The sequence below is a fragment of the Phascolarctos cinereus genome, unplaced genomic scaffold, assembly GCF_003287225.1.
Source record: "Phascolarctos cinereus isolate Bilbo 61053 unplaced genomic scaffold, phaCin_HiC Scaffold_4;HRSCAF=312, whole genome shotgun sequence".
NCBI classification, from domain to species: Eukaryota; Metazoa; Chordata; class Mammalia; order Diprotodontia; family Phascolarctidae; genus Phascolarctos; species Phascolarctos cinereus.
Window position 1 is genome coordinate 1,125,048 of NW_027555847.1, and position 144,179 is coordinate 1,269,226.

Consider the following 144,179-nt stretch of genomic DNA (forward strand, 5'->3'; position numbering starts at 1 on the left):
CCTGAGAGGCTATTGGTGCTGAAGGTGCCTGGGAGCATCCCTAGCCCCGCACCCTTTCCTGAATCCAGCCCCTTCACTGTCTTCCTCCTGTGCGGTCCTGGTCCCAGTCATCATCTGCATTCAATGCCTCCTCTTTGTGAGCTGGCTGGTGCCCCAACAGAAGAACCTGGCCCCCCCACTGCATGTCATAACCTGGACAGCCTGCAGCGCCATCCATGGGACTTCCTTTCATTTGTGGTTAGCAGTCTCTTTCACAGAGCTCGTTTTCAGGGGCTGGATGGAATATGTTTGTAGTGGTCCTGTATGTGCTAATCTCTGTATGTACATCCTTGCCCTCTCCCCAGGTCAGTGTCTTGGAGAAGTTATTGTCTTCTTCATCCTTTATCCCCAGGGCTGAACTCAGGACTTGTCACATTGGGGATGCTTAATAAAGCCTCAATGATTGTTCAAGGGACTGCAAATAGGAGCCCCTGGAGGACCTTGCCCTCTGTAGGGTATCCCTCTTCCATAACAATGGGAAAGTAGGCATGAAGGTCTGTAGTTACTGAAGCTCTTTTTCTCAGTCCCCATTTTGTGGGGGAAGCATGATATGGGCTGGGATTTTTTTTATTCCTTTAATATTTCCCTACCCTAAGATATCTTATAAAATGACCTGTCAATTGTTCATCAAGGATTTGGAGTTGGAAGGGACTGTAAAGCCCATTTAATCCAAGCCTCTGATGTAGCAGAGAAGGAACTATGGTCCAGAGCTGAAATGACTTGTCTAAGGTCATCCAGGAATTAAGAGGCAGAGACAGGGTTCAAACCCAGGCCCTTTGACTCCAAACTCAGCACCCTTCCCCCACCTCCTTATTGCTACACCTGCATCTTGGGTTTCCTGGTCTGGCCCCTCAGCTCTTCCCGCCTTGGTCATCTCCAGGGGCATTTCAGCTCCCTCCTGTGGCATTATGGTAGTAGAAACCAAATCTGATGGTTCCCCTGTTACTGAGGGGATAGATCCGTTCCTTTTCTCACCTGTTCATTCTCCATTTTCATCTGAGGATCATGCTGAGTTGATATGGCTCAGTTGCATATCACTTTTGCAGGATTGTTTTGCCTGTTTTGTTTTTTACTGCTTGTGATTTTCTGTCATCTTCCTCTGTAATTAACAAAAACATTTTATTAGCTTGTAGTAAAAAAGGATTTCCTGAGAAGGCGTGCAGGAACAGCTGGTATGAAACATTCCCCCCAGATGGTGAGCACAATCCCTCCTTCACATACTAGGTGCCCCTGGGAAAGTGAGCTCCAGCTTAGAACAATTGTTGGAAAAGGGCACCTCCCATTCCTGACCCTGGGAGTCTGTTTTCTCCATTTGTGGAGTATGCGTAGTCCATAGCTAGCACATCTCTCCATCATGGTAGTCCCAATTCCTGAAAGTGCTTCAATCTTCAGGGGAGTATCTTTGTATAACTATCTGCAGACTCTTCTATTGCCATTGGCCACTCTCACTCTGGTGGGTCCTGCTACTAGTTGCTGGTGGGATTTCTGATGGGACTGCTGGATCTCCTGTACTTAGAAGGTTGCCTGAACACTTCCATCTTAATAATACTTGTTTTTCTAAGATCCAGGAAAAATAGTTACAAAGAGATGGTGGCTATGTGCTCCCAGATGTCATGGCTGGGTGGGAGATAGGTTAGCTCTCTTGCCACCCACCCAGCTCTTAGAGGAAGCTTGGAGTAATTCTGCCTCTTTGCAGGCACACAATAAAGAAAGCCACTTGCCCTTTTTGTACACATGCTCAGTTGTAACTCAGCAACTCTTGAGTCATCAGTTCTTCTGGCTTTACAGTCGATTAGAAGACTTTATCACCATACAGTACCAACCCCAGAATCAGCATGACTGTCCTCAAGTTTACACATAGTCGCCTGGACTGAAACTAGCGGAGAAGTATTTGTACATGTTCCATGCACTGGCCACCCATCGATAGGCCAGTCCAATGTTCTCACGCTCTTCTGGGCCATGAACTATTTTCTGTCCATATCTCCAATCCAGAAAGCTCTCCGTGATCCAGGGAGGTTAAATCTTTGTCCTTTCAAGTGCCTTCCACTTGTATTCAGACATCCCAGTCAGGTCCAAGCAGCACAGCTTTTACACTGTCTCACATCTATAAGCAGAAATCACAATTGCCCTCTAAAACAGAGTTAGATTCAACACAGAACATTTTACAAAACTCAGCAGAGGTTACTACTTGCCTAGCACTTAGACAATTCCTTCTGTGCTTGCAAAGGCCTTCCTCAACCTGAAAGCAATCAATAAAAGAAAAAAATAAGAAAGAAAATCAATCCTCCCTTCACAGAGGGAAAATCTGGCCCCTCTAAGGTTCCCAAAACATGTGGTCTCTCCCCATGAGGTTAAGGACCTGGGGTCAACATATCCTTTAGATGAGAAAACACACTTATTTGGCTCGGGGTGACTCACTGACATGGGGGGTGGGTAGGGCATTCACCCTCTCTCTTCCGATGAGGGGCCTCTCTGCTGGGTTCAGTCAGGTATAAAGGATCACAACAAACCAGCACTGAGTCCAAGGAGGGGCACTCACTGCCCCCCTCTTTCCCTAATGCCCCTTCCACTACTGTTCTGAATCCATACTCACAAATTGGGTTTAATCATAGAGAATACCTCTGGGTTCCTGCAACATCAGGCACCCAAAATTACTCCGAAGGATCCCCATCAACACCCAGGGCAAGCCAAATGGAGTTACAAACCCCTCTAACAATGAGATGAACAGGTTCAGTTCAAAAGGAGAGAAGACAGGGTCAGGTAGACCCTGAACTTGTGTGTGGCTCCCCAAAGGGTTAAGACGTTGTAGCTGATTACTCTGCTGGCAGAAAAATCTATTCTACGGGCCTGTAGTCCATATGTCTCTCATAATAGGGCAAGCAAACTAAGTCTTCTTAAAAGAATAAATAACCTTTAGGGGCAATTGGAATGTGCTCTAGGTGAAACGCCAGCCACCTGTAATTTGGGAATGCAGAATCCACACTGCTCATATTGGCAGCAATGTGAGATAAGTTGCTGAGTAATCTTGACCAAGTGGGTGCAATAATGCAACAGATGCGGAGACCTAAGCATTTTTATACAAACCTAAGGGATCTCAAAGGAACTGGTCTGGCTTGTGAAGGAAATGCTCCAGAGAACACCGTCTAATGGCAGTGTGAAAACAGAGAACAAAATGCTGATTTTTCTCGAATGCATCCCTGCAAACCAGGGCATCTAGGAATGGGAATTCTAGGTGGAGGCTTCCTCCACATTGTCACAGACTATTCCGAGAGTGTCCCAATATATCCCAGATAAAGCCCCTAAGTGGAGCCTTCCTCTCCAGAGACACGTCCTCAAACCTTTGTAATGTTTTACAAAGAAGTTGGCCTGCTGAGCTGACTTTCTATTTCACAAGGGGATCAAATATTTGCTGGCTAAGGCAGTTTCTGGGTCATTTGGGCTCCTCACTGTGGCAACTGTTTTTCATTGGCTAATGTTCTGCAAGAAGTGGTGATCATCATGGTCAGTCAATACCTTTGCCTTTTTTCATTTCTCATTTTTCATCATTGATGGCTCAGGCCAGATTGACATATGGGGACTGGTTGAAGGAAGTTGCAAAGCTGATCTGATGTGGAACAGGCTGCCTAGAAGATGGGTTCACCTCCGTCCTCAGGAGTCCTCAAGGACAGGCTGGACAGTCATTTGTTGGTGTTCTATGGGTGGGATTCCTTTATGTATGAGTCGGACTAGATGGGCACTGAGGAGGTCCCACCCAACTCTCAAATTCTGTCATTGTAATGGCACTATCTTCCCAGCTGTGCCATTCTTCCAATTTGATGGTGATTTTGACTTTTGCTGTAACTAGTGGGGAGTCTTCCCTCACAGAGATGATTCTGTGACAATTCTTACATTAGTTAGCTCGTATTTCCTTTGTTATTGTATAGTCAGACTCAGTTTCCCTGATGTGCAGAGCACCTTCTTTCCAAGTCTCTCCTTAAAAAGAAAAATTTGCTTTCTATTCTCTACAGTAGATAAATGCAGGGCTTCTGAGTGGTCTTCTGTTTTTTATACCATTTTTGTTGTGTGACCCTGGACTAGTCACTTAACATCCCTGAGGGGCAGTTTCTCAGCTGTAAAATGGAGATAATAACATACCTTCCTTCCAGGGTGGAGATGATGCTTGAAAAGTGCTTTGGGAACCTTAAAGCTGTATGTGGATCAGCTATTATGATTGTGTTTTTGTGATTGGCTGTTTCTTTAGAAAGGTTCTCCTCATTATTGGGAGAAGCCCAGAAATACCATCACCTTTCCGGCGGATTTGGCTAACTCTCCAAACAAGATGTCTCTCTCCTGTTAGGATTGCTCCTGACCTGGGCCAGCCTCCATGGCCTTTCTCATCTACTTGACAATTAGGGTGCTGGGCCTTGCTCACCTTCTGGCTCTCTCCCTTGACTTTTTGGCAGGACTGAGAGCTTAGAAACAGTAGTCCTCCATCAATACCTGTCAGAGCCTGCCTGCCTTTCTTGGAAGCAGCCCTGACTGATGCTTGGGAGTGACACCTTCCTCAGTGCTGGCATGGAGGGAGCAAGGAACGTGCTCAGAGCTTGTGAAGGGGATTGCCTTACAGCTGGACCAATGGGGCCCTATCTGGAAGGGGAAAAGAGCAGGACTACGCAAAGGGGAAGCGCCCTTGCCAAGAGCGGATGGCCATGACATTCTCTCGTTGCTCTGAGCATCTTCAAACGAGCCTTTTAAATTAGCAAGGAATTGGTGGATGCCCTGAAAATCATGCTTCCTCCAGAGGAGGTTGGTGGCTTGCAGCAAAGGTGGCCAGCCTGAATGCACTCTACACATGGTTGGCTGAGGTGGGAAGGCCCTGCCTGGAGCTGACCTCAGTTTGTGGGCCTGGGATCCCTGGCTGCTCTCAATGGAGGCCTGATTTTCTGGCTTGGTGCTTGTGAGCGGCTCACCCATATCCTTGGGCCTGATGGCTCAGGGGCAGATGCCTGCACCCACTGTACATAGGGAGGCCCAAGGGGCTTCCCTGGCACTTGTTAAGGACACTCCCTTTTCTGGATCCTGAGGGTCCGCTGTCTTTGGGAAGAGGTGCTGCTGAATGCAGGTTTGAGCTTAGTGTGGACTATGGATCAGATGGGCCTGCACAAAGAGCCTGAGGCTGTGGAGATGAAGCTGCCAGACAGTGTTGGGGGTTCAGGTCTCCTCCTGGGCAGTTCTAAACCCAGTTCCCAGCCCGAGTGCCCAGGACCCAGGAGATTTCCCAAGGTGTTTTCTGCAGTTGACCACATCTCTGCAGCCCCATGCATGATGGGCAAGGCCTAGAAAAACAGGACATCTCCCAGGGCTGCTGCCTGTTGACACTGAAGCACTAACCTCCAGACAGCTGCAGGCCATCAGGGAAACAGCTTTGTGACCCCCCACTGGCCAGATTAAGGGAGGCACCAAGGAGAGCTGGGCCCTCATGTCAGGGGCTCCCCAGGGTTCGGGAACTTCTGCACTGTCCTATCGATGCTCAGGTCCTTATAGGGTCAGAAGGTCTGTTTGGAAGCAGCCTCAGAGAGTAGCTCAGCAACCCATTCTCCTTGGAAGATTCCTTCTAAACGTGGTCATCATCCGCTTCGGCACAGAGGACAGAAATGGGTTTCAATCCTGTCTTTGAGACCAACTTTCTGTGGGACCCTGGTAAATCCCTTCATGTCTCTGAGCCTCAGTTTCCTCATCTGTAGAATGGGGGTTGGACTCAATGTTCTTTCAGTCCCTTCTGGCTTTAATACACATGTTGGGGGGGGGGAACCAGCCACCTCCTGAAGCAGTCCATCTCCCCTGTGAAGTGCAAAAGAATTAAGAAAGTGTTCCTGACCCATGGTCCCTCCACTCCTGCCTCTGCCCTCCGGGGCTGAACAGACCACGCCCCATCCCTCCTTCATCAGGCAGCCTCTCCAGGCCTGGAGGGCTGCTCCTTTACCCTGTTTGCAGGCTGTCTCCCTGACTCCAGGGTGGGCACCGTCTTTGCCTTTTTGTATCCCTTGCACTCAGCATGGGGCCTGGCCCATGGGAGACACTTACTTGTTTATTGACATGACACTCCTGGATCCTCTCTCTAGCAATGTCCTTAAACAGTGGCCTTCAGAACAGAGCCCAATGAACTGTGTGGGGCGGCAGATAGAATGCTTCCTCTCTGCAGGGGAGGCCGTGCCCACCTTTCTAATTGGCATTGATGGGGAGGACAGTGGGACTTTCCTTTCCTCGGTCCCTGAGTCACACGATGCAAGTACCACCTGGGACAGGCCTTGTTCCAAAGCTTGTTCCCTGGTTTGCCCCTGCTCCCTTCTTTCACATCCTGGCCCTCCCCTCTTCCTCTATCCTGACTCTACCTACCCTCTGCCTCCTATCTCCCCCTGCCCCCAGCTTGGTCCCCTCTTCTCCTGCTGCTTGCCCTGAGCTCCCTTCTCTCCTCACTTCATCTTTTCTTCTTCTTCCTTTCAGCTTCTCCTCTAGCCCTTTTCTCTCTGATACCTTACCATGGTCTCTGGGTCCCGTTCCTTTACTTTCCCTTCCTCATCACACTTACTATCTCTCCCTTCACCTCCCTAGAGCCTTTTCTCTCTCCACTGCAGTTGAGGGAAACTGCCCTGCCATGCCTCCCAGGGCCAATCAGGAGCAGACCCTGTGACTACGCAAAGCACAGAAAGCCAGGGCAGACTTTGGGCAGCTGGCAGGGCCTCTGGCCTCTGGCAGGGCTTCTGACTTGTGGGATTCCCATATGCCCAGAATTTCCTCTCCGGAAAGGATGCCCAGGCTAGTTCCTTCAATACATACCCCCAAAGACTCACTACTAATAACGTCTCCATCTAGGGGCAGCCCAGCCTGGCTCAGCCTGGCTCTGCACACTTTCTGTTCCCCTCACCAGGAAGGTTTTCCTGACATCCAGCCTAAATCCGCCCCTGCATATTCGGCTGAAGAAACTAAAGGAAAAGGCCTGGGGAAGAAGGCAGAGGACACTTGCTGAGCCTCTGTGGCCTTTTTCTCAGGGATTGAGAGGGATTTGGCCATGTGCTTCCGGGGCAGGTAGGTCCCAACTACTGGGTCACTGACCTGGAAAAACTTGGAAACCTGGAGCAAGGAAGGGCCCTCAGAGCCTGCCAGTCCCGCCTGGGTAGCCAACTTCCCTGTCTTTTGTCCCTTTCATTCGCCAGGACCCCTCCAAGGGCTCCCTTCCTAACCCCCAGCTCCCATCTTCTCTCTGGGACCCGGCTGCCGGTCACTCCAGCCCCGCAGCAGGCTCAGTCTGGGAGGAGGTGGGGGGACTCTTGCTCCCAAGCCCTTCCCCACCCCTCCACATAGGGCTGAAGGAAGTGAAGGGCCAGGCAGGAGGAGAGGGGCGCCAGCATCCTTTGCCCCACTTCTCTCCCTCCCCCAGGCAGCTGCCTCTGTCCGGAAGGAGAGTGAAAGTGAAAGAGAAACTGCGGCTGGGGCAAAGAGAGAGAGAGAGCCGGGGTGGGAGAGGGCGGGAGTGGGGTGCGGCGGGCCCGGACCCGGACAGACAGACCGATCAGACTGTTAGATAAACGGGGCCTGACTGCCAGGACCAGACGCTCCCGGAGCCCATGGGCGCCCCGGGCCTGCGCGCTCTGCTTCTCCTCTGCTGGGCGGGGGCCACCTGGGCCGGTGAGTTCGACTACAGGGAGTTGGTTGAGAAGGGCAGGGGAGGACAGCGGCCTGGGAGGCTGAGCAGGGCAGTACGCGGTGTGTGTGTGTGTGTGTGTGTGTGTGTGTGTGTGTGTGTGTGTGTGTGTGCGCGTGTGTGAGTGTATGCGCGCGCGAGCGCTTGGGGGAGACAGGTCCCCTTGGAGAGGTTGGCCGCGATGCGGGGTACGGATCCCAGCGGACCTCCGCTGTAGCCGTGCAGGCGCAGACCTGGTTTATTGGAAGCGGTGGGGGTCGGTGGTGAGGGTGGGGGTGGGGCTGCCATCGCCATACCGTGACTGAGGGTTAGGGCTGGACTGGGCTGGGCTGAGGGAAAGAGCTAGCTACAGGTGGAAGGTGGGGAGGCAGGAAGGATGTCTCAGAAGAGGCACTCTGTGCCCCTGGCCTTGGGAAGGACCATATTTCCAAGCTCTCCCTTTCCCCAGCCCTGTGACCCCCAACCTCCAAGCCTAGATCTTCCCCGCCCCAGGTCCTGTCTCCCCTCGTTCTTCCGCTTTGGGTTACCACAGAGACTCACTGCGGTCAACCAGCCGGAAGGCGGTGTTGGAGCCCCAGCTCTGTGCTGGGGTTGGGGGTGTGCCCTGGGGATACTGAGACAAAAGTGAACCAGGGCCCGCCCTCAAGGAGTTCCCATTCAACATGGGAGCTAATATGAACATGCATTTGTATGTAGGCAATCAATACAAGGTGGAGTGGAGGTCTGGGGCACCGGCTGCTGGGTCAGAAAAGTCCTCGGACAGAAGTCAGGATTCAAGCTGAGTCCCGAAGGAAAAAGCGGGAGATGAGTGACGTGTGTGTGTGTGTGCGTGCGCGCACGCGCGCGCGCGCGCCAGAGGGTGCCAGAAGCCAGACAGAGTTTTCTATTTGACCCTAGAGGTAATAGGGAGCTACTAGCGTTTGTGGAGCTGGGGACAGCACACTGAGCAGCTTAATGGCGGTGGGCAGGAAGAGCGGCTTTGAGGATGCTCACCTTTTCTTCCCTCTGCAGAGCTGGATGAGTCTGGGGGGCTCCGCAGAGGGGTCGATCTGGTCCTGGACTGCGTCTTGGTCAAAGAGGACGAGCATGGCTGGGGCGTCTCTGCCAGCCAGCTGAACGAGGCCCAGGCCACCCTGGTGCTGAAGCAGGTGCCGGTTCTGGATGATGGCACACTGGACAGCATCACCGACTTCCCAGGGGTCCCTGTGGCCAAGGGAGACACCCCCATTTCTTTGGAGGCCTCTGGTGAGAGCTTTAGGACCCTTGTCCAACCCTGCTCCATCCCGGAGTGCCCATGAGGCTGTCTCCTTAACCCTGGTCTGTGCCTCAGGCCTCCCAGCCTTTCCCCCACCTTCCCAGGTGGCCCTGCCCCAGTAACTGCATCTTGTTCTTCCTTCCTCACAGTGGACCGGGTGCAACTTCCTCATGCTGAGGTTTTGCTCCATGCCACTTGCCAAGGGAAGCTGGTGACCTGTGAGCTCACTCTTCTCAACAAGGCTGGACAGGAGGCCACTTCCCCGGATGTGGCCTATTTCATCAGTACCATTCAGGTGTCTGAGGGAGCCTTCAGTGTCTCCATGGTGATAAAGACCCTTGGAGGGACAGAGAAGGGGGCTTCCTTGCATCCCAAGCTGAACCTGCCCCTGACCCCCCAGGGGACAGTGCTGGCTTCAGGTGAGGAAGCTTCAGTTTGCAGGAGACAGTGGATTTTATACCTGCCACCTCCCTCAGGGGCCTGTCTTCTCCCCCTCTGTAGGCAGGGGAAGGCCCTCCCCTCCTGGGGCCTCAGCCCAGCCCTGTCAGTGTGGGGCATCTGCTGTCAGCTGGGCCTCTGGCTGACCCCGCTGGTATTCTGAGCATCTCAAGCTCAGGACCCCTCCTGGTCCTGCCTCAGGTGGGCTCTGTGCCTTCCTAGGCCTGCACTGGTGGGCCTTCCACTAGCTGAATCTCAGGCCTCCCTTGGTCAACACTCCAGTATAGGGCACAGAGCATGAGGGCCAGTGTCCACCTTGTCAGGCCCCTGCCTCCACACAGGAAATCCCCTAGATCAGATTGGACCAGACCAGCGGGCCACTGTCCCCAGTGGGTCCCCAGAGGGAAGTCAGTGGCTCCTTCAGGCCTCCTTGACTTTATTCTTCTGCAGTACCAGCTCATTTCTCTCTTTGATTCAAGCTCCTCCCCACCCCCTAAGCCCCACCCAGGCAGGGACCCTGGCCTCTTTTCCCCCTCTCCACCCCCAGGGCACACCCAGGCAGGGACCCTGGTCTCCCCTCCCCCTCCCCACCCCCAGGGCACACTCAGGCAGGGACCCTGGCCTCCCCTCCCCACCCCCAGGGCACACTCAGGAATGCCCCCCCCCCCAGCTCCAGCCTTTCCCGAGGCTGTGGCCCACAAACACTCACAGATCCTTTTTCTCTCCCACAGTGGAGTTACAGGTGATGACACAGAAACCATTTGTGCAGTCTTCCCTCGGGGCCTCTGCTTGCTTGCACTGCAGCTTCTCCATGGCCCCTGGCTCTGGCCCGTTTCACCTTGAATGGAGGCGGCAGCACCAGGGCCAGGGCCAGAGGGTGTATTCCTGGGCCTCAGGGAAGGGGCAGGCTCTGCGGGAGGGGGCGAGGCTGGAGTCCAGGTTGCTGCTGGAGGCTGGGAACGCCTCCCTCACCCTGCCAGGCCTGACCTTGAGGGACGAGGGAACCTACATTTGCCAAATCTCCACTCCCCAACACCAAGCTCAGCAGATCATTCACCTCAGCATCCTGGGTGAGCCTGGAGCCCTTGGGGCAGTGGGTGGGCTCGAGCTTCCTTTGTCTTCCAAGGCCGTGGCCTCTCAACAGCAGACTGGGAAATGCCCTTAGAAAGTGCTGGTTATCAGCCCTCCCTCACTTCAGTCCAATTCACTGTCAAGTCACGCGGTCGCCTCCCTGACGTCATGGTCCTCCTTAATATATAATGACACCTGGGTGCCAGGTGGACCACACCCTCACCTGCCAGGCACTGCTTCCTGGTTTCCCTGCACCCCATCCTAACAAGGGAGAAGGCAGCATAGTTCAGTCTCCTCCGATCCCTTCCAGCTTGGGGAGGGCAGATTCCACCTCCTCAGACCTGTCTCCCCTTGGCTTCTTCCCTTCAGAGACCCCTAAAGTGCAGCTGAACTTGGTGAAGGAGGCCCTGCCCCCCACCCTCTTCTGCACCATTGCTGGCTACTACCCCTTGGATGTGGCCGTGACCTGGAGCCGGGAGGAGCCTGGTGGCGCCCCAGCCCCGGCCTCTGGTGCCTACTTCTCCAGCCACCGGCAGGGCGGTGCAGGCACCTACAGCCTTTCCTCCTCTCTGAGGGCAGAGCCTGGCCCCGAGGGGGCCACGTACAGATGCCACGTCTCCCACGTCTCCCTGCCTGAGCCAGTCATCTTGGAGATGTGGGTTGCCCCTCCAGGTACAGAAGGGTCGGGGCTTCATCTCTCCCCTCTCCTGAGGTCTGCCTTGGGGGGTGCTTTTGGCCGTCCTGAGGGCTCTTCGTCCTTTCTCTCTTCTCAGGTCTGGCCTGGGTTTCATTCCTCTCCTGTCTCACCTGCTCTGGTTTTCCCTTCAAGGCCTAGGCACACATTGCATAAAGACCAGGCTGCCCTGAAGCCTTCTCTCCACAGCTCCCCGCCAGAGATGGTGGGGCAAGGGGGTACTCTGGCGGGCTCTCCCCAACCCACGTTCCTCTTGTCTACAGAAACAGGAGCATCCATGGGGTTCTTCATTGCCACTGGCTTATTCTTTCTCACCCTCCTGTTCCTGGGCCTCCGGAGATGCTGAGGGAAGAACCAGAACCTCCCCCTCTGGGTCCTGGTAAGCCTCCAGTGGATTCCCCTCCAGTGACTAAGCCCTCTCTCTCACCAACTCCCCGCCGCTTTTGTGCTGGGCTCTCTGGGGCAAGGGCAGCCTCCTCCAGCAGATGCCCAACCCCAGAGGTGCTCAGCCACACTCCTCTCACTGTGGTTTTTATTCCTAGCCACCCATTGGACCCCAGGAGTCATGGATTCCAGAACATGAAGTGATTACCAAAGCCACCTAGTCCAAACTAAACCGGAAGAGATTTCCCCTACAATAGAGCCAGTATTTGCTCAGAGACCTCTGGTGAGAGGAAACCCACTCCCTCCCAAGAGCCAGCATGCTCCACACTGGAACAGTTTTCATTGTCAGCAAGTTCTTCCTCATACCCAGCCTAGCTTTGGCTTTTCATAGCTTCCTTCAGTGGTACCTGGTTCTGTCCTCCAGGGACACGCAGAATGGTCCTACTGCCCCTTACACCTTGTAGTCCTTCAGATACTTGAAGGCAGCTCTCAGGTCCTCTCCCCCTTCCCCCCCAAGTTAGCTTCCCAGGTACTGAATGGGCAAGGCCCAGTTAGATGGCACCATCTGGTTTGGGTGGCTACCAAGTGTGTCTGGGTTGAACACCCTGTGTTCCTTTCAAGACCCAGGTCTCACATAGGGTACTTCAGCAGAGACCACTTTCCATCCATATAGCAGAGTGGAGCCTTTTTCAGTCAGGGGTCAGATTCAATGGCTTCTGGACTCCCTTCCAAATCTGAAATCCTCTGACCTTCTCTTGGCATCATCTCCAGGCTTTCCCCGATCCTGGCTGCCCTCCTCTGGCTCCTCTCTAGCTCATCAGTGGCCTTCCTAAAATGTGGTGCCCAGAATGACCCACAATGCTCCAGGTGAGGTCTGACAAGGGAAGGCCAAGCCCACCTGGCCTGGTATCTCCCTCATCCTGTATGCCGCTCCGCCCTTAGCGAGTGTGGTCCGAGATGGTGTTACATTCTTTGGCTGCCATTTCACACAGTTGACTCATATTGAGTTTTCAATCCACTAACAAGCTCAGATTTTTTTCAGAGAAATATCCCTTCTCTTGTACTTGTGAAGTTTATTTCTCATACTCAGCTGTAAGACTTTACATCGATGCTCATTAGGTTTCATTCAATTAATTTGGATTCAGAACACTGTTAGGGTATGTTCTCTGCATCCTATCCCTAGTATTTACAAAGAACTGATTAGGGAGGGATCCTGAAGAAGGGGCAAAGAAAAGCCACCAGACAGCTAAAGACTGTGAAATCCATCCTGAGACCTGACCTGCAGCCAGTGGTGAGGGGAGGGACAGGGCAGGCATTGAATGAAGGTGCCCAGGACAGGGAGAGGACAGGGAACATAAGGGATGGGGGAGAGAATGGAGAGAATGGAGGACATGACTGGATCCCTCTTCTCCACAAACTCAAATCTCTCTCAGTAAAAATGGCCATTTGACCCTACCCTTCTCAGTGTTGCTGTCACTGATTATCTCATCCAAGTCTTCACAGGGAAGGGACTGGGGTCTAGCCCTCGTTCTTGCCTCCTTTATTCTGCTTTTCTGATCATCTCAGCTGAGCCCCACACTCCCAACTCAAGCTTGGATGACAGCTACCTTGCAAATGGTTTAAGGTAATAAAGTCTTGTATACTACATCTTGTAATGAAACCCAAGGTGGCATTAGTTTATTTTTTTAGTTTTGGGCACCATGGCACAATGTGGATGCATGTTGAGCTCTCAGTCCACTAACCCTGTTTATCAAAGCCTCCTCATTTTATAGTTGTGAAGTTGGACATTTAAACTCAATTATGACTTTCCCTTTCTTTTCATTAAGTTTCGTCATGCTAGATTTAGCCAAATGTTCTAGAGTGTCAGGATCTTTTGGGTTTCAGAATGTTGGCACTCTATTAGCTGTCTGCCCTTACTTTTGGTCACCTAAAAATGCCATCAGCATAATAGCTATGCCTATCCAAATCGTTACAAGCAGTTTGGGGTCTTTTGTCAAGCACTGACTACGTGCCAGGCACTGTGGACACAGCTACTAAAGTGAGACAGTCCTTGTCTTCCAGAAGCTTACATTCAAATGGCAAAGCCTACCCATAGGGAGGAGTGGGCCTGGGAGGGGTGTTCGGTCTGGGAAGTCACAAGGTAGGAGTCATAGGGCAGTTGATTCACATGATGGACCTCTCCTGTCTAGAATCAGTGGCAGCATTGATTTAAGGATTGTTCCCAGAGCCAGAGGTTGTGGTGGTGGGGGTGAAGCAGGCAAGGTGGGTGGTGAGATGGCTAAGGTGAAACATGTCCAGGATCTGGAGCTAGCTAGACACATTGGCCTATCCCCGATCAGAACAGCATGGCCCCTGGGGTGTCTTGGCTCCTTCAGGGCTTGGTCTTGGAGAGAATGTCAGAGAACTCTTCTCCCCTGGTGACTTAGAACCACTCGTGACAAGTTTTTGGGTGTAGCCATTCGGTCAGATCCAGTTTTCCAATCTCAAGTGTCTCCAGAGTATTCTCTTGGCCTTTCTGAAAACCAGAGAAACACCTGCTCTTTTCCAGTCCTTCTATACCTTTCCAGCTCTCCACAACCTTTCAAGGCCACTCTTATGTTCAGCGATCCCATTGGCTAGTCCCTTCAGCTCATTCAGTCCAGGGTGTTTAGTCTGTCTGATTCAGACTCCTTAAAAATAGTTAGATGCTTTCATACCATCTCTGTGTTTCTAGGGCTGTCCAGATTACTTAGAACAAGCAGCAATGTTGATATGGGGTCAGTTTGTGACAGCAGTAGTGATATATATCTGCTTCTCTCACTCCAATTTGACCCAGACCAGGTGAAACTGGATTGGGTTGCTTTCCCCACTGTTGGTTACTCTTCTTTTATGCCATACACGTGTACTTTTAATTTCTGTTGTGTTTTTAATCCTGTGATTTTTTTTTTAAAGATTAGATATTGCTTTAGGGAAATGTAGAAATGTTATATCTCTCAAAGAGCACAGTTCAATTGTCACACTCAAATTCAAATGACTAAGGATATTTCAGTGTTGGAGTGTGTGTGTGTGTGTGTGTGTGTGTGTGTGTGTGTGTGTGTATGTGTGTGTGTAGGCTCAGGCATTTCATGGATCATTAAAGCCTACAAGCAAACAGGATAGCACAAAGGAATATGAGGCTAAAAATGAAAAGGGCCCACAAGAACAGACGAATTAGTGCTTCAAACCAGCCTGATTAATGCTAATCCAGACAAATGCCCTCAGACAGCGCTGGAACCTGGACTCCTTCACAGTGTGGTACAAGCTTCCAGAAGCTGGAGGAAAATGGAGAAGACAAAGAAATGCCAGCTGTTGCTATGAAGAAAAAATGTGTGTCATGGTAAGACAATAGAAAGTCTGGAGTACCGAAGAGTGGAAAAAGATCATTTTACTGATGAAATGTGTGCCAAAAACTGTTGCCTGGAGCTATAACCCAGAGGTCAATGTATCACAACCATCCTCGGCTGTGTGTTTTAGCCAGCTAAGGGGTACAGTGGATAGAGCAGAAGTCACGGAGTCAGGAAAACCTGAGTTCATGTTCTGCCTTAAATGCTTACTAGCAGTATGACCCTGACCAAGTCACATCACCTTTTCAGCTTCAATTCCCTATAAAATAGGATCATAATAGAAATTGCCTAGTGATGTTGTTGTGAGGGTCAAATAAAGTAACATGTAAAATGGTTTTCTTTGCATGCCTTAAAAAGTTTTATAAATGCTAGCTGTTTATTTTACTTATGATTATCATTTTCAGAAGAAGTCTGAGTGAATCTATGAAATCTGGGCATTTTCCCAAGACAGTAAAACATCCATTTCAAAAAATGTTTAGGGGGATATTTTTTATTTCCAGTGGACTTGGAAGTCTTTTTTCCATTGTGAAAAAGATGATTTCTCATAACTATATGGATCTACTGAGAAGCAGACTTCGTGGATGGAATTCTGTAACATGGACTTGTACCATGATGACCCACCTTGTGAGAGGTTAAGAAATTAATAGAGGTAGATATGCCTCAGTGGTCTGAGAACTTGCCTGATTTAAACCCCACTGAAAACCTGTGGGCTCTCATGAGAGGTAGACCTGGAAAATAGACTTACTGTCCATCCAAGATGTGATCAAAGTTGGGTTTCATGATGAAGAATGGAAGACCCTGTAGCAGCCCTGAAGGCTTTCCACTCTGAACAAGTGACTGGTTACATGTGAGAAGTTCTTTAGAGATGTAAAAAGTTGTAAGAATGCAGTCGGTCTAGTCAGTCATTTCACTTTGTCCCAGCTCATTTTCATACCACTGCGTTTGGATTTCCATCTAGCCATTCATGCTCTTTTTTTCCCCGCCTCAGTTGGTAGCTCCTTCTCTTTGGAATGGAAAGGAAAAGCAGAGAGTGATCAGTTCCTTCTTTTCACTTTTAACTGGCTCTATTTCTTGGCTCCAGGCATGCCCTGTAGCTGTCTTCCACATCCAGAACACTCTCTCTCCTCTGCTCTGACTACTGACCTCCCTGATTTTCTCCATGTTCCAATTAGAATTCTGCCTTCTACAGGAAGCCTTTCCTGACCCTTCTTCATTCCATTGCATCCCTTCTGCTAATTGTTTCCCATTTATCCTGTAGATAGGCTTGTTTTATACATATTGGTTGGTATGTTGTCTTCCCCCTTAGATTGTAAACTCTTTGAGGGCAAGGACTAGGTCTTTTGCTCCTTTTTGTATCTCTAGCACTTAACACGGTGCCGGGCACAGAGTAAATGTTTAATCAATGTTTATTGATTGAATTCTTACTATGATTCCATGCTCATCTTGATCATAGTCCCGCCCCTTATTTGATGTCTCTCGTTTTCTTTTTTTCTCCAATGTAATTTAAAAAATGACTATTTCTTTTCCACGGCTTTCTTCACCAGCCTCAACTCATTTTGAGCTTTAGCACTCCTGACACTATCAGTCAATAAACATTTAAAGTGTCCGCTATGTGCCAGTGCCAGGAACTCTGCTCTCCCAATGATGACACGTTGTGAGTGTGTATGTTGTGCGTTTACGTTATATGTGTCTTCCATTGAGTGCCTTTCCTTCCATTCTCTGTATGTGTCTTTAAACCTATATTAGTTGGTGAAGGCCCTATGCATGCACATCCATTTCTATAGATAATATCATTCCTTTCCCTCAACCTTTGAAAATGACTCTTCTAAAATCCAGGGAGCATAAAAACTATGTTTAGCTTCTGTCTCCTCTTTCACAAATTCTAAAGTGGAATCATCATTTCCCAGCAAGGTTCTTACCATTTGCGCCCGAGAAATCCCTTTCTTCTTGTTGGTTAGACTCAGTACCATAATTAGAGTTTCCCTGGTTGGAAGGAACGACTGTTCGAAGGATGAGATAATTAGCCATCTATTCAGAAAACTATTCCTTGTCCTACTTTGGGCAGAGATCTAGAAGATGCCTAGACCATTGAAGCCCCTTTCCTTATTCTACCATTGCTTCAAGCTAGGATTGTGGCATGTTTCACAAATTCCTCATCTCTTTCTTCTCTCTGACCAGGTGGGCTGTAGCATATTCTGATGACAGCCTTGCTTCTGTTTCTGCCTCCCTTGATTTTTCCTTGAATGCTTTGCACTGTGTTCCTTTTCTCTATCTCCTGGATTTGATCATATGAGTATATATTTTTAAAATTTTAAATTATTTGAAATTATTTTTATGAGTATACCTTCTTAATATACAATGCTGGCCCATCAGCACTCAAGCCCTCCTGTCCTTTTTCTTTTGTTTGTTTGTTTGTTTTGCTTTTAGGCAATTGGGGTTAAGTGACTTGCCTAGGGTCACACAGCTAGTAAGTGTCAAGTGTTTGCTCTGAGCCCTGATTTGAATTCAAGTCCTCCTGACTTCAGGGCTGGTGCTCTATCTGCTGTGCCACCTAGCTGCCCCTCTGACCTTTTTCTTTTGAAGAAGGCATACCCTTCCAGAGCCACATTCTAGTCATGATCTCATTCTACCAAAACACAGTCAAACCTACTAGATGAAGTCATATTTGCTGCCTTCCATATGGATATTTGATGCACTCATGCTCTGTACATTTCTAGACAAAGGAAGCCATTTGGGTGTTTTTGTTGGTTCTTTTTTTAGATTTTGTGCTTTAAAAATTTTGGGGTGTCTCTACCACTTTTCTTTCTATCTTGCAGCTCTTCTCTATGTTATTTGGATGTGTGTGTGTGTGTGTGTGTGTGTGTGTGTGTGTATGTGTGTCCATAGGTAGTTTACTGTTCAGTTAAAGGCTTTGAAATTAGACTTGCAAGGTGCTACACAAATCTATTCTTACCAGCCCTTGTTAGGGGCACTTCTTCCCTGGCCAGGAGGCTGCTGTGCCTATGTTTTTTGAAAAATTAATTTATTTTGAATTATCAACAATCACTTCCATAAGGTTTTGAGTTTTAAATTTTTTCCCTCTTCCTTTCCACCTCCCTCCCCAAGACAGCACACAATCTGATACAGGCTATACATATACATTCCTATTAAACATATTTTCACATTAGTGATGTTGTAAGTAAAAATTAGAACCAATAGGAGGAACCACGAGAAAGAGGAAACAAAAAACAACAGAAGAAAAAAATAGCAAATAGTATCATGCCTATACATTAAACCAGTTCTCAGACACCATCTTCTTCACTTCTGAAATGAACCTTTCCCTTCTGAATTTATTGCCTTTGATTGGCCACAGTAACATAAACATCACCCCTAAGTTCTTTAGTTTTTTGCTGGGAATGTTTAGCAATGCTTCCTAGATTCCTTTTGGACATATCATTTGTGGCCTTTCTGTCCCCTGGTTTTGGAGTAGGAGGATGCAGGTTTGAATCCTGGCTCTGCTATTCCTTGGGTACTGGTGTCTGAATCCCTTCTCCTCTCTTGGTGTCAGTTTCCTCATCTGCAAAATGGGGATTTTGGGTAGATGATATCTGAGGTCCTTTCTAGTTCCCCAAACTGTATATACTCCTGCCAACCTAGTGAAGTAGGCAGAGCAGGTATAATCACCCTTATTTCATTGATGAGACAATAAAGTGTACTGTATTAGCCAAAATTGAATGATTCTCCTAACTAAGATGGCGCGTGTATTTACACAGAACACTTGGGGCTCTTAGAAAGATATTACTGGGGCTGCTTGCTGCTGTGCTCATTAGGTGGGAGAAAATAGGTAGTGTTACTTTTAGAGCCTGCCGTTAATGTGGCCAGCTTCCATGAAGTCATAAAACACCAGAGCATCTTGCGTTGACTCATGACTGTGTCTATGAGTGATTAAGTGCTTGGCACTCTCCACAGGAAGATGTCTCATCTGCCTCCCAAGAAAGAAGGTCAGTGACCTGTTCCTGCTACCTGTTTAGCACTTCACGGCTGGGCTGCTGAGCCCCTAATGCCAATGAAGTGAGGGGGAGAAACTTGTCTAAAAAAACACCCACTGGCAATCGTTAATGCTTCTGACTGTCAAAGCCACTCTCCCAGTGTCTGTGGAGCCCTGGTGCTCCCCAAGGGGTAGCTTCCTGCCTCAGAGTGAAAGGTGTTGGTGCTTGGTGACTACCCTACAGGAATGAAGAAACCAAGAGCCTGATGCTTGGCCTTTTCTCTTTGTGTATTCAGTGGGGCCCTAGAGGCTGGAACATAGGTCTAATCCCAAAGACTATGACACAGTTATGCTTCAAGTGTGGGCTGTAGAGGGTGACCCATGAGGTCCTTTCAAACTTGAGGATGCTGTAATTCTGAGGACCCCCCACATTTGAGAAGCAGGAAAACTGAGGCCCAGATAGGGGAAGTGACTTGGCCCAGTTTACTTAGATGGTAGAACCTGGTTTTCCTGTGCCTTTGTGAGATCAGAAGGCAGAGAGTAAAGAGAGAGAAGGGGACAGAGGCCAGGACCGAGCCTGAGGAATGCTCACAGTTGGCTTGATGGCATGGATAAAGGTCCAACAAAGGAGACTGAGGAGTGGCTAGATAGGAAGGAGGAGAGCCTCTGAGAGAGAATTGTCCTGGGAGAGGTGGTCAATGGGGCCAACACCTTCATGAGGATATTCAAGAAGGATGGAGACTGTGAGGAAAGACATTGCATTTGTCAATGAAGAGGCCACTGATAATCTTGGGGAGAGGAGTTCTAGTCCTGTTGTGGGGTCAGAACTGCAAGAGCAGTAAAATGGAATGGGAGGCAAGGACATGGAGGCAAGTGTAGACAGTCCTTCCTTGGAGTTCGTATCTGATGGTGGGAAGGGATATTTAATGATAACTTGAGGGAATGACTGGGTCAAGGGTAAGTTTAAGAATTGGGGAGATCTGGGCATGTTAGTCAGTGCATGTAAATGTATGTATACATGTAGGGATGTATGTATATTTGTGTGGTTGTACATGTATGTGTGTGTATGTGTACGTGTGAAAGAGTCTGTGATTAGAGATTGAAGAGGAAAGAAAGGGAATAGACTGAGGGGTGGGTTTTTTTTTTTGAGAAGTTTGGAGGGGAATGGAATCAGGACCACAAGTGGATTCCAAGGCCTTTCCTGCCTCTAATTTACTCTGATTTTAAGTGAGTAGGAACTAGGTGATGACCCAGGATGGAGGGGAGATGTTTCCTAGTTGTGTAGGGAGACAAGGGCAGCTGAATGTTCACATACCTGGGGAGGCAGCCATCTGAGGGCACCACGAGAGTCAGTCTCCTGTACTGGCCACTAGTAGCAATTGTGAAATCTCCTATGGTCTCACTGGTGAGGGTTTGGACAGGGGAATGAAAGCCCCAAGAGCTTAAAAGGACTACCCAGCTTGTTTGTAGAGCCAGCCCATGGATCCCACCCATGCAGTCTGCCTATGGAGCCCCCTTGTTGGCTTCCCTGACTTCTGGCTTGGGTTGCTAGGGGCCATTGATTCCTTCCTGACTATGGATGAGCCCGGCTCCCTGAAGGAAGACCATTCGATTTTGTCTTAGACGAAGTCTCCACATTTCTCTCCGTTTGTTAGGATGAAGCTTCAGCTAGATTGTGGCCCAGACAACATCCTTTAAGACACTGTGCTGAAAAATCCATTACTTCACATGGGCAAAGTCTTTACTTTAGGGATTATTCTCCTAAAATTTGTATTGTTAAGATTGCTTGGTTTATGTGGGGTTTGTTTTTCTTCACGGAAAGGAAGCTTGCTCAGTCATCCAGTCGAAGTAAGTCAGATCTAAATATCATTAGAGGGAAGCTGAGCTGGCTGAAAAGAAGTTTGTTCCTTCAGACAGTTGGCTGTGCCAGCCACCCCCATGGAAGACACCAGGCCCTTGCCTGGCAATTCAGAGCACACCCTGGTGGGGCTCTTCTATTGTCCTCATTAAGCCCATCATTGGCCACCATCAGTGAAGCACCATTAAAACCACATAGAAATAGAAAGGTAGATCAATGGAAAAGAGCAGATGTTCAATTTACAGCAGCAAATAAACATAACAATCTTGTATTTGACAAGTGTAAAGACTTCAGATTTTGGGAGAAGAATTCATTATTTGGTAAAAGTTGTTGGGAAAACTGGAAAGCAGTATGGCAGAAACTGGGCATGGACCAATATCTCCCACCATTTACCAAGATAAGGTCGGAATAGATACGTGATCTAGATATAAAGAGAGATTTTACACACAAATTAGAAGAACACGGAGCATATTACTTATCAGACTTATGGATAGGCAAAGAAAGTTAGGTGGAAAACAGAGGATTTCAATTACATTAAATTAAAAAGTTTTTGTACAAATAAAACAAATATAGCCAAGATCAGAAAGAAAGCAGAAAACTGGGGAAAATTTTTATAGATAGTTTATCAGATAAAGGTCTTATATCTAAAATGCATAAAGAATTGTCAACTCTATAAGAATACAAGTCATTCTTCAATAGACAAATGATCAAAGGATATAAAGGCAGTTTTCCAATGAAAATCAAAACAATTTACTGTCATATAAAATGTTTTAAACCGTTATAGATTAGAGAAATGCACATTAAAACAACCTGGAGATATAGCTTTACACCCATAAGATTGGTGAAAATGATAGAAGTGGAAAGTGACAAATTTTGGAGGGGATGTGGAAAAACTGGGGCCTTAGTTCATTGTTGGTGGAATTGTGAACCGATGCATGTAAATGTCTTTTTGAGGGGCAGCTAGGTGGAACAGTGGATAGAGCACTGGCCCTGAACTCAGGAGGACCTGAGTTAAAATCTAGTCTCAGACCAAACACTTGACACTTACTAGCTGTGTGACCCTGGGCAAGTCACTTAACCCCAATTGCCTAAAAAGAAAAAGGAAAAAAGAAAGAAAGAATGACTTTGAACAAATAAATTATTTTGTCTATTATAAATACCCAAGTTAACTATAAAGGACATATGAAGAAAGATGCTATCTGCATCCAGAGAAAGAACTGATAAATTGAAGTATATATAGGATAATTTTATATACATACATACATAAATATACATACACATATACATATACATACATACATACATATGTACATATCTATTTGTGTTCAATGTTAGCCATCTGGGGGGGAGGGAAGAAAAAAAGAAGAAAAAAGAAGAAAAGAAAGACATTCACATGATAATTTTGTTGTATATTTGAAAGGAATAGCAAGTTGTACATAGGAGATTTGCAGTTTCATGTACAATCATCTTTTTAAATTGTACTGTTATAGAAATGCTTGTTTTATTTTATAAATTAAGAATAAAATAAAAAACCCCATAATATTAAGAGCTGGGATGGATTTATTTGAGTAGGACCTTTGTGTGAAGCCTCATCTCCTTTTATGAGCACTCCAGCACCCCTAGGTGCTAGCTAGGTGAATGAACAGACAAACATACAGAAAGATAGCTAGATAGAAGGATAGATAGACAGGTAGGTAGGCAGATAGTTGACAGTCAGGTAATAGAGAGAGCAGTTGTTAGATACATATAGTTATTTAGATTCATAGTTGGATGTGTAGATAGACAGATCAACAGACAGATAGAGGTTAGATAGGATAGATATGGATGGATAGAGAACCAGACAGCTAGACAGGCAGAAAGATATGTAAGGGGGGGTTTTGTATTCCCAGGCCTCCTAAGATGATATCACTCACATGAAATGTTCTCAAAACCCTCACTGCAGATAGATAAGTAGATAGATATAGATAGATAGACAGTTGGAGAGGTTCACAAATAGGTGGATAGACACATATGTAGAAGTAAGTATAAATAGATGAATAGCAATAGGAAGGACAGACATCTAGGTATATACATAAATAAATGGATAGATAGGGACACATAGCTTGATGGACAGAATGGATGGTTAGACAGGTAGACAGATATGTGGATAGATGGATAAATGGATGGAAAGACAGACAGGTAAGCAAGTAGGCATCCCTGTGAGGGTGCCCTTTTAGGAATTAATTAGGCCAACTGGTCTAGAGCCAGGTGTCTAGAGTGTAAAAGAGCAAGCAATGGGAATTCTCAAAGAAATGAAGGATATTTTGCGTTTTCCTTCTGCTTTCCTTTGAACCAATTTCCAGGGGGGTGGGGGTCAGAGAAAGAATTCTGGTTCTCTGCTGCAGTCTTAAGAGGCATGCCTAGGGACACTGAAGGTATACATGAGTGCTAAATCCACTCTACCTCCACCCCAAGTATTCTCAGTGATGTTTACTTTTTTCCACTCCCTTTTAAAATGGGATTTTTTTTCTCATATCTCACTGATTTTTGTCCCTTTCTTCTACCCAGCATGTCTTCCCTTGTAATACAGATTTAAAAATTAAAATACATAACCCTAAAATTTAGGAAGACCAACCAATACATTACCTGGGTCTGACAGTATGTGAAATGTTCTAGGGTGGCCATAGTCCCCCACCTCCTTAGTGAAGGGAAGATGGTAGATTCCCTCCATTCTTCTCAAGTGCCAAGCTTGGTCATCATAACAATGCAATGTTTGGTTTTGTTGATGTAATCATTGTGCATGTAGCTTTTCCTTACTTCTCTGTCCATCAGTTCATAGTATTCCAATGTCCCTCAGGAAGAATTTTTCATATTCATCATTTCTTAATGCACAGGGATATTCCATTACACTCATACACTATAACTTGTTTAGTAATTTCACGATGGATGGGGACCTTCTTGGTTCCAATTCTCTGCTATCACAAAAAAGTTACCAATATTTTGGTGTCTATGAAGACTTTCTGCCTTTGCCTTCCTTGGGGCACATATTTGGCATGGGTGCTTTGGACCAAAGGGCATGAACTTATTTTTAAGGCATCATTTCAAATTGCTTTTCAGAATGTTTGGACCAGATTCACAGCTGCCCTGATGGTGGCTTAGTCTATCTCTGCAGCATTGCAGCTATTGTGACTCTGCCCAACTTTTGCTAATGTATTGTGTGGGAGGTAAAATGTGATATCGCAAACTCCTCTAGATCTCCTAGCAGATGGACTAGTCTTGACTCTGCTATTGTGTGCTTGTGAAATTGACTTTTGAATCCAAGTGTGATACTTCTCATTGACTGAACCACCAGAATATCCCTACTGATTTCATATTAGATTCAATCCAATCTTGTAGCCCATGAACCCTGGCTTTTTCAGATAGTGTGTCAGCTCTCTTTCTCAGCTTTGTATCAATTGCTAATTTCCTTAGTATGTCATCCAAATCACTGATAGAATTTTTAAACAGCTAGTCAAACATAGGGATCTAAGACACTCCACTCTTAACCAACCAACCAACCAACCAACCAACCAACCAACCAACCAACCATCATTTCCAAACAGGCATTGAATTATTAGCAGATATTCTTTGGTCCAGCCATCCAAGCAGATATTAATTTAATTGTATTATCATTTAATTCACATCCTTGTACCTTTTCCACAGGAATAGTATAACATACTTTATCAAAGATTTCGTTAAAATCTAGGTAAACTGGATCTACAACCTCTTTCCATTTTCTCTCTCCTAATTCTCTCCCCATTCTCTCTCTGTCTCTGTCTCCTTCATCTTCAGTCTTTTCCTGCTGCCCTTAAACATGTCCAACTTTCCTCTGTTCCTGAAAACTCACTTTCACTAAGACCCTGCGTTCTCTTTAAGCTATAATCATAATTTCTCTCTTCCCTTTCTAAGAAAAAAACTTGGAAGAAAGCTACTTACACTCATTGCCTTCACTTCCCTGTCTCTCATTTACTCTTCCACCTATAGCAGTCTGGCTTCTAACTTCAACAAGCGACTAACTTGCTCTCGGCAGTTACCAACGATCACTTCACTGCCAAATTTGATAGGCTTTTCGGTTTTTTGGCAGTCCTCATCCTCCTTGACTTAGCTGTTGCATTGGACACTGTTGGCCATCTTCTCCTCCTGGATGATTTCTCCTCTCTGAGTTTTTATTACACTGCTCTTTCCACCCCATCTCAGTTCCCTTTTCTGGCTCATTATCCACTTCATGCCCCCTAATTATGGATGTTCTCCAAAGCTCTAGCCTGGGCTGTCTTCTCTTCCCCCTCTACACTCTCTCTCATGATGACCTCATCATCTCCCATAGCTTGAACTATTATCTTTTTGCAGGTAACTCCCAGATTTATATATCTGTAGTCTCTCCCCTAAGCTTTCATTCTGCCTGTTAGAAATTGAAAAACAGATTTCCATCTCAAAGCCAATGTATCTAAAAGTGAACTCATTATTTTTCACTGAAACCCACCCTGGTTCCACACTTTCCTATTTTTATAGAAGGCACACCATCCTTCCAGTCTCCAAAGCTTATAAGCTTGGTACTATTCTTTTTAAAAGATACAGAATATTTTATTTCTCCCCAATTACATGTTAAAACAATTTTAAACTTTTTAAAAAGTTTTGAGTTCCAAATTCTAACCCTCCCTCTCTTCCTCCCCTTCCCCTTCTGAGATGGTAAGCAATCTAATACAGATTATACGTGTGCAATCATGTAAAACATTTTCATATTAATCATTTTGTATAAAAAGACTCAAATAAAAAAAAAGAAACAAAGAAAGAAAGTGACAAATAGCCTGCTTCAGTCTGTATTCAGACCATACAGTTCTTTCTCTGGAGGCAGACAGCATGCTTCATCAGGAGTCCTTTGGGATTGTCTTGGATCATTGTACTGCTCAGAAGAGCTAAGTCATTCACAGTTCTTCATCAAACAACGTGCTGTTACTGTGTACAATGTTGTCCTGGCTCTGCTCACTTCATTGTGCATCAGTTCATGTTAGTCTTTCCAGGTTTTCTGAAATCATCCTGCCTGTCATTTTTGCAGCACAACAATCTTCTGTTACAATCATATACCACAGCTTGTTCAGCCATTCCTCATCGATAGGCATCCCTTTAATTTCCAGTTCTGAGGTTTGACACTATTCTTGACTCCTCACTCAGACTCATCTTATGTTTCCAATCTGCTGCCCAATCTTGTTTCTGCCTTCACAACCTTGTCATTGGTATGCGTCCCCTTCTCTTCATTTCCACCACCACCATTCTAGGTCAGTCTGACCAAACAAAGACCGTCAGAGTAGTTCTTTGTATCTTGGGGTAGACATGTTTAAGCCATCCTTGAGCCCTCTCCAAGGAGTCTGGGCAGTTTACACCTATGTCTATAACTGGTATGAAAGGCCATATCCCCTATTTGGGAACAGGCCCAAGGGTGACAGAGACTTTCTCCATGCCCCTTGAATCCCAACCCACAGGAAGGTCAGCCAGTATTTCCTATGGCTAGGTTTAGATGGGGCCATGAATAGAATGGACTGCCTGGGACTTGCTGGATGAATGAGTGAATCAATAGGAATGGACACTTCTACCAGGCATGACATAAGAAAACGCCAGTCCCCAAGAGTCAGAGAAAAGGGCATCAGACTCGGGCCCAAGCTTCACCTCTGGCAATGATTATCTGTGTGACCTTGGGGACATGCTGGCCCTCTCTGACCTTGGCTTCCCTATCTACAAATTGAGGAGGTGGGATTTAATGACCCCTTTCTAGGAGCCTCATCATTTGGAAGGATGTAGGGGATTGTTATATCCAGGGAGAAATGAATGCATGTCCCTGTAGTGCCACCTAGTGAGTTCTCCCCTTGGCACCAGGCTGATAGAGCTCCACCCAACCCTTGGGCACAACACCGTGCAGGGAGTCTTTAGAACCTGCCTTCTGCGTTTTGGAAAACTCAAAGATCCTCCTGCCCTGGAGGCCCTGGCACCACCAGTCCTGGGGGGAATTGGTGCTCCCTCTTGACTCTGCCTTTCATTCAAATACTCAGAAATAGATTTCCTGGGATGGGACCTGTGTTTGAGCTCACAACTCTCCTTTCCATTTCTACCCTCACCTATCATCAGCTCTACTGAAAAGGAGCCAGTAAGTCCCTCCAGGCTTCCTTCTACCTTCCCACTGGCAAGCAGCCTTGTTAGCAATGGCCTTGGAGACTTGTGTGACTGAGAAAAGGACCATACTCACAATCCACGTAGGCTTATGGCAGAAACTGGCCATCAAACTGCTCATTATTGAGTGAAGGGTGGCATGAGCCAGGGACCTGCCCTGGACTTTTAAATGTACTTCAGCCCATCAACTGGCCCACAATGCACTTATTAAGCACCTGCTATGTAGAGGCACTGAGCTATGTCCTGAGGGTTCAAAGACTACCCTTAGAAGCTTACCTTATCAAGGTGGTGGTGGTGTGAGGGGAAGGAGGGAGCGAGAGAGAGAGAGAGAGAGAGAGAGAGAGAGAGAGAGAGAGAGAGCATGTTCACAGATAAATCCATACAGTATCTACACAAAATAAAAGCAAAATTGGGGGGGAGGGGAGGACACTAGCCACTGGAGGCATCAGGAGAAGCCCCTTCAAGGTAGTCCTTGGGCTGCCTGGGGTGAGGGGCTGTGGGTAGGATTGTCTAGTAGACATTTGCCATTTACCATGTGTCACCCCGGCCTCAGGAGGGCATTGGCACAATGAGGGGCCATCTCATTTCTCAGGCTCATGGTACCCACTCTTTGGAACCTTGGGAACTTCTGTGTCTGGTCCTTCTCAACAAATCGCCACCAGCTTCCCTTAAAATAACTCCCAGTCTCAAAAGGCTTTTGTTCCTCTAACAATCCTAATAAATAATAAATCTCCTTGACATAGCACTTTCTGGTTAGCAAAGGTCTTTCTTCACATCAGCCCTGTGAAGGAGGCATTAAAAGCCTCATCATTGCCATTTTATAGATGAGGGAGCTGGACTTCAGAGAGGTGATGTGATTTGTCTAATGCTGCCCACCTCGCCATGTCAGAGCCAGGATTTAAGCACAGGTAGGACTCTCCTGACCTAGAATCTGGTGCTCCTTCCCCTTTATGTTATGTTTCTAGAGTAAAAAATGCAGAAAGGATTCCTATCTGAGGTTAGAGAGACAGGAGACGAGTCAGCTATCCCCCAGAGATTGGTATGGTCTCTTGACTTAGAGTTCTGCCCCATGAGGGCCTCCATTCCATGTGTGTGTGTGTGTGTGTGTGTGTGTGTGTGTGTGTGTGTGTGTTCCCACCTTCCCACCTCTGGGCTCCTCTCCAAAGGCCTGTGTTTGACCCACAGCAGTTCTTCAGTGCCCAACTCTCCTCTTTTTTTTTTTTTGCTTTTTGGTGAGGCAATGGAGTTAAGTGACTTGCCCAGGGTCACACAGGTAGTAAGAGCCAAGTGTCTGAGTCTAGATTTGAACTCAGGTCCTCCTGACTCCAATGCCAGAGCTGTAACCACTGTGCCACCTAGCTGACCCCCCCTCAGGTCCTCTACTCTCACTCTCCTCAGGAGTGCAGCATCTTCATTCCAGAAGACAGACCCTTTGGGGGCTTCGCCAGAGAGAGACTTGGAATGTTGTGCCTCTTTCAGGCCTCACAGCCAGGTCCCATCCTTCTTACAAAGGTCCCTGTAGGGATGTGGGGCCCCTTCCATGGGTCCTTAATTCCTTCTGTTTGCCACTCCCACCCCCAGTGTGTATAATAGCTTCTGCCCACGTGCCTTCCTGCTGCTATCAGGTCATTTTCTTGGTCTTTCAGCTCCCGTCTTCCTCTGGGGGCAGTGTGCTGCGGCTACTCAAGAGCAAAATTTAGGAGCTAAATGCACCTAGCAGGGGAGGATCATTCATGCTGTCTCACTTCAGTCCCACAACAACCCTGTAAAGGAGGTGTTACAGTCATTGTCCCATTTTATAGGTGAGGAAACTGAGGTGCAGAGAGAAATGCACCGGCTTGTGGTTTGTTCCCACTCAACCTGGTGCCCTCTCCCCCCCTTCTCTGTTACAGCATGTGGGGGACCATGGCTTTTGTGTTTATGCTGTCTGTGTGCTTGGGTGCAGAGAGGCCTGTGGTCTCAAGGGCTACCCGCTGAGTGCTTGTGACCAGCAATGAAATCAGTGCTAATAAATCCCTGGCACTTAAAAGAGAAAATTAAAACAAAGATAATCACAGTATTAGGAACAGAGAACCCAGGGGCTCTGAAACATCCGGCAGAACAGCTTTCTGAGGCATTTAGGTCTTGGGCAAAACACCTTTTTTTTTTCTCTTGTGTCTAAACCCTTGTGAATTGGAAGAGAAATTTAATTAAAATCATGTGGTTTTAGGTTTGTTTCTGGTAAGATGGAAACCACAGCAGAATTAGCAGGAAGGAAGCCCAGGAAAGGCAAAGCTTTGGCTCGGTGGCTATCGCAGCCATCACCACTGGCCTTGATCTTGAAGTCCTCAGGAAATGGGGAGGGAAGGGTTGGAGAGCTCAGATCATCTGTGCTCACTTGTGGTTGGGATGCTTGTGATAGCAACCACAGACAAACTCCAGTAACTTCTGAAGGATGCATCTGGGGCAGGGGCTAGATTCTAAATTCTTAGGGGGGCAATACAAGTTCCCATATCTCATTTCCTCTGGGTATGAAGCCCCCAATAATTTACATGATGTAACATGACAGGTTGTCATACACAGGCTTGGAGGCAGTGAGTAATTTTCAAGGGAGGGATCTTCTTTCTCTATGTAGGTGTGACTGTCTTTCAGCCCCTCCTCCCCCAGAAGCATAGATCTTCTTTTCCAGCCCAGCTTGCCAAGAGTGGTGGCCTCTGGTGAGGCTCCCTGGTGACCTGGCACTCTCAAAGGCTTGTACTTAATTTCTAGGAATAGCTGAATCCCTAATTCATATGCCAGGTTTGTACAACTTCCTGCCACTCTTCTACTTTTTCCTTAATAGCTCCAAGCCCCCAGATTAGCTCCTACACATTAAACCTTTTGTCTCTCTAGAATAAGGAATGATCTTTCCCTTTTTTTCCTTTTGTTTGTGAGCTATAAATAACATACACACAGACAGCTTAGCATTTCTTCTGGCCACTCTGGGGTGAGGAAGCCTTGAATCTAGATCTTGCCTCAAGTGCTTACAAGCTGTGAGGTTTTGGGCAAGTCACTTAACTTTTCTCAGCCTCTGTTGCCCTCTCTGTAAAAATGGGAATAACAATATCTCCCTTACAGGGAGAATCATATGAGATAATACATGGGAAGAGCTTTGCAAACTCCAAAGCACTATAAAAATATGAGTTATTGTTATTTGTGTGTTATTTGTTATTATTATTTTTATTGTAGTAATAATAGTAATAGGTAAATGGATTCATATCAACATGTATCTATTAAGTAGCATCTATGTTCCAGGCATGGTGCTTAGTGCTGAAGACACAAAGGATAGGGAGACACAAGCATAAACAGATGAACACACAGAAGTCTAGAGCAGTTCACCATATGATAGTTTGAGAGGAAGGATAACTAGCAGTTGATGGTCTGAAAAAGGCTTAATGTAAAATTGGGTCCTTGAGCTGTTCCTTGAAGGACTAATGAGACCCAAATTGGAACATTTGAAGTTACTGAACAAAAGCTCAAACCCTGGGCTAACTAATCAGAATTGACAAATGGTTGCTTTGCTAGAATATCACCCTGTTACAATAATTAACTTATTTTGAATCTAGGGTGCCAAGCAGTGACCCCTGAGGTCTGCTGGATTCCCTTCTCTTTGGCTTTAGGGAATTTATTTTAGATAGAGAGTTCTGAGTCCAGTCAAAAGTGCTCCGAGCCCCCAGTTAGGAAATAGTCCTCATACTTAGGCAGGGCTGGGCTCTCTTCTTACCTTTCCTATCTATCTCTAGTTAATCCCTGACTTCTTTGTGGTTTAGGCAAAACTCAGTTTACTGGAAACACTTGGGTAACAAAATGGAAGATTTCATTACCGTGTCTATGGATGGATAGACTGTGGAAGGGGAATTTAGGGAAAGAGCTGCCTTTTTCTTGGGCTGCCTCTCAGATCCCATCCTCTCTCTGTCTCTTCTCTTGCACTCCTCAGTCCTCTTTGGGCTTGCTCCAGCCTCTCAAATCCAGATGCTCAGAATTTACTCCTTCTCTACTCCCATTCTGAAATAGCTTTTCCCTTTAAAAAAATTGCTTGGGGTGTGACCCAGTCTTTACATGATGGATTTGATTGATATGAGGAGGTGCACAGGCACTGATTACACTCAGCTGTGATTGTTTGATTCAATCCAAAAGTGTTTTTGTCACTAGAGCCAAATGAGGGGTGGCTTTACCTCCATCCTTATACCAGGCAGCATGGGGGTCCCTGGAGAGGACCCACTCTCAGCACTTGGGTGGGATTGGTCTCAGCACCTCTGGCATCGCCATTCTGGCTGCCACTGTATTCCAACATGGGTTCAGTCCAGATCTGGCAGGCTCTATTATAGTTGATGTCAGCATATTCCATGTTGGCTCTCCAGTCTCTTGTTCCTACTTGGGACTCAAGATCACTCTCTCCCCTAAGACTGTATGCCTGTTTATGCATCCATGCGTAAATGCACTTATTTCAGGAAACAGGCACGAAGATAGATGAAGAGGCTGAGCCCAAGATCAGACAGCTTGATTCAAGGATGGAAAAAGTGATGCTAATACAAAACCAGAGGCACTAAAATGTTCCAGAAAAGTCTGAGTCTGATGCTTTGGCTGAGCTGGAAAGTTTTTTTTGGATAGTCCCAGTAGTTTGGCCACAAGTGAGGAATTTCTTAGCTGCAGTAACCCATACAACCAAGAGAGGTACAAATGGCCACAGTCCTGTGGGACCTTGTCCACTTTTCATCAGCAATGCATTCAGCCACCTAGTGGAAAGGGGGCAAAGCAGGTGAAGAATCCCTGTGTTTTGGACTTGTATATATATGTTTCGGACTGATATAATCAGGAAAGGAGGTGGCAGACATGTATGGAGAGGGGAATAGAGCAAACGGATGGTAGAGGGTGTCACCCGCTTCCACATAATGAAAGAAGATTTGTTGGAAGACACAGCAAGACTTTTCCAGGATGAGAAGGTGTGGGAGGGTCCCAGTCTGCACAGGTGGACGGCATGCCCATGCCACCCCCATGTAATCAGGACCCATTGAAGCACCACAGCAAAACACTTTGGGGGGGTTACAGGAAGGTCAGTACAATTTAGAAACTCATTTAATTAGTGTTGGGTTTACAAAATGAACTCTTCAGGTATAAATGAGAATCCTAGTATTAATTTAGAGCTGGAAGGGACTTAGAACTATTGAGCCCAACTCCCTCATTTGACAGATGAGGAAATTGAAGCAGAGGTGAAATGACTTACCCAGGACTACACAACTAATAAGTCTCTGGACCCTCCTGATTCAAAGTCTACTATGCCACACTGCCCCTCACTAGGGAATAGTTTGGAAAAGATGTGAGTTTTAGTGAGCAAATGAAGAGCATTTATTAAGCACTTCCTATCTACCAAACGCTGTGGTAAGTGCTGGAGGTACAAATATATGAGTGAGACAGCTTCTACCCTCAAGGAGTTTCTAATCTAACAGGGGGAGACAGCATCTGTAGGAGAATGCCCAGGTGAAGTCACAGTTTGTCAGCATTGAACAGTGAGTGGAACAGCAAGAGTCCCTAGACATACCTTTTCTAGAGGCAATGGTGGAGACTGTTTGATTATGGCTCTCAGAGTGGGGGCAGGGAGGGGGAAGGCTTCTATTGTGGTGGCCAGAAAGAAAGTGGCTGGGGTGAAGTTGGAGACCCTGGGTCCCAGGAATGCAGAGCCGAGTGGCCTGCAAGCTCACTATGAATCAGCAGGGTGATGCGGTCACCAAAAAAGCTTATGTAACCTGGGGATAGACTAGAGGGAGACAGCTTTCAGGAAGATGGAGAGGATGGTCCCAGCACTCCCTGGCCCGCTCAGCCTGGGCACCTTCGTCCAAAGACATCCTTGTGCTGGAGAGTGTCTAGAGGATGTTGGGAGCCTTGAGTCCATGATACGTGAAGATCCATTGTTGGAATCGGGCATGTTCTTGGAGAAGAGACTGCTCAAGAGGGACGATAGCACTTTCTTCTTTTTGGTCCCTTGCAGCAACGGACAGAAATCGCAGAGTGGAAGGAAAGCCGACTGCCGAGAAAACCTTCCTAGCTCTTGGTGCTGTCCAAGGTGGAACAATCGCCAGGAAGGTAGCGGGTTCTTTTCCCTGCGAGGGCTTCAATCAGAGGCTGAGTGCCCACGTCTAGGTGCGCTGTGGCAGGGATTCATTTCTGGGAATGAGTTGGCCTCAATGGCTGCCGAGGCCCCTTCCAATTCTGAGGAAAAAAGAAAGAAAAAGAATTCAACATAGTTAAAAGAAAAAAGTGTCATTTTCTGAGCTACTCCGCTTTTCTCTGGAGCTGGGCAGGTCCCTCTGCCTCCTTTGCTGGCTGGCTCCCTTCTTTCACTTGAGCTGTGATTGTTCCCCAAGGCTTAGAACTCAGCCATCTGTTCGCTTTCATGGTCGGGGAACTGATCCTGCCTCACACTCTCTGCTCTCGCTCCTGCGCTCACGACGCTCACAGCCGCATTCAGCTGATCTCCCTCCCCTTCCTTGTCTCCATTTTCCCAAGGCACCTTCCTACGTGGACTGCCCGCCATCTCCTCCCATCTCCCTGTCCCGAGCTGCGCTCCTCACAATCTCATCCCAAGAGTCTGCTCCCAGTTTCCTCTGCAGGAAATCGTTCTTCCGCTTGCCCACAAATAATTCCTGAGAGTCATGCCTCACTGGCCCTCCTCCCTTTAGCCCAGCCATTCACAAATGTATGTGAAGTCCATGCTCTCTCCACTGCCCCAGCCTGTACTTAGGGTAATATCACAGCCTCCTGGAACAGACACGACAATTTCTTTGGCCATGTGAGCTCCCATGGCGAGCTCTCCAGCTCTTTCACCTCACCTTTCCAATAGTAACGTAATTGCTAGCATTCATATAGCACTTTAAGGGAAGCAAAATGCTTAAGACAATCTTTTAGTCCTCACAACAGTGCCATTGCGGATCAGCGCTATTGTCATTCTCATTTTCACAAAGAAAGGAACTGAAGCAGGCAGAGGTTAAGTGACTTGCCCAGGGTCACACCGCTCATGAGGGTCTGAGGTGGAATTTGAACTTAGGTTTTTCTGACTCCGGGCCCCATGTTCTATCCACTGTAGCACACGGCTGCCTTCTCCCCAGTGTGTTCCCCTTTTGATACTTTCCCTGATTCCTGGGGAATTTAGCCATGGAGAAGATTTGTTGGAAGATGCAGCAAGACTTTTCCAGGAGGAGAAGGTGGAGGGCATGCCCATGCCACCCCCATGTAATCAGGACCCATTGAAGCACCACAGCAAAACACTTTGGGGGGGTTACGAAGTAGATCCTTGACCCTTCTGCCCACAGGCCTACTGGGGCCCAGTAATGGACAGGATGATGCTGGCTGTCTGAGGACCAGAGAGCTTTACCACCAAATGGGGGAGAGGAAATCACTTTGGCCCCAGAGAGTGGGGACCTGCCTTGGTGGAGGGACCCTGTCCCCACACTGTTGGTGGTATAGATCCTTGATGCTGCTAAGGGAATTCATATATATGAGCGCTTTATGTGTGTGTCTGCCAGCTTGAGGTCCTGAGCCTCCTGACCCTGCTGGTCCCAGAGCCTGCTCAGTTCCCTGGGCTTAGAGTCCAGCTATGCCCAGTCCCTAGAGATGAGACTGTACACACACAGTCATGATACACCAGGGCCAGGCACATAGGATTAGATCAAAAATAAAGCTGCCTTGGTACAAACCAGGGTGATACCTAGGCTTTTTGGTGATTCTAGGTCACAGTCTTTCTGGGCTTGGTTTGACCCATAATGCCCACCAGGCCTGGCATACTGTCATGTTTTTTCATGGCCACTTCAGGGCCAGAGCACCCCTTCCTAGTCTGGAGTGTCCCCATGGGCTGTTGGGCCCCATGCCTTCCCTTCCACAATTCTGGGACCCCTCAGTGGAACAGGCAGCTCCCTCACTGTGATGGGCACACAGTACTACACCCTTGGTCTCTTATCCTGGCATTCAAGGCCCTCCCCCACCTAGCCTCACCTTTCTCACTGCTGACTCTTCAGGCTTAGTCTCAGTACCCTCCAATACAAAACCCTTCTTTCTCCACTGTACTTCCCCTGCCTCCCCATAGCCTACCTATGCTGCTTCTTATTCCAAGCATCTGCTCCTGCTTTTCTCCCCTTTTTCCCCTCCCTGGGGTGCCCTTTCCCTTCCTCACCATCCATTCTTCAGGTCTGAGGTGCAGTGCTATGACTGTTTATCAATGCTGGTCTCTCCCTTGCCTCCAGTACTATCTTGCACCCTCCCTTTGGCACATCTCACAGGAGCTCAGGACTTGAGAGCTGGGAGGGACTCCAGCAGCCTCTAGCCCAGCCCAGCCCAACCTTAAACACAGATTCCCTCTGACCTCCCTGACAAGTGCCCACACTGCTTCTTGTGGCATGGGAGAGAGGGAGGAGGCTGCCCAGGTCACTCCAGGGGGAGAGAGCCCACCTGGACTGCCTGCTTGTGGTAGGGAAGTGATGGGGGAAGGGACACACATTTGCTGTTATGGGGAGAGGGGGGCTATGTGCCACACCCTCCTCCGACATGGTGGTAACAGCCTCAGGGACTGGTGATGATTGAGTCTTCTCAGATTCTCTGCTGTTCACCTGTTGCATTAGTGAGGTTTGAAGCCCCCTGAAGTCTTTTCATGGGACTAGAGAGTGCCTTGGGGTGGGCTGAAGGGGCAAAAGCTGATCTGGAGCCTTGGGTATACATAACAAATAAGAGCCTAGGCTTAGAACCATAAATGACCTGAACAGTCATCAATCCCCTCATTTTATATCTGGGGAAATCGAGGCCCAGAGGCCTGTCCATGGTCCCAAAGGCACTAAATAGCAGAGCTTGGCCTCAGACCAAGCTCCTCTGACTCTAGGTCCAGGGCTTTCCTCCAGCATGGGGCCAAGGGTTAGAGTTATCTAAGGGCTAACAGTGAGCAAGGAAACCAAATTCGTCTCCTGTGCCCTGAATGGTTACATTGGCCAAAGGGCAAGCAAGCTACATACATTGCATTGGGGCAGGGAAGTAGATCCTTGACCCTTCTGCCCACAGGCCTACTGGGGCCCAGTAATGGACAGGATGATGCTGGCTGTCTGAGGACCAGAGAGCTTTACCACCAAATGGGGGAGAGGGAATCACTTTGGCCCCAGAGAGTGGGGACCTGCCTTGGTGGAGGGACCCTGTCCCCACACTGTTGCTGGTATAGATCCTTGATGCTTCTAAGGGAATTCATATATACAAGCGCTTTATGTGTGTCTCTGTCAAACAGGCAGGAAACAAGCCTGGCTCTGCCCTAATGGTGCTCAGAACAGAGTCTAGAGTTCAAGGAGATGCACACAGCCAATAACATCAAAAGGGGCACCACATAACAGGGATGAAGCCTAACTGATTGAGTCCAGTATTACCCTGCTGGAAAAATGATGGTGAGAATGCTAGAAGGGAAGGCACAGATTAGGCTGAGGCAGCTCCATCCTGGTGTCTGGGAGTCATGGATTCAGAAAGCATGGAGGGCTGGGTTCCTGCTCAGCCTGCTCCTGGGACCTGGGGACTTGGAGAGCCTTGAGGTAGCCTTTCCCAGAGAACTCAGGCAGTTCTGAAGACTCCAAGGCCTTGAGTGCTGCACCCCACAGGTCCAGGGATGCTGACCACCTGGCTGCTGACCTTTTGTCCTCTGGATCCAGACATCCTTTCTGGCTGTTCCCCCATGCCTGGAATACTTTCCCTCCTCATCTCCACCTAGTGACCTCCCTGACCTGCTTCAAGCCCTAACAAAAATCCTGCCTCCTACAGGAAGCCTTCTCCTGCCCCTCTTAATTCCAGTTAACCGTTAATTCTGTTAACAGTTTTCTATTATAGAATTTGCTTGTATGTATTTGTTTGCAGGTTGTCTTCTCCATTAGGCTGTGAGCACAGTGAGGACGGACAATCTTTTGCCTCTTTTTATATCCTCAGTGCTCAGTACAGTGACTGGCACATAGTAGGTGCTTAATAAATGTTCAGAGAGCACCTAGATGGTGCAGTAGATAGAATGCTGGGCCAGGAGTCAGGAGGACTCCTCTTCCTGAGCTCAAATCCAGCCTCAGATGCTTCCTAGCTGTGTGACCCTGGGTAAGTCACTTTACCCTGTTTGCCTCAGTTTCCTCATCTATAAAATGAGCTGGAGAAGAAGATGGCAAAACACACTAGTATCTTTGCCTAGAAAACCCTAAATAGGGTCATGAATAATTGGATGTGACTGAAAAATGACTAAACAATAAAACAACAATAAATGTTACTGACTTAGTACAAAGAAAGTGCTAAGTGCTGGCATACAGCTATAAGCAGAAAGGCCCATCAAAGGGAGCTGAAAAGGACTGGAAGGGGAGGGGGGCTGGCCTGGTAGTGAGAGGGAGGAATGCCTGAAGGCAGCCCTCATGTGGTGTTGGTGCCTGTGAGATGCTGCCAGTTCCAAGTGGAGGCCTGCAACATGCTGGGAGGACAAGAAGGTGTGGACTGGGTGAGTGTCCACCCTGAGTAGATCCAGAATCCCTGGAAGGAAGGCCTTTCAAGAGACCAGCAGCCTTAAGCCCATCCTCAGCATTGTCTATTAAAACCCTTCTGGGGCTTCCTCCCAGGGCCCAGGTAAATGGCCCTAAGGCTGTCATAGAAGTAGCCTGTCTAGCACCTCTCCCTAACCTTTGATCGGGGAAAACATGCTTAGTGACCATCCTTGCCATAATCATGATAGCCACCTGCCCCTGTCATTTCCTGGACTGTGTCCCCCTCCACATGAGGTCACTAAAAAGCTCTAGGACCATGGCCTTGCTGCCTCTCCCAGCCCAGATGGGCCTTCCCTCCATGCTGAGAGTCAGTCTCAGCAGCCACATTGAGAAAAGCTGCATTTATGTGGCACATCAAGACTTATGAAGCACATTACAAATGAGGAAATGAACAGAGGCCCAGGAAGCTTAGCACTCTCTTCTGGTCCCACTGAAAGGGCCTGACCTCGGTGTGGGAATTCTGACCTCCTAGATCCAGAATGGACAGCTCCTCAGACATCTCCTAGCCCACCTCCCCCCCATATTTTACAGATGAGGACCCTGAGGAATTCTGACCTCCTAGATCTGAAGTGGACAGCTCCCTGGACATCCCCCAGTTCCCCTCCTCCACTTCACAAATGAGGACCCTCAGGAATTCTGACCTCCTAGACCCAGACTGCACAGCTCTTCAGACATCTCCTAGTCCATGCCCCCCCCCCGCCGGCCATTTTACAGATGAAGACTGACCCTGAGGAATTCTGACCTCCTAGACTCAGACTGGACAGCTCCTCAGACATTCCCTAGTCCATCAATCCTGTCCCCCTGTCCCCACATTTTACGGATGAAGACCCTGAGGCCTAAGGCCATGAAGTGCCCTGACCCTGAGGTCAGTGCTTTTCCTACTGGGACACACTACCTTTTTGGGTGGTTTCTCCAGGAGAGATATCTAGCCTGAGCCTGAGTCAATGGGGTCTTGCCTAATTTCTCTTGTGACACAAAGCATGCATTTGAAAAGTGACTGGCTGGAGAAGTGGCTTGTGGCTGACATTCAGGAGAAAGGTCACCCGGTTTCTCAGGACTGCCACCTCCAACCCCAGGCTGAACGTCTATTAATGCCCTCACATGGCACCAGATCAGGTGAGTGAGCCAAGCCCTTTTCATCTTCTTGGAGTTGGGAATGATGCGGATCAAGGCTCTTTGCAGTGGTTTGGAATCTGAGGGGTCTCCGGAGTCAATGCTCCTAGAGAATCTGATGTAGAAATGTCGGCATTTCTGCCTTCTTGTTATCCCAGAGCTCTGCACAGGGCCTGGCACATAGTAGGTACTTAAGAAAGGCTTGTTGATGGTCTGGGCTATGTCCTAGGACCCCTGGCCACTAGCAGAGCATCTGTCTCTGAGGCCTGATGCAAAGTCTGAAGCAAAGGCTGTTGTTTCCTGCAGGGCCTTTCCTATGATTTTTCCTCTCCAACAGCATTAGCTAAACCTGTCACAAGGTTTTTACCTTAGATACACTTTCAGATGCTCTCCTTTATTTAAGGGCCTGATAACATCAGCCACAGCTCTACAGAATTATACATCCCTTGCCTTAATTCTCCACATGGAGATCTTTCACTGGAATTCAGCCTGGCTGGTATGCTCAGCACAGGCACGGACGGTCTATGGAGCTCAGTCACCATTTTTCACTGGGGTTGTTTTGACCTTCTCAGAAGCCACCCTTCACTCTGTTGAGTTCCTGTCCCTGAGCCTGGGCTCCTCTTCTGTCCCTGCCTCTGCCTTCCTTTCTGTGGGAAGCCATGCAGACCCAGAAAGTATTGTCTTTCTGAAGTCATGTGGGAGGCTTGAGTGCCATGTGGCCAGTGGGACCGGCTGAAGCCCTGGATGAAGAGAGATGGAGGCCAGGCAGTTTCTGTGCCCAGAGCTCAGTTGAGATGGCTGAGGCTACATTCTAGTCTGGCAAAGTCTCTGCCACATTTTGCAGTACTGACTGTGAGAGCCTATGCACCACATGCTCCATCACTTCTTGGTCCATAACAATAACTCAGAAATATGGGGGACCAAGCGCTGCCTCCCATGGCTTCCTAAGTCTCAATTACAGAGCTAGCTGAAGGTCATAGCTGGGGCTGGTACCTGGTGGGAGTTGGCACAGCTGACTGGGCTAGGCACCTGCCTGGCCAGCTCTTGGGAAGATAATTGTGGTGGAGAGCAGGAGGCTTTGGAGGGGCTGGGAAGGAAGGGGCTTTAGGAGCTGTTACTACCCCTAATATCCCCATGGAGGAAGGTGCTTCTGGAGGAAGAAGACACATGGAGGTAGGTGCTAGCCTAGCCCCTGCACCCTATCCTGGATTGGCAGCAGAACCAAGCTGGGTGATAGTGATGAAGGGGAAAGGCTGATCCAAGCCCCAGAGAAGTGAGGTCTGCCATCTCATCACTACAATTGTGGCATCAGGAATCTCATGTTGTGGCTGCCATGCAGGCATTGAAGATAGGCTTAGGCAAAGCTGCCTGTATCGCAGTGTCTTGGAGTCAGACAATCAGGGTCTCATTCTGGCTCTGCTATTTGTTAGCTGGGTAACCCAACAAAAAACTCTGGATGAAGACAGATTCATCTTCATCCATGCTGCCCATCATCTATCTTGAAAGAGAGTACCCATACTTCCATTTATGTTCAAGCTTAAAAAATGTTTATAGACTGACTGCCATCCAGATAATTAGATTAAAACATAGCTGTGGCCTTCTTCTTACTATATACCCATTGGGAGGTCAGACTCATTCAATTGGTCAATAAGCATTTAAGAAGAACCTACTGTGTGCCAGGTACAGAGCTAAGTGCTGAGGATGCAAAAGGAGGCAAAAGACAGTTGCTGCCCTTGAGGAGCTCGGTCTAATGCAAACAGCCCTATACCAACAAGCTGTAGACAGTCAAGAACAAGGATGGAGGAAATCTCAGAGGGAAGGTGCCAGTGCAGGGGGAGGGGAATAGGAAGGGCCACTTCTAGAAGGTAGGGTTTGAGCTGAGTCTGGAAGTGGAGCAGGGGAGCCAGGAGGCAGAGGTGAGGCTCTTCTTGGAGGCCTAAGTATGTGCAAGATTTCTGGTGGGCACTTCGTAGCTCATGTCTGGGTCAGGCATCAGGTCTGGAGTGTGGTGGCCAAGTCTATGGTCATCCGCCAAGTTGTCTTTCTTATGTATTGTCTAAATGACACCCCCATGCCCTGCCCTGTACAGCTGACCTTGTCACCCATGCTCCAGCCCAGAGGGACCATTCAGGGAACCTGAGACAGCTGCAGCCTGTGACAGCCCACGTGGCTTGTTGAGTGGGACTGAACTGACTTGTCCCCCACACATCTCCCTTGCCTGAGGCCTCATGGAGGAGATTCTTTGGGGATAATGGATGGACTTGATGGCCACTGGGGTCCCTTCCAACTCAGAGATTCTGTCATTCTGTGACTAAAGGGAAAAAGAAGGACGGTGTGATTCGGGGCAGGGAAAGCATGCTACTTGGAAGCTGTGTGATGGTGGCCATCTTAGCAGGCCACAGAGGTTAGCTCTCCACCTTTCCCCAGGGTTCCCCAGTGATTCAAAAAAGGTTGAGGTGTCTAGGCAAATGCTTCCAGCCTTCACCGACGGTGTTCCCCAATTGTCAGGGTGGGTTCCTCGCACACCAGTTCTGTTTAGCCACCAAGAGCCAAATGAGTTTTTACAAAGGAATATCTATTTTAAAAGATTTGGTCACAAATACACAAACTCATTCCTCCAGTAAATGAGAGACATTATCCCCCCACCCCGTTCCTTGCACCACCTCAGCCTCTAAGGAGGGGAAGTGAATTAGATGCACATATCTCAGTTTCTATAGAGCACACTGTATGTTCCAGTTCCAAGTCTCAAACCCTTGTGGGGTTCAAGTCCCAGGTACCCCAGCTTCTCTAGGCTTCTCTGCCAGGCTGACTGGCTGTACCACCCTACCTATAGTCCTGGCTCCAAGGGCACCATGGCTTGACTCCCAGGTTCAGTGGGGGTCACTGTCCTTGGAACCTGGAACTGAGAAGGATAAATGACACAGAACAGCCCCCAGCCCACTTCTTGGGGTTAGGGTAAAAAGTGAGGTGAGATGTCCTCCCTTCTGTCTCAGTTCATGGCACCTGAGCTGTGGGATCTTCACTCTTTGGACACAGAAGGAAGGAGCAGAGTCTCAGTCTGGCCAATTTTAAAGCAGAAGCCTTTGTGGCTACATGGCCAGCCATGTGGGAGGGGGTAACAGAGGAGCAGGGTGCCTCCATGTTAAGTGGTCTGTTGCACACAGCCCTGAGGGTCTAGGTTTGAATCCTGGTTCTGCCTCTTTCTAACTGGGTGACTTTAAGAGAGTCTCTTCCACCCTAAATGATGATGTTGGACTCCATGATCTCTGAGGCTCCTTCCAGCTTGAGGAGCCCCTCCTGGATGCTTGGCACTGTAGTACAGGAGTTTCAAGGACAGATGAGTGGTATCTGTGCCCTCAGAGAGCTTGCAGGGCAGTGAGCCAAGAAGACAAGCCCGTGCAAATGCATCCCATGGAAGGCCAATGACTCCCTGGACTCTTTTCTTCCCATGTGTGATCTTGCACATTCTGTGAATAGTAGCCAAGGCTGTGCTTTCCTGGACATGGGGCAAAGCCGGAGTGTTTTGTACATTGCACAAATGCTGATTTATGATGTTCACTGCTGCCCTTTAAGCTGTTATTTGTAGTGGAAATGATAAAGGCATCATTTTTCTTTGGCCAGACCCTGAAGCTCTTTAAACAATCCTTTGACATTTATAGACCTCCTCCTATGAGAGGGGTGGTTGCCACAGACAGTCAAGCCTTTGGCCAACCAGGAGCAGAGCCTCTCCTAGTTTAGTCTCCTGGCTCGGGCTGTCATTCCTGTGGGAATGTCTTCTGAGGGCTGCACTCATGCTTCCACCATTATCTTATATTCAGTATGACTAAAACTCGTGTCATCTTCTGATCAGCCAATTAATCAATCAGGAAGCACTTATTAAGCCTTTGGCATACAGGGCACTGTGTTTGACCTGGAGATACAAAGACAAAAGAGAAACAAAACCTGTCCTCAAGGACCTAGCATTCCATCAGAATGTCCTTCAGACCAGCTCCCCTGCTTTATTTCTTTCTATTTATTAATTATTTTCCTAACTATCTCTACTCAAAATTTCAGTATTATCTTTGAATACTCTCTCTCTCTGGTTCTCCATATCTGGTCAGCCAACATTTTTTCTTGGCTGTGACTCTGGCATTTATCCCTTCCCTTTCCATCTCACTCATCCCCCCCCCCCAGTTGCCCCACCTCTGGCCCAGTCTGCTAGAGAGAGAATGGCTAGCTGTGCATTACAAGATGGATCAAGAACACAGATTTGGAGCTGGAAAGAACCTTAGAGAACATCAAGGTCATCCTTCCAACTTTTACAGAAGAGGAAACTGAGGCCAGAGAGGTTGAATTGCACAAGGTATAAGAGGCAGGATTTGAATCCAAGTTCTCCAACTCCAAATCCAGTGTTCTTTCATCTGCACCTTGATGACGGAGCTATTTGAGATCCAGAGAGTGGCCCAGGCCTTGGACACTTCAAAAGCCCTACATTATCCAATCCAGTAAGCAAGCTCTGGGGGAAACATTGAGTGCATTATTTTTTAAATTATTTTCATATGCATGTATTATCTCTCCCTCCTACTGTCCTCCAATTAAGGTTTTTTTTTTTAAGAAAAAGAAAACGCTTACAACAAATACTCTTAGTGAAACAAAACAAATTTCCCCCCTGGACCATTTCCAAGAATGTGTTTTTCATTTTAAGTTCATCACTTACCAGCGGGAGATGGATATTTTGCTTAATTTTAAGTCCTTTAGACTTATGGCCTTACATTGCACTGAGCAGCTTTCTGAAGTCATTCAAGATTGTTTTTCTTTAAAATGTTGTCATTTTATATGTTGTTTTCCTAGCTCTGCTCACCTCATTCTGCCTCAGTTCACAGAGATTTCCCAGCTTCTTCTGAAGCTATCCATTTCGTGATTTCTTATGACATAATACTATTGCATCACATTTATATACCATACTTTGTTTAGCAATTCCCTAATTGGTGGGTGCCTTCCAGTTCCCAGATTTTGCCTACTATGAAAAGTGTTGCTATATTTTTGCACATATGGGTTACCTTTTCTTCTTTCCTGGATCTCTTTGGAGTATAAGCCTAATAATGGCACGGCTGCACCAAAGAGTATGCACAGTAGAGTGACTTTTACAGCCTGGCTCTGAATGGCTTTTCAGAATGGCTACTGCAATAATTGAGGAGGGAGATGATGAGGGCAAGCACCACAGTGGATGTTGTGTCAGCAGAGAAGGGGACATAAGGTAGAGATGTTGACAAAGTAGAAACAATACTTGGCCACAGCTTGGATATGGGGATGTGGGGTGAGAAATAGTGAGGAGTCCAGGGTGACTCCTAGATTGGGAGCCTGAGGGACTAGGCTACAGTAACAGAGAAGTTTGGAGGGGGAGGATTAGAGAAGAAGATAATGAGCTCTGTTTGAACCATACTGAGTTTAAGATGCCTACTGCACATCCAGTTCAAGATGTCTGACAGGCAGTTGAAGATACAAGATTGGAGATCAGAAGAGAGACTAGAGCTGAATGAATAGACCCAGGAATTATCTGCATAGAGATGATAATTGAATCCATGGAGGAAGAAGAGAAGAGCACCCAGGACTGAGCTCTGGGGACACCTATTGTGAGTGAGCATGAAATAGTGATGAAGATCCAGGAAAGGGGATCAGACCAGTAGGAAAACCAGGAAAAAAACAGCATTGTGGACATTGAACAAGCCATAAATAATCTCCCTAAGAAAAAATCCCTGGGAACAAATGGATTTACAAATGAATTCTACCAAACATTTAAAGAACAATTCATTTCAATACCATATAAAGTATTTCTTTAAAAATAGATAAAGAAGGAGTCCTACCAAATTCTTTTTATGACACAAATACACTTTTGTTACTTAAACAACAGCAAAAACAAAATAGTTGGAATTATAGAAACTGGAATTTATATATATTTTTTAAAATGCAAATTTATTTATTTTTAGTTTTCAACATTCACTCCCTCCCACAAGTTTTTGAATTCCAAATTTTCACCCCCTCCCCCCTCCCCCACCCCAAGATGGCATGCATTCTGAATATCCCTTCCCCTGATATGTCCTCTCTTCTATCTCTCTCCCCTTCTCTTATCCCCTTCCCCTTCTATTTTCCTGTAGGGCAGGATAGACTTCTGTACCCCATTTCCCATATTTCTTATTTCCCAGTAGCATGTGAAAACATTTTTTTAAACATATGTTTTTAAAACTTTAGGTTTCAAATTTTCTCTTCCTCCCTCCCCACCCACCCTCATTGAAAAGGCAAGCAACTCAAATATAGGTTGTACACGTGCAGTTATGCAAAACACGTCCATAGTAGACATGTTGTGAAAAACTAACTCTATTTCCCTTAATCTTACCCTGCCCTCCCATTTATTCTATTCTTTCTTTTGACCCTGTCCCTCCTCAGAAGTATTTACTTCTGATTACTGCCTTTCCCAATCTGCCCTCCTCTCTATCATCCACCTGCTCTCTTCTCCCCTTCTCCCCCTATTTTCCTGTAGGGTAAGACAGATTTCCATACCCAATTGAATGTGTATGTCATGGAATGTGTATTTTCAAAGAGGATCAATGACATCGTGGAGTAATGTCTTGACTCATGGGTGAATTGAATTTAAGTGAGGCACAGTTGCACAAAGTTGTCAGCCTCACTCTCTCTTCCAGAGTCATCTCAGTCCAGTAGCAAGACAAAAGCCAAGATGACTGGCAGGATGGCTGGGGTTGCAGACTGGCATCTCAACACTGGCTACTAAGATAAATTGCAAAATACTCTTAAAAGTTGGAATTATAAGTCTTTCCAGGCTTTTTTGAAATCATCCTGCTTGTCATTTCTTGTAGCACCATAATATTCCACCATGATCATATATCATGGCTTGTTCATCCATTCCCTAATTGATGGGCATCCCTTTGGTTTCCAATTCTTAGCCACTACAAAAAGAGCTGCTTTCAATATTTTTGTACAAATAGGTCTTTTTCTCTATCCCATTTCTCTTTAATAAAATACACCCACCTAGAACTAAAGTATAATCATAGGTTTCATCTCTTTAAGTCTCATAGGTCCCTGCGAGATCAAATTTGCCTCCTTCCCTTAAGACTTACAGTTCTTCTTGCATGTTGCCTAGACTCTGGAGCTTTGTGTACAGACATTGGAGGTCATGAACTTTTTTACTTCGGGCTCTTTTCTTGGATTTCATCTTCCATGAACTTTGGATGTCTCAGCTATGATTTTCTTTATTGTAGCTATCCTCTATGCTATCTGACTATGTGGATATGCGTCTTCTCCTTCCCCCTTCCTTTTAAGTTTTAAGTCCTTTTGATTGGATTATAAGACACTTGACATGTACTTTTTGTGCTAGGCAACAGTACCACTAGGCAAATTTAGAACTAGCTGAATGATTAGACCTAATTCATAGCCATTAACAACTCTTTAGAAATTTGGAAGAAGGTCTCCAGTAGAGTGCCTCAGTCCTCTGTACTTGACTCCCTCACTCTTAGAGAGGCAGTGTTGCCTAGTGTATAAAGAGGTGGCCTAGGGGAGGGGTCAGAAATATGTGGATTCAAGTCCCACTTCTAATACATACAAGCTGTATGACCATAGTCCAACCACGTAATTTCTTTGTCCATGGGTTCTTTATCTGTAAAATTGGGAGAATGATGTCTGTCATTAGCTACCTATAATTTCATCATGAGGCTCAAACAAGATAATTCATGTATGACACTTTGCAAACTACACAGTTCTATGTAAATGTCATTTATTATCATTTATCATCTTTAATCAATGACCTGGATAAAAGCGCAAATGTTGACCTTGTCATATCTGTAGAAGAGCTAATACAGTATCCAAAAAGATCTCAACAGAGTTAGAACACTAACTGAAAGAAATCTAAGTAGATGAAAATTAATTGGGAGGCTGTAGACTTATAAGAGTGTTCCCAATTGACTGAACAAATACAAGATGAGGGAGACAAGCTGGGATGGCAGTTTGTCTAGCAAATGTTTGGGGTTTTAGTGGCTTACAAACTCAAGCCGAGTCAATGGTGTGATAGAATAGCTAAGTCCTTGGTCCTCTTTGAAAATCAAGGATGGACAGCAGCAACAGCTACAATGACAATGCAGGCAGCTCTGAGAGAAGCACCATAAGAACTCACTAGAGTCAGGGAGAGAACAGCCCAGCTGCGGTCGGCTCTGGTCAGCCCATTCCTGGAATGTTGTGCTCAGTCTCTGTCACCTCATTTCAGGGAGGATATTGAGAAAGCAGAAAACCTCCAGGGAAAGCTGACTCAGATGGCGAGCCTCTGGAGAGTGTGCCTCTGGGAGGAACTGGAGGAGACCAAGAGGGGTATGGACCTTAGGGCTAGAGCCAGAGGAGACCTCAGAAATCGTTGAACATTTGATTCAGGGTTCCCATCTTGTCTGTTAGTAGGGCAGGCACTGGAGGGAGCTTGAGTCACATATTATTCCTGCATCTAACCCAGAATCCTGTGGGAACGAGATGAGATGCCAAGATTCACTTCTTTTTTTCTGCAACATTTCAAATAAGCCTGTCTGTCTCTGATCTCTTTCAACAAGAAAGAGATCACATCTCTCCCTATCCTTCCTCATTCCCATGCCATGCTTTGGCCTTTTGGTTCAACAGCAGAGCTGTGAGTGAAGATTCACCAGGTCTCCAACAGGTGTCTCCTCTATTCAGCAATCAGCTAGTGTCCCAGGCTCATCTCATGCAGCAGAAGTGGCCCCGGAATCTTCCATAAGCTCTTTGACATTTGGTAAGCTACTATAAATTGGCTTGTTCTATAAACACTAGGTTTATATGGGAATCTGAATGATGCATGTCTGACTAAGAAACCTAATCTCTCTCATGAGGGGATAGCTGATGCCAGACATCAATTGCTCAGAGCCCACATATGTCTCCTGGTAACCTTATAACTTTGTGTTTGCTTGGATCCTGGGGATCTGGAGAGTAGCTGAGAGGAGGCCCAGGGAAGGGAGGGGCCTCTGGAAACACTGGCCCCCACATAGTTAATCCAATACATGAGTCGAACTGTATGAACACAGAAAAGGAGATAACCTTTTGCATTGCAAGAAGATGTAACCACGAGTAATCCTGCTAGGATGAGTGAACCCTGGGCAGGAAGTGAGCACTGTGGGACTGAAAAAGAGAATTTCATTCAGGCATAAGCTCTCCCCTTCTGGGGCTGGAATTGCTCTCTGCACTAAAAACCCCAGACTTAGTTTTCCTTGAATTTAAAAGACCTTCAGGAACAGCTGTAGTTTAGGTACACTGAGAAACTTTCCTAAGAAAAATAAAACAAAACAAAAACACCAAAACCCAGATCAGGCCTACAGACACCTTAGTAGACTATTATTGGGCATATTGTCATGCAGACCTCATGAAGAACCTCAAAAGGAGTCTTAGAAAGTGTCTGAATAAGGAATGTACTTTTCCAGGCCCAGCCCTGCCCTATGCTGCTATGATTTTCATGGGACAAGCCAAGGTTGGCCACCTATAGATGGTTCTCTGTAGTACTCTCCCAACCTCTCCCCCATCCCATGGCAGTCCTTCCCTCTCCTGTCATGACTGTGCCTAATTGAATATTGTTCTAAGAGTATGGAAATAGGAAATGCATCACCCTTCTGAAATGCTGACAAATATCATGGGAATGTCAACAGCACCCTCCGTGGCTCTGCCCTCGTCCCACACTGGGAAATCCTGCAGCATTAAGGCAGCCAACCTCATTTGTAAGACTCAGATAACTGGCTTCTTGGTGGCCACAGGGTTCATTAAGCTCAGTAAAGTGAAGAACTGTTGCCTCCCATAAAGGAGGGGCCTTGTGGACATCTTGTCTGTGAAGAAATTGCTTCTCTGGATTACCTCCTGGATGCTCTGCAGTGCTCTGCAGACTTCTTGTCTTACTGCTTCTCCTTAACCTCTGTTGAGGGAGAGTAATCCAGGTCATGTGGATCCTGCATCTCCATAAGGCTCTGTCCTGGGCTGCCTTCTTCTCATTCTTGATACTCTTTTATTTGATGGTCACATCAGTTCCCATGGACTTAGCATCTCTATGATGAAACAGTATCTTCAGTTCCAGTATCTCTCCCAGCCTTCAAGCCCACATCAATTACCTATTGGATAGTTCAAACTAAATTATCTGGGACCCATCTTAAACTTGTTGTTTAGTCATTTTCAGTCATTTCTGACTCTTTGTGACCCTTTTGGGGTTTTCTTGGCAAAGATACTGGAGTGGCTTGCCATTTCCAGCTCATTGTGCAGATGAGGAAACTCAGGCAAGCAAGGTTAGGTGACTTGCCTAGGGTCACACAACTAGTAAGTATTTGAGGGCAGATTTGAACTCAGGTCTTCCTGACTTCAGGCCCAACACTTTCTTCACTGTACCACCTAGCTACCCTCATCTTCAATGCAACGTGTCCCAAACAGAGCTCATTATCTTTTCCCCAAACCTTTCTCTCTTCCAAGCTCCCCTCCTCCAATCTCCATCACTCAAATTAACAAACTAGATCATCCTTAACTCTTCACTTTTGTACAGCCTGCCCCCCCAATCAAATATGCCTCCTTAAAATTCTTCATATCTGTTCCCTTCTCCCTCAGTCACTCCTTGCCTAACCCGCTAAGTTCAGTCCCTATTCTCCTCTTTCCTGGACTATGGCAGTGGGCTCCTTATGGGTCATCCTGCCTCTAGACTCTCAGTTGATGCTGCCTGGGGGATATTCCTGAAGCAAAGGTCTAACCATGTTCCACCCTACTTTGGAACTGCCACCACTGGTCCAAACCACCCTGATTAGTGAGCAAGTGAGTGCCAACTAAATATCTAGTCAGCCTAGTTTACACTTCACATCTCACCTAGCCACTCACCATCACCATCTTCTTGCCACCTATCCACCAACCTGGCCTTGTATTCCCTTTTTCCCTCCCTCCATTTTCTATCTCTTGTTCTGGAAACTGAAGTTAAAACCAAACCCATCATTGACTCAGGAATGGTCAGGTCAGTTGACTCCCCTGTGGCTCCCCATGACTTCCCAAAGCAAAGTATCCTTTATTGGCCACCAGTCACTTAGAGTGTATGTGATATTTCCAGCCCCCCCCCACCTTAGAATGTAAACTCTCAAAGGGCAGGTGTCTGTCTTGCTTCTGCATTTACATACCCAGTGCTTGGCACGGGGCTTGGCACCTAGAAATCCTTGAATATATGTTTCACACTCATTCTTTCAAGCTTAACCAATGCTTATTTCCTTCCTTCCTTCTCTGTTGCCCATGCCTTTGCATACACTGTCCCCCAGGCCTGGAATGTACTCCCTCTTCACTTTTGCCTCTTAGAATCCCTGGTTTTCCCCGAGACCAGCTTGTATTACCTCCACGAGACTTTTCCTGATCCCTCTAGCTGCTGGAGATTTCCCCCCAGCACATCACTTTGCATTTTTTGGGTATGTATTCTGTATATGTTTATAGAGGTACACTGACCAAGTAGAGTCTCCTTGGCAGTAAAGGCTCAGTTTTGTGCCCGGCACATATTAGGCCCAGAGGAACTTCTCTTTCTCCTCCCTCTTTTCCATCTCCTCTTCTTCCCCTTTTTCCTTCATCCATCTCACCTTTCACTGTTTAATCTCTTCCACTTCCCTTCTCTCTGTCTCTGTCTCTGTCATGAAAATCTTTGCTCTTGCAGATCCTTTCTCCCATTGATGAATTCCTTCTAGGGCCTCCATTTTGTAGAGGGGTCCAGGATGGTCATTCTTCATTTTCTTCCTTATTCCATTTGACTCACTGGGCTTCACCACCATTAGGTACCTTCTTGACACCCCCAACTTTTTCATTCCTCTTTTTGTGTGTTAGAAGGTAAGCTCCTTGAGGAACTATCTTTCTTTTTTTTTGCTTGTATTTGTGCTCCTAGACCTTAGCACAGTGCCTAGCTAGCACACAGTAAGTACTTAATAACTGCTTGTTGCCTACATGGGAAATAAATTCAATTCAGCCAACATTTGTTAATGCTTATTAATTTATTATGACATTGAAAAAAGTGCCCAGTAGGAGAGAGGTGGCTAAATGGAAAGAGGTATGGTCTTTGCAGCCTTTCCAAAACCACCTGACCTACTGTTCAGGGAGGAGAAATTTTTGAGTTGGCCAGAACACTGGCCAGAAGTCAGGGCTTTTAGGGACTTACAAGTAACTATTTTGAAAGTAGATCAAGAAGGATGGAAGCAGTGACCTGGCCTTCTTCGTTTAGATTTTTTTTGATATTGGGTCTCCTTATCTTGGCCAGACTTGAAATGTTAGTGTTATTCATGGCCAGATATCACCCTGATTAACTCTGGAGTTCTGACCTACTTATTTCTAACCTGGGCCAATTTGTCTCTCTTTAGGCAACCTGGTACTCTTTCTCCCTGCTTTACTTCTAGGGACAAATCATATTAATGCCATCCTCAATGCAGACACCCAATCAGCATAGAGCATTATAGCTTAGAACTCTCAACCTCAACAGATGCATCATGCTCAGCCTTCTCAGTAGGTGGGATTGCAAGAGTTGACCACCACATCAAGCAGAGCTCTTTTTTCTTGATAATATTCATTTGCATGCCAATAAAAGAGGACTTGGTGAGTTTCATTGGCCCAGAATGTAAAAAGTGTGTGTGTGTGTGTGTGTGTGTGTGTGTGTGTGTGTGTGTGTACGCTATGGCATAGTCTTTGAAATGGCTTAAGTGGCTTAATCTGGAGTTAGAAGGAATATTCTAATCCTAAATTAGAACGCTGTCTGGAACAACATTGAATCAGCATCAAACAAAAGCAGTGAAAAAAAAAATTTACTTAGCCCTAGCCTGTGGTTTTAACTATATTCAGAAGCCCTCACTAAATATAGTGATTCATAGGCTGTTAGTCCAAACACGTCAGAGAGAGGCTTTCTAGTCACAACCCTATTAACAGACAAGAGCTGGCCCTGAAGAGATAAAGTCCCTAAGCAAAGCTTGGCAGTCACAAGCCCAGAGGGACTAACCAGGAGAGAGAAGATCAGAAGAGTGATGCACTGTCTAGGTGAGGTGTCTAGAAAAGAGCACAGATGAAGTGCTCCTCAGACAGGATGCGTGACAGGCACTAGAGGACATGAGCAGCTCTGGAGCACTAAGTATGGCATACATGTCCCATTCTACGTGCCTTGGCCACGTGGGTTCTTGATGTGTGCTTTTCCACAAATGTTTTCCTATTGCTTCATTTATTATGTTGTTTGATAAAATGTTTTTGTTTTGAACTACTGTGTCTGCTAGCTTGCTGCTCAAACTAGACACATCATTGTGGGCTCATGAGCCATGATTTTGAGTTAGTGCTATCCCACACAATGCCTCAATCTTGGGACATCCACATGTGAGAGACTCTACGGTAGATGAGTCTTTTAGTTACAGATGTTTTCCCTTGTTCTTTCATTTTTTTTTTGTTTCTCGAATGCAAATTAATTGGAAAATAGTTCTCTCCTCTGATGTCCTAGTGAGGAAAGTTTCCCTGGGTTAGTGAATATCAGATATCTCTCTTCATGTACACTCAGATGGATAACAATTAAATACAAATTGATGCAATTAAGTGTATTCTATTAATCACCTACTGTGTACAAGATCCTGTGGTTGGTGCTAAGGGAGGATAGAAAGAAAAAAAGAAATTGTCCAACATGCAAGATCATTACACAGAAGGCTTCAGGGCTTAGTGCAGGCTTGGGCAGGGGGATGTTTTCTGGGCCATCTCCTAAGACCCTACTGCCAGGATGAGCTCTGCAATGACCCCTGTGCCTGGTTTTGTCATTCTTCCACAGATCTTGATCTGTGGGCCTGTGGGCTATCCACACCAGGCAGTGCCCAGATGTGACATGGCTCAGCACAGGTCTCAGCAGGTCTGACTGAACAAAAAATGAACCTTGCAGAGACCGAGCATGAGGCTTGAGGAACGCTCAGCTTGAAAGGTGATTGTTTGCTGCTGTCAATCTGCCTCCGGATTCCTCTTCAGGCTTCAGAGGCAACAATGATGGAAAATCCCCAGCTGTTTCAGGGGATAGAGAATGAGAGATAGGAAGAACACCCATGGCAGCATCAGCAGGCGCAGTACAGAGATGACCCTATCTCTTATCAGGAATGTTGTTGGCTGGGAGATATGATAAACAGCAGGGAAGAGACAGGAGAATGTCACTAAGATAAGGGAACAGTAGTGTAGGACTACAGTGAGGCCTGCAGATGATTTGCTGGACCCGAGAAAGAAAGACATGGGTTTGAATCCCAGATGGGACATCCATTAGTTGGGTGACCTGGAACATTTCACTTAGCCTTTCTGAGCCTCAGTTTCTTCATCTACAAAGTGAGGACAATGGTACCTGCATTTCCAACTACACAGGGTTGTTGGGAGGTTCTTATGATCAAATGCTAGTATAGGGACCATAGACATTTTTATGAGCGGGGAAGGGCAAAGACGTCAAGGCTTTCACCAGGTGCACCTTGTCTTTGTCCTCCTTAGTTGATGGGCATGGCAAGTAGCTCTAGCAAGCTTTTTGGTACAGTTTTCCTACAAGAAGGTCCAGGATAACTTGAAGGGGATCTGGGCTAGGAGTCCAGGGATATGACTGGAGTTAAATGGAATTTCAGAACATAACACCCTTGAGAATTTAGATTGAGAGATGCCAAGTGGCAACAAGATAGTTAAAAAGAGACTTCCAAATGCCTAAGGGTTCTCTAACTAGCTCACTAGATGTGGCTGGCAGGAAGAGCTAAAGATATCCTCCAGGCTATAGGCTAGAGAGAAATGACCCTAGACAAGTCATTTCACCTCTGTTTGTTTGCATTTCCTCAACTGTAAAATGGGCATAATAATGACCTCTACTTCCTAAGTAGATAGGGTCATCTCTGTACTGCGCCTGCTGATGCTGCCATGGGTGTTCTTCCTATCTCTCATTCTCTATCCCCTGAAACAGCTGGGGATTTTCCATCATTGTTGCCTCTGAAGCCTGAAGAGGAATCCGGAGGCAGATTGACAGCAGCAAACAATCACCTTTCAAGCTGAGCGTTCCTCAAGCCTCATGCTCGGTCTCTGCAAGGTTCATTTCCTAAGGTTGTTCTGAGGATCCAATGAGATAACTTTTGCAAAGTGTTTTTTAAATGCCAGGTATAACTATTATTCTAGGTCCTGTTCCATTTCCTGTGGGATAGTGCCTGGCGAGCCCAGAGTTGGTCTCCTGCAGGCCAGCTTGGCATGACTCAGACCCTCATTCAAAACCCATTCTGGGACAGTGTAGGGGACACCAGCCACAGTAGGACTGCTGTATGGTGATGAATTTCTGGGTCTCTGAAATGGGGCCACAAGTCTGAAGAGTGAAGCAAAGTTTGCTGCCTGGTGCCCTGGGCTCTCTTTCCCTCCATTTCAGGGGTCCCCCTTGCTTCCTCCCCGAGGCTGGCTTGGTGCCTCTGGGAGACTGTGGGGGGAGGGTAGAGAGTCTGGGAGCTGAACTCAGGAAACTTGGCTTGAGTCCAGCCTGAGATGTGTTTGTGTGTGACTGTGGGCAGATCATTTAGCTACTCAGAGCCTCAGTTTTCTCAGCTGTAGCTGAAGCATAATATTTTGCTTAACTCACAGGGAAAGTGCTCTGAAAGCCTTCAAGCCTGAGGTGAGTTGTTATTTGAGGAAAGGATCTAATAAATCAGTTCAGATGGAGGCAGAAATGATTCATGGGACTGATAAGGAAAAGGCTGATATGTTTCCATGACTTAACTCAGAGGAGTCCGGGGGTAGGGTCTGAAAGCCATGGTAGATATGACTGCAAAGCCAGTACCGGAAATGTTGGGAAAATTGTGAAGAATGGGAGCAGTGCCGCAGTCCTGGGAAAGCGAAGGGCAGATACCCTGACCCTGAAAAGAGAGAAGCCAGTGAGCTTGACTAGGGCTCATGGCCACATGGGCACACTGGGGAGTGTCCAGGGGAGGGCAGCCAGTGTCCTGAAGGTCCCAGGGTCTAGGCCACATCAAGGAACCAGGCATGTTCTCAACTCTGGCTGGGTCTGCTGTGTGCTAACTTATACTGGGCTTGGCACCCCTGCCCCCTCCAACCTTGACCCCCAGGGGAGCAGGGACCCTGCCCTGGTCTCATGCAAGTCAGAGGAAAAGGAAAGGAAAAGGGTTTGATGCCACAGAGTATGGTAAGATTTAGGTGTGGGAGGGGCCTCAGAGGTCATCCTGCTCCATGCTCTCATTGTATTGAGAAGGAGCCATTGTCCTCTGGCCTCAGGCCACCGCAGTGCTCCCCCTGCTTCCTGAGGCTGGGCTGCCTTTCCCAACCTTGGGGGATCAGGGTCCTCTGCCCCAGGTGCTGGCCTGGCTGCCTGGCTAGCCAAGTTTTGGAAGGGAGACAGATGGCTTTGGCTTGGAAGTTCAGTGACTTCCTCAATTGGGTATTAATGAGTGCCCATGACCTGTTGAGCATGTGGGGGGCATAGTCACAGCCCTCTGAGAGTTCAGACTGAATAGGGGCAAGGCCTGAGAACATGAAAGGTACTAAAGTCTCCATGTTGCATGCTTTGAGGGTGCCACAGTGGACAAAGGTAGGCTCTGTGAGGAAGGGTTCAGGAGGGAATGACATTTCGCATTGGCCTCTGCTAGTGTGGAGCCTGTGACGGGCATGGTGGCAAGTTCTACCATGAGAAGAGATAACAAATGTCTTCTTCCTTTAGGCCAGCTGCTCTGTCAGGTTCTGATCAGGAGGCTGAAATAGATGTCAGGGTGAAAAGTCCTGTAGACTGCAGCCCCTGCTGGCCACGCATGCAGAGGAGACAGGGCTGGCATGGCACCATGACAAATGGCACAGAAGAAACAAGGCTGAGTCACCCAACATAGGAAGCGGGGGAGGGAGATGGACTCTGTTCATCACCGCCAAAGCCAGGTTGACCTGAAGAGCTGATGCCCGCAGTAGCCACTGAGTCTGAGAGACAAGCTCCTGAGGCTCTGGCTGCCTCTGTCCCCACTCTCTCTGTGCTTTGGAGCTGAAAGGCCATGGCCCTTCCTCCTTGGAAAACCCCAAGAAGGAGGAATCAGGGACCTTCACAGTCAACTCTTCCACCTCCTTCATTTTCCAGGGGTGGAGCTTGGCCCAGAGAGAAGCTTCTGGTGGTGGGAGCCAGATTTGAACCCATGCCCCTGTGCCCTCAGGTCTAGCACTCCTTCCTGACACCATCCCACTCCTTCCCAAGCATTTTCCTTAATATAAGCCCATGAAGAATATTGTGAAGGCATTCTCATCACACCTTCTCACAGATGAGGAAACAGACTTGGAGCAAGTAAGGCCACATAGCTAGCTGGGATCAAAATAGACTGCTTGATTCGGCATTCAAGGCTCCTCTTACTGCATTGCACTGGATAACCTCACTCGTCTGGTGCTTGAGACACACTGATCCCCAGGGACATTCAGTCCTGGTGGCCAGTGACTCCCATGAGGTATCTGGGAATAGCAGAGACTCTGGGGTCTCTCCAACAGGGTGATCTGAAGCCTATGTGGCTGGACTCCTGAAGGGGCATGTCACCTGAGGGTAGGTCCTTGGTCCTAGGTTTGAACCCTTCTACAGGGCCTTCTCTCCCTATATCCATCACCCTGGGAGGCAGCTGCCTTATCTGGTGCAGCAAGACCAGAGTGTGTGGGAGGAAGGAAGCATCAAGAGGATGGCTTTGTCCACCGCCAGCCAGCATCCAGGAGCACCTGCAAATGATGGCACCAGCCAGGCCTCAGTCTGCAGTCTCTGGGCCCTGGCACTCTGTGAATGCTTTGCTCCTTTTCTTTTCTGCTCAGGTCTGCCAGGGCTATGTGCTGAGGCTCTGCAGTAGGCCAGCCGGACCAGATGACTGCATGCTGTCACAAAGGCTGCTAGGCAGCAGGAAGGCCAGGCACAGTCTGCCTGAGAGCCAGGCTTGGAAAGAAGGGCCTCCATTGTGTCACTGTCCTTTCAGCACTGTGCAAAGACAAGCATTATCCCTCCCCAGCTGGAGCCCAAAGCCTTGGCCTCTTCTGCCTGGGGAACCTTGGGGGAGGGGGAAGGGGGTGGCGGTGCATGATGGAAGATGGGCTTACCTGGGAGCCGTCTTCTCCTTGAAAGGCATCAGCACCTCTGCCTCTTCCTCACTGTTCCTCTCATGCCAGATAAACGGCCCTGCAGAGAGAGAGATAACAGGCTGCCTTCAACTGTCCTGATGTGTTTCTCTGGGCATTCTCCCTCCCTGGCTCTCCCAGACCCTAGGCCTATTTCTGTGCCCGCACTCTGGGTTTCCTGTAGCCAGAATCAGCTCAGACAGCCACCCCTCAGGCAGCTCCTGTTTCCTAACAAACCCATCCGTGTTCCAGGCATCTAGTCCCGAAGCTTGCAGCCTGCCTCAGCCAGGTATGGAGTGCCCTGATTCTCCCACCTCACAACTAGGCCTTTGACCTTCAACACCTGCAGTCAGGGCTGATAGTGAATCTGAGGCCAGTTCCTTCACCACCAGCACCCACTTGCCAGGGGTTTGCGAGAAGGGCTGGTGTTCTCTTAACTTGGAATGGGGATTGCAGCCTCCCTCTTTCCAGGTAAAGATCATGCATGGAACGGGGCCTGGCTGACCCCCACTTCACTGGAGTCTTTCCCTCAGGCATTCTGTTAATGTTTCTTTAACAGAAAGTTGTATCCATCCTTCCTCTTTCTCTCCTTCATGCCTTTGCATGTCTGCTGTCTGTGACTACCTGCTGGCCATCTCCACCTGGATGTCACCTAGGCATTGCAAACTCAATGTGCCCAATATGTCATTATGTTTTTCTCCCAGCCCTTCCACCTGTGCTTAACTTCCTTTTCCAAGGTGACTTAGGCATGTCTGATACTCTGTCCCCCTGAGGGGCAGAGACCAGAGAACTGTCCAAGGAGGAAGCCTTGTCTGAAGGCACATGGAAGTGGGAGTCAGCCAAGAGGGGTAGTCCCCAGGTCCTGCTAGAAGCACATAAACCCTCTGATGGAAGTGGGGGATGGTGTACTGACTTGCCAATGTATGGGGATGGGGGACAGGCTGATGGCAGCATTCCTAGTGAGCCTGAGCAGAGGGCCTCTAACCGATCCCCAAGGGCTCTTTGGAGACCATGTAGATGTTCTGTAAATGGCTCTAGTAGGCAGCCCAATGGGAAGATTGATTGGCACACAGAGTGGGGAGCATTCCAAAGCCTTATCTGACCAGTGCCTCACCCTTCTCTTGGTCTGACTTCTTTCTGACGATGGGAAGAGAGATGATGCTGGGAGAAGAGAGGGAGGCCTCACCTGACCTCTCCCTGTCTGGGCCCCACTTGGGAACCCTGAGGGGAGGCCTCAGTTTTTTTGTCTTAGTGTTTGTCCTTTAGTTTCAGTTGCAAGAGATTAGAGATGGAGATTGCAAACTTTGAAGGCCACCCAAGGTCCAGGAAATGTCACACTGGGTTTTTCAGCCAGCATTGAGGCCCCAAGGAATGACCTAGCCCAGGGCCAGCAGGAACTGAGACAAGGGCTTAGCCAGGTACAACGATCTTGGTAGGATCAGTGCTATGTAGAAACTGTGTGAAGTCTGAAATCCCTCTTCCAGTGACCAAGGTGGCATGGAGGGGGGGCTGCTCCTAAAATGTTGGGGGCCATGTTCCTACTTCTGTTCTTGCTGTATCTTCAATGGAAATCAATATTCCTTTGTAAGAGTTAATTGATGGTGATTGGGTAAATGAACATGCAGCATTGGCCGCTGGTTTGGGTGGGGAAACATCACTGGGACAGTGGTTCGAGCTGATTGCATGAGAAGATGACGCCCTGCTTGGCAGAGTAGGGATGGCCTTGCTCTGGCAGACAGGGCCAGACTGAGCACTTGATAAGTGTGGGGTGGTTTCCCCCAGTAGAGTCTTAGGCTCCTTGAGGGTGAGATCTGCTTTTTTTTTTCTGTCTTTGCACTCTGAGGGTTTAGCACAACACCACAGTCTGTGGCCAGCACTTAAATGCTTGTGAAGTGACCGAGTGATCTCTTTTGAGGAACCAAAGGAGAAGGGAGGAGGCAGGAGGGAAGGAAGGAGAAGGGGAGCAAAGGGCAAGGTAGAGAAGAGGAGAGAAAGAAAAGGAATGGGAAAGGAGGACACGAGAGGGGGGAGGCCCAGACCTGGGCTCTGAGCTGGGGCAACTGTCACCCCTGTTCTTGGTCATGGTCCACTGTCCCCCGGAAGCTCAACCAGATTCTTAAGCCAATGAGAAGGCTTGAGTGGACAAGATGGTCTGATGTCCCAATGGATGGGGTGCCATTTGTACATCAAGCTATGGGTGGCTTTGAACATCCTTCAGCCTTAGGCTTCCTTAGGAAGAGGTTCCCTTGGGGCTCAGTATGATGCTGTCTCCATAATGGGGTCCATTTGTTTTCTAAAAGCTTACAGTAGCATTTCCTTACCATCAAAATTCTCACGGGGAGCCTGCCCATCCCAGATTTCTGAGCTCTGTTCCATATGTGGACATGGTCTTGTCACAAAGTGACAGCAGCCTGGCCTATTGCTAATGACTATCCTTAGAGGGACAGCTTAGTGTGGCCCCAGAATGATGCCCTTCCCTCCCAGGAGAGGCCCTGGGTTTGGGTGCCAGCTTCCTGGCTGAGGTCCAGGCTTCCCACCCCAGCTCCACCCCCTCCCCATTTATTACTATATTGGCTCGTTCGGCTCCTGGTTTCCATAGTTCCCCAGAGTCCCTCCTACACAAAAATCCTTCTGGTGGATGGGGGTGGGTGGGAGGAGGGGAAGGGATGATTCACTGACCATCAGGGAGGATGTTTTCTGGGATTAGAGAAACACCTGATTTTTTCTTGGCCTATCCTGGCCCTGCTGCTTTTTCTTCCCTAGCAGGTCCATGTCTTCTCCTTTCCCTCCCCCTTCCCCTCCTTACTGATGCAGCCACAGATCTCACCCCCAGACTCCCACATTTCACACCATTTGTCTAATGGTCCCTGTAGCTTGGTGACAAATGAGGCTCAGCTGGGGATGTGCCCAGTTCCCTTGGTCTCTCATGGTATCTGGGAGGTGTTGGAAGAGAACACTTCTGACCTTTTTCTGGGCCGTGGTCTTTTCTGACTTCTTTGGGCTGCATCTCTGGCTGGTGACAGACTCCCCTGAACAGGTTTGCACTCAAGCCTAGAGCTTACTCTTTTCCCTGAGGTGAGCTCCAGGAGAAATAAGGGACTCGGGCTTGTGTTAGGCTTTCCACAAAGCTCTCCCTCCTCCCTATGGATTCATTTTTTCTTGCTGGATTCTTATCATACAATTAGAGATTGTGAGCTGGAAGAAACCTTAGAAAGTGACCAAGTCCAACATAGTTTTACAGATGGGGAAACTGAGTCAGGCAGTGGTGAAGTGACTTCTAAGTGTCTGAGGTAGGCTTTGAATCCAGACCTTCCCCAACTCTGCTCCTCCTCCTTGTGCCCTCCAGACAAGCAGACAGCCACATAAGTCCTTTGCAGGCCACAAAGAATCTATGCTGAGGTACAAGTCACAGCGGGCAGGGTACAGGGAAGTGGAAGAGACCCAGGACAGTGGCCCTGTGTGTAAGCTAGAGCACCACATTCATCCTCTGCTCTGGCACCATGCCCTTGGCAGATCCTAAACTGGCTTGGAGCTAGGGCTGAATCCTGCCTCAGATACTTGCTAGCTTGGTACCTTGGGTAAATAATTTCACCTCTCAAAGGCTCAGTTTCCTGAAAGTGGGGATGTGAATCCTTGTGCTGGCAAGGTAGCCCATGGCACAACTGATTAGGAGTCAGAATGCCTTGGGCACAAGCGATGCCTTTGACATACTCTGGGGGAGGTGCAGGAGGGGATGGTCCTCACTGTGTGGCTCACTACGCCTATGAAATCACAGGTCCAGACCAAACCATCCTTGGTTTGTCTATATCACGAAACAGTCCTGAGCAGATCTACAGATTGGAAAGTGTGACAGACACAAAGAACTGGTCACTGACTACCACTTCAGTGCCTGAGAAGGGGCTGGCTTTGTCATCTCAGACTACAAGCTCTGAATCATACATGTCCCTGAAGTCCCTGGAAGTTTCCAGAAGGGTCCAACTTTCAATATAACCTGCTACATCCCTATCTTGAGTCTTTCATCTGAGGCATTCAGCTTCCACCACCCCTCTCCAAATGCCACCCAAACAGGGGACCAGGATGTCCAGCCCATATTGTGGTTTTCCCTCATTATGCTGTTATTTGTCTACTGTGACATCCTCTAGCACGTGCCAGGCCACAATCTGGGTGGGGGATTGTTTGACTGGATAATGGTCTCACTGCTCCTGCCTCCATTCATCCAATGGTATGCTGATCTGGGGCCTTGGATTTAATATTCTCTCCCAAATATCTTAACTATTCAGTTCCTCAACCTATTCACTTCCACTGAGCTACTCCTCCACCCCACATCAGCCACATGCAAAGATGGCCATAGTCTTGATTTTGCCATCACCCACAGTTGTATCACCCTTACACTCAAGAATTCTGAAACCCCCTTATCCAACCATAATCTATTGGCTTTCTACCTCTCCTTCTGCCTTCTCTTACATGACCCTACTTTTCATTTGCACCACGACTTCCAATCTCTTGGGCCCTCTCTCCCAGGCCATCTCCCCTACTACTTTCTCTTCTTCCCATCTTAATTCTGTGTTGAATCAATTCAACTATACATTGCCCTCCTCTCTTGAATCTCTAGCCCCCTTATCGTTTTGCCAGTTATACCCAGCCAAGCTCAGCCTGGGTTCACTGAATGAAGGCGCTCTTCTCTTCTCTGCCTCTTACTTCATTTGCTGATCTCACCAGCTGTCATGGACTTAATGACCATCTGTATACTGGTGACTCCCAAATCTACCTGTGCTGACCCAATATTTCTACTGACCTTTGATCTCACATCTCCAATGGCCTTTCAGACATCTTGAACTGGATATCTAGTAGATATCTTAAATTTTGTATGTCCAAAATAAAACTCATTAATTCTCTCCCTAAACCCTCTCCCCACTCCTACCTTCCCTATTGCTATAGAGGGGATCACCATCTTCCCAGGAGGCTCACAACCTAAGAGTCATGCTGGATTCCTCACTATCTTTCACTCCTCCTCCCCACCCATATCCAGCATTGTGCCAAGGCTTGTTGTTTCACCTTTGAAATCTCTATTAAATATATGCCCTTCTTCCCTCTAGCACTGCTGGTACCCTTGGTACAAGCCTCCATCACCTCATGCCTGGACTATGGCAGTAGTTGCTGGGAGGCTTGCCTGCCACAAGTCTCTCCCTACTCCAGTCCACCCTCCATAAAAGTGATTACCCTAAAACTCAGGTATGAGGACATCACCTCACCCCCTTATGTAATAAGCTTCAGTAGCTCCCCGTTGCTTCCAGGAGCAAATGCAAAACCCTCTGCTTGTCCTTCCAAGCCCTTCACAGCTTACTTCCTCCTACCTTTCCAGTCTTCGTACACCTTCCTCCTCAACACGTACTTTCAGATCCAGGAACATTGGCCTTTTGACTGTTCCAGGAATAAAAGCCTCCATCTCTTGGCTCTGGGCACTTTCCCTGGCTGTCTCCCATGCCTTGAATGCTCTCCCTCCTCCACTCTGACTACTGATCTCTCTGGGTTCCTGTAAATCTGAAATCCTACCTTAAGCCTTCCCCAATCTCTCTTAAGTTTACTGTCTTTTGTTAATTTCCTATTTCTTACACACTCACACACACACACACACACGCACATATAACTTGTTTTGTATGTACTTGTTTGCATGTTGTTTTCCCCATTAGGTTGGTGGATTTTGTTATTCAGTCATTTAGTCATGTCTGACTCTTCATGAACCCATGGACGCACACCTTCTATCCTCCACTGTCTCCTAAAGTCTGTTCAAGCTTCTGTTCATTCCTTCCATGACACTAACTATGCATCTCACCCTCTGTCATCCCCCTTTTCCTTTTGGCCTTCAATCTTTCCCAATGCCAGGGTTTTTTCTAATGAGTCCTATCTTCTCATTATGTGGCCAAAGTATTTATCTGAATTAAATGCACCCATTCCCATCCATTTCAGTTCACTGATGCCCAAGATGTTGATGTTTAATCTTTCCATCTCCTGTTTGACCGCATTCAGCTTACCTTGGTCCATAGATCTTTACATTCCAGGTTCCTATTCAATACTGAACTTCCAGCATCGGACCTTCCTTTCATTGGCAGACACATCCACAGCCAAGTCTCCTTCCAGCTTTGGCCCAGACACTTCATTAGTACTAGAGCTACTATCAGTTGTCCTCTGCTCTTCTCCAATAGTGTGTTGGGTGCCTTGAGGGGCTCATCTTCTACTGTCATCTTTTATCTTTTTAAAAGTCAATGGGGTTTTCTCGGTAAAGATATTGGAGTGTCTTGCTTTTTCCTTCTCTGGTGGGTCACTTTTTACCAGAACTTTCTACTATGACTTGTCTGTCTTGGGGAACCCTGTACAGCTTAGCTCATAGTGTCATTGAGCTTTGCAAGCCTCTTAACCAGGACAAGGTAGTGATTCAGAAGGGGGACTGGAGGATTAGATGGGACTATCCCTTGCCTCCTTTTGTAGCCCCAGCACTTAGCACAGTGCCTAGTACATAGTATGTGACTAATAAATGTTTAGTGATTCATTTGTTGAAACTCCTTGTTGCCTTCTGGGAGTTGCTCTCCTTCTACTGGCATTTGGAAGAACTTGTCTGAATCCCAGCTCAAAGGCTGCTATTGGTTTGCACCCATATTTCTTGAGATAAAATGTTAATGCAAAACAAGAAGCTTAAAGAATCCTGAAGATGAGCTGAACTAATACAGGTTAAGCTCTAAGATCTGGAGGTCCACCCTTGGGTCCTGGTCAGCTCCCTGTATCACCTTCATCCTGGCCCTGGACTTTCCCCTTATACCAGCTCCACCTTCTCTTTGCTGGTCTCTCCATTTGAGGGATATTAAAAGATAGAGTGGCCTCATCTCATAGGCATTGGAGATATTGTGATGGGCAAACCCAATTGGCATCTGTTTTTCTAGCTCATAGAATGCGCCAATTCTGACATCTTTGTGCATCTGAAAGTCTGTAAGGGTTGGTCCTGATAAGGACTGGGCAGGGAGGACTGGAGAGTGCATCTGTCTTTCTTAGGAGATAAAATCGCTGGAAATCCTAGGAAATCATGAACGGAGCTTTCTTGCCACATCCTAATATCCAGTATTTCCTGTGGTCTGGTAGGAGGGCTTTATTCCCTCTGTCTGCATGCAATTTAGTATTTAAGAGTCTAATGCCATTCACATGCTCTTTTATATGTCTACTCGAAGCTTCTCTGCAAGACAGAACACTGAATTAGGGGAACGCTGTGGAGTGAGCCAGCTTAGCTCATCTGTAGAAGGTAAGAAGTGAACCATAAAGTAAGGCTGGGAAGGTAGGCTAGAGTTGATTGTGGAGGGCCTTAAACTCCCTAATGACTGAGCACTTTGTAGTTTATTCTAGAGCCAATGGGGAGCCACTGGTATTTCTTGAGCCAGAGAGTGACCTAGTTAGTTCTGTTCCTTAGGAAAATCACTTTGACAGCTGAGGGGAAGATGAATTGGTGAGGAATCATAGGACCATGGATTTAAAGCTGAAAGTGACCTTAGGGTCCACCAAACCCAATCCCAAGGCTCAGAAAGGGGGACTTGTATAAGGTAATGCTGGTAGTAAGCTGGAATTTGAAACTGGCTCATCTGTTTCCAATCCATTGCTCCTTCCTCTGCCTCTGTGGGAAGACGACCAAGGAGGAGGCTGTTGCTATAGACCAGGTAGCAAATGACGAGGGCCTGAATGAGGATGACCACTGTGTGAGTGGACAGAGGGAGAAGGGTGTGAAAGAAGGCAGACTCCACAGGGCTTGGAGACCGATGAGTGTGAGGGTTGAGGCAGAATGAAGAGTCAGGGAGGACCCTGAGAATGTGAACTTGAATGACTGAGAGAATGCTGAAGTCTGTGGTATGAATGGTGATGTTGGGAGGAAAGCATGGTCAGGGGCAAAGGTGGTGGCTTATGCTTGGGACATGCTGAGTTAGAGATGTTTGTGGGGCACCCAGGTGGAGATATCAAGTGCATATCTAGGTCTGAAGGTTGTACTCAAGGGAGGTATGGGAGCTGGATGCAGAGATTTGGGCATCATCAGTTTGGAGGTAGTCAATGATCTTATGGGAACTGATGACATCGACGAGGCGGAGAGGGTAGAGAAAGAAAAAAGATCCTAGAACAGATCCTTAGTGGATGTACCCCCTTGGGGAATGAAATGCAGACAAACAGGAGCTGTCATCTGGGTAGATGGAGAACCAGAAAGAAGAAGAATCACAGGAGCCAAAGAGGGGACTAAGGGAGGTCTGAAGTATTGAGCCATCAGTCTCTGCCTAGCTCCCCCAGTTAGAGCACTCAACATCTCAGCTGGGGGTCCTCAGGAACACTGCCTCTTCTCTACTTTCCTGCTTCTGAAGAGGATGCAGCCCCCTCTTCTCTCTGCACTGAAAGGCTCTGGGTGAAGCGCACTCTGGGTGCTCTTGAAGGTCCCTTTGAAACCCGAAGTCCATGACCTTTCATTTACTCAGCAGGCATCATGCATGTATCATGTATGAGCAGACTGCGACCTCCCCCTTTTGAGGGCAGAGCCCATCGGTGCCTTCCTTTGGATGCCCAGCACTGGGCACAGTGCCCAGCATAGAATAAATGCTTAATCATTGCTTGCAGACTGAACCTGCTTAGTGAGATGGTGCTTTGAGGGCCTTGGGACAAAGGCTGTTGAGAATCAGAGCCCGTCAGGTCTAAGGAAGATCTCAAGACTGTTTCGCTTAGAGTAAGGGATGTCCCTGGGCCACCTCCCTTCTCCAGCATCTCCAGTGATGGCCATTTTACCTGTCTTCCAAAGTGAGGCAGCTCATTCCACTTTTAGATAGCTCTAAATCACTGGGAAGTCCCTCCTTCAGCTAAAACTGTCTCTACCTCTCTTCCCGCTTCCTTTTCTTCCCTTCCTTCTCACCACTGTGCCCAGGTTGGCCCTGCCTCTCCCAGTGACCAACAGAGTGCCTTATGCCTCCATTGGAGGGTGGCTGTTGTTGCTTGGAGAATATCCCATTAGCAAATTTCCCTCCTCACTCCAGGAAGCAAAATGTTCAACTTCAAAGTAAACTTCAAAATATGTTCTCCCAGAATCACCTCTATGAAAGCCCAGCCCAATGTCTAAGGCTTCTGGATCCTCTTATGGGGAGTGGGTCTCCCTCTCTTCTCCAGGCTGAAGTCCTGTTCTCCAGCCTTCCAAACCTGAGGAGGTGCAGGATGGCGAACAGCTACACTGATGTCTGGGATACTTTTAAGTACATTGGCCTTTCCAGAATCCCACCAACACTGGGGAAAGAGTGCCCTGAGCACCCACCCAGTGTGTGAGGTGCGGAGCTGATCCATCTTTCAGAAGGAATAAGCTGTCTTTTGTCTTCTTTCCCTGGGGCCAGGCCACCCTTCTTGGGGGAGCTGACAGTCCAGATAATGAGGCCAGGTGAGCCTGGACTTTTCAGCCCTCTCAGAGTGCCCTCCAGTGGAATAGGGAGCTGACAACCACACCTTCATATCCAAATGTAGGAAGCTTGGAAGAGTTTGTCAGCATTTGAAAGTCCTTGGAGATTTTATCTTTAACAACTCATGTCTACAAAAGTGTGGGAAAAGGAGAACAGGGGACATGGAGTGTAGGAGGGACACATGGAGTATGAGAAATGTAGCTGAGGGCCATGGGGAATGTGGCTAAGAAGACATGGGGGCATAGAGAACATAGGAAGTTGGCAGCATGAGGAATGGGGATGCCAGGGCAGGGGAATAGGGATATAGGACATGGGGAGGGGGGAATGGAATTATGAAGAAGGGGGCAATTGGAACTTGGGGCCACAGGAGATGGGGGCCATATGAACATGGAGCCACAGGAACATGAGAGCTATGTGGGCATGGAGACATGAGAGATGGTGGTATGTGGATACAGGGAAAGGGGTTTAGGTTCACATGGCACAGGGGATAAGGGTGGGGTTGGGGGCATGGTAGATGGAGTTAAAGGTAGTGTGGACAAAAAAAAACCAGCAAAGAGGATGACAGTGGAGGTGCCTGTCCCAAGGTGACACATGGCTATGCCTAGGAAGGGGTCTGAGGTCAGAGGACCCAAGGCTCAGTCTAACTCTTCTTTGAGTCCAGCCAAGGCTTTGCTCTCTAATGGGCCTCTGTCAAATGAGAGGCTTGGAACTCTTGTCATAGCCCCTAATCCTCCATGTGATTGGGGCCTCAGGAGAGGGGGGGAATGGAATTGTTTTTGTCTCAGAGAACTAGTGTTCCTGATCTTAACTCTGTCATTTTGATTGTTACTAAATCAAAAACATAAGCGGAGGAACGATGAACCTTCATCTCCTGTGAGACCGACTTGGGCTAGAAGCAAATTTTGTGTGAAGATTTCTGAGATCTTTGTGGGTGAGTGGGTGGGGGGAAGCCTTTTGCTGAGAAATTGGAGCTTAGGACAGAGAGGGGCTAGTAAGGGCACACCCTTTTTGCTTTGCTGTAACGATGGACAATGTGCCTCCTTAGCCCCCTCCCTTGGGACGGAAATGGCCCGAGACAATCCCATGGCCTCCTTCCAGACTGACCGGTGCACTTTTCTTCGGTATCCTTCCTCCACCCTCCAACAAGTGCTGGGCTAATGATGAGGATTCTGTTCTGTTGAGAAAGCAGCTTTGCCAGAGTTGAGTTTCCATAACGACACAATATGCATTTTACATATATAGAAAGAAACAACACTTCCTTCTGTTCTCATCCTCTAGGGGAAAATAAGAATATAAATCTATCCCTGGTGAATCAGGGTCAGCCTAGGAAGTGCCTGGGGCCCTGAAGCAAGGAAGCTGCTTCCAGTTGGCTCCCACAGGGATGCTGGACATGCCAAATATCCTAGGGACACCACAGACCCTTGAAATTAAGAGCTTCAGGGATTCTTAAAATAAAAGCCTATAGTGGAGCTCAGCATCTAAGTGGGGCTATGATATAGGGCCACTGATGTTGTTAATGGGATTCCAGTGAGACCCTTCACCAGAAGCAACTTTTTTTTGTCCTTTTCATCCTTCCCCTCTACCTTCCCCTCCCCCTCCCCTCTTTTCTCCTCTCCTGAGTTGGTTCAAACAATTTAAGTAAAAATTGATTTCAGGACCAACTTGGAAACAGTGACAGTAAAAACTGCACCTGAGATGATGGTTTTTATATACAGTATCACTGATTAAGGAGTTCATAAGAGTCTCCTCTAAGTTAGCAATGAAGAATGAGTCTTGGTATGGGAGGAGGAGCACTTGATGCTCTGCAAGCTCCCTTCCCATCATAAAAGTCTATGATTCTACAACCAATTAAGACAGAGAGAGAGAGAGAGAGAGAGAGAGAGAGAGAGAGAGAGAGAGAGAGAGAGAGAGAGGAGAGAGAGAAAGGAGAGAGGAGAGAGAGAGGAGAGAGAGAGAGAGAGGGAGAGGAGAGAGAGAGAGAAAGGAGAGAGGGAGAGAGAGAGGGAGAGGAGAGAGAGAGAGAGGGAGAGAGAGAGGGAGAGAGAGAGAGAGAGAGAGGAGAGGAGAGAGAGAGGGAGAGGAGAGAGAGAGAGAGGGAGAGAGAGAGGAGAGAGAGAGAGAGAGAGAGAGAGGGAGAGGAGAGAGAGAGAGAAAAGGAGGAGAGGGAGAGAGAGAGGGAGAGGAGAGAGAGAGAGAGGGAGAGAGAGAGGAGAGAGAGAGAGAGAGAGAGAGAGGGAGAGGAGAGAGAGAGAAAGGAGAGAGGGAGAGAGAGAGAGAGAAGGAGAGAGGGAGAGAGAGAGGAGAGAAAGAGAGAGAGAGAGGGAGAGGAGAGAGAGAAAGGAGAGAGGGAGAGAGAGAAGAGAGACAGAGACAGAGAGAGGGAGAGGAGAGAGATAGAGAGAGAGAAGAGAGAGAGGAGAGAGAGGAGAGAGAGAGAGAGAAAGGAGAGAGGGAGAGAGAGTAGAGACAGAGACAGAGAGAGGGAGAGGAGAGGAGAGAGGAAGAGAGAGAGGAGAGAAGAGAGAGAGAGAAGAGAGAGAGAGAGAGAGAGAGAGAGAGAGAGAGAAGATGGGAGGAGGAAGAAGAGAAGGAGGAGAACAGAACAAAACCACTATTTTTTGAGCAACTCAAAAATCAGGCATTGCTGTGTTGATTTCAGATAAGGCAACAAAAAATCAAAATGTCAAGAGAGATAAACATGGAAACTACATTATGTTTAAAGATATCACAGACAATAGAGAAACAATTTTACTGAGCATGTATTTAATTAATGGTATAGCATCTAATTTTCTTAAAAAAGAGAAAACCTATGTGAATTTCAAGAAGATATTGACAGTAGCTCAGTAATAATAGGGACCTTTAATATTCCTCTTTCAAGGCTGGATGAATTCAGCAGAAACACAAGCAAGAAGAAAACAGAATTGAATATATTGTTGGAAAATTATATTTGAATGCCCTCTCCATAATTTTTGAATCCTTCTTTGTATAGAAAGCCTTTCCCAATCTCTCTTAATTCCAGTTCCTCTCCTGCATTATTTCCTATCTATCCTATAAATAGCTTGTTTGCACATATTTGTTGTCTCCACCATTAGATTGTGAGCTCCCCAAGATCAGTGAATGTCTTTTGCCTTTCTTTGCATCTCCAGTGTTTAGCACAGTGCCTGACATATAGTGGGTGCTGAATAAATGTTTGTTGACTGACTGAATGTTGAAATGTTGAAGAATATACATATTTTTTAGCTTACCATTGTCCATGTGCTATGGAATAAAGAAATCACAAACAATAGGCAGAAAAAACAAATAATAAATATTCTTTATTCAACATAATACAATAAAATAGTATTCAGTAAAGGAAATAGAAACAAAACGTACAGATCTACATGGAGACCAAATAACATCTTGAAAAATGAGTCAGTTAAAGAACAAATAATAGAAACAGTAATTATGTTGACAAAGATGACTAAAAAAGAGACCATATATTAAAGCTTGTGGGTTGCAGTTAAAACAATCCTCTGAAGAAAATTTCTGTTTCTGAAAATTAATATAAACAAAATATCACAAAATAAGATATGAAATAAACATATAATTAAAAAACTAGAAAATAAATAAGTAGCAACTTTAAAACATGTACAGAAGATGCCTTGAGAGCTAAAAAGATAAACTGAAAATTAGGGTCATGTATAGAACTATCATAATGAAGAGGCTAGCAAAATCAAGAAATAATTAACAAATGATTATTAAAAATGGGGAAAATCAAATGATATTTATAAAAGAAATGAGCAGAGTGAACTCAGAACAGAAAGGAAACAAAAAGATTATTAGAAAATACAGCATACAGTCATATGCTAGCAAAACTGAGAATTCAGAGGAAATGGATGAATTCTCTACAAAAATACACACTATAGAACGCAACAAAAAATGGAAATCTTAATTGGTCCAATCTGAGAAAAAAATTCCAAGCAAGTCATAAATGAACAACTTTCATGGGATAGGGGGTGTGGTGGGGGAAATAGTCCATATATATTTACACTAGAGTTCTATCAAATATTTAAAGAATAATTAATATACATGGGGCAAAATTCTTATAAAATAGGAAAAGGAACTCTATTACACTCCTTCTATGAGAAAAATATGATCCTTATATTCAAACTATACAGAGAAAAAGCAGATTAAGAGAACTGCCAATTAATTTCACTAATGATCATTGACAACAATTTTGAATAAAATTTTACTACTGAGACTATCGTAATAAATCCGGCATCTGACTGTGGCCACATTGGAGTCTTTATCAGGAATTCAAGGGTCTAAAAACAAAACAAAATAAAATTGTTTCAGCACATAGGAGAAAACCAGCAATCATTTACATTCCAAACTAGAAGAAAAATAAAAGAGGGGAGCAGTCGGAGGGGTTGCTTTTCTTTGAAATGGCTCAAAGCAAGTATCCAGACCCCCAAGCCAGCATTATTTATAATTGAAAAATACTGGAATTTTCCCCAGTATGAATAGGAGTAAAGCCAGGATGGAAGAAATGAGGCTTCACTCTGGAACCTGGGTTTGGCACTGACAAAGTTAGATTTTTTTGATTTAGTACAAACAATTGCAAAGCATAATTTAGTGGAATACTGGTTGATTAAGCAAAAGGTCTATGCACCCATGCTAGATCAGGGGGCTCTGTATACGATATCAAGTGGAGAAGTAAGTCATTCAGATTTTGATTGGTTGGTTATAGGAGAAGAACACAATACAAGGAGTGATATTAACAGTCTACATTTTCTTAACACATTGTAGTTATAGGTTTCAACATCATGTAGCCTCTTCTGGGGCCTGCCAACTCTGACGCACATTGGCACTTTGGGTCCCTAGAGGCAGCTGATTATTTCTTCCCTCAGGATTCTACGGGTTAGAAGTGACTGTGAGGGGTTAGAGTTCCACATGCTGTCACTGATAAGCCCCCATCTGGTGTGCTTCCCATTGATTATCAACAAGTAGCCTTAATGAGCTTTTAGTATTTATTGAGATTGTATTAAAAAGAACACTTGGTACATAGAACAATTCCCCAGAAATTTGGAGGCTATTTTCTCATAAATACACACAGAGGCTCTTGAGAGAATGGGCACAAAATAAAATACTAAGTGAGGAGCACAGGCGGCAAAAAGGTAACGTTCATCTTGTTGTTCCTGAATGTTCTTTCTTCCATTTGTGAAGGAGTTTCCCTTTGGTGTAGCTCCTCCTTGGGCTCCTAGGATTCCTTGCATTTGTCTTCAGGGTGCCTCTCAGCTCCCAATGCAGATGCTGATTCTGCATTCCATAGCAGGTGGGACTTTTCTGATGACTCTGCTGGCTATCGGAAGTCACAAGTGGCCTGGGCTATGAGTGGCAGGAGATATGGACTCTCCCTCCTCTCTTCCTAAGTGATTTCCTTTCAAAGGCTTGGAGGGACCTGCCCTGCCACTAGACTGTCCTGTTGTTGGCATGCTGGATGTGAAAACAGCTTGTTATTGTCTCCATTGGCCCAATTTCATTTAACCAACCCCAAGACAATTCCTGAAGACACTTCACTCCTCCCAAATTGATTAAGGACTGGCTTGAACCTAGTTTACAACCCTGATTGGAGCCTTCTGTGGTTAACTGGATAGAGTGGCTTACAAAAAAGCACCACACAGTGGAACAATACATTTTGAGATAGGCACACATTGTGTAACTACAAATTGGCCCAGACAGCTTTTTTTGATGATGGCCATGAGTTCACATACAGATGAAAATGGTCTGATGTTTATTATACTTCCATTAAGGATGCCTATTCGCTCTCCAATTCTTTGCCATAGTCCTAGAAATTCTAGTGATAGGAAGAAGACAAGACAACTAAATTAAAAGGATAAATGTTGGCAAAGAGGAGAAAAAAATTATCCCTATTTCCACATGATTTGATGGTTTACTTAACAAACCCCAGAGAATCAGTGAAGAAACTAATTGAGCTGATTAATAGCTTCAGTAAAATAGCAGGATACCAAAATAAATCCACAAAATCACTAGCATTTGTGTAAACCAAAAATACCAAGAGGATACAGTAACAAAAGAAATTCCCTTCAAAATAAGTACAAAATACATAAAATATCTGACTTCATCTACCAAGACATATGACAGATTTATAGAAATACAACTAAAAATTCTTCATAAAAACAAGACAAATAAATTGAAGAACTATTTATTACTCATGTAAAAATGCCATCTAAAGTGATTCAGCATCATGCCATTCAAACTATCAAGAGAATATTTTATAGGATGAGATTAATAATAATAAGATTCATTAGGTGGAATGAAAGGTCAAAGATTTCATGGGAGATAGTGGAAAAGGAGGGAATGAATAAGATCTAGCACTTCCAGATCTGTGACTACACTGTCAAGCAATTATTGTCAAATTATTTAGACCATGTTAAAGACTAGCCAAGGTCATTGCTACTGAAAGAGATGAAGAAAACAGGAATGAGAGACAGTAGAAAACAGTAGATCAGTGTTTGACAGATCAATCAATAATTAACGCAAAATGTATTTATGAATTACCTCCTAGGTAATAGGCACCGTATGAGGGAGTCAAAGAGAAAAACCAAATAGTCCTTGTCCACAAAGAGCTTACCTCCTGTCTGGGGTGGGGGTGCAGGACAAGATCTATTTAACAGTCTCCTTCAAGGGGTGGTGGTGGTGGTGGTGGTAGTGGTGATGGTGGGAGTGGGAGAAATGCCCTGGACCCACAAAGACTTCTGAGATTTTGAGTTTTCACTTGTCTTCTGGACTAAAGAACTATTTCATGAGTTTGGTAAGGGTATGGGATTGGGAGAGGTCCACAACCAATCAGAATACTTTTCATCATCATATGGTACCAGCCCCTCAGTTATTTATGACCAGAAACAGGCACCCAAAGTTCCAGGTGTTGGATTTGAACCAGGCAAAAAAAATCTGCCTGTGCTCTGTATAACCCACAAGGAAGGCCAAGCTAAGCACCCCAAAGGCCTTCTTCTGGTTCTTCCAATAGTTTGTGGATTCTAGTGCCGGGTCCCGGCTGTTCCTTTCATTACTTCTCACTCTTCCTAAATGACTGGACCATCTTATTTTTTTTTTTTTGCCCAACTCTCCCCCATCCTTAAAAATCTCCAGATCATCTTCTCCAACTGTCATAACCATTGCCGAGACCCCAAGGAAGAGCCTCAGAGAGCATTCTAATCTTCCCGCCATCTGCCACTTTCAGTGGAGATGCTTCCACCCACCGCCACCCCCTATGGCTAGCAAACCTCCAGCAGCTGTTGCTCTGTGATCCCTGTGATACTGAATCACCGGCTGCCTCTGAGTAAACCGTTCCTATCTCAACACCCACCTTCTGTTCTCCCATCCCCATTCTCTTCAACTCTGCCCTTTCTAAGTTCTACTCCCATCCTGATCAGCCTTTTTGATGTTCCCTGTGGAATGCCTGTTCCATGGCTAACCAGATTCCCTTCATTTTGGTCTTCTGCCTGTCAGGGTCCTTATATCTCCTAGCACTCTCAGAGATTTGACTTCTCTCAGGTGACATTGCATCTCTAGTCAACATTTCCAGCATTGGCTTCTCCTTCTTTCATACCCTTCTTTACACAGGTCCAAGACAGACAGTGAAAGCATTTCTGTCTTCATTGCTACTGCCAGATTCTCTCTTGGTCTCCATCCCTCTGCAGTCTTTCCTTTGAATTTAATTCTGTTAAAATGTCTCACCTAGTCCAGATCACAGATCTTACCAACACCTCATCATTTCCACTGTTTCTCAGTGAGTTGAGAACCATTCTTATTGTCTTCTTTTCATCTTCAATAAGTCTGGAAGACCCACAGCTCATCATCCCTCACTCTCCTCAAATCTCTAAACCTAGTCTTCTACGCTCCCTCAGCTGCCCCTGGGATGGCTACATCCTGGATCTCTCCATTATCCACAAGATTTCCACTTTCTTAAAAAAAAAACCCCTGACATTCCCTTATCTAATTGTGCCCCTCTATTGTTCAATCCCTGCCTACGTCTCATCCTCCTAAAAGTATCCTTTTGTATTAGGATCCCTTGACCCATGCCTGCTCCAACTCTGTTACTCTCTTTCCAATCTGTATCCTCAGTTAGCCATTCCAACTCCACATCCTTCTCTATTCCCTAATGCCTTGCTCCTTTGGCCTGCCACCAATTATGTCTCCCCTTAAACTGGATGAGTTTCACCATTAGAATTGGGAATATCTGGGTTTAAATCCTTGCAATTGGGTGCTCTTTCCACTGCCCTTACATAGGAAAGGCCACTTTTATCTCCTTCAACAAAATATGAGCAAATGCTGAGCAAAAGAAAGGACAGGAGAGCTTTCATTGGAGTGAGATAGGATGGGGGCTGAGAAGGTTTTGGGACCTTCAGGTTCAGGGGGTAAGGACCTTCTGGCCTTGAGGCTACATGTGACCCTTCAGGTCCTTGGGTGGGGCCTTTTGATTGAGTCCAAACTTCACAGAATAAATCCCCTTAATAAAAAGATTTGTTCTGTACTTGGACTCAGTCAAAAGGCTGCACCCAGGACCTAGAAGTTCACATGCGGCTTCTAGGCCACAGCTTCCCACCCCTGTTCTGGTTCCTTCCTTCCTTCCTATATAGATTTTTGTGTTCTACTGATGATTGTGTTCTGCTTGAGAAGCAAATAGGAGAGTGACTCTTATGTGTATCCCTGGTTCCAACTTAGGAGCCTTTGATTTTATTTGGAAGTGGCCTGGAGGTCCCAGCATGTATAGCATTGAGAGGGAAGAAGGGAATGACAGTTTGAGCAGCACCTTATCTCAGCTATTGGGACATGCCCGGGAGGATCATGTTAGGCTATGGTTACTCTCTCAAGGCATGCTTGGGACAGAGTTTGGAGATACTGCCATTTATAGTCTAAATCCTGCCCTATGAGTCTACATTGAGACAAGCATCCACAGAAAATGGTTGGATGCCAACTTGGAATTCGATTCATTGTAATTTAATTCAATTCAAGAAACATTTGTTATGCATTAGGTACCTGCTCTGTGTCAGGTACTGTGCTAGACACTTAGGAAACAGAGCCAAAACCAAAATGGCCCCTCCACTCAAGGAACTTACATTCGACTGGGTAAAGGATTCACCAGTGGCATGCCTCAGGGATCTATGCTTGACCCTATGCCATTTCCTGTTTTGGCTAGTAACTAAGATAAGGTACAAATGTCTGGAATGTCATCTGCTAATGACACCAAACTAGGAGGTATAACTAGCAACCTTTGCAGGTTGGAAGAAAGAGCCAGAATTACAAAATTCTTTGAGCAGGTAGAACACTGGGCCCAAAAAGGAAATGATAGGGGTAGATGTAACTTCTTAAAATTGGGTTCAAAAAAACAACTTTATGAATAGAAGACAGAGGAAGACATGGCTAGACAGTCATTTGTTTGGAAAAGTCCAAGCGGGTTTAGCAGACTACAAGCTGAGTATATTATTCAAAGAAAGTTGATAGGATCTTGTGGGTAGCCCCACCACTGATCTATATTGCAGCTCATTCGTGTGTTATCATTCTAGGTAACTCTAGTCCATGTTCTTCTGTAGAACCTCTACATGGGCCTCACCTAAAGTCTTGGGGCCCTCCTCCTGATCTCATCACGTTACATGGATACTAATACAGCAAGCGTCCATGCTGTCCAGCCTTCATGGTGTGACCATCCCACATCCCTTTCCATTTATAAGTTTCTTTGTTGATATCTTTTTACGTCACCTTGTGGGTTATTGGCTTTATCTGGCAGTCTCTACAATGTTCTTGGACTTGATGCAATCACCAAAACGCTGCCCACATGTGATGAAACTCCTCATTTATAGGGAATCCTCTCCTTCAGAATCTGCACTGAACATCCTCCCTGACAATGGCCAACACCTACTTGGGCATATGTGTTCATGCTTGATGCCTTGTTTAATGGTCATCATGCAAAGTTCTCTTTCACAGAATCTCTGCATTTTTCAGAGCTGGTAGTGACTTTAGCTACCATCCAATCTAACTGATATCCACTTTTTTCTCTTTAAAACACACCCAACTGCTCAACAAGTGGTGATTCAACTTTAGCTTGAAGATGACTAATAAGAAGCAAGCTGTCCTCTTTCCCAACAACTGGAGGCAGCCCGTTGCCTTTTGGGATAGCTTTGAGTATTAGAAAGTTTTCATGACATTTAACCAAAGGTATCCTCTTTGTGTCTTCTATCATTGGTTTTTTTGTCGGCCTTCTATGACCAAACAGAAGCAGTAGAATCTTTCTTCCACAGTAGACCCCTTCAAACATGTGAAGATAGCTGTAATACACTGCTTCCTCACAGTCCAGATTGAATTCTTTCTTCTTTTGGCTAAATGTCCTCAGTTCCTTCAATCTCTCCTTATATAGCATGGATCCAAGGACACTTATTATCCTGGTCAAGCTCTGCTAGACACTCTATCAATATCTTTTCAAAATTGTGATGTCTAGAATGGAACACAAAACTCTAGATTTGTTCTGACCAGGGAGCCATACAGAAGGTGTATCTTATTACTAGAGATTATTCTTCTTTTTATGTCACTCAAGATCACATTAGTTTTTTTGGCTGCCATACTATACTACATGCTCATATTGACCTTGCAGTCCATTAAATCCCTCAGATCGTTTTCAGGCACACTACTGTCTAACCAAGTCTCCCTCATTTTGCATTTGAAATTGTTTTTTTTAAAACTCCAAAACAAAGGGAGAGGAATAAGGACATGACATTAACTGAGCATGACCAAGGGAGTAACAAGTAACGTTATTTGTAAAAATAATGAGAATGTATGAAACATTCTTCTATTTAGACAAAACTTTCTTCCCTTTGCTGGCTCTCTTTATAATAAGAACATGACTAGTGACAGCTTTCACTTCCTTCAGTGGTGTGTCCTCTCACTTGTCACTGGAAATCTATGTGCAAATGCACTGGCCAGATTATGTATGGAGTGCTTTTTTTCCAGTTTGGGACAACATATTTTAGGAAGGGCACAGATAATATGAATCCAGAAGAGACTGACTAGGAGGGTTTCAGTAGTAGAGAACATGTCATATAAGTGTATTCATTCTCTCTTCTGTCTGGGTCATTTCACCCACTCAACTTGTACTCACACTGTATCAAGTTGTGAGTTCCCAGAAGGAGTGGCCACTGCTACAACTAACTGTCAAGGTTCTAAGGGTAACCCTGGTAGGTTGGCTACTTTCCTACTACTGTATACTATAGCTCCTGAGCCCCCACTGGTGTGTTCTCCATTGAACCAATCAGTCAGTGTGAACTCCCTTAACACTTAAATAGAAATATTTACTAAATAAACAGAAGGAGAGCAACAATAATTGTACCATAACATTCTATCTTCAGACTGGGGATGTAGTTTCCCACTAATTTATATAGTGTCTGTTGTGGATAGTGGGCATAGACTTGTAAAACTATAGCAAAGAGGCACATTTGTAGGGGTCAATTCCAAACTCTGGATTGTGGGTCTTCATGCTTCCAGTTTTTCCTTGGGAAGACACTACACAAAAACTTACTAGTGGCACAAGGCTACTATACTACAGGCTGCTTCCACTCACGTGCTTGTCTTCTGGACCTCTTTACTTTCTTAATGTTGGAGGACACTTTTCTGCTGGATGCCACTCTTCTGGGTTGCTGAAGTAGTGTGAGGCTCTTTCCCAAAAAGCATCAAGCTTAAGCCTGGAGAATGCAGAGCTTTTGTAGATCTGTCTCCTTGATTGAGCTCTGAGATGTTTCCATCTTGCAGGCAGCAGGTGGTAGTGAGGGTCAGCCTTGTCAGCTTTTCTAAGCAACAGACAGCAGTGCAAGCACTCAGATCTTATCTAAGGTCAGACTGTAAATTTCTCCTGAGATGAACTCTGATCTGGGCTCAGTTAGCTCGTAATTCTTAGAGCTCTGAGCTCTTAGATCAGCTCCCTGACCAGTCAAAATCAGGGTATCTTTATTGACATGACTCACTTTTATTTCATAGTAAGAAACCAAAATCCACATCTCTGCTACCCATACCATAACTAGGCAATATACACTTATTCCATAGTTGCTAGTGACCAGTTCTAGTGATCAGAATTTCCCAACCATTAACTTCAAAGTGGTCAAGTCGGCCACATCACATGAGATTCTGGGAAACTGGCCTCTTTAATCATATTGACTCTGAGTAAGTGCCTTTTCTTTGAGGTGTTAAATTTCTAATGTTGCTCACATAACTGTCTTTGCTTGTGTGTAATGGACCACACTTGTGGACTTCCCATGTCTACCCAAGGGGTGATGGGAATGTCTTTTCAGGCCTCATTGTTGAAGCCATGTTTGTTCTTTATAATTTTTCAATTTCACCTTTTATGTTTGCCATTTTGTTTAGAGGCAGATAGGTGGTTAGAGCACTGGGAATGGAATCAGGAAGACCTGAATTCAGATCTCGTCTCAGGCACTTCCTGGGAAATTCAGCTCATCTCCATCTGCCTCAGTCTCTTTATTTGTAAAATGAGAACAGTAATCATATCTACTTCATGGGATTATTGTGAGGATCAAATGAGATAATGTTTGTAAACAACTTAGCATATAGGAGGCACTTAATAAGTGTGTATTTCCCCTTCTCTATTTTTTAAAAACATGATTTTTTTGCCCTGTTTTTAATCAGATTAGCTAAAGGTTACCAGTTTTATCAGTCTTTTAAAGAACCAGATTTTAGTTTTATCATTTCTATTTTTGTTTCCAATTTATCTATTTCTACTCCAATTTTTAATATCACTTCCTTTGCATTTGTCCATTTGTTGGCTTTTAATTTTTAAAATGCATATTCCCTAACCAATGGATATCTATTCTGCTATCATAAAAAGTTGCTATAAATATTTTGGTATGTATAGGCACTTTATGCCTCTCAATGGTCTTCTTGGGATATAAGCCTAGTTATGAAACATCTGGGTCAAAGAGTAGGGTCATTTTATTTTTTTTTTGCATGATTTCAAATAGTTTTCCAAAATGGTTGTACATGTTCGCAGTTCCACCAACAATGCATTACTATGTTTACCTTCCTCCCCAACATTGGCCATTCTTCTCTTTTGTCATATTTGCTGTATTTTGTCATCTACATGATCTGATGCAGTGAAGTCAGCAGAGCCAAGAAAACAATCTGCATAATGACGGGAACAATGTAAATGAAAAGAACAGTCTTACACACAAAAATTGAAAATGGATGTTGAGAAATGATGAAGAACAAGCATGGCTCAAGAGAAGAGATAGGAGAAGACACAGTCACTTCACCCTTTTGAAATGGTGGGAAGTCCACAAAGGTTTCACAATGCACAGATTTTCAAACCTTTTTAATGTATTGATCAATTATGCTGACGTTTTCCTCCTCCTCCTCCTCCTTCTTTCTTCTTCTTCTTCTTCTTCTTCTTCTTCTTCTTCTTCTTCTTCTTCCTCCTCCTCCTCCTCCTCTTCCTCCTCCTCCTCCTCTTCCTCCTCCTCCTCTTCCTCCTCTTCCTCCTCCTCCTCTTCCTCCTCTCTCTCTCTCTCTCTCTCTCTCCCCCCTTTTGGTCTTTAAAAATACTATTTGTTATGTAGGATGGCCCTCTGGAAGGGTGAGGAGGAAGGATACTGGGAAAACTAGGGTGACATAAAAATGATTTGAATGAAAACTTACTTTAAAATCAAGAAGCCAAATACTGTAGAGGACTTGATTTGATTCTGGAAATAATAGAGAGCCACTGTAGTTCACTGAGTAGGACAGTGACATGATCAGACTTAGGCTTTAGGAATGTTCCTGTCTGCTATTTTGCATGTGTGGAATCTCTCATCAGAATGGATTATCAATACCCTTTGCACATTGGTGGTGCAGTAGAGTAGGTAGAGGAAAGGTGAAAATCAAAACTGAATTGGATAAAAGTACGATCAGGAGATGGCTAATCAGCCCAGACCTTCTAAGCATACTCAGCATATCCAACTGATACAATCACCATGTGCAGACATTCTATTACCGGTTCTGGTCCACTAAATGTGTGGCAAAGAGATGAATTTTTGATGGGCTTTTGAACCAGAACTTGGGGTGTGTTCAAAAGGCACAAAGCAGCCAACATGCGTCTCTTTTCTTTCCTGCCTGGATGTATCTGAGTGAGAGACACACTCTGAGGCTCTGGATGAGGAGGGAGTCTGTACCCTCACCACCCAGGGCTGACATATAGCCTGTATTCCTTGCGCTTTTTCTTCCTGCTGAAGGTATTGGAGACAGTGTTCAGTTTCTGAATGGTGAGCTGCCAGGGGGCCAGGAGATAGAATCCATGAAGGCATTTGCAACCAATGACTTCTGTGACACAGCACAGATCAAGGGCTGCCAAGAGAGAGTGATGGCCATTTATCCCTTGTCTATGCTGCATTTGGAAGTGAATGTGGTAAGATGAATGTGCATAGAATGCCCATGGAAGCCACATTAAGTGGCTTTTGAACCCACTCTCTTCGGGGACCAATACCACCAAAAGGTGAGAATGTGCCCCTAGGTGTAGGAGTAAGTGTCTGTAATACGTTTTTGCTATATCTCCTCAGTAAATATCCTTTAATAAAAGCTAATTGATGTTAATTAGTCAAATTAAGAGGCTGCTAGGTGGCTCAGTGGATAGAGCCCTGGGCAGGGAGTCAGGAAGACCTGAGTTTAAATTTGGTTTCAGACACTTACTGGCTGGGTGACCCTGGGCAAATCACTTAACCTCTGTTTGCCTTAACCTCCTGGAGCAGGAAATGGCAAACCACGCTAGTATCTTTGCCAAGAAAACCCTATGGACAGTATTAGTGTGTTATGGTCCACTGGGTCATGAAGAATTGGATGTGACTGAATGACTGAATTGACACAGATTAAATTGGGGTGCTAGTTGCTGGTTGCTGACGCTGGGGAGAATAAACTGAAATGTGGGTTCAAGCTGATGGTGTTCGAGAATCACTCCCGGCCTCGCGGAGATACCCTTAGAACCCCGAGGGGGAGACGGAGCTTTGATCTGGGGCATCTGACTCTTCGGGGCAGCTTGAATTGGGACAAAGATCTTCAGAGGTAATAAGGGCTACAAAAGAATAAAGTGAGAAGACACCGTGACAGGCAATTACGGCAGCTCCAGCCTGACCTATTCGAGCAAACTGCTGATGCTGAAAAATGGGGACTTCGTGCAAGAGCAGGAGGCTGCGGCGGAAGGCCCGTAAAAGGACAGAGCAGGGAGCGGGCGGGCGGCTCCTGGCACAGTGGTGGGCGCCATTATCCACGCCGAGAATAGAAGCAGCACACACGCGCCCCAGGGGCCTCCGCTAGCCCACCCTTCCTCGCTTCCGCCCTCACATCCACCGCTGCCTGGCGCTTTGGGACAGGAGCTGGTTTGCAGCCTCAGCACAAGCTGGGGACGCAGGCTGGAGAGACGCCTGGCTTTTAAAGCCACTGAAGGGATTTATAGCTGGCAAATTACAAAAGCAGGTCTAATTAGCCCCAAGAGGCCCTTACATAAGCAGTGGGGAGCGAGATGCCGGGCGATTTGCTCCCTTCTCTAGGCTCTTCCAGGAGAGTCTGGTAATGAATGTTTCCTAACAGCGGGAGCACAGAGCCCCTGTGGCTAACAGCTCTCCAGAGTCCACGGTGATCCGGATTTGCAGCCAGGCCACATCACGGGATGTGCCCAGAGCCCCAGCAGTGCCCCCGATTGGCTTTGCGGTCTAAGCTAGAAGAGAGGTGGTTTTTAGAACAGTCTCCCTGGCAGCCCGGAAATGTCAGCAGCCCTTCTCACTGCCTGGTTTAGGACGTAATCACGTGCACCCACGGCAAGGTCTGTTTTCAAGGATAATTCATTGCTGAACACGCATGCTAGCTAACTCCAACTGTCCTTGCATAAATGATTGCTCGCTCCCATATTGCTGCTTGGTGTCTATTGGTTCAGGAACTTCAGGGGCTAAAGTCAAAGATCGCTAGGCTGAGAGGAAACTGCTGTTACCTTTTCTCTTCTTCCTCAGGCCTCCAGAAAGGGAAGGCTACCAGTGCCCAGTAACTTACTAACTCTCTGTCTCTCTCCTTCCCCTCCCCTCCCCTCCCTCCCCTTTCCTCTCTTCTCTTCTCTCTCTCCCTCTCCCTCTCCTTCTCCCTCTTCTTTCCTGCTTCTCCTCTCCTCCCCTCTCTGCCTCTCTCTTCCCCCTCCCTCTTTCTCCTCCCCTCTCACCCCCAGGGAGCTCTCTCTTGACTGGGGAGGGCTGTCAGCCCCGTGGTACTCACTGTCAGGACCAGGCTGCTCTGGGACTCCTCCAATGGCGGGGAAAGCAAATCCCAGAATTTTCATTTTGGAAGGAGTCTCAGTGCCTTGACTAGTCCTACCTGTCCCAGAAAGCAATATCCTTTCTGCAATATCCCTGGCAAGTGGTCAGGCAGCTTCTGCTGGGAGACCTCTGGTCACAGAAGACTCACTGCCTTTCAAGGTAGCACATTCCACTTGGGTTCATTTCCAATTGTTAGGAGATTTTTGGGGACCGGAGCTTCAATCTACATCTTTGCATATTCCCCTCCTTGTTCCTGATTCTTCCCTTGGGAGCCAAGCCAAACAAGAACATGGCAGTCTAGTTGCAGCTTGTTAGGGAGGTGGGGGTCGGGGGAGGAGTGAGGCCTCCTCCATCTGCTTCATCCTGGAACTATCTCAGCAACTGTAAGCTGGTCCAGACATCAGGAAGCTTTCTGGCTGGCTGTCCACAGGGCTTTGCACAGGCAGGCAGTTGTGCCTTTAAAAAATGCTTGGGTTCTGTTCTCCCTAATTGGACCATTATCCTGCATTTCCAAAGCTGTGGCATCTCTAATTTGCAGGATTTTTTTCTCCTTTTTTCTTAGATTAATTTTCCATTATTCAGTGCCTGACTCTCCTCCCCATCCTGCCTCCGTCCTTCTTTCTGACGTCTATGTTAATGGTATCACAGACAAAAGAGTACTATTGCTCTTAAAATGCCCCAGAATCTGGAGAACTAACACTTTTCAATTCACATTCTTTGCTTGGCAGCCCAACTTTGCCATTAATGAGTTTGATTGGCTTTGGAAAGTTTCAAAATTAACATGCAGCATAACAGACACCCAGGGGCAAGACCTTCTGCAGAGTAGAGAAGACAGGGAGGTAAAACAGATGGAGAGGAGGGAAACACATGCATTTCTGGAGAGGGGTGGCAGGGAGCATGCACCATGAGCCTTTACTCTCTTACAAATGATTTGGGGATGATTCTGTACCGGGACCTCTTTAAGCCTGGGGATTCTGGGAATCTGGGTCGGTGGGTACCTACTTGTCTTTTTTCCAATCTAGCATACTCAGTTCTGAGCCTACTAGGGTCTTTTGTCATGCTTTCTTGACTCTCAAGTGGAAATGGTGCCATGAGTCCCCATCTCTATTCTGGCCCCATCAAACCCTTTTTGGATGGAGGCAGGGCAGTTTTATTAGAGAACCCCAGGGATCTGTGATCTCAAAGATGTGGGCACTCCTACCAGAATGGCAGATGGCATCTTAGGCAGAATAGCAGACAGATGGAGAGCCTCCATGACCTTGTGGTAGTCTGTAGGGGAAGGCTTTGAGCAGGGACCCAGGGAGGGATTTGTGGACTTGTGGTCTCCAGACAAGCTCTGCTCATCTCAGAAAGGCTGCTCCCCAGAATGTTGCTTGGCCACAGCCCCTCATGTATAGTCATTAAGATGTCAACAAGCCAGGAACATATCATATTCATGCTGATAAGCAAACATAAGCTAATTTAAGGATGGGAAACACACTAACTGACTGGAGGAAGTGGTAACAGAGCTGAGCCTGGAAGGAAGATGAGTGTGCTAAGAGATGGAACCAAGGAGAAGAGAGTGGTTCAAGCTGGGAAGTCAATCTGACCACAGACGTGGATGTGGAGGAATGGAAGATGTGATTCTAAGAATGACTTACTAACTCCATGTTAGTAAGTGGTAGCTTGATGACCCCACAATGCCAAGAGTGCTGAACCTGGAGTCAGGAAGACCTGAGTTCAACTCTGAACTCAGAAACATAATAGCTGTATGATCCTAGACAAGTCACTTAACAGTTGCCTGCCTCAGTTTCCTCATCTGTAAAATGGGGTTAATAACAGCATCTGCCCCCCAGGATGGTTGTGAGGATCAAATAGAATAATATTTGTAAAGTGCTCTATAAATGCTAGCTATTATTAGGACCACCATCAGAGGAGAGAGAGGGGCATATTCAAGAGATGCTACAGAGATGAAATGGACAAGAGGTGAGATGCTGTGGAGGTGAAATGGACAAGAGGTGAGATGCTGCACAGGTGAAATGGACAAGAGGTGCGATGCTGCACAGGTGAAATGGACAAGAGGTGGGATGCTGCACAGGTGAAATGGACAAGAGGTGAGATGCTGCAGAGGTGAAGTTGACAAGGCTTAACAACAGTTTGGACATGAGGGGGTTCAGTGAGAGAGAGATTGAGAAGTCCATTATAACACTCAGGTTGCGAGCCCGGAGGACTGGGAGGATGGGGTGCCCTCGACAGTAATAGGGAAGTTCAGGTCTGCTTTCTGCAGGGCCCTGTGTCAGGGAAGTGTAGTATCCCACTCCATCCCTTCACTGGGACATCAGTTTTAATTCCCCAAAGAAGGCCATACAAAGATTCTGTGTGGATGGCCAATTCTGCCCTGGACAGGGAATGTTTTCAGAAACTTTCAGGTCCCAGAATCTTAGATCTTACTCTTTTAATGACTCCCCAAGAGATCATCTGGTTCAGTCCCCACTCCTAGGGAAGTTATCACTAGCCTCATTTTACAGATGAGGTGACTAAAGCCTAGAGAAGACAAGTGACTTATCCTCTAGTGTCCTTTAGCTTGTGGCTCTGTGTGTGTGTGTGTGTGTGTGTGTGTGTGTGTGTGTGTGTGTGTGTGCTATCTCCCAGGTCAGGGTTTTTTTTTCCTCCTCCCTGTTGATTTGGGGCTCAGGAGATGGGCTTTGGCAGCTTTGAGGGCACTTTCTCCTTCGTCTATGAGACAATCCACAGCCAGTTCTGGGTCCAGGAAGCTGCCAAAGCAGGACCTTCTGTGCTTAGTGGGGTGGCTGAGCCAGTTGGGGAGAATCTCAAGGCTATGGTCAGGGGGTAAGCGTGGCTGTCCATCCTGGACGTGGGTCCCCACTAGCTTATGAGGAGGGGGCCCCCCACACTCCAAGGGAAGGTTTGGCTCATGAGCTCTGTAAAGAGGCTGGGTCGGATTTGGCTGCCTTTAGAGGAAGTGCTGATTGGTGGTAGCAGTGTGGGTCAGAGAGTGTCAGAGCAGTCAGAAGCCCTGGGTTTGACTCCTGCCTCTGTGACCTGGGCTGAGCCTCTTCCCTTGTCTGGGCCTTCTCTCCCTCTTCTAGAATGAAGGACCTGGTCTGCGTAACCTCCAAGCCTCTGCCTCCCTACCCCCAGTTCCTCGGTCTTCACACTCCTTCATGAAAGAACACCAGTTTTTAGACTCTGAAATAGTCCCTGTTGTTTGGAAGCCTCTCAGATATTTTAGCAGCCTGTTAATCAGCCCTTACTGGAGCCAACAGTGAGAAATGAACCATGGCTTCTGTTAAAATACCAAGAAGTGGGTACCATGGAGGCCTGGAGTAGTGAACCTCAGGCAGGGTTGTGGAGGCCACCAGGAACAGAGGGAAGCAGGCCCAGGCCTGGGACACTGAGGGCAAGGTGGCTGTGCTCCAGCACAGGCTGAGTTTGGAAGCTGTGTCCCCTGTAAAGATTGCACCTGTCAATATCCTGGAGTGGGAGGGGGGCCCTCTCCTGGCAGAATCACAAAGTAAACGCCTCCTTGGGATGCAGAGGCCAATTTTCTGCATTGAAGGAACCCCATTCCAGGTGTCCCTCATCCCACCAGGCAAGGGCTTGTGCTTCACCTTATCCTGGGTCCAGATCACATGTGCATGAGTGGATGGTGGGGGAGCACGGCAATGACAAAGAATTAGCATTGGTGGCACTGAACTGTCAGATCTAAGGCCCTCATTGGTCTCCTGAGTGTTGCCCTGACCTTCAACATTAAGCTCCCAGACCCCAGCTGACCTTCGCTCTTTTGGTCCTTTGTTTGCCTCAACCCTATCTCCCTGAGCTGCCCCCTCCAAGCCTGGACCTCTGCCTCTTGGTGAGTTCTTGGCTCTGCCCTCCTCCTCTGAGGGCTCAGAGTCCTGGGTCCTGGCACGCCTGGGCATGGTCCCTGGCCAGGTGTGGGGCTCAGGCGGCTGGCTGAGCTTCTCTGTGGCTCAGTGGTCACAGCTCCCAAGCCAAGCCAACATCTGCTGGTTCCCATGGAGACAAAGTTGGGAGAAGAAGACCCTGCTATGAGTGAGGGAATGACTGTGTTTGTATGTGTAGGTGTGTATGCATGTGTCAGTGCATGTATGTATGAATATGTATGCATATGTGTACACATGCATTTCTGCATTATTGTGGAAATATATGTGTGCATATGCCCATATGGGTGTATGTGTGTGAATGTGTGTGTATTGTGAGCGTGTGTACATGTATAGAATGCTTGGAAAACACCCACACAAAGGACAGGAGATATGACCATACAATCCTGGAAGCATCAGCAAAGGCTGCTCAGGGTGAGCCCCTGTCTGGTACAAATGGACCTTCTGGGGCATGCTCGGCAACCTCTGCTTGGATGCTTCACGTGCAGGGTCAGAGGTGGATGCCTAGCTTACCACTAGCTCTTAGATCTTGGCCTTACTCCTCCTCTTCTCATCTTCTTCCTTCCCTCCCCTCCTTCCCTCCCCTCCTTCCCTCCCCTCCTTCCCTCCCTCCCTCCCTCCCTCCCTCCCTCCCTTCTCCTTACCTCTCTCCCTCCCCCTCCCTCCCTCTCTCCCTCCCCCCTCTCTTCCTCCCCTCTCTCTCCCTCCCCCCTCCCTCCCTCTCTCCTTCCCTTCCTTCCTTCCTTCCTTCCTTCCTTCCTTCCTTCCTTCCTTCCTTCCTTCCTTCCTTCCTTCCTTCCTTCTTCAGCTTGAGTATTTCTGATGCTTTAAACTTTCTGATCCTGGCATTTCAAGGCCTCCATATTCAGGATCCAACTAGAATACTACCTCCTTTCTTACCTCCTGTGCCTCAGCTAAACAGGACCATCTTCATTCTCATCCTCTTTTCTCCCATCTATAAGCCTTTATCCATGCAGTGCCTTATGCCTGGTATGACTCTCCCCTACCCTTATCTGTGACTCTTGATGCTCCTCCTTTCTTTCCAGGTTCAGCACAGTTGCCACTTCTTCTGCAAAGTCTTCCTGAGCCTCCCTCCTTCTCAGATCCTTGTAGTCCTATACCTGTTCCTTCCTTTGCTCATATGTCTCTTTCCCTCATGTAGTATTTTCTGGGGTGGGGAGAGGAGAGGATTGCTGAGGGTCACTGAGAAGTCCCCATGAGGGAAATAGAATTGTGAGGAACAGACAAATGAGATGATCTGCGAAATCTGGGGGGTTCCCTTTTTCCTTCTCAGTTACCCATGACAGAGATTGCCTGGTGACCATATGAAGGACAGGGTGGTTGGGCTGAGCTGTTGGGATTCTGGCTCCCTGCTCAATCTATGGGAAACTGTAGGACTGGGTAGATGCCACTGGACTTGGGGTCTCTGATCGTTCAGGAAAAAGGTCATCAGTGACTGACTTTGGGATTGGGACCATTGGGCTAGCTGTGGCTTTTGGCTGCTGCACCTGGAGACTTTGTCTGGGGGTAAGGATCAGAGGAGCAGGAGTATGGGCATGAACACAGATCCCCAAATCTATAAGACCCAGAGATGCAGGTGGAAGGAATCAGCACAGCAGAGGCAAGTCCAGAAGGGCAGGCTGGCAGCATTCAAAAATCCTATCAGGTGGAAGCCATTCCTGGAGAGCTTCCCTTGGATTTCCACAGATATAATCTCTGACCCTGAGAAAGAGGTCAAATACTTAGCACTTTGCTGAATCCTTCTGATAACTCCAGGGGATCAGGTGAATTTGAACTGTTCCCCTGTCACCCCCAAGTTCTGGGATAAGTGGGAGGAGTTTTAGGAGATGGTAGAGAAGGAAGGCCTTATGTAGCAGTGCTGAACCATTTCCCCTTCATTTTCCCAGTGTTTAGTAAACTATATGTATGCAGTATATGGTGTGCTTTTGTCCTGTGAATGTAGGGAGTGAGTCATTTCACAGAGAGAAGAGTCTGGATCTGGGCTAGAGCTGTCGATTTCCTAGTTTTCATATTTTGGAGCAATAGTTCATGTTGAGGAGCAGTATAGCATAGTGGGCAGAGAGCCGGCCTCAAGTCAGGAAGACCCATATTCGAGCCCCACTTCTGCCATGTCCTGGCTGTGGGGACTGGGGTGACTCACTGAGCCTCTCAGGGCTCTGATCTTTCTCCAAGACTGGAAGTTGCAGAGAAGGTGCCAACCTGAATTAGTAGGAGGAGTTTGCCACTGTGAGGGAGCTCTGTACATCAAAACAATCACAAGATTGTTGAAGATTTTTTAAAAAAAGTATCATCCTTTGGTTTCCAGGCAGAACATGGTTGGTGCTGCCATTTGGAGCAGTATGGCTTATTAGAGGTACAGAGAAGAGGAGTCTAAGTGTGCTCAGGCTTCATGTCCTCTGGTGATCAGTGGTGAAGCTGCAGCTGTGCCAAAGACAGCATCCGGGGTGGCTGTTGGGCCACGGCGGACAGCTCTGGTCGAGTCCCTTGTGTATAATGAATATATTAATAACATGCTACCTTTCTGTAGCTGAAGGAAGGCAGCTTATGGGCCCCTTTGGATTATTGATATGACATCATTCCCCAAGGGTCTCTGGCACACACGCAGTTCTCCCAAGTGCCTCGCTTACATGCAAATAGACTCCTCCTGACCTCTGTAAGTGTAAGCTTTTGGAGGGCCAGACCTAGCATGGTGCTGTAACAGATGCACGCTAATTGACTTGCATGGCTGCTCTACTTGTCTGACCGAGGAGTGGGGTGTTTGGCTAGCTGGGCAGGACCGGCAAAGTGTCAACAGCTGCCCCGTGTTCTTCTGTATACAGCACAGACTGACCACGATTTCCCTCATTTCCTGATGCTTCTGGTTGTTATGATAAGCAGTAGAAATTACCCTGGGCATGAGGCTCCTCCCCCATCTGCCAAATGGCCCCCAGCATCTCTATTGTTTTTATCTCCATCTCCTTCTGCTCTCAGGCATACTTTAATCCTTCGAAGACCCATGAATTCTCTGGTGTGTGCAGAGAGCAGATCTCCCAGGTTCCTGTAGATGGTCTCCCCAAATTGTTGGGGCCAAACTTCTGGAGGTGAGAGTCTCCTCACTTCCCCGTAGCTGTTTCTGGGAGGACATGGCCAGATATCTCTCCAGCTTCTGAGGGCCTGCCAGAGAGCATGTCCCAGTGTCTCAAGATGGTGGGGTCTGGGGTCCCAGGGCCTGGATCTGAGACTAGCCATTAAGGCTACCTGGACTTGGCTCAGGGCATTGAGGGGCTGCGTTCTCAGCAAGGCCCCATCCTGATCATCTTTGGAGCGCCAGATCCTGATGTGCTTCTAAGCAGACCCTTCTCAGGTAGGGATGGCAAAGGTGGTATGTGAGGGAAGTAGGGCTCTGACTGCCCCCCCCCACTGTCCATCCTTCCATTTCATTTGGCAACAATCCAGAAATACTTCTCCTTCGTCTTCCAGAATCAGCTGTATGGTCTGTCCAGGGCAGTGTGCACTCTGGCTGGAGCTTAATGCCCATACAATTCCTGCCCCCGTTCTAAGCACTCATTCTTAGGACAAGCTGCTCCCCAGCTCTGGTCAGCCCTGACTCCTTCCACAGCCACATCTGGAGTGGTCTCTGCATGTGTTCTTGGACTCTGGGAGGACAGGCCCATGATCACTTGTGTCCTAAAGGGGCTTTCCCTGTGGTTCCAACGGGATGCCTAGTGAGCCAGTCTAGGCCTCCAGCAACCTCTCCTTAGAGGCACCCAGTCCTCAGGGAAGCAGCCTCTTCGCTATACTCATTTTTGGCTGGGGTGGTGATGGAGTCCAGACTCTCCTGGATTTGTTGGTCCATTTCACTCCTGATTTCCATATCATAGAAGCCTCATGGAAAGAGGGTCTGGGGCCAACCCAGGACAGTGGACAGCATTTGGGGCCATTCTGCACAATATTGTGTGAGTGGCAGAGGAAACCTCTTCCGACATGGCTGCAGGCTGGGAGCTCAGAAGACTCCATCTGTGAAGTCCACCCTCACATCAGAAAGGAGTCTGGAGTCAGGCAGAGGGACACCTCCTCTTGAAGAGAGAGGGGGATGGCAGGTGGCACTGGAAATGCAAGGTGGAGAACCCTGGTGCTCCTGGGAAAAGAGAAGAAGGAAATGAAGACTAAGGCAGAGGATCCCAGCCCTAGAGCTGGAGGGACCTTGGCAGGCCAGGGGGCTCTCCCTCCTCATTTGACAGGCAGACAGAGGGACAGTGACTTGCCAAGATTCAAACCCAGGTCCTGAGACCCCTCCCCCTCCAGCACACTTTCCTTGGTATCATTTCCCTGATATCATTTCCCTGATGAGGAAGCTGGGGGCCTGCTTGGCCCAGGTCCTGGCTGAGCCAGAGCTGTAAGCCAGGCCCTGCTCCCAGCCCCAGGCTTCTCCTCCATCTGGGCTTGAGCATTTGGGCTCATCTGGTATCGTTGTTGACGTCTAGCTCACCTCCCTGGGCCCCTTCAAGTTGACAACATACTGAGGCACACATTCTCATTGGATCCTCTCAGCATCTCTGGGAAGAAAGCAGGTCCCCAGTGAGTCTTCTCTAGGCACAGAAAGAGGCTCATGGGGCAAAAGGCCTCACAGCCAGGGATGCTTGGTCACCGGGAAGCCAGCACTTGAGCACAGGTATCATCATGGAGGGGACTCCCAGAGCCGGCCCCTTGCATCTCTCACAAGGTTCTGTGGCAGTTGAGCTGGCATGACTCATTTCTGTCCCCCTCAGACCCTGCTTCACACACCCCATGCACAGTAACTGCATCAGCTCCAGAGAAAGGGCAGCAGGAGAGATCTAGGCTCCAGTCCTGCCCCAGACATTTCCCAGGCCTGGGATTGAGGGAAATTGACTTTCTGAGCCTCAGTCTCTTCATCTTTAAAATTGGCATGATCATAGCTTCAGGGACCCAGGGTTGTGTGAGGGTCACAGGATTTCTGTAAAGGTAAGCTCTCATCATTAAAATGCTGAGTGTGAACTGTAACCAGGGTTGTTCTTTTTGGTCTCAAAAGCATTGGTGTCTTCCAAAGCATGGTACCCCTCCCACCACCTGCCTCCATATCAGAAGAGTCCTCAGAGGCTTGATGAAATCCAGTCCTTACTTGCCCAAAATCTCACTTTGAAACATGTCCCATGGTCATACATTCTCCACTGAAAGTCCTCTGAAGACAGGGAGCCTGACACCTTGGAAGAGCACATTTCACTTCAGGGCTGTTCTGATTGTATGGAAACTTTTGGGCCTTCTTCCCATCACTCCTGGGTCTGCCCTTTGGACAAGTCTAATCTCTCTTCTATGTGATGGCCCTTCACATGCCCACGGTTCTATAGGATAAACCACCTTAGCTCCATCCAAGGACCTTCCAGGGCATGGGTGATGGTCCCTCCTCTGGACCCTCTCCATCCATCCATGTCTTGAACTATAGTACCCAGACTAGAGCCTGAGGCCTTTCATGTGCCCTGCTCAGGGCAGAGGACAGGGCCACTGATATCAGGCTTCTCTGAATGCCTTCTCTTGGCTGAACTGACTTTCTTGGCCCATCACACTGTGGACTCGTATTGAGCTTCCAGTCTATTAAAAATCAGGCAAACTGCTGCCCAGTTGTGTCTGCACCATCTTGAACTTGTGAAGTATAAGGTGCTACATTTCTCTCTCTTAGATTTCAAGAGCCTGTCAAGATTTGTTTTTGAAACCTGAGTCTGTCATCCAGGTGGCTAGCTATTCCTCTCACTTTTGTGTCATCTGCAAATTTGAAAAAACACACCTTTATATATGTATTTTTTGATACTTTTTGTCCAAGTCATAGGTAAGAATGTTCAACAGTGCAGGGCCAGGCATAGAGCCCTGGGACACTCCTCTACTGATTTGCTTCTAAGTTGGCTCCAATCATCCTATTCTTTGAGTCCAGCCTTTCAGAGACACACTTGAAGTAGAGATGGAGTGGAGAGGGCCAGAAAAGGAAAGTAGCACTAACTAGGGGAGGTTAGAGGGCTCTGGAGGTTGTTTTTTTGGCTCTTTCAAAAATTCCCAAGGGCCCCTCACCCCCCTTCCGGGAGCATGGTTGCTGCTCCTTTGTCAATCCTTGTCATCTGATTGCATTGTCAGAGGACAGATAAGGAGAAACCATCATGGAACCTCATTTTTAGCTGATCTCAACAAGCACTTGCTATTTTTGAGTTACTTGTTTCAGGTACCTAACAGCCAAAAGAGCAGACATATGCCAATCTTGAAGGAGGTCTCCAATGGGCTTTCCCAGGGATCTGTGCTTGGCCCTGTGCTATTTACCTATGGTTTGTGCAAAGGCACAGATGGCATGCTTGTTGCATAGCTATCACATTGGGTGATAGAGTTAAAACAAAAAATCCTTTGTCATTTAGCAGCAAACAAATTTTTTAAAATCTGAATGAACAGAGAAGCTGGAGGTAGGAACAAATACGAAGAGACTGGCAGGTGGACTATGGTCGAGCCTCCCTCACACAGAGCACCCTTGTTCATCTTGTTTGCACTTAAGTTTTGTTTGGAAGTTACCAGTTGTTAGTCAAAACAGATGGGCAAATTAGCTTCATCTGGGTAGAAAATGTAGAAAGACCACTCTGAATGTATAGAGAGACAAGTCTGTAATTTGTTGCTGGAAGAAGGTCACTAACGTTTTCATTGTTCCCTACTTAGTCCAGCCTATATAATTTGCATGGAACAAAGGGGCATGAAGTAGTTGGGGAAGGGGGTGGGGAGAGCTTAAAGACAGTTTCCTTACATAGTTTCACTCAAATTTATGTGAGGAATTAGAGTCCTGGGAAACATTTGTTTGCTCCTTTTGTCTGATTATAAATAAGAACAAAAACTGGTTTCTATCATATATTACGTGAGAGTCTAGCAAGAGACTGAAGAGACAGAAGAGGAGAGAATAGTTCTGAGTTAAAAGAATAGATGTGATCCTAGTCTGAGCATCTGCTAACTTCTGTGAACAGTGTGACTGAAGGGATCTACTTTCTTGCTCTTGGTTGAAAGAGAAAATTGATTTGAGGAGTGATTTTCATTGCCTTTGGCTGAGTAAACTATAATGTACTTTCAAAGGAGAGGCTTACTAACCACAACATCCCCATCAGAGAGTAGAAAGAGTACTAGATGACTCTGGAATAGAATGTCATCTGAATACTGTAGATGAGGCATTATGGAAGGCTGAAAAAGCTGACTGAAAGTGCTACATTCCACCCTCCTTGTAGGGGAGAGCCTAACTAGCGACCATATTCTCAGTGAGTATTGAATGGAGAATTATGTGACTCTGAAGGTACCTGAATACAAGGTAGAATAAAGATGGGACATCCCAGCAGGGGAAGCCTTGCTCAGGAGCCACCACTCATGGGAAAAGGCATGACCAACAGGCTGTTTGCATCAGGAATTTATTATGAAAGGTGGCTACTAAGCTCAGAGGAAAAAGAGGATTTTGCAGTGACCAGCAGAGAGTGAGTGATATTTGTACTTCTGTTACTGCTAAGTAACTACTCACACAAAATGAAACTTCTTTCTGAAATGGAAGATGAAGGAGCTCAAAGGATCAGAGACAAAGGTGTATTTCATGAACAAAAAGTGTCCTGGCAAAAACAAAACAAAACAAAACAAAAAGAATGAGTATCTGAAGAGGCAGAGGGGAATTATGGCAGGAGTTGTACCCAAGAGAAAGGAAGAAGGACAGTGGAACACATGGACCCCATCCAAAGGGCCAGAGAAAGAAGGGATAAGTAGTCATGGTTGATGGCTCTCTGCTAAGAGGACTTGAGGGGCCAGTTTGTTTATTGGATGACAGCATGAGGGAAGGTTCTATTTTCTAATGACATGGCTTGTGATGGGGAAACCTTGTCAGATCTCACAATTAATAAACGCTCCTGGTGGTCATGGGAAACCAAAGGATATCACCAAAATATACTTTTATAAGGATTACAAAATCTTGGGGAAGAAATTGAAGACTTTAGGGGCATGGATGGGGTTTTCATTACTGCTGATGGTTGAAAGTGGGGGATTAAGAAGGGAAAGGAAGATTTTGGAAATGAGCAATTGGTAGAAAAATGGTATTTGAAAAAAATATTGTGGATTTCCATACCATGATTTAGAATATAAAGATGACTGGCTCTATCCCATGAGAGGAGTACACCTAATGAGAACCAGTAAATATATATATTTGCTTTGAGTGTGAGCTGATTAAGAGACATTTAAACTGAAAAAGGTGGGAGAAAAAAGAATGCTACAAGTGTTAGGCTTGACATCAGAAAGTAGCAATTACATCATAGGTTGATGGCTCACAGAAAGCTAACCCAGAGATCCTCAAGAGACAAAATGCAAAAAAAAGAATCAGCAATAAAAGGAATGGTCTCAGATATCTAGAAATAAATGCACAGAATATGGGCAATAAGGAAAATATGGCTTTCTAGATATTCTTTTTTTTTTTGTGAGGCAATTGGGGTTAAGTGACTTGCCTGGAGTCACACAGCTAGTAAGTGTTATGTGTCTGAGACTGGATTTGAACTCAGGTTCTCCTGACTCCAGAGCCAGTGCTCTATCCACTGCACCACCTAGCTGCCCCCTTTTCTAGATATTCTTATGTGAGAAGGGGGCTCATAGGTATCACTGTGACTTCATGGAAAGATCCATGACTAGACTTAGGCTCTGGGAGGTGTTACCAGTGCTGGCTTCTTCTTTCATGACCCTCAACCCGCAGGGTCAGGAAATGGCATCCATACTCTTTGATACTCCCGCTTATGGTTGCTCTATTTGTCACACCATTCATCAACCTCTTTTGGGATCACATCATCTCTCTCTAGACATTTTCCCCAATCTCTGAAGGCTGGGCCAGTTATTCCTTCCTTCCCAGTACACTTGGTGTTTCTATTCAAAAGTCTGGTCCCAAAGTGATGCCACAGTTTATCTTTCCAGCAACACCCAGGATATCCCTATATCCCTGTGTCTTCTGACTTCATTCTCTGGCTGTCATACACCCAGTATGGGTGTTTCTCTTGTATGTCACTGAGGCAGCATGCTTGGGACTGTTATGTTCCATGGTTGTCTGCATTTATTACCATTGAGGTTTTTTAGAAGATTGGAATTAATTGTAAGCCTATTGACAGACTCCTATATTATACCCCAGGAGCCCATCTCAAATCAATTAAGATCAATTAATCACAGTGTGATTAACTTTAATTGTGTGAAGTTCTAAACAACCAGAAAATAACATTCACATATGTTTCAACTAGTAGCCCTTATTTTTGCATCCCTGCCCCACCCCTTTGTTTGCTCATTGTCTACAGTATCTAAGATTAATTGTTAGTTTGGTCTTAATTAGCAATGCATGGACAACAAAAGATCTTTTGATGGTGAGTACCAAATCTGACATTCTTTTGTCTTATACAAATACAGAATCACAGAAGTTTAGAACTGGAAGGAACTTCGGTGACCATCTGCTCCAATCAAACCTGAAAAAGAATCCTCTTCCTGACGTTCCCCCAAGTGCACCCAGCTAGTCTCTACTTGAAGAAGGCTGGGCAGGGGAGCCTGCCACATTTGAGATAGTTCTCATTGCTGAGTGCTTGTTCCTAACATCAAGTCTACACTGGCCTCTCAGCAGCTTCCCTCTATTGCTTTTGATTCTGCCTTTGAATGAAAGCCAGCTGAATTGCTTTTCCATGTACAAATCCTTTCCATACATGAAGTCAACTATCATGTCTTGCCCAAGTCTTCTCTTCTCCATGCTGAAAATGCCCACTTCCTTCAACTGACACCCTTATAGCATGAACTTGAGGCATTTCACTGTCTTAGTTGTCCCCATCTGGACACTCTCCAGCCTATTGTCCCCACTAAAACATGGTGCCTAGGAATGAGCATGCTACTCCAAGTGTGGCCTGTCCAGGGCATAGTGCAGGGGACCTATCACCTCCTTTGTTTTTGATATTATGGCCCAAGATTGCCATTGGCCTTGTTTGGCTGTTATATCACATAGTTGGCTCATAGGGAGCTTGCCGTCCACCCAAACCCCAGATCTTTTTCAAATGACTTTCAATGCATAAAATGTCCACAAAGTTTGATTTTGATGTCTCATCATGGAAGAAAGGTAGTCCTGGGTTCTCAAAGTTCTTCCAGAAAGCAAAGAAGGTCCTATTGTGCCCAAAGGGCTCTGATATGACCCCAGTAACAGACCAAGTCTGCTTCCCAAAGACCAGCCCAGTTTAGCACAGAGTGACTTCTTGCCAGCATGTGATACTCTTTCCAATCAAAGAGAACCAATGAAACAAAGGAAAATACCACTGGGCCATCAGTCTTGCATGGCCTCTTCTGCTAACATGGTGATGGTGACAGACTGGTAGCAAAGGGGCAGAGGAGTGAAGAAACCCAATTTTTACACCTGGGTCCTCCCTCTGTTAGTACAGAGGGTCAGACTCCTTCCCGAAGGGGAGAAGAAAGATGCATGCAGAAGTGTGAGTGATGCTCTGAATCTTTAAGGCATTTATGGTTTTCCTGAGGACACACTTGGCTGATGGATAGCTTTTTCACTTTTTATAAGCAATTTGGATCATTTTTTCCAAGTGTTTTTGAGTGTACTGAATTAGACACAAATGAAAGGATGCATCCAATGGCCTTGGGGAGTTTGCCTCTCCAAGTAATGTCAGTAATGGCACAGAATTCTCCAAGTGCTGGGAGCCTTGAGGGATGTACTCAGTATGCTCTTCATTAAATTATAATCATCACCATATGCTGCCTTGTAAATGACACTGAAACGTCTTTGTTCTCATGTCAAGGCCCCCCCCCCTTCATTATTAGTTGTTCAGAAGTAAGGGACACTCTTAGAAACCAGAGAATTGCTCATATGGAATCTTGAGAATTTGTGGTAGATTGAAGTTGGAGACATTTACTGGAAAGGTCACTAGAGGGAGTAAAGCCCAATCCCCTCATTTGACAAATTAGGAAATTGCAGCCTAGAGAGGTTGTGAGCATTCCCATGTGAAACAAGTGGCTAAATGGAAGAGCAGGAGCTCAAACCCATCTTCTCTGACTCCACATCACATGGTCTAAGCCCACCATGACCTCTTGTCTTTATTTACAAGAGATAATCTGGTCTGTCTGAAACTTTGTAGTGACTGGGAGTTGTGATAGTTGGGTCTTATGCATGGCAAAGGATTAAATGATCTAACACCAACTAGATCCTCATTGTGAGAAGGCAGTTATTCTAGACCTCTTCAATAGATGCACCATGCCTCTCGCCATATTGGCTGTTCCTAAGCTGTCAAATCCTCAAGATTCCCATGGCACTCCCTCTCCCAACCTTTTCAGCCAAGGCTCTCATTTCATGCTTTACCCAGAAAAGAATGAAGCCATTTTCCAGGAGCTGTCTCTTCTTCCATTATCTTCATTTTATATCATTCAGATGTCGTACCCCATAGTCCTCCTTCACTGTAGTGTCTGATGATAAGGTGGCCCTTCTCCTTGCCAAGGCAAAACCCTGTATACGTACCATGATTCCACCCTCCTGCACCTTCAACAGATGGTCCCCACCATTATTCCTACTATCTTCCTAAACTTCAGTTTTTAGATAGCTACTGGTTTACTCACTATGGTTTTCTTTTTTATATATTTTGAAAACATTTTTTATTTAAAGTTTTGAGTTCCAGTTCTATCCCTCTCTCCCCTCCCCCCTCCCTGAGATAGTAAGCAATCAGATATAGGTTATGCATGTGCAATTATGTAAAACATTTCCATAGTAGTCACTTTGTACAAGAAGATGTGCATAAAAGAAAAAAAAAGAAAGTGAAAAATAGCCTGCTTAGTCTGTATTCAATCAATATCAGTTTTTTCTCTGGAGACAGATAGTATACTTCAACATTAGTTCTTCAGGATTGTCTTAGACCATTGTATTGCTGAGAATGGCTAAGTCATTCCCAGTTCTTCACTGAACAACGTTGTTGTTACTGTGTATGATGTTCTCCTGGTTCTGTTCACTTTGCATTCACTTCATTCTGCATCAGCTCATGTAAGTCTTTCCAGGTTTTTGTGAAACCATCCTGCTTGTTATTTCTTATAGCACGATAATTGCACTACTGTTTTCAAAGAAGTCCAAGTCTCCTTTACCCTTAACCCTTTCATTAGAGCCTTCCACATCTTCCAGCCACTATCCTGCAGCTCGCCTCTCCTTCTCAGCTAAACTCCTAGAAATAGCCATTCACACTTGGTGCCTTTAGTTACTTTCCTCTCTCTTTTAAACTCTCTGTAGTCTGACTTCCAAAATCATCATTCAATCCAACTACTCTCTCCCAATTCACCAGTGAGCTCCTAATGGTTAATGCAATCACCTTTTCTCCATCCTCACCCTACTTGACCTCTCTGCAGCCTCTGACACTGTTGGCCATCTTCTCCTCCTAGAGACTCCTCTCTGAGTTTTCTCCAAGCCTGCTCTCTCCAGATTCTTCTCCCACCTGTCTGACTTCTCAATCTCCTTTGTTAGAGCTTTGTCCATGTCCCACCCACTAGCTGTTGTCCTTGAAGGCTGTTTTCTCCTCTTCTCACTTGGGGACCTCATCAGCTCCCTTGGCTTAAATCACCATCTCCAGGCAGATGATTCTGGAGCTACATTTCTATCTCTAATCTCTCTCTTAAACATCAGTCTTATTTCATCAACAGAAGAAATAAATGAGCGAACACAGCATTTATTGAGCACTTACTATGCACAAAATGTTAAGGGTTGGGAATAAAAATAGAAAAGTCAGACAGTCAGTGCCTGCTACACTGGAACTCTCACTGATGAGACAACACAAGGGGAAGTCTTCAGCTATAGGCAGATGGAAAGGTCCCATGGTCCTCACAGTGCAACAGAGAAGGTGATGCTCATGCCTCTTCTTTAATGCCATTTCTATTGAGAAGATCTTATCGATTTCTGGTGTTGATCCATTTGACAGTGCTAATAACTATAGTTGCAAGAACTTTCTTTGCTGGGTCCTTAGTAGCTATGACTGCAGGGTCAGGTTGTGTCTCCAGAAGAATGGCTTCCCAGGATGATGGCAGAGAATCCTAGGCTGGAGGCCTTGCTGCTCCCAGGTTCTTGAGTTCAGAGTCCTGGGTTGTCTCCATCAGGGCCTGAGGGGAGCTGGTGGTCCAGATGGTGGTTTGGCTTGTCTGGCACACGCTGCCTCCTGTCTTTGTCTCAGAGGGCTTGGCTGCTTCAGCTAACTTGGCTTGCCTGCCTTGCATATGGCATTTGGTTGGCAGCTGGTGGGGATGGCTGGGCCCTTCTCCATAGGAGCTATTTTCTCAGATTAGGACTGGGAGGTCTGGGCTAGATGCAAGACTGTGATCTAGGAGATACTGCAACTCCCAGGGCACCTCTACTTCTCTGCCCATTGGTGGCAGCTGCTGGTGGTGATGAGGAAGATAGGCCCCCTTGCCACGACCATTTCTCTCTCATTGATGGCTGTGGGGACTTGGCTGGGAGCAGGTTTGGTGATTTGGAGGCACTGCCATTCCCAAGGCTTTTGGGCTTAGGATTCTGGCTTGTCTCACAACTGCCTCTTGGACGTTTCAAGCTAGATGTCTTGCAGACAACTTGAACTCAATGTGTCCAAAGCTGGACGTAGCTTTCCAATTATTTACCCTCAAACCTTCCTCTCTTCCCCACTTTCTTATTGCCATGGAGGCCACCATCCTCCTCCTAATCTGGGCTTACAGCCATAGTGCCTTCCTTCTCCCTCACTTCTCGTTCAATGCCCCATTACCAAACCTTGTCATGTCTTCCTCCATGACTATTTGTTTAGTCACCACCCCACTTCGGGGCTTCATTGCCTCAGGCTGGGACCACAACAGGATCTCTCTGTCTGAAGTCTCTCCAACCTACTGTCCATTCAGCTGTCAAACTGAGCACCCTAAAAGTGCAAGTCTGACCATGTCCCTCCCCCACTGAACAAATGTCAGGGCCACTGTCACCTGCTAGATCAAACATGAGCACCTTGGTTTGGAATTTCTGCCTGTCCCCATGGGGGCTTCTCCTGCCTTTCCTGTCAGTTTGCTGGTTCTTCTCCTTCTTGTATACAGCGGTCCAGCAGCAGCGGGCTGCTTGTCGGACCTCACATGGGCTCTGTCTCTGATCCTTGGGCCTCTGCCCTGGCTGTTCCTTATGCCTGGAGGACTTGCTTTCCTTACCTCCACCTCTCAGAATCCCTGGCTTCCTTCAAGACTCTGCTTGAGTGGCTCCTTCTGAAGGGGTCTCTCTCTCACCCAGATTCTAGGGCTTCCTCGCTGAGGTTCCCTTCTGTCTGCCCTGTAGCCATCTTATTTGTCCCAATGTATGTGTGTGCCTTGTCCCTCATTGGAGAGTCAGCTTCTTGAAGGCAGTGACTATTTCCTTTTTCAGTCCTCCTACTCTTGTTTCTTCAGAAATACTTGGTGACTGATCAGTAGCAGGACTGAGGCAGCCCCTCTCCACTTTGGGGAGTGAGGTATCCATCAGGTTTTATTGCCCTCAGAGCTGAGTTGGCTTGACCAATATTTGTTCTCTCCTACTTCTCTCATTTCTCAAAAGGAAGGCTGACAGCATGGAAAGCACTCTGGACTCCGAGTCAGGAGAGATCTGGGTTCAAGCCCAGACTCTGACATTTACTTATTGTGAGGCCTTGAGCAGGTCACATTACTGCTCTAAGCCTTGGTTTCCCTTCCTGCAAAACAGAAGAATCACACCTGCAGTGCCTACTTTCCAGGGCTGGTAGGGGGATTTCATGAGGTCAGACTTCACAATGTCTCTTACTCTGAAAGCTTGCGGTAAATGAATCTCACTGGTAAAAATGAGCAGGTGCTGCACGACACAGAAGAGAGATCAGGATTGTGTCTCCACATAATCTTGGACAAGACCCTGACTTTGTTTTACCACCTGAAAAATGGTATAGTCAAAATCCCTGCCCTCCCTACCTCTCAGAACTCTTGGGAAGGTCAGCTGAGGTCACTTGCAAAAATAGTGTCATACAGTATGTAAATGAGAGCAAATGATTAGATCAGTCACCCAGGGTTCCCCCCACCTGCTGCAGCTCTCCTCACAACTCCTACCATTCCCAGAAGCTCTCCCTTCAGTCTGTCTGAAAACACCATGCTGTCATTTAAGCACAGTTGGGTCCAAAATCTCTCAGTTTTAGTTTAAACTCCTGCATGAATATTTCTACTTTGAGGAGAGAAATAAATATTTCAAAATAGTAAACAGTTGAAAAATTAGGATATAAATATTTTAGAAGTCAATTGTCAGTTATTGGGCTGATTTCTAAATTATGTGTTCTTTCTGCACTGACTGCATTTAAATGCCTCCTTCCCCACTGCTGCCAGGGGATCGGATTTTGTTACCTGACTTCATGCATTTATTTGGGGCCTACTTTTTAAGGCTGTTTTGCCTCTGAAACTGCCTCATGAGAGTAAAGCAGCCCTTCAGAAAGAGCTTGGAGAAGAAAAAAACAGTAGGAAGGAGGGAGCTGGAGAGCCAGGTCCAGACTCTGGCTCTAGCCTTGACCTTGGCTCTGGCTTGGGCCTGGCCTCCTGGCCACAAGTGTCTCCCTTAGTCTGTGCTCCAGCTCTTCTTTGTCTTGCCCTCATTTCTGAAAGGCCAGTTTGAGGGTTGTTCTATACTTTCATCACACTCATAGTGTCTAAAATGTCAGAACTCACAAATTGGTATAGGTACCTAAAGTGAGCCGTGTCATCATGGCCAGAACTTTTGGCGCCAGGCTCACTGAGTGCTCCTTCCTCTGCTGGATTCACAGTGTTCTAAGAAAGATTTTGAGGTGAAGCTGTCTCCTTGAAATACTAACCTTGCTTCTCTTTATGGAGGGCTTGGAGATCTATGTTGAACAAGTTGCAGGGGTCAGTCATTGAAGGAAGCTAAGGGAGCTACTTGGTGCCACAAAACTGAGGACAGTAGGATTGATAGAAGAGTTAAAGCCAGAATTAAAAAAGCTAAAAACCAAATGAGAGTGGTAGAGGAAAAATAATGGAAAATAAGAGCTATAAGAAAAAAGATCTGTAAAGAAATTAACAGCTTAGAACAAGAGGTAAAAATACAATGGCCCCGAAACCTTGTCCTTGAAAATAGCACCCCCTAAATGAGAACTGATCAATGAGAAGCTAATGACTTTATGAAATATCAATAAATACTACAACAAAGCCAAAAGAATAGCACAATGAAGAAAATGTAAAGTGTCTCATAGCAAAAACAGCTGACCTGGAAAACAGATGGAAGAAATAAAATTTAAGACTCATTGAATTACTTGACATCCATAGCCCAAAATAGGTCCTGGATATCATATTAACAGAAATCATAAATGAAAACTTCCCAGATCTCTTAGAACAGTAGGGCAAAGTAGGAATTGAAAGAATCAACTGGTCCCCTCCAGAAAAAAAAACCCAAATGGAAATTACCAGGAATATTATAGTTAAAATCTAGAGCACCTGGATCAAAGAAGATACTACAAGCAGCCAGAAAAAAATGATTCAAGTACTGAGGAGCCACAATCAGCATCACACAAGATTTATCAACCATCAACATAAATTAATGGAGAGCTTGGGATATACTATTCCAGACAGTAAAAGATTTAGACTTTCAACCAAGAATACCTTACCCATCAAAATTGAGTCTACTTATACAGAGGGAAAAAGGATCTTTATTTAAATAGAGGTCTTCCAAGCATTCCTGATGAAAACACTAGAACTGAGCAGAAAATTTGCACAAAACAGGAAAACATGAGTGGGAAATCATAAAGGATTACACAAAGTTGAGCTATTTTCATTCATATGTGGGGAGATGATACATGTAGCCCCTCATATACCTATCATCATCAGAATTCATAGAGGGATTCTAAATATACGGAAAACCTGGGAGTGATTCTATTATGTCTTGATAATCTTAAGAGAAGAATGGAAAGAGTGGGGAAGAGGAATACACTGGAGGGAAGGGAAAGGAAGGTTAGGAAAAAAATTATTACACAAAATTGAGGTATGCAAGTAGAACTATATGCAAACAAGGAGAAGGGAGTTAATGGAGGAAGTGGATGGCACTTGCACCTCATTCTCATCTGAACTGGTCAAAGAAGGGAAGTTCATATGCAGTTGGGTTCAGAAATGCATCTCACTCAATTGGGAAATAGGAGGGAAAGGGAGAAGAGAGAAGGGGGGAATTAGAGGGTGAGCAGATCAAGCAAAGGATTAGTTAGTCTTAAGCAAAACAAACTCTAAGGATGTAATAAAACATTTTTAGCTCTTTTTGAGGTGGTAAAAAATGGGAAATCAGGGTGGGGTAGATGCCTATAAATTATGAACAGATCAACAAGTTATGGTATATAAATGTTATGGAATAATTTTATGCATAAGTAATGATGAAAGGGATAGTTTCAGAGAAACCTAGAAAGACTTGTATAAACTAATGCAAAGAGAAGTTAACAGAACCAGGAGAATTCATATAATGACAACATGATAAAGGAAAACAATTTTGAGAGAATTAGGTATTCTGCTCATGTGATGACCAGCCATGATTCCAGAGGAATTTGGCACAGTGCTGACACATAGAAGGAGCTTAAAAAATTCTTATTGAGTTACCGCATACTTCATGATCAGATATGAAGCTTTTCAGACATAGCAGCTAGGTAGCACCATAGTAGATACAGTACTGGGCCTGGAGTCAGGAAGATTAGAGTTCAAATCTGTCCTCAGAAACTTACTAGCTGTGCAACCCTGGTCAAATCACTTAACCTCTGTCTGCCTCAGTTTCTTCATCTGTAAAATAGAGATCTTGATAGCATTTTCCTCCCAGGGTTGTTGTGAAGATCAAATGGGCACATAGTAAGCACTAAATAAGTGATTTTCCCCTTCCCTTCCCTTTTAATGAGCTCCACTTACTACATGTCTGCCTCTTGCTCATAAATACACCCTACAATATTGGTAAAATGTGGTGCCAAAATCCACATACACTCAGTAAATCCACACCATCCCCCAACATATTAGGCTAACAAATCTGTTAGAAAAAGGCACAGGTTCAGATTGGAATGCCATACTTTTAATGAATCCATGCTGACTTTTCATTTTCCTTTTGCTTGTTGAATTGGCCTAAGTTGAAGCACTCACAAACCATGAAGTCATTGAGATTCTGTTTATCATTGTCATTCCCCATTTTCTCCCTACCTTCAAGAACTGGAAAAAATTTTCCCCAAATCTTCTATAATATGGGGTGTCCCCTATCCTCTCCAAGTCTCCCAGGTCCGGTATAAATACTCATTGGCCATCTGTAGCATTGTCGACAACCCTCACTGTTCTTGGATATCTCTAGCTTTTATCCATTGATTAATGGATAATATCTATCTTGTTCTGCCTTCACTATGGTCCTTTCAATGTCACATCTTGGCTTGGAGGTGATTCTGGTTTCAGGAAGGCATTGACAGCAGAGCACCTGCTCAGGCCTACCCTGCCCAACTGTCAGCCCTGGAGTGTGAGCCTTGTGATAGACTGTTAGTCTTGATGAATTCTGAAAAAAATCATCATCAGGGGATGGTTCTTGCCAGACCCAGCAGCTCATATTCCAAATATATGAAGCTGGCCATAAGGCTAAACAAGTCAAACTGTTTTCACATTGCATTAGGCTGATCAAAGTCAAGATTTCAGGTCCCAGAATTGATGCAGACTCTTCTCTTCTCTTCTCTTTCCCTTGGTGACCACATAAGCTCCAATGTTATCATCTCTATGTGAGTGACTTCCAAGTCTGTATAATTAACTGTAATATGTCTCCCAAATTCTCATCTCTTGTTCTGTCTTTTGGATATCTCATCCTGGATATCTCATAGGCATTTCAAGCTCAATCTGTCTCACTCATATTTTCCTTACACTCATCTATTCTACTAAACATCCCCATTTCTGTTGAGACCTTCACCACATTTCCCTCTATCCTGGTTCCCAACTTTGAAGTCATGCTCAATTCCTCATTTTTCTTCAATCCCCATATCCAATCACAGGATAAGCCTTGCCATATCTATTTCCCCAACATCTCTTGTGTCTGTCACCTTCACTCCTATAACCTCTGTCCTCAGTCAGATCCTCATAACCTCTCATCTGGACTATCATAATAGCCTCCTAATTCAGCTCCTCTCTCTGGCATTTACTTTTCTAATCCATCTTACAAATAGTCTTAAAGCAGATTTGGCTGTGTCACCCCTCCCACCCCCACTCAGAAATGTTCAATGGCTTTTTATTTTTATGTTTTTAAATATAAATTTATTTTCAGTTTTCAACATTTACTTCCACAAGATTTTGAGTTCCAAATTTTAACCCCATTTCACCCCTCTCCCTACCCCAAGATGGCATGAATTCTGAATATCTCTTCCCCACACCTGCTGTCTTTTCTATCTCTCCCCCCCTTCTCTTATTCCCTTCCCCTTCCATTTTCCTATAGGGCAGAATAGACTTCTGTACCCCATTTCCTGTATTTCTTATTTCCCAGTTACATGTGAAAACTTTTTTTTAAACATATGATTTTAAAACTTTGGGTTCCAAATTTTCTCCTTCCTCCCTCCCCACCCACCCTCATTGAAAGGGCAAGCAGGTCAATATAGGTTACATATGTGCAGTTATGCAAAACACTTCCACAGTAGACATGTGAAAAACTAACTCTATTTCCCTTAATCTTATCCTGCCTCCCATTTATTCTATTTTTTCTTTTGACCCTGTCCCTCCTCAGAAGTATTTGCTTCTGATTATCCCCTTTCCCAATCTGCCCTCCTGTCTATCATCCCCCTGCTCTCTTGTCCCCTTCTCCCCCTATTTTCCTGTAGGGTAAGACAGATTTCCACACCCAGTTGAGTGTGTATGTTATTCCTCATTAAGCCAAATCCTATGAGAATAAGATTCCCTCATTCCCTCTCACCTTTCCCTGTTTCCCCTCCACCATAAGAGCCTTTTTCTTTTCTGTTTTTTTTTTGTGAGATAATTTACTCCTTTCTACCTGTCCCTTTCTTCTTTTCCTATTATAATCCTCTCTTACCTCTTAATTTCATTCTCCAGATATGACCCCTTAATTTTCCGCTCAACCTGTGCCCTTGGGGACCTCTTTCAGGAGGAAATCGATAGATTCTTTCAATTTCTATTTTGCCCTCTGGTTCTAAAATATCAGGGCACTTTTCCTTGATAATTTCTTGAAAGATGAGGTCTAGGCTCCTCTTTTGATCATGGCTTTCAGATAGTCCAATAATTTTTAAGTTATCTCTCCTGGACCTATTTTCCAGGTCAGTTGTTTTTCCAATGAGATATTTCACATTGTCTCCTATTTTTTTATTCTTTTGGATTTGTTTTACAGTGTCTTGATTTCTCATAACAGCACTATCTTGCAATTGCTCTATTCTAATTTTTAAGGAAGTATTTTCTTCAGTAAGCTTTTGGACTTCCTTTTCCATTTGGCCAATTTTGCTTTTTAGGGCATTCTTCTCCTCATTGGCTTTTTGGACCTCTTTTGCCATTTGGGTTAGGCTATTTTTTAAGGTGTTATTTTCTTCAGTATTTTTTTGAGTCTTCTTTAGCAAGTTGTTGACTTGGCTTTCATGATTTTCTTGCATCACTCTCATTTCTCTTTTCAGTTTTTCTTCTACTTCTCTTACTTGCTTCTCAAAATCCCTTTTGAACTCTTCTAAGGCCTGGGATTGATTCATATTTTTCTTGGAGGCTTTGGATGTGGGAGCTTTGACTTTGTTGTCTTCTTCTGGTTGTATGTTTTGATCTTCTTTGTCACCAAAGTAAGATAATATAGTCTGACTCTTTGTGCTGCTTGCTCATGATCCCAGCCAATTACTTGAGTTTTAAACTCTTTGTGAAGTTAAGAGTCTGCTTCCAATGTGGAGAATGTACTGTCCAAAACTTCAGGGTTTTTTTCAGAGATGCTTGTAGGAGCCTGTAAATTTTCAGTTCTTGCAAGGTGGTATGGTAAGGAGCAAGGTGTTTACTCCTTTCATATCCTGTGCTCTGGTCCATTAGTGACCACAAGCACCCCTTTCTGTCCTGGAACTGTGAAGAAGGTCTCCTCTCCACAGCCACTACATGCTCCACCACACCAGTACTCCTGCTCACCCCAGAACTGCTGCCCAGAACTGTGACTCAGATTAAGCATGGGCAAAGCCAGATTCCTGCCTCAGCACTGGCAAAGAGATCCCTCTCTGATCAGCCACTGGATTCTCCCTCAGTCTGTGTTCTGGAAGCTCAGGAGGCAGCTGCCCCCACAAGGGCCGTGCTCTCAGGGAACTGGATCTGAGACCCCAAGCTCCTCTCTCAGCACCGCAGAAACAGACTTTTCCCACTGACCTTCTAAGTTGTCTTTGGTGTTCATGGTTTAAGAATTCTGGAAGCCGCCACAGCTGTCCAAAATTCAGTTATCTGAGGCCTGCTCCAGGTTCGCGACAGCCTGCGTGCCCACACTGTATTGTGCTCCACTACCAGCCCACCACGATATACCTTTCTGATCAATCATCCAGGTTGTCTTGGGCTGGAAATTTGCTTCACTCTGTCTTTTTGGGTTCTTCTGCTTTAGAATTTGTTTAGAGCCATTTTTTATAGGTATTTGGAGGGGTTTGGGGGAGAGCTCAAGCAAGTCACTGCTTTTACTCTGCCAGCTTGGCTCCGCCAATCAGAAGTGTTTGCTTCTGATTACCCCCTCCTCCAATCTGCCCTCCCCTTTCTTATCTCCCACTCTCTTAACCCCTTCCCCCTATTTTCCTGTAGGGTAAAATATATTTCCATATCCAATTGTGTGTGCATGTTATTCCTTCCTTAAGCCAAATCCAATGAGAATAAGATCCACTCATTCCTTCTCGCCTTCCCCCACTTCCCCTCCACTGTAAAAGCCTTTTCTTGTATAGTTTATGGAGATAATTTACCCCATTCTACCTCTCCCTTTCTCTGTCTCCCAGTACCATCCTCTCCTACCCCTTAATTTTATTTTCCAGATTCATCTTCGTTTATCTTCAACTCACCCTGTGCCATCTATCTATCTATCTATCTATCTATCTATCTATCTATCTATCTATCTATCTATGTATCTAATTTTTTTCCCCTTCCAACTACCCTAATACTGACAAAGGTCTCATGAGTTGCAAATTTCATCTTTCCATGTTTGAATGCAAACAGATCAATCTTAATAAGTCCTTCATGATTTCTCTTTCCTGTTTATCTCTTCATGCTTCTCTTGAGTCTTGTATTTGAAAGTTAAATTTTCTATTCAGCTCTAGTCTTTTCATCAAGAATGCTTGAAAGTAGGGGCAGCTAGGTGGCACAGTGGATAGAGCACCAGCCCTGAAGTCAGGAGGACCTGAGTTCAAATCTGGCCTCAGGCCAAACACTTGACATTTGCTAGCTGTGTGACCCTGGGCAAGTCATTTAACCCCAATTGCTTAAAAGTAAAAAACAAAAACAAAAAAAGAACAACAAAAAAAGAATGCTTGAAAGTCCTCTATTTCACTGAATATCCACTTTTTTCCCCTGAAGGATTATACTCAGTTTTTCTGGGTAAGTGATTCTTGGCTGTAATCCTATCTCCTTTGCCCCCTGGAATATCATATTCCCAGCCCTCTGGTCCATTAATGTAGAAGCTGCTAAATTTTGTGTTATACTGATTGTGTTTCCACAATATTTGAATTGTTTCTTTCTGTCTGCTTGAAATATTTTCTCCTTGACCTGTGAACTCTGGAATTTGGCTACAATATTCCTAGGAGTTTTCCTTTGGGGATTTCTTTCAGGAGGTGTTTGGTGGATTTTTCAATTTCTATTTTGCCCTCTGGTTCTAAAGTATCAGGGCAGTTTTCCTTAATAATTTCTTGAAAGATGATGTCCAGGCTATTTTTTTGATCACGACTTTCAGATAGTCCAATAATTTTTAAATTCTCTCTCCTGGATCTATTTTCCAGGTCAGTTGTTTTTCCAATGAGATATTTCACATTGTCTTCTATTTTTTCATTGTTTTGGTTTTGTTTTACAATACTTTGATTTCTCATAAAGTCACTAGCTTCAAATTGCTCCATTCTAATTTTTAAGGAAGTATTTTCTTCAGTGAGCTTTTGAACTTCCTTTTCCATTTGGCCAGTTCTGCTTTTAAGGCATTCTTCTCCTCATTGGCTTTTTGGATCTTTTGCCATTTGGGTTAGGCTATTTTTTTAAGGTGTTATTTTCTTCAGTATTTTTCTGAGTCTCCTTTAGCAAGCTGTTGACTAATTTTTCATAATTTCTTGCATCACTCTCATTTTTCTTCCTATTTTCCCTTTACTTCTGTTCCTTGATTCTCAAAATCCTTTTTGAGCTCTTCCATGGCCTGGGACTGATTCATATTTTTCTTGGAGGCTTTGGATGTAGGAGCTTTGACTTTGTTGTCTTCTTCTGGTTGTATGTTTTGATCTTCTTTGTCACCAAAGAAAGATTCTATGGTCTGACTTTTTGTACAGTTTGCTTGCGTTCCCAGCCAGTTATTTGAGTTTTAAACTCTTTGTTAAGGTAAGAGTTTGCTTCCAGCATGGAGAATGTGCTGTCCCTAGCTTTGGAGGTCTTGTGCAGTTGTTTTCAGAGATAATTCTAGGGACTGATAAATTTTCAGTTCTTCCAAGGTGGTATGATCAAGGATGAGGTGTTTACTCCTTTCCTGGCCTGGGCTCTGGTCTATGAGTGACCACAAGCACTCTTTTCTGTCTTGGAACTGTGAGGAGGATTCCCTGTTTACCACCACTACAAGCTCCACCATTCCAGTGCTCTTCCTAGCTCTAGGATCACCACCTAGAACTGTGACCCAGATGTAAGCAGGGTCAAAGAAAGAGAATCCTGCCTTGTTGCCAGCAAAGAGATCCCTGCAGTCCCCCCTCTGATCAGCCACTCAATTCCCCTTCTGTCTTTGGGCCAAGAGCTCTGGAAGCAGCTGCCACCCCTGGGCCATCTTGTGACTGGGGCTGGGACCTAGCTTCTCTCTCACTGCGGGCACAGACTTTTCCTACTGACGTTCTCAGTTGTCTTTGGTGTTTGTGGGTTGAGAAGTGTGGAAAATGTAATTCAGTCCCCTAAGGCCTGCTCCAGGTTCACTGAGGCCTGGTCTTTGCCTGCGTGTGCACGCTGAACTGTGTTCCTCTCCCAGACTGGCCTGATAGACCTTTCCAATCAACCATCGAGGTTGTCTTGGGCTGGAAATTTGTTTCACTCTGCCTTTTTGTGGGTTCTGCTGCTCTAGAATTTGTTTAGACCCATTTTAACAGCTATTTGGAGGGGTTTGAGGGAGCGCTCAAGCAAGTCACTGCTTTTACTCTGCCACTTTGGCTCTGCCCTCCTGTTTCCTCAAATCTTCATCAATCTACTCACTTCTCATTATGTAATCCTCTGATTCACTCCAGCCATTCATAGGAACTGTCCCAGTTCTGGTCTTCCTATCCATCCTGAGTGTTCCATAGCCATGATCAAGGATTCCGCTAATCCTTTATCTGATCATATTCCCATAGTCTTTCTCTCTCTTTATTCCTTAAATCTCTTAAACCTATTCTTGAATCTCTCCATTCCTCAGTATTTTCTCAGTACAACCTCTTCTTTGGTTACACTCCCTTTCCTTCCTAATCTCTTTCCTTTTAGGAAGCCAGTTGAATTCAGCACTGCTAAGGGATTCTCTTGAATCCCTTGTCCTGATGTTCTAGTAATGACCCCTGAATTACCCCTACTATCCGCCTCTTCTATTCCTAGTCACGTACTGCTGAATGGAACTGGAGGAAGGCTTGCAACTGAGCTTACTCTTGTCATTGTTCAGTCATTTTTCAGTCATGCCTGACTCTTCATGACTCCATTTGGGGTTTTCTTGGCAAACGTACTGGAGTGTGCTTGTCATTTCTTTCTCTAGTTCATTTCGTAGATGAGAAACTGAGCAAACAGGGTGAAATGACTTGTCCAGGGTCACAGAGCTGGTAAGTGTCTGAGGATGGATTTGAATTCATGAAAATGAGTCTTCCTGATTCCAAACCTAGGGCTTTATCTACTTTATCTACTGCACTACCTAGCACACTTACTGGGTCTAGGGCATATTGGTGCTTGCAAGGATTCCCTGGGCCTTCATTACAGCAAGACAATCCATTTATTCTTTTCTAATTGAGTACCTTTTATACTTCACAGAGAGGTTTTCCAAACCTTCCCTTTATTACTCAAATTTCCCACAGCTCCCCTCTTCCACCCTCTTAGCTGGAACTTCACTTAATAGTTTACTGAAAAATTGAGGCCATTTTCAATGAACTCCCTCTTCTCTTCTCTGACATATCTCAGCCCATCAACCTCACTGTCTCCCTCCTCTTTCATTCCATTCTCTGATGAAGAAGTCTCCCTTCTTCTTGCCAAGGCAAGTTCTTCTAGATGCACCCTTGGCTCCACCCACTTCTGTGTTTTCTAGTGGATTGCTATAATTATAGACCTCCCTTCACTGTAATTTTCAATCCCCATGTGCATGCTGGTTCCTTCTTATATGCCCAAGTCTTCCCCATCCTTTAACAAACTTCACTAGTCCTGCTATGCCCACAAAATATTCTCTTCTGTGTCTTCTACCTTATTCTATAAACTATTTAATAAGCCATCTACACTAATTGCCTCCACCCTCTTCTGCCTCCCAGTTGATCTGTCTACCTCAAGTCTCCTCTGTTCCCATCCATACTCTATACAATTGCCAAAGTGATTTTCCCTGTTGCCTCCGGGCTAAAATATAAACTCCTTTGTTAGTCACTGAAAGCTCTTCACACCTGGCACTGTCCTACCTTTCCAGCCTGATTACCTTCATCTCTCCACGTATTCTAAAATTCAGTCAAATTGGGCTTCTTGCTGTTCCTCAGCCACCACGTTCCATTTCCCATCTCTGTGCATTTGTACTGGATGAGACCGATGCCTGGAATGTTCTTTCTTCTCACCTCCACCTCTTAGAATCCTTCATATTTTTAAGACAATTCAGAGAAGAACCAAGAGAACATTGTATGCAGTAACAACAATATTGTCTTAAGAACAATATGAGATTATAAGGGACATATGAAGAAAGAGGCTGTATGCATCCAGAGAAAGAACTGGATCAATAGAAATCTGTACAGAATAATTTTACACATGTGTGTGCCTATTTGTGTCTAATGGTAGCCATCTTGAGGGTGGGGGGAGGGAAGAAAAAAAGAAACTTACATGATAATTTTGTTGTATATTTGGCAGGAATAGCAAGTTGTGCATAGTAGATTTGCAGTTTCATGTGCAATCATCTTTTTTATTTTACCATGTTATGGAAATGCATGTTTTATTCTGTAAATTAAAAATAAAATTAAAAAAATATAAAAAAAAGACTCAATTCAGGTTTCACCTTTTACATGAGCTATTTCCTGATCTCCTCAGTTGCTAGTTCTATTACTCCCAAGGGTAATGGTAGCTGTTGTGTGTGTATTATGTCGTCACTTCTATACATGCCCAAGGTCTCTTCCAGTAGAGTGCAAGCTCCTTGAGGGCAGAGCCTATTTAACTTTTGTCTTTGTGCATACTAGGTGCTTATTAAATATCTATTAATTGGTGGACCACTTACTGTGTGCCAAGCAATGGGGTAGGTGCTCTGGGGATCCAAAGGTGACTGAGATATGGCTCTAGACTTTCCAGAGCTCAGAGTCCAGCAAGAGATGCACTATATATTTCAATAACTATTTGTTATCCAAGAGCAGATATAAAAGAAAGGCGTGAGATGCTTTAGGGGACAGAAGAGAGAAAAAACTCCTCCTAGCTGGAGGAGCAGGAGAGATTCCATAGAAGAAGCTACACTTATTTTGGGTCTAGGAACAACTTCCCAAGGAATAAGATGTGGGTAATGTAGCTCAACTGAAAAACTGAAAAAGATCTGGAGGTCTTAGTGTATTGCAAGTGTAGGATGATTGCATGTGCCATGTGGCCACCAAGGAAGCTCATACAAATATGAGGAATGAATTTGGAAGCAGAGCAGCCAGGATGAGGGAGTGGGCTGGCCCACCCATCTGTCCTCTGCCCTAGTCACACTTCGCCTGGAGGAGCACATCCATCCGTGAGTGTTGCACTGCTAAGCTGAACTACATTTGGAGAAAGGCAATTAAGACAGAACAAGGGCCTAGAGTACTTGTCCTTTAAAGTTGAAAAACTGGGGATGTTTATCTTGAAGAAGAGAAGGCTTAGATTAGTGTGTACATGTGTGTATTTGTGCATGAGGGTATGTGCGTGTGCGTGTATGTGCATGTGTTGTACATGTGTGTGCAAACAGTAGGTGTTTAAGAAATGCTAGTTGACTAACTAATAGCTATCTTCAAAGGTTCCCAGAGCAGATTGCTTAGACTTGCTTTTTTTTTTTTTGGTTTGTTTTTGCTAGGCAAGGGGGTTAAGTGACTTGCCCAGGGTTACACAGCTAGTAAGTGTCAAGTGTCTGGTCTGAGACTGGATTGGAACTCAAGTCCTCCTGACTTCAGAGCCAGTGCTGTGTCCACTGCATCACCCAGCTGCCCCTGCTTTGGTCTCTGGGGCACAAGTAGGAACATGGATAGAAATGATAAAAGGGCTAGCTTAGACTTGAGGGAAGGAAAAACTTCCCCTCACTTAGTGCCATTGCCAAGTGGAATGGGCTGCTTGGAGAGGAGGTGGGCCCATTTCCTTGAGGGTCTTGGAAAAAGATGTGTGACCACTTATTGGGTCTATGGGTGAGAAGATGCTTATTCAGGTAAGAAGTGGACAGTCTGGCCCAGGAGGCCCTTCCCACACTCTGGTTAGGAGATTCACACCATCCAGCCCCAGGAAGGGATGGACATCATGCACTGTTGTTCAACTTCTTTGTTATCCACAGTGCCACTTGGTTTAGTACCAGAATCAGTTGTATGTAGCTAGCTTTAAACTAGAGCATGATGACTGTCATGGAAAGCACCAAACACCATTCATCTACAGCTGTGAGTGGCTTGGTTTTTCCTTTCCACATTTTTCAGGACCCAAATAGTGGTGCTAGTGAAGGAAAATGAGGCAGGGGTAATTGCATTTAACCTTGAATGAAAAAGTCAAGAGCTAGTCCAATATCCCTTTTCAGTGGAAGATAGAGGAAGGGAGAGGCAAATGAGAAAGGAAAGTCCCATTTCCTAAAGAGCTTTCCAATGTGATACTTATTAGCTTGGGTTTTCCCTGGGCTGTCTGAAGATGGAAATGCCAGAGTGCATGGTGAGGGTATGGAAAGACTGCTTAGGGGCTGTGGCATCAGAGGACCTGGCTTTGATTCCTGCCTCTAATGCTTATTTTCCCATGACTTTGAGCAAGTGATTAATGGGGCTGAAAGGCCCAGGGACTTTTCCTTGCTTCTCTTGGGCCTGTTGCTGTCTATTCTGGAGGAAAAGGAGAAGAGCCCTACATACAGAGTTGCTACAGAGCATGGAGAATTTCAGAGAGTTTCAAGTTTATTTCCCAAAATGCTGTGAGCTAAAGACAGGTAACCAATCAATCAACAAGAAAATACAGTGTCAGGCACTGTGCTGTGTCTTGAGCATACAAAGACCAGAGTGAAGCAATCCTTGCCCTTGACGAGTTTACCTGGTATTGGGTTGGGTGGGATCCAATGTGTGCATGTAGAAATAGATACAAATTACATACACAAAGAGCTAAGGTGACTTTTTCTTGGGGGGAGAAGCTAAACACTAGCTTCACTAGGGGGATTGGGAAAGGCATGGTGTAGAGGGGTTCTGGAAAGAAAGGAGATGATAGCAGAAATGAAGAGGGAAGCTGCGTCAGAACTGGGAGATGATCTAGGACCTCCCTTCTCTCCCTGAGCTCCTCTCTGTCTCTCTTCCCTGTGGTGTAGTGGATAGGGTACTGGAATCAGAAGGAGCTGGTTTCCAATCCCACCTCAGATATCACTATCTGTGGGATTCTAAGTATCATTTATTCTCTTCAGTCTCAGTTTTTGGGGATTCCATGGCTTTTGAGAGACCTTCCAGTACTACAGCTATGATCCTCTGATCCTCTGATCCTTTCTTTCCTTCTTTCTAATTGTAGAGAGGTTAGTAACCTGAAAAATCCTTTAGCAAATGAGGCAGCAGGAAAAAGTAACAAAAATAACTTTTTTGAAGGCTCTCTTAGACCATAAGCACTCAGGCTTCTAAAAGTAATGCTACCCGTGGTTCTGGGAGACACCAGGACAGTTTCCCCAGTTCTTGTAACCTCCACTTTGTTAGGAGAGAAGAAAGGGAACTGAGGAGAGGTTCCTTCAGGAACAGCAGCTGTTGAGATACTCACTGCCCAGTCAAAATCCAGCTCTTCCAAGGAGGTGATGGTGATGCAATTGGAATTGAGACACACACCAACATGGCAACTTGGTAGCCAACTCTCTGTGTGGACAACAGCAAACAGCCTTCAGAAGAGTGCATGCTTATCAGCTTCCTCCTTTCCACCAACATCAGGGTGCACATCATTTCTAAAAGACACCTCAAAGTTGCAACAGCAAACTTAAGGGAAGGGAAGTTCTCCCCACCCAAACTGTTCAAATCTCCACTCATCATCTTCCCCACTGTTCCCTCCTACATTGCTTTTCTAATTTCTTTGATGGAACCACTCTCCACTCCAACCCTAGAGCTCCAGGGTTATGTTACTTTGCATGCTTTTTGATCCTCACCAACTAATAACTTATCAGTTCCTAAGTCCTGTTGATTTTACCTGTGTAGCATATGTTCTTTTCATGGTCTCCTTTTCATTCCCATTGCTACCCCTCTAATTCAAGCCCTCCTCCCTTTGGGACCATTTCCAGCATCTTCCAATGTTTCCAGCCTCCAGTCCTCCACAACAACGTCCAAGTGGCTTTCCTAATACACTGCCCTGATGACATTACTCCTCTGTTTAAAAAAAGAAAACCCATCTGGGCTTCCACACGATAAATAATGTACATAACTGACCTTCCTGAACTTCACTACAACCTAACTTAGCAGTCTTATCTCAAATCACTCTTCTCTGCTTACTCTATGTTCTGGTAAAACTCAGATCCTTTTTAAAAATTCCTGCCTTGTCATGTCTTCCTCATCTCATAGTTAGGAAGCTGATATTTTAAGACAACTTTTTTTTTCTCCCTCTAAACAGAAAGATAAAGTCCTATCTATTCTGATACCTTTTTTTAGGCAGTTGGGGTTAAGTGACTTGCCCAGGGTCACACAGCTAGTAAGTGTCAAGTGTTTGGTCTGAGGCCGGATTCGAACTCAGGTACTCCTGACTTCAGGGTCGGTGCTCTATCCACTGCACCACCTAGCTGCCCCATCTGATACCTTATTTTCATGGGGAAAGGACCCAGGGTGCTGAAGTCCACCTCCAATTGAGCCCAAACTTTTGTGGGTTTTATCTTGCTGTAAGTTCTTACAAAAAGACTGTGAGGATCAGACTTGTCAAGAATGGAAAGGTTCATTGCTCATAGGTTGGCTACTTGCTGAAGAATTCTGTAATCATGACAAATCATGAGACAAAATACAAAAATATCATCAGCCCTACTGGCCACTCCCCTTTTGAAATAATGGTGGCAATGGAGTGGGAAAGGGAGATATGGGTTGTTAACCAGCCCATGGTCTTTAGATCATGTATAAACTAACTTAGCTACTCATCCTTGAAAGGAGAATTTCTTGTCTATCGACTAGCAAGTAGTTACATTGCTTCAGGGGCTGAATCATATCACTCTTGACAATCTTGTTATAAATAAAGCCAGGAGACAGAAAGAAGTTGCAGCTAAGTTCTAAGTTCTTGAAGAGGCAAAAAAGTTGGTGGAGTCCTTTTCATTGCATGTTCAAAGGCAAGAAGAAATATCACTCCTCGGGTTCTCTCTCATTGTCTCTTATTGCAATGTTACATGCTTATTTGGGAACAAACTACCATGAGGAATATTTGCAGCTTAGATGCCAACATCTGTTGCAGAGGATGAATAGATGGAGGAGATCCAGGGAGAACCTGATAAAACCTTCAACCTGAAGTCAACAAATACCTTGATCCTTAGTGACTCCAGTTCTAAGGTGAGGATGATGATAAGTTTGAAAATATGAATCAGTTATAAGGAATAAAAGAGATTGCCCAATTCTGTAGATTACACAGAAACTTCATGCCTATGCCTCATGAGAATTTCTTTGAAGAAATAATCAGAAGGCATTGGACATGTTGAGCATCAAATAAAGTTACAAACAAAATGACCCAGATTAACAGGTTAACAGATAGATGACTTGTTACTTACGCAATGAGCAGGTGTCAGTGGATAGTCACATCATGCATTTATCAGGTCAAGGATAAAAATTCATACAAATCTAGAAGAAAGAATAAAAATGAGAAAAGATATGACATTTGATAAAGCAACCCAAACCTGACCTATTTAAACAAATTGTTAATGATGAAGAATGGAATATAGATGGAAGAAGCAGGAATAACACTGATTACAAGAGTTTCATATAGAAATACTCAATTCAAATCAACTGCCCTGATTAGACCAAATAAGCCTAAGAAAGTTTCTTCATCAACAAATACTTGATTTATGTACCAAGTGGGGACCTGTAATAGTCAAAGGCAACACTTGATTAAGAATATAAACATTTTCAAATGCTTTTTTAAGCAATATCTTTTGTTTTGACATCTGCATTAAAATTCTCTCATCCTTTCTCAGAAAGCCAGATAGAGAAAATAAAGGTTCAGTAAAACTAATCAACATATTAAAAAACTTTGTATGTAGTGTCCCACACCCCTGGTCATCTACTTCTGTCTTCTCCCATTTATTCTTTGGAGTCAAGCTTGGTCATAATTTAGCAGTATCCAGTTTTAGTTGTTTTATTGTTGTTGTCATTTTGTTTACATTGTTGCAGTCTTTGTGCAGATTGTTTTATTGGTTTTGTTTGCCTTAATTTGAGTCAATTCCTAGAAGTCTTTCCATTGATGTTGGTATTCATCATATTTCTCATTTTTTTACAGCACAGTAATATTCTGTTATATTCAGGCATCACAATTTGTTTAGCTATTCTCCAATCGATTGGCATCTATTTTGTCTCCAATTTTTTGCTACCACAAAAAGTGCTACTATAAACACTCTGATCATATTGGATCCTTTTTTTCTTGTTATTGACTTCCATGCAATATATATCTGCTACAGTAATCTCTGGATCAAAGGGCATGGAGATTTTATCTACTCTCTGCTGCTGTAGCTTTCAGATGGCTGAGTAGCAAGTATAGCCTATCTTCACCACCAAATCTCCTCCACAAAGATCTAGAAAACAAACCAGAACAATTTTGACTGAGAAATCTAAGAAAAAGTGACAATGAATAATCTTTCCAACACATGGTAACTTAGGGACATAGAGAGGTCAGAGGACACTAGGGAAAGGGTCTGGCCAGAAGCATGTAGTATGCTGAGATAGCATGCAGAGACTGAAGGAATGCTGAAACTGAGCACGAGGGCAAAAGTACATGGGCGGAAGATCTCAGGGTATCACTGAACTGTCACAGGGTGCAGAAGGAGTGCCACTAGGTGGCTTTATAATCCATTACCCACTTCTGGGTTGTACTGAGGGGAGGAATCTGAACTCATGGGTGGTGGAGAGGAAGGTTTTGGTTGTGGGCCCTTCTGAGCCCTACTGAGCAAGGAATAGGTTTAGAAGCAAACAGTAGCTATGTGGCTCTAATTCTAGTATCACACCTCAGAATTATTTTAATCTATATTTCTCTTTTTATTAGTAATTTGGAACATTCTTCCATTTTGTTGTAATAATTTGCAATTCTTTTGAGATCTATTCATTCATATTCTTTTACTATTTACCGAATGTGGAATGGCTTTTGGTCATATAGCTCTGTTAGTTGTCTATATATCTTGGATGTCAGGCCCTTATCGGCAAAATCTGATTCAAAGACTTTTCTTTTAGCCAATTGCTTCCCTTCTTATGTTAGCTGCATTAATTTTGTTTAGGCAAGAGCTTTCCAGCTTTGTGAAATTGAAATTATTTATTTTGTGTTTTGTACTTGCAGCATCTATGACCACTGACTATCTCTCTATTTAAATTGTTCTTAATTTTTAAGAAACATTTTCAAATTACATCTAAAATGTATTGAGTGTGTTGAATATAAACTTTTAAAAAATGTTACGAGAAGGATGGTAGAAGAGTATGAGCAATATAGCCTCAGACTACAGATTGATGCAGTGAAGGAGAAAAAAAATTAAAGGAAAATTAAAAATTAAAAGAAAATTTAAAAAAATTAAAGAAAGTTTAGAGACCCAATTAAGCAATATGATTATGTATAATATAATAAATAATATAATAATATAATGTAAGCAATATGATTTTATTATATATAATATACATCAAGGGTATCTGTGATAGAAAGCAGGCAGATTTTCTCCAGTGATAGATCACAATAGGACTCCATCATTGCCATCATAAAGTTGGTCAAAAGATATGGAAAATCCAAGATTTTATTGTGTGTTTTGTTTGTTTAGCATAAAAAAAGCAAAAAAAAAATCCTTTAGATTCAATGGAAGAAACTACTGCCTTAAAGGCTTTCCTCTAACAAAGTGTCTTCTCTGAACAAATTAAAATAACGCGAGATTTCTTGAGAGACATGACAACAGAGATGATCATGCTTGATGACATTAAGATCATTAATATCCTGATCCTTGATCCTTGATGCAACATACCCTTGATCGAGCAATACCATTACAAGGTCTAGATCCCAAAGGCACCAAAAAGGCACCCAAAAGGACCTATTTGTACACAAATATGGATATCAGCTCTTTTTCTGGTGGCTAAGATTGGAAAGCAAAGGGATGCCCATCAATTGGAGAATGACTAAACAAGCTGTGGTATATGATTGTAATGGAATATTATTGTGCTAGAAGAAGTAACAAGCTGATTGATTTCAGAAAACCCTGGAAAGACTTACATGAACAGATGCATAGAAGTGAACAGATCTAGGAGAATGTTGTACACAGTGACAGCAATATTATTTGATGAAGAACTATGAATCTCAGCTATTCTCAGCAATACAATGATCCAAGACAATCCCAAAGGACTAATGATGAAGCAAAATATCTGCTTCCAGAAAAGAACTGATATTGATTGAATACAGACTGAAGCGTGCTATTTTTCACTTTCTTTCATTTCTTTCTTTTATTCGAGTCTTCTCATATAAAACGACTAATGTGGAAATGTTTTACATGATTGCACACATATAATCTGTATCTGATTGCTTACTGTCTCAGGGAGGAAGGAGGGGAGGTAGATAGAGATGGATAGAATTTGGAACTTAAAACTTTAAATAGAAGTGTTAAAATAAAAAAAAAGATAATATCCGGTATGGCATAATAGAGAGAGACTGCTGCTTGCCAACAGCATTTGCTGCCGTCATGAAGCTCTCATGAAGAATTCAAGTTGAAGAAGAATTCCCTATAAGGGAATATGTCCCTATATGGGGCACCCATGTGGGAAGAGTGATATGGCTGTACTTACCACTTTTATGACTTGGGAGTCAACAATTATAAGCCTTCTATTGAAAGGGAGAACCACCAGGTTTGCAATCAGACCATCTGCCCTGTCATTATATCTGTACATTTTCTAGGCCTTACAATTTGTTCTATTGCTATGTCTTCCAGACTCTTGGCACTGTCATATAATTTAGTGGTATACCTTAAGGACATCTGGGCCTTGTCATTAACTCTGTAACACCACCTTTATTACTTTCCATCTTCTCTTTAGCTGAACACTTTAAATGAATGTTTCCCTCAATTCAGAGTAGTAACTGTCTCTCTTTTTCTATTTGTATTTCAGGCATCAGCAGAGTTCTTGGCACGTAGTAGATACTTTTTCAATGTTTTTTCACTTATTTATTCATTTATATATGGTGATGTTTCCCTAATACTCATGTCTGTGAATGATGTTGTTCTGGTTGAATCAAGACTTAGAACACTGCTGAGCTTCTAAGAAAACACCCAAAATCACTCAAAAAGTTTCTGTTCTAACTATTCATGCAGGAAAAGTTAAATGGATGAATAATGGATGTACTAAGTATAGGACTCATCTGCCAGTATATATGCCTTTGGTAAACATTTTGAATAGATAGATTGGGTCCAGAATTTCACAGGGAGAGGAAAATGAGCTGGATTGCCCAGGGGGGAATTGCAGAACTATTTTAATAATTCTAAACTTCTCCATGAAATCAAGACCCATTGTTGGAATATTGATATTATACCACTGTTGTTATATGGCTATGGAATACCCTAGCCTCTGAAGAATTAAAATTGAGTTACACTCAGAGGGCAAAAAGGCACCTAGTGGAAATAAGCTGGCTGCAATAGATAGCAAATGTATATGTAAGATGAGCTGGAGAAAGAAAGGGCAAACCATGCCAGGATCTTTGCTAAGAAAACCCAAATGGGGTCATGAAGAGTTGGACACGACTGAAATGATTGAACAACAACCAAAACAGATAACAACTGAGAAACTTTGAAGAAGTGAAATAAGGATGAGATGGGTTGGCCATCAGGCAAGACTGGAGTACTTCCAGTGAGGACTGGAAGACTTGTACACTTTACTGACATCCTTACAATGTTGAGAGAGAGAGAGAGAGAGAGCCTCCAGCATGTCAGATGGACCTCATGTGTTGGACTTTTGGGAAGGCATGGACAAGAATTGTACTCAATGAGCAGGCATGGATGAGGTACTAACTGCATCATTGTAGGGATGAGGTCACATATCCATTTGTTGAGTAATTGAAGCACTTTTCTCAGTCTCAGAGCTATATAACTAGCCAGTTTGCCTCTTATCTATCCTCTCACCCTGACTCACTTGCTTTTTTATCCTTTCATTCCAGGCCATTTATCCTGTGAAAACTCCAGGGCACCTCTCCCCTCACCAGCCACCATCTGCATTTTCTATTCTTACTCTGGAACCACTGGGTACTACTTGAGGAAGTCACCAAACTGTCCTGTGTGAGCCATTACAAATTCTGAGGGCTGGCCATGGCCTAAGAAAAACCTGGGCTCCAGTCCTGTTCTAGCACACACTAGCTGTGTGACTATGGGCAAATAACATAAACTCTCTGTGCCCCAAGAAGCTCCTTATGCTGAGTACCTGATCTGCTTCCAGGGAAGCTGTGCCCATACTTGGAATTCCCTGCCTTGATGAAATCACAGGTCTGATTACACTGAAGTTCAGCGTGCGCGCGTGCACACGCACACACACACACACCACACACACACACAGGTTATACTGATTTCACCAAAGATATGGCAGCCTCCCTCACACTGTGATTGTAGGGAAATTTGCTGAATGGCCATTCACAAAGAGACATCATTAATGGGTGGGTAGATGACAATGAAGAGGTAGGTCTCTACTGGGAACCCTCAGAGCTCTGCTCTTGGCTTTCTGGAATTCAATCCTTTCTGTCAGTGATTTGGATGAAGTCATTGGTTTCATGCTTATGAAATTTACAAATGGTCCAAAGCTACCCCTCAGTAGAGATGATTCTGGTGGATCAGACAGAGTTTTGGATGGAATCCAAAGAAGAGAAATTAATTGAGCTCAAGGTTACTGATTCAGAAAACTAATTTCCAAAGTAGAAGGTGGTGGAGGCACAGCCCAATAGTGATGTAGGGGGCTGAAGGGCAGTGCAAGCCCAACATGAATCACCAATGGGTTACATATGGCAGCCAAGGAAGCTCATGGAACCTTGTATTTCTCAGAGAAGTTCCATGCATCAGGGAAGGTGATGCTGCCATTGTTGCAAAGAGTCAAGCTTGGGCTCAGGGTACAGGTAACCCTCTGTTGAAGGAGCCCAAGTTCTTAACAATGGAATCTGCTCCTCTAGGAGGTGGCAGCTCCCCCTGGGGGCCAGAGGCTTGCAGGCAAAGCCCAGGTGACAAGGTGACAGGTGACACATGGTGGAGTTCCTAGGCAGGCCATTTTTAGGATGGAATCCGTGCCTTCTTCAGACTCTGGGACTCAGTGATGCCCCAGGGCTCACATAGCCAGTAAGAAGCAAATGAATAGACCACTCTTGCATGCTCAGTGGAGTGCTTTGCTATCCCTGGAGGAAGGTGCTCAGTAAATAAACAGGAAGAGAACCTCTGAGTGCCCCAGGTGGGGGCCGTTGGAAGAATAATGCATGGCTTCTGAGGCTTTTCATAAGACAAGAATCTTAGGGGCTTGTAATTCCTCTGTTTATCTTTCTGTCAGTTCAACCAACTTATGATTGTGTTCTGTTTAGCAAAATATTTGTCCCTGGCTTGAAAAAAAAGGACAAAGGAAGAGAGGGTTGGATGAATGGATGGAGAGAGGAAGAAATGCCAAAAGAAGAGAAGAAAAAGAGAAGAAAAACAAAGATGAGGGGGAGGAGGGGAAAGCTAGCACAGCAAAGACCCCTCACCCTTGGCCTTGGGCCCATTGTGTATCTTTCCTTTGTGAGGCTTGAATAAATCCAGGCATTTCCTTGGCATCTGCCCATGGTGCAAGGCCCCCATACAATGTCATTGGACTCAAGCACTCCATTGTCTTTGAACTCTTATTCTCCTGAGGGACACACAATGCTAATCCCTGCCTGGACATATCTCTTCGATGTCTGCTGCACTGGCTTCATGACTTTGCTGCCTCCTCCCACCTAGGGTCTCTATACCACACTCTGCCTCTTCCCCACCCTTTCAAGGGTCAGCTCCATGCCCCAGTTCCCAGATTCTACAGGGAGCTGTCCTTCACCATTCTAACTCACAATGATCTGTTTTCTGATGATTTTGGACCCCTTTCCTGCCTATGCTTAACCCCCTCCCCCACATGCATACACACATGCACACATACTAGAAGGAGGCATGGCAGAGTGAGTAGAGCACTAGGTATGGAGTCATATGAAGATTTGGGCTCTAATCCCACCTTAGGCTCTTACTGGCTTTTTCATCCTGGTGAGTCACTTCATCTCTGAGCCTCAGTTTCTTCATCTGTAAAACAGAGGTTATAACTACAATTACCTTACAGGGTTGTTATAAGGATCAAATGAAATAAAATATGTAATGTGCTTTGCAGGCTGTAAAGCATTGTATAGATAATAGGTATTATTACCACCCCTCCACCCACACCCACACCCACACACCCCATAATGATTCTTTTTGCTGATGAAAGTGCAAGAAGCTAAAGATCATGGGGTAGAAACGGAGCTCTGGGTCTTGGAGGAACCATGTTATGAAGACATCTTGTTCCCTACTGCCCCCTTCGGGAGTTGCTGGTTTCACTTCATACAATTTCACTTCTGGGATTGGGCTGTGAATCTGACTGATAATCTCCTGAGATCCCTAGAATTCAGACAAAAAGGACAAAGTACGGGCAACCTTCTAGAAAAGAGTCAATGCCACAGTAGCCCACCCTCTTACATGGTTTTACCCATTACACTGGTGACATTGCTTTAAAAATGTCCAGCTAAGAGCAGCTAGGTGGCACAGTGGAGAGAGCACCAGCCCTGGATTCAGGAGGACCTGAGTTCAAATCTGGCCTCAGACACATAACACTTACTAGCTGTGTGACCCTGGGCAAGTCACTTAACCTCATTGCCTGGCCCCCCCCCAAAATGTTCAGCTGCCTTTAATCCATCTTTTTTCAGGAGGAAAAAACAATCATATTAAGTTGTATTCAGCTGTTTCTGATTCTTTGCAACCCCATTTGGGATTTTCTTTTCAGAGATACCAAAAATGGTTTGCCATTTCCTTCTCCAGCTCATTTTATGGATGAGGAAACTGAGGCAAAGAGAAGGAAGTGACTTGCCAAGGGTCACACAGCTAGTGAGTGTCTAAGGTCTGATTTGAATTCAGGAAGATGAGTCATTCTTGCTCTAGACCTGGCTCTCTATGCACTATCGTGCCACCTAGGTGCCCCTGGGAAAAGATAAAGAATGTTTCAAATAAGACAATGAGAAGTTTTGGAGAGGGCACTTCTCCACTCTAGTCTACTTTTCCCTGTTCCTTTGTCTTTACAGAAAGTAATGAAGAGAACACAAGTTAGAATTCTAAGGCTGGTATGATAATCTGAGCCCAATGGATTAACACTGCAGACACAGTCAAGGGACTCTATCTTCCTAATTAGGGCTGAGTTCACTCAGGCTCAGTGATGACAGACCCAATGGGAAGGAGTACCAATGCAGGCTGCCTTTCCTTGATTAGGGTCTCTCCATTGGTACAAGATAGATGATGGCCAGACAGCAGACAACTTTTTGCAATGATGTCATCTGGTATTGCACAGTGCCCTCACCACCTTCCCCTGGGCTACCAGGGACCTGGGCATTACAGACACATTTACTGGACTGGCCTTAGCTAAGTCCCCTCACTCTGTGTGGGATTGGCTGAGGAATGTACTGATGACTTCCTGCCAACTGATGGAGCCAACCTCCTGCCTCAGAAACTGATGGAAGGCCACTGAGGTCTCAGAGCAGATGCCTGCCCCAGGGATATGTCCAGGGAACATCCTTCCTCATTCTCCTTTGAGAGTGATTACATCTAGAATCAGTCTGCTCAACCTGGCATTCATGGCCTTCCACAGTCCGGTTCCAACCTCCATTTCCAGACTGATTCCACGTGACTCCCTTACTTAATGGAACAACGTTATGGTCCACCTTCCACTCCCATGCATTCACATCATGCCATCCAAGGACCATTTATTAATTACTCATTACATGCCAGATTCTGAGCTAGGTGACAGACATACAAAAGCAAAGCATGCCAGTTCCTGCCACCCCAGAGCTTACATTCTGCTGGGGGAGGGGTAGCATTTATGCTACATTCACCAAGCATCTTGGAGAGGTGCTAATCACTGGGAGGATTGGGAAGGGCATCCTCAGGAGCTGAGAACGAGGTTCCATGAGGCTGAGGTGAGGAGGAAGCCAGTTCAGGCATGTGATGGGAAATGGGCTGCCGTATAAAGGAACATCAAGATGGTCAGTTTGCCTGGAGCACAAGATGTGAGAAGGAACAAAGAGACCTCAGTCTGGAGCTCCAGGGTGGAGTCAGATTGCGAAATGCTTTACAAGCCAAACCGAGGAGTCTGTCGATCCTCAGAAAGGTGATAGGGAACCAGTGACACATCATGAATGGGGTGTGATGTGGCCAGAAGAGGGGGAAGTTATAGTTAGAGATTAGATCTTGGAGAGATCTGAGGGTTTTAGGGACATGAAAGCAAGCTCAACAGGCACCTTCAGTTTGATGTGGCAGCCATGAAAGGGACTGAGATCTTGGCTAGTGTAAGGGGGTAGAGAGCTTCACTGTCCTCTGCTCTGGTCCAGGCAGATCTAGAGTATGCTGTCAGTTTTGGGTGCCATGATCTAAGAAGGATTTGGTTACCTAGAGAGCATCCAGGCAAGGAAGACTGTGTTGGTGAAGGGCCTTGAACCCAAGTCAAATGAGCATTCATTGGAGGAAAAGGCCATATTTAGCCTGTTGTTGTTTATCCTTTATTTTCAGAGGACCAATGACATCATGGGGCGATGTCTTGACCTGTGCATGAATTGGACTGAAGTGAGGCTGAGCTGCATGAAGTCATCAGCCTCTCTTTTCTAGAGCCGTCAAAGTCCAGTGTCAAAGCAAAAGTAAAAATGACTGGTGATGGCCCAGGATACAGTGGATGACCATGATGTCTACAGTGTCTGACCAAGCTCTAAGCTCCATAGCACCTGCTTCAGCCACCTTCATGGCTATTGGAACAAATTGTTCTCATCTACTCATGCTGTTGGGAAAAGTCTTCACTTACTTGGGGGAGACACGCCTCTAACTCACTGATGGGTTGGAAGCCTGTTGGTTACCCTTAACCTGGTTTAGCCCATCTACCAAGATGGTTTTTTACAAGGATGTGGCCACTGCATGCTATAGCTTCTTGGAGCCACAGATGAGAGCTGGGTGGCAGATGGACACCAAGGATGGATGAGCAGCCCTGAAAAGGGCTCAGCAGCCCTCACACCAGTGGTGCTAGGCCTCCCTGAGCACCCCATGCACCTCCCAAAAGTGGAAAAGAAGCTCCCACCCCAGAGGTACTCATCCTCCTGAATACTCATTTACCCCATGTAGCCTAGAGAAGAGTCAGAAGGGACCTGAGAGCTGTCTTGTAGTATTTGGAGGGCTGCTAGGTGAAAGAGAGATTAGACTCGGCCTTCTTTGGCCTTGAGGACTGAGCTAGGAGCAGTGAATGCAACCTACAAAGATACCAACTTGGGCTGGATGTCAAGAAAATCTTCCTAAGAATGTGTGTTGTCCGAGAGTGGAATGAGCCACCTGGAGAGAGGGAGGGCTCCCTCACATTGGAGATCATTTGGGAGAGCCAATGACCACTGATCAGGGATATTGTGGAGATTTATTTATGTGCATGGGTTGGATGAGAGACAGCTGAAGTCATTTCCAGCTCTGAAATTCAGTGATTCTGAATGTATTTAGATACATGGGACTTACAGAGGGGAAAGAACATGGAGAACACGTGGAATGGCCCTTTACTTTTTCAGAGAACCAGGGACATCGAGTCACTCAGTGTCCCACATCCCTCATAGTTACATAGCATTTATTTTGTGCCTATGGTGTATCAGGCACTGCGCTAAGTGCTAAGCATACAAAGAAAAGCAAAAACAGTCACTGGCCTTAAGGAGCTAGCAATCTCATTGGGAAAACATGCAAACAACTGCACAAACAGGATCTCCAGAGGATAAGTTGGAATTAATCTCATAGGTAAAGCACTGGAACTTAGGGGGCCCCAGAAAAGCTTCGTGAGGAAGGTGGGATTTTTCAGCAGAGCCTGAAGGAAGCCAAAACATGGTGGTGAGAAGGGAGATGTTCCAAACCTTGGGGACAGATCGCCAGTGAAAATGCATGGAGTCGGCAGACTGAGTGCCATATTTGGGGAAAAGGAAGGGGACCAGGAACATTTTCTGCCTGCAAGTGCAGGCTCTCCCCATGTTGTAGCTAAGCCATCTACATCCCAGCTAAGCTGCCCACATCTGCGATGGGGTCCCAACTTTCCCTGGTAGCCTAGGATTTAGAGGTGGAAGGGCCTTAGACAGCACCTAGTCCAATTCTCCCTTTTAGCAGAGGGCGAATCTGGGGCTGAGAGATCAAGGGTCACTCCCAAGGTCTCAGAGACAGTCACTGGCCATCTACACCCATCTGGGGTTTGATCTAGAAGTCTGAGGGGTGTGGTGATGCTGAAGGAAAGAAGGAAGAAAATAAGGAGGGAGGTGAAGAAGGAAGGAAAGAGATAGGTATTTATTAGGCACCTACTCTGTTCAGGCACTGTGCTAAGTGCTCTTTCCAAATTTGATCTCATTTAATCTTTACAATAGCCCTATGAAGGAGGTGCTGTTACTATCTCCATTTTATAGTTGAGGAAACTGAGGCCAGAGAGGTTAGGTGACCTGCCCAGAGTCACACAGCCAGTAAGTGTCCAAGGTCATATTTGAACTTGGGTCTTCCTGACTCCAGGCCTACCATTAGGCACTATCTGGTGCCACCCAAACTGCAGGAACAAAGGTGAGTGGAGAAAAAGGGATTTGCTCATCCACGGAAAGCAGCTTCGTCTCTATCCTGGCATGGGAAGTGCTTTCCAAGTGCTGGTGAGGATGTCTCCATTGACAGGTGAGGGTAAGGGCTCACAGGGATCAGTCTGCCCTTGAATTCCCACTGCTCCTGAGTTGGGGAGCACCCAGCCCTTGGAGGGCAGGCCCCTGATGCAGGCAGGCTTTCCTCACCTCACATCCAAAGGCCATGGGCTAGTGGTCCCTTGACTCATGAGCTTGGCCATGCACATCACCTCTTCAGCCATTCTCTGGCCATCCTGGGGCAGGACCCAACCCAGAAGCCCTTTTGTGGCTCCTCAGAAGGTGACCAGGACCAGGCTCTGGCAGCTGAGCCAGGAAAGGATGCCTCTTTCTTTCCCTCTGCTCCCCATCTGTCTCCCTGCTTTCTGGTGCTTCTCCCTTATTTTTAACCTCCCTCTTCCCAGCTACAATGAGAAAAAACCCCCAGCCCTCCCCACCCCACTTCGTGCTGAGTTTGCTTTGGGGAACAGACCGGCTGACAGCTGCCTCTCACTGGCTTCGAGAATGGCTCCATCTCCACCCGGCCTGGAACAAACCAAATGGTGGCTCTCAGTGGGGCCTTGACAGCTTGTTAATGAAGGGATTCTTGACAGAGACAACCAGTGTGGGAGGGAAGCTGTGGGAAGCAAATCCGCCCACTGACTGACCGACCGACCAACCGGCTGACCAACCCAGAGTAATCAGCAGGTAGTGAAAATGGCATCTTTGCTTCTGCAGGAGGAAAAGGAGGAGAAGGAAGGTGTCCCTGCTTGGGGTGGGGAGGGGCTTGTCCTTCTCCCCAGCCCCGGATCGTGCTGGCAGGGCAGGACTTTCCTTCTCCGCTCTCTAAAGGGCTTGATTGCATGATCGGCACTGAAGAGGAAAATCCATCTCTGGGGGAGGGTGTGGAGCTGTGAACTTCACTGAATGAGCTGGACACTTAGTAATGACGATGAGTGCCGATGCTTAGTGAGGGTATGTGTGCACGCATGCCTCAGTTTCCCCACTAGGTCCTCATCCAGGTTTCTCCAATGCTGACTTAGTCCATCACTGTTCAGTTGTTTCAGTTATGCCCAACTCTTCATGACCCCATTTGGGGTTTTCTTGGAAAAAGATACTGGAGTGGCTTGCCATTTCCTTCTCCAGATAAGGAGAACTTTTATAAATAAGGAAACTGAGGCAAACAGGGTGAAGTGACTTGCCCAGGGTCATACAGCTAGTGAGTGTCTAAGGTCAGATTTGAACTCAGGAAGATGAGTCTTCCTTGCTCCATGCCCCACGCTCTATGCACTCTGGCTCCACCTAGCTGCCCACTTGGTCCATTGGGTGAAAGGAGAGCCACCACATGTTCTCAAATTGACTCCTTCGATTGAGGGATGGGTGAGCAGGCCTTCCATGGCTCAGCTCAGTATCAGCCCCTAGTTTACACACACACACACACACACACACACACACACACACATACCATGCCTTGCTAGCTTCCCTCAAGGCTCAGTTCAAGACCCACCCAGAATCAGCCCTTCCCTATTAAGGCCCTCCCTGTCTCAATTCCCTTCAGACACTCTGCGTGTGTCTTGTATGTAACTAGATTCTTCCACATTGTCTCCCTTATTAGAAGGGCAGTTTCTGAAGGCAAGGACTGTGTTTTCACTTTAACACCTTGCACAGTGCTGCCTGATCCATATTAAGTGTTTAATAAATGCTTGATGACTGATTGAATTATCCATTCAGTGCCTATCAGGCACCAGGTACGGTACTGAGAGATTTCACCATGGCCTCAGATTTTCCTCGTCCAGCTCTGCCTTGCATGGAGAATGACAGAGCAACTTTCCAAAGGGCTGACCCATTGCTCAGAGATTGGGGAAATAGAGATCTAATTCTGAGGACTAGCTGCCCTGAGAGGACCCATTTCTGAGATGGTGGACCGCCATTCAGTTAGGGCTGCTTCATTTCAAATCCCTTTCAGGCCTTCTCCAGAATGTCAGGGATGGAAGCCCTGGATTGTCAGGAAAGTGACCTGGGCTTGCATTCCTGCTTAGCCATGGACTTCCCAGTTCTTCCTAACCCTAGTTCTGAGGTGGAAGGTGAATCTGAGGGGCAGCTTTTGCTGTCTGGCTGGGGGTTGGCAGATGTACAACTTTTTAAAGCTGGAATGGACCTGGGCTAGTGTTTAGCTTGAGGCTTTCCTTTTATAGAAGATCCAGAGTGCTGACTTGCTGAAGGTCAGCCAGCTGGTTAGTGCCTGGCTGTCTTCAAACCACGGGCTCTTGAGTCCCAGGTTAGTGCTCATTCCATGAGTCTCCTGATGCCTCTGTTAGTGGTTATTCTTCCCTCCAGTCTCACTGACTTCTAACTGTCACATAAAACTTTTAATGCTTAAGCTCTCCTTAAGGCCAGGGGAAGAGAACTAGTTAAAGGAGAAAAACGGCGAATGTCTGAGGTTTGTCATGTGGGAGATGAGACACATTTTTCTGGTTTTGCTGGGAGAGGAAAATCACCTTCAGTTTATATTATATTTATTATTAAGAGGCCCTGGTGAAATGGATTTTTTTTTTAAACCTAGCTCTAGCCTAATGGGGAAAAGAAGATCTCCAAGCTTTTCAGACAGGCCTTTAGCCAATTCCTATGTGCTTATGAATTCAATGTTCCCTACTCGGCAGGTAATGAGCCCCCTCCCTTCAAAGTCCTTGCTATTCCCCCACTTATGGCTCAGAGATGCGTGTTTCTCCTGGTAAAATATGTCAGGAGGGGCTTGCAAAAAGACTGCCCTGGACATTGAGGACATTGTGGGAAAGCCACATTACTGATGCCCAAATTTTGAGGTGTCATGGCTCTTAAAACTTACCTTTCCCTTCGACTTGAATGAGTAAGAGTCAATCTTTCTCTCTTGCCTCTCCAGAGTCGTTGGGTGTGAGAGCCGATCAACACTGTGCTCATATAAATGTCAGCCTGAAAGGTTTCTCGTTTAGGGGAATTGCCAAGAGGGCCCAATTTCCATAACTTGTTTCATTACTGAGAAGTAACAAACCACCACCAGCTCAAGGCTACAGCACATCTCCTTTCCTCTCAGGGTTCATTAGAGAGGAGGGGGTTCTCAGTACCTTTGTGTAGCAGGGGAGAAAGCTCATTGCTTAGCAGAAAAGGTTGACATGTGGAGGAGGCTAGTGGGGGTAAGCGGAGGCTGTACTCATCCTCAGTGGCTGCTTCTAATTCTCTGCATCTGCTCACATGCCCACCCTGGTGTGGCCACTCTGGGCACTTAAGTGGTAATTGATTTAAGTGGAATTGACTTGAGGTCTCCCTAAGGAGGTGATCAGGAATTTGAGCCAGCCCGCTGGTACCGTTAGAGGCAGTGATGGTGGGGGCTGTCTGGGTGTGGAATAGGTGATGCTCCCACCAATTCTTGCCAGGAGCAGACAATTCTAGGCCCAGTTCTAGGCTTGCCCTTGCAAACTCTCCTTCATCTTTTGTGTCTCCTGGATCCAATGAGAATTCTGTATGGTGAGTGGGAATTCTCTGTCTTGGGTGTTAGGTTTGGGTTCTGATTCACACTCCTGACCTGGGCCTTTAAAAGGGTAAGGTAGTGGAATGATGAGAGAGGTCAGAGGCCAGACACAGGTTCCCTGGAGAGAACATGGCACATCCATAGTGCCCTGCCAGGGAACTGTATACATCATAGAACCAGAGTTGGGAATGTAGAATGATGGAGAGTTAGTGATTCAGACCAGTGGGGGATCAGAGGAAACCACTTTAGAACCCATCCAGAAGGTGCCAAGAGAGGCAAATCCTAAATGAGAGGAGCAGGGAGAGGAGGCAGGGAAGTCAATGCCTTTCTTCCTCTGAAAGGCCCCAAGCAGCAGACAGCGAAGTGTTGGGGTAACCTATATTTCCTTTCTGGTGTTGGGTGGAATGTGGATTGTATCAGTCCTAAAAGAAAATGGGGACTAATGGGGGAAAGTCACTCATCTCCACCATAATCTCAAAGTCTTTCCTCGTGAAGTTGCCATGAGCTATACAGGCCCTTTGAGGAAAAGGCGTGGACCAGAATGAAGAAATTACCATAATTTTTTGTGAGCCTGGGCATGATTATATTTTTGGCCAGATTAAATAAAATCCATTCTACACCTGATATTTTGTAAGTCTGAGTTAGGGGGGTATGGTGTGTTCAGGGAGGACTGGCACCGCAGGTGTGAGGCCTGCCATGCCTTTTTGGGGGCTGCTTATACACCTTTGGTGTCCACCTGGCACCCAGCTCTCACCTGTGGCTCCAGGAAGCTATAGCTTGTACAGTGGCCATACCCCAGTAAACCATCTTGGCAGACAAGGCAAACCCAGTTGAGGGTAACCAATAGGCCTCAAACCTGTTGGTGAGGTAGGGACATTTCTACCCCAAGCATGTGAAGACTTACCCTGATGGAATAGGTGGATGAGAACAATTTGTTCCAATGGCCATGAAGGCGGCTGCAGTGAGTGCTGTGGAGCCCTCAGAACTTGGTCAGACATTGAAGATGTTATGGTCATCCTCTGGATCCTGCCCCCCACATTTCATGCCTTCTCCTACCTGTGAGCCCTTGCAAGTGCTCTTGGGGAAGAGGAAGCCCTTGTTTAAAGAAGTTTAGGGATCAGCTGAAAAAATATTCAAAGTCACCCTTGTGATAATTGTTGTGTCACCACTGTCATATTTCCCCTCCATTTTGGGGTCCTTCTATGACGAGGGAGGCATCTTCTTATCTTGCCTCCTGGGCTCAGTTCAAGAGCTTTTCCTTTTCTCAACTGTGAGATCAAAATCTGTTCCCTTAGGTTGTAGGTTTTCCTTACATTTGCAAGAAAGGTGCAAGAAAGGGAGGTAGTGGGCCTAGAGTTTGGAAGGCTCCAAGCTCTAGAGAGTGTCTGAGGTGGGAGAAGGAGGGAACTGCCTCTCTGCTTCCTATAGCAAGAGTAGAATGGCTATGAGGAGAATGGCTTTGCTTCTGTAAGATGGGAAGCCATCACCTGCCTAACTGATGAAGGGTCCATGTCCTCTGATTCATGACTGGCAGCTTTTCGCCACATGGGACTGAGAATTAGGCTGCAGAATATGAGGTAGTTCAGTTACTAGTTTTAAATTCTCAGCAACCTCTTTTGGTCAAGTCAACTTCTGACAGTCTTGCCCAAATATGAATAATACAAGAAACTATAGTGCTTTTTCCTAAGGATAGGGAGAAAATGCCTGCAAAAGGCAGATGTCAGACACAGCAAACCCCACAAAAATGCAGGACGAATTATCTTGCATGGAGAATGGAACTCACGGGCAGAGCCAAGATGGCGGAGTGAAAGCAGTGACTTGCTTGAGCTCTCCCCCAAACCCCTCCAAATATCTGTAAAAAAAGTCTCTGAACAAATTCTAAAGCAGCAGAACCCACAAAAAGACAGAGTAAAACAAATTTCCAGCCCAAGACAGCCTGGATGGTTGATCAGAAAGGCATATCGTGGTGGGCGGGGAGAGAAGCACAGTTCAGAGTGAGCACGCAGGCCACAGCTAACCTGGAGCAGGCCTCAGAGGACTGAATCACAGGCAGCTGTGGTGGTTTCCAGACTCCTCAATCCACGAACACCAAAGACAACTTAGAAGGTCAGTGGGAAAAGTCTGTTTTTTCAGTGAGAGAAGAGATAGGTCAGACCCAGTTCCAGAGTGCAGAGCACAGAGCGTGGGCACCTGGGCAGTGGCTGCGTCCTGAACATCTGGCCCACAGACTGAGGGGGAATCAAGTGGCTGATCAGAGGGGGACTTCAGGGATCTCTTTGCTGGTGCTGAGGCGGGAATCTCTTGCCTTGCCCGTGCTTGGATCTGGGTCACAGCTCCGGGTGGTGGTCCTGGGATGAGGAGGAGCACTGGTGTGGTGGAGCTTGTAGTGGCTGTGGAGAGGAACCCTCCTCATAGTTCCAAGAGAGAAAAGATTGCTTGTGGCCAGTCATTCAAAGACCAGAGCACAGGCCAGGAAAAGAGTAAACACCTCGGCCCTTATCATACCACTTTGGAAGAACTGAAAATTTGCAGGTCCCTAGAAGTATCTCTGAAAACAGCTATACAAATCCCCAAAGCTTGGGACAGTACATTCTCCACATTGGAAGCAGACTTTTACCTTAACAAAGAGTTTAAAACTCAAGTAGTTGGCTGGGATCATGAGCAAACCTCGCAAAAAGAGTCAGACTACATTATCTTACTTTGGTGATAAAGAAGATCAAAACATACAACCAGAAGAAGACGACAAAGTCAAAGCTCCACATCCAAAGCCTCCAAGAAAAATATGAATCATTCCAGGCCTTGGAAGAGCTCAAAAGGGATTTTGAGAAGCAAGTAAGAGAAGTAGAGGAAAAACTGGGAAGAGAAATGAAGGTGATGCAAGAAAATCATGAAAAACAAGTCAACAGCTTGCTAAAGGAGACCCAAAAAAATACTGAAGAAAATAACACCTTAAAAAATAGCCTAACCCAAATGGCAAAAGAGGTCCAAAAAGCCAATGAGGAGAAGAATGCCCTAAAAAGAAAAATTGGCCAAATGGAAAAGGAAGTCCAAAAGCTTACTAAAGAAAATACTTCCTTAAAAATTAGAATAGAGCAATTGGAAGATAGTGACGTTGTGAGAAACAGTAAAACAAATCCAAAAGAATGAAAAATTAGAAAACAATATGAAATAACTCATTGGAAAAACAACTGACCTGGAAAATAGATCCAGGAGAGAGAATTTAAAAATTATTGGACTATCTGAAAGCCATGATCAAAAAAAGAGCCTAGACATCATCTTTCAAAAATTATCAAGGAAAACTGCCCTGATATTTTAGAACCAGAGGGCAAAATAGAAATTGAAAGAATCCACCAATCCCTCCTGAAAGAGATCCCCAAAGGAAAACTCCTAGGAATATTGTAGCCAAATTCCAGAGTTCCCAGGTCAAGGAGAAAATATTGCAAGCAGCCAGAAAGAAACAATTCAAGTATGGTGGAAACACAATCAGGATAACACAAGATTTAGGAGCTTCTACATTAAGGGACCGCAGGGCATGGAATATAATATTCTGGAGGGCAAAGGAGATAGGATTACAACAAAGAATCACCTATCCAGCAAAACTGAGTATAATCCTTCAGGGGAAAAAATGGTCATTCAGTGAAATAGAGGACTTTCAAGCATTCTTGATGAAAAGACCAGAGCTGAATAGAAAATTTGACTTTCAAATACAAGACTCAAGTGGAACATGAAGAGGTAAACAGGAAAGAGAAATCATAAGAGACTTATTGAGACTGAACTGTTTACATTCCTTCATGGAAAAATGATATTTATAACTCATGAGACCTTTGTCAGTATTAGGGTAGTGGGAGGGGAAAAATTATATGTATGTATATATGGATAGGTAGATAGATAGATAGACAGATGGCACAGGGTGAGTTGAAGATGAAGGGGTGACATCTGGAGAATAAAATTAAGGGGTGAGAGGAGGAGAAGGAGAAAGGGAGAGGTAGAATGGGATACATTATCTCACACAAAACAGACAAGAAAAGGTTCTTACAGTGGAGGGGAAACAGGGAAGGTGAGAGGAAATGAGGGAATCTTATTCTCATAGGATTTGGCTTAAGGAGGGAATAACATACACACTCAATTGGGTATGGAAATCTGTCTTACCCTACAGGAAAATAGGGGAGGAAGGGGACAAAGAGCAGGGGATGATAGAGAGAAGGGCAGATTGGGAAAGGGGTAATCAGAAGGAAGTACTTCTGAGGAGGGACAGGGTCAAAAGAAAGAATAGAATAAATGGGGGGGGCAGGATAGGATTAAGGGAAATAGAGTTAGTTTTTCACAACATGTCTACTATGGAAGTGTTTTGCATAACTGCACATGTATGGCCTGTATTGACTTGCTTGCCTTTTCAATGAGGGTGGGTGGGTTGGGAAGAAGGGAGAAAATTTTGAACCCAAAGTTTTAAGAACACATGTTTAAAAAAAATGTTTCCACATGCAACTGGGAAATAAGAAATACAGGAAATGAGGTACAGAAGTCTATCCCACCCTACAGGAAAATAGAAGAGGAAGGGGAAAAGAGAAGGGGGGGAGAGATAGAAGGGAGGGCAGACTAGGAGAAGGGGTATTCAGAATGCATGCCATCTTGTGGTGGGGGGAGGGGCAAGAGGGTGAAAATTTAGAATTCAAAATCTTGTGGAAGTAAATGTTGAAAACTAAAAATAAAAAAATTTATATTAAAAAAATGCTATCCACATCCAAAGGAAAAAAAAAAGAGCAGAACCCAAATACCCAGGAGAGGCAAGAGGGCATAGGTAGAGGAAAGTGGCTCCCTCACTGCAAAGCAAACTTGATGCTTCCAAAGTAAGAAACCTTTCTCCAAATATCTTTCATGATAGAGAGAGGGAAAACAAAACCTGTGAAAAGAGCTGACACTGGAGAAATTGCGAATTGTGTTGAGATCTGCACCTGGGTCTCTTTGGCCCGATGTGCTGTTCATGCTGAGGAAATAGAATCATAGACTGCAAGGGATGGGGGAGACATTAGAGATTATTTCATCCAAATCTCTCATGTTACAGATGAAGAAACTGAGGCTAAAAGAGATTTAGTGGCTTGCTGATTTGTGATAGAATGGGGATAGGAAGTGAGGTTTTTGTTGTTCAGACATGTCCAACTCTTTGTAACTTTGGGGATTTCTTGGCAAAGAAACTAGAATGGTTGGCCATTTCCTTATCCAGCTCATTTTATAGATGATAAACTGAGGCCAACAGGGTGAAGTGACTTGCTCCAGGTCACACAGCTAGTGTCTGAGGCCAGATTTGAACTTTGGAAGATAACTCTTCCTGATTTCAGGTATGGCACTCTTTCCACTGAACCACCTAGCTGCCTAGGGATATGTTGGAACCTCTTAATTCAAATTTGGGTTTTGTTTTCTCTGCTCAGGAGAACAACTTTTGGATGGGAAACAAGATAAGAAAAATTGGTACATGAGAGTTGAGGGCCAAGAAAAGTATACATGGAATAGCTTTGAAAAATGAGATTCATTGGCCCAGATAAACTGCATCCTAGGACAGCAAAAGAAATAGTATATATGATTGCTGACCCATAATCATATGAAAAAAATGCTCTAAATTACTTCTGATTAGGGAAATGCAAATTAAAATAATTCTGAGATAACCACTTCACACTGATCAGATTGACTAACATGACATAAAAGGAAAATAACATACTGGAGGGGATGTAGAAAATTGGGTCACTAATGCACTGTTGGTGAATGCACTAGTCCAACTATTCTGGATAATACCCAAAGGGCTATACAACTTTGCATACTCTTTGACCAAGCAATACTACTACTAGGTCTGTATCCCAAAGAGATCCAAGAAAAGGGAAAATAACCTATTTGTATAAAAATATTTATAGCAAATTTTTGTGATGCTCAAGAATTAGAAATTGGGGGGATGCTCATCAATTGGGGAATGGCTGAACAAGTTGTGGTATATGAAAATGATAGAATACTATTGTGCTATAAGAAATGATAAGCAGGATGCCCTCAGAAAAACGTAGGAAGACTTAAATGAATTGATGAAGGGTGAAGTAAGCAGAACCACTAGAACATAGTACAGTAATAACAATATTGTAAGGATTATCAACTATGAAAGACTTAGCTGCTCTTATCAAGATAATGACCCAGGACAATTTCGAAAGACCCATTATGAAAAATGTTATCCACCTCAAGAGAAATAGTGAGCTCTGAATGCAAATTGAAGCACACTTTCTAGTGTATTTTTATTGTTTCATTTTATTTGTATTTTCTTTTGCAACATGGCTAATATGGAAATATGTTTTGCATGACTTCACATGCATAATTCATAACAAATTGCTTGCCTTCTCAAGTATGGAGGAGAGAGAGAGAATTTGGAACTCAAAATAAAAAAAAAGGATTGTTAAAATTTTTTACATGTAACTGGGAAATATTTGAGGAAATAAGTAAAAATATTTTTTAAAACGTGCTATTTGGCAGCTGCATAGTAGAAATAATTAGTGATCATGAGGAAAGGAAAGGTTGGTCACCAAAACCCAGCCTGGGATCATGATTTGGGTCATGCCACATTTCCCTTTGTGATCAGGGATGATGTTACAACTTTGATTTATGTGATTTTTCTGTCGTTTTAAGAAAAGCATTTGACCAAGTCTGCTTTTCATGTGGAAAAGGAGGGATGTGGTTAAGATGGGCATAGAATTATATTGATTTGGATTTGATTGAATGACCAGACTAAATGAGAGTCATTAATTGTTTGATGTAGCTTGGAAAGAGGTTAGATTCTGAGGTCCTTTCCCTTTTTGAGAGTCTTTGGCCTAGGAAGGTAAGTATATGGCTCCCCACTGGGTAGTTAAAACAGGTTTGCTGAAGCAGTTAGGCAACCTGACAGAGAGACAGGAGGCAGTATGTACTAGGCAAATCAAACCATCACCATCACCATCTTGACCACCACTTCTCCTCAGATGGAGAAGTGATGGAGACAGCCCTAAACCCTGAAGCCAAGAAAGAATAGCTGTGGGAATAGCAGGGCTTCCCACCCAGGGTTCAGTGCCCTAGTGGAAATGCAGTCTGAGAAGTACTCACATAGAAACTGCAGTCACATTTATTGAAGGCCCAGAAAAGAAAAATCTTGCCTCCATGTCTGAGACACTGTCAAGTGGCTCAAAATCAGAAACTGATATCATTTTATCAGTAAAAAAGACATTAAAGAAGAGGCATTACCATCTATTTGCTTTGCCATGGCACCTTAAAGACCATGGGAACTTACAACTTGACTTGCTGCTGCAACCTTCCCTTCATGTTGCCTCCCCAATTAAATGTGAGATCTTCAAGAACAGGCACCGTCTTTCTTTTTTCCTTGTACTTAGCACAGTACTTTTCACATAGTAGGAACTTAAAGTTTTGTTCATTCATTCATTCAATGTGCCTGGGTCAGCACTGAGGTGGTGAACAGCACCTAGGTTCTCTTAAGTGAGTTGCAGTGAGTTCAACAAACATTTATTAAGCATCTGTATGCCAGGCACTGCAATGGATTTGAGCATACAGAGACAAAAGCAAAACAATCCCTGACCTCAAGAAGCTTACATTCTATTGGAGGAGATGGGAGACAACATGAGTTCACAGAGAAGGAAATAAAAAATATGTACAAAATAATGCATGCAAATTTGCACACAAAGAGAGAGCATGAATGACTGGGTTGATCAGTCACACCCTTGTATAGAAAAGTGGTATTCGGGCTGTTCTAGGGAAAAATATTGGTTCCATATCTTTATCGTGAGTAATGTGGAGTGTGATATGGAAAGTGGAGTGCCTATTTAAGGAGATGGAAGGGCTCTGACCCCAATCCCTAGATTTAAGCTGACATTTCTTCCTTTCAGGATTTGGATCGCCCACAGAATGAGAGTAAGATCCACATCAGTCTCCATAGCTTGAGACGGGCACTCCTGTACGGGCTGGTTTTCTTGAGGAAAAGCTCCTTGGCTGTGGGCATGTCTTTGTCTCTCTCCTCCTAGGAGAGGAATTGCTGGTGGAAAAATGTCTTGGTGTCCCTTTCCTGGGTGCTGGGTGCCAGCCTTGTTAGCAAGTGGTTGGCGTTCTGATGAGGACTGAGCCTGGGATGAGAAGGCCTTTCAAAGGTAGCTCTAGCTGCGTGACATAAATGTGCTATGATCCAAGTTTGGAGACTCTTCCTCTACCCCATACCTTGCAAGTGGATGTTGGAGACCAATAGCCTGGTGACAGTGGAGGGCAGTGGGAGGAAAGCAAAAATGTAGGGGGCATCCATATTAATGGTGAGGAATGCCTAATTTACTGTAAGGGGTAATAGAGAACTCCTGGAATTGGCTTGTCCATTCTCTCATTATTGAGCTTTTTCTATGCCATTTTCAGAGAATGAGAGTGATTGTCAGAGAGCTAAGCAGAAAAATGGCTTGGCCAGGCATCCCTAAGTATACCTCTGCATCTTTGGGTAATGATTGTTCTTCTGAGTCATTGCAATTGGACTCTCAGTAATTTCATCAATATTCTCTGATGATGCATATTGTAGCCGCTTTGGCTTGAGTCTTCAAGAGTTGATTTGCCTCCCTCAAGTAGCCAATAAATATTTATTAAGCACCTGCTATGTGAAAAATATAACCATTATCATTTTGCAAGTCTATATATCCTCCAAATCTGGAGAAGGAAATGGTGAACCATTCCAGTATCTTTGCCAAGAAAACCCCAACTGGGGTCACAAAGAATCAGACATGACCGAAATGACTGAACAACAATAAATGTCCACCAAAGATCTACAAGGGCATGTGAGGATCTGTCTCTTTAAAACTATCCTATCAAGATTTGTCAATCTGCTTAATTAGCTGGCGAGTTCCTGTCATCTTTGCCTCACATCACAGGCTGAATTTGTGCCCTGTTTGGCAAACATTCCAGGGATCTTCATTGTGTTCTTGGTGCCCCTGGGAGAAAGATCAGAACATGAGGAAGCTTAGGGATCATTGAGAAGGCAAATTTTCTGGTTATAGTGGTATGAAGGAAATTTTCATTTCATTCCCAGAATAAGCAGCATGCAGGTTCTTCCACTGTAAGGGGAGCATCCACTAAACCAGAGGGCCAGGATGTGTTTCTTCCTTAAATGAGCTAATGATGTGCCAAGGTTCAGCTGGCCTCATGAATATTCATGATTCCAAATAAATCACCTTTTTCACTAAAAGCCCCAGGGATGTTCTAGTGCTTGAGTATGTCTGAAGCATGAAACTGAGTCAAGCTTAACCACAATAACCCCAAAGCCAAAGGAAAAAAATGGTAAAAAATGGTCACCAACAATGAGGACAGCAACAGCCACCACCACAACATTCTCCCCTCTGGCATCCAGTGGCATGGGCTTCCTGGATGTTCCATTCACTCTCAGCTCTGGGCATTTTCTTGGGCTGTTCCCCATGCCTGGAATGCTCTCCTGCCTCATCTCTGCCTCCAGGCTTCCCTGCTTCTTCAGGTTCTGGCTTAGGTTGCCCCTTCTGTGGTCTAGCTGTAGAACTGTATTATAAAGTGGTAATTCTCAGAACATTCCGACCAACCAAGCCTCCTTGCTGGTCTGACCCCTGGCTCTGGCCACAGCCATCTCCTCACCAATCATGACCCAAATGCCTGAATTCTAGCCTGCTGGCCTGTTATCCACATGCATGACAGTGGACCCAAGGACCCCTGGCCGACACTCATCCGTTAGAGAATCTTTGGTGCTTGCTGCTCTCCTGAAGAATCCAGCCTGGAGGAATGATCCTCCTACTGGTGGGAATGGGGAGCCCCATGGCTGGCCAAGGGGAAGGAGTCACTAGGGGAAGGGGGTTGGCTTCTCATGAAATGACTCTTTTTATGCCTACTCTCTCCTTGTATGTGGGGCCTTCTCCTCTCTCTATACCTCAAAAAGCCTCAGACAAAGTCTTGATCTAGTGAAAGCCTGTCTTTGGGTCCAAGTCTGAGAAGGGTGTTGGCAGGTTTCCCTAAGGGTTTCAGAGGCTGGGGGAGGGGAGTCTTGGCCTATTTGGATGCAGTGAAGCCATCATCCTATCTCTCATCCTAAAGGCTGAGGGGAGTCTTTGACCAGGGTGGTGTCTCTGAAGCATTGGGCCATGGAGCATCTCACTAGCCTGGTTCAAGTCCATGTACAGCTGGAATGCCCAAGCTGGGGATTAACTTGAGCCATCAAGGGTTGGCAGTAGGGTGGGCAGGGCAGAAGTGCCTGGGTTGGAAGCCAACATCTCTTGTGAATATCAGAGAACATTGTGTGTGGGGGAGGCCAGGTAACGCAGGCCTTAGCTGAATGAGGTGAGCTCTACTACGCTTCATGTATGGGCCCCTGAGACTCACAGTCTAGGCCTAGGATTCACCCATCCCAGGAGAGGTCACAGACAATCATACACAGGATACATCTGATGCCTGTTTGTGGAAACTAGCCCACATGTCCTCTTTTGTTTATATACATATCTATGTGTGTAGGTATGCATATATGTATTCATATATCATATCTGCTTTTTCCTTTTTCTGAAGCCCAGTTCTTGCCTGATAGACACCTTCCCTCTTAAACCCTCTCTGGTAACAAAGGAGAGCCCTTAAGAAAAAAAAAATAAGTAGCCAGCTATAACCTGTGCCCATCTTGGCAACATTCTGGTCCGTGGTCCTGAGCGTGGGGTGTGGTAGTGCGTCTTCCTCTGTGCACCAGGGCTGAGACTCATCATGCCCCTTGATCTGGCTCTCTCCCTGGGCATTCACACCACCACTAGGTCTCTCATCATTGGTCTTCTTCCCTTGCCTCTCCCTCATTTCACCCAAGTCTTCTCATCTTCCTCATCTTCATCATTTCTTACAGGGTAACACAATGGTATTCCATTCATGAACCATGTTTCTAGTCATTCCCCATCCATGGGCACCCATTTGGTTACAGCCCTTTGTTGCCACAGGGGGCTGCTGGGAATGTTTCATTTCAAATGGGACTTCTTTCTAACACTAACCTGGACATCCACTTACTTCTGTTGAAACCTGGACTTGAGTCTGGTTCTAGTGAAAGAAAGCATTGATAGGCAAAGTAGAGCAGCAGACCTAGGGTTAGGAAGACCTGGCTTCAAATCTGGCCTTAGACCCTAACTAGCTGTATGACCCTGGGCAAGCCACTTCACCTCTGTTTCCCTCAGTTTCTTCATCTGTAAAATGTGGATAATAACAAGGCCACCATCCCAGGGTTGTTGTGAGGACCAAATGAGATAATAATTGTAAAAAGTGCTTATCATGGTGCCTGGCACACAGTAGGTGCTACATAAATATTAACTAGTATTCTCCATGGGGATCCCTGGAGAGTATTCCAGAACAGAAGCCCTTCCCCCATTTATGAAGTGTCTGTTTGCCAAGCTTTGTGCTCAGCCCTGGAGATGCAAGCAGGACCCTCAGACCCCAGGGAGTCTCCATCCTCCTAGTGGCCAACAGCACATAGGCTTGGGAAGCAAGGACTGTGATGGAGGACTGTTCTGGTTTGAAAAGCTGTTTGCTTAATTGTTTGAGTGAAAAGGGTGGAGGATGTGGCAGGTTAGGAAATCCGTGCGATAGAAAGCTGCTCCTTCAGATGGCCGGGTCGGTGACTGGGAACAAAGGACCAGAGAAAGGTGATACC

The 144,179-nt window shown here is 45.6% G+C and overlaps 1 protein-coding gene and 1 long non-coding RNA gene across 3 annotated transcripts in view; one reads left to right on the plus strand and one right to left on the minus strand.

Annotated features, from left to right (window-relative positions):
- The window catches only part of LOC144456731 (uncharacterized), a 3,749-nt gene extending 1,423 nt beyond the window's left edge, over positions 1 to 2,326 (minus strand). Inside the window, exon 1 of the long non-coding RNA XR_013485772.1 lies at positions 1 to 2,326. This exon is cut by the window's left edge and continues 133 nt beyond it. This is a non-coding gene — a long non-coding RNA (uncharacterized LOC144456731).
- Positions 2,327 to 7,146: 4,820 nt separating this feature from the next.
- On the plus strand, positions 7,147 to 96,135 carry TAPBPL (TAP binding protein like). 2 transcript variants are annotated; one of them, XM_078152001.1, is made up of 7 exons: positions 7,147 to 7,704; positions 8,732 to 8,965; positions 9,125 to 9,394; positions 10,145 to 10,483; positions 10,854 to 11,156; positions 11,442 to 11,557; positions 95,833 to 96,135. In XM_078152001.1, the coding sequence occupies exons 1-6, from the start codon at positions 7,644 to 7,646 to the stop codon at positions 11,522 to 11,524; spliced, it is 1,290 nt and encodes a 429-aa protein (XP_078008127.1). In that variant the 5' UTR covers positions 7,147 to 7,643; the 3' UTR covers positions 11,525 to 11,557; positions 95,833 to 96,135. The 2 variants fall into 2 exon arrangements, with proteins under 2 accessions (XP_078008127.1, XP_020834198.1); XM_020978539.2 differs by lacking the exon at positions 95,833 to 96,135 and adding an exon at positions 11,721 to 18,633 and having other exon boundaries at positions 7,150 to 7,704.
- Positions 96,136 to 144,179: the final 48,044 nt, after the last annotated feature.

Coding starts and splice junctions, on each gene's coding strand:
- TAPBPL (XM_078152001.1), top strand. CDS start 7,644: ATGGGCGCCCCGGGCCTGCGCGCTCTGCTTCTCCTCTGCTGGGCGGGG. Junction 10,484..10,853: donor CATTCACCTCAGCATCCTGG/GTGAGCCTGGAG, acceptor TCTTCCCTTCAG/AGACCCCTAAAGTGCAGCTG. Junction 11,157..11,441: donor GATGTGGGTTGCCCCTCCAG/GTACAGAAGGGT, acceptor TCTTGTCTACAG/AAACAGGAGCATCCATGGGG.